Source organism: Streptopelia decaocto, assembly GCF_964273445.1.
Source record: "Streptopelia decaocto genome assembly, contig: HAP1_SCAFFOLD_107, whole genome shotgun sequence".
In the NCBI taxonomy this organism is placed as follows: domain Eukaryota; kingdom Metazoa; phylum Chordata; class Aves; order Columbiformes; family Columbidae; genus Streptopelia; species Streptopelia decaocto.
Window position 1 is genome coordinate 114,662 of NW_028116065.1, and position 142,239 is coordinate 256,900.

The 142,239-nt window shown below is 50.8% G+C and overlaps 6 protein-coding genes and 1 long non-coding RNA gene across 7 annotated transcripts; 4 read left to right on the forward strand and 3 right to left on the reverse strand.

Moving 5' to 3' along the window:
- Nucleotides 1-5,710: 5,710 nt before the first annotated feature.
- Nucleotides 5,711-101,542, forward strand: LOC309452413 (olfactory receptor 14A16-like; the record flags this gene model as incomplete). The annotated part of the gene is made up of 3 exons (XM_082077041.1): nt 5,711-5,770; nt 7,209-7,940; nt 101,318-101,542. The coding sequence occupies 3 exons, from the start codon at nt 5,711-5,713 to the stop codon at nt 101,540-101,542; spliced, it is 1,017 nt and encodes a 338-aa protein (XP_081933167.1).
- Nucleotides 26,224-26,988, forward strand: LOC309452402. The gene is made up of 3 exons (XR_014186542.1): nt 26,224-26,281; nt 26,476-26,630; nt 26,944-26,988. It is a non-coding gene; the product is annotated as an uncharacterized lncRNA (long non-coding RNA).
- On the forward strand, nt 71,633-72,622 carry LOC309452401 (olfactory receptor 14J1-like; the record flags this gene model as incomplete). Its single annotated transcript, XM_082077033.1, has 1 exon — nt 71,633-72,622. The coding sequence occupies one exon, from the start codon at nt 71,633-71,635 to the stop codon at nt 72,548-72,550; it is 918 nt and encodes a 305-aa protein (XP_081933159.1). The 3' UTR covers nt 72,551-72,622.
- LOC309452403 (olfactory receptor 14A16-like) lies at nt 88,970-89,902 on the reverse strand (the record flags this gene model as incomplete). The annotated part of the gene is made up of 1 exon (XM_082077034.1): nt 88,970-89,902. The coding sequence occupies one exon, from the start codon at nt 89,900-89,902 to the stop codon at nt 88,970-88,972; it is 933 nt and encodes a 310-aa protein (XP_081933160.1).
- A 12,923-nt stretch (nt 101,543-114,465) lies between the features above and the next one.
- Nucleotides 114,466-115,380, reverse strand: LOC309452409 (olfactory receptor 14J1-like; the record flags this gene model as incomplete). Its single annotated transcript, XM_082077040.1, has 1 exon — nt 114,466-115,380. The coding sequence occupies one exon, from the start codon at nt 115,378-115,380 to the stop codon at nt 114,466-114,468; it is 915 nt and encodes a 304-aa protein (XP_081933166.1).
- Nucleotides 115,381-127,655: 12,275 nt separating this feature from the next.
- On the forward strand, nt 127,656-128,609 carry LOC309452404 (olfactory receptor 14A16-like; the record flags this gene model as incomplete). The annotated part of the gene is made up of 1 exon (XM_082077035.1): nt 127,656-128,609. Exon 1 carries the CDS (start codon nt 127,815-127,817, stop codon nt 128,607-128,609), a length of 795 nt encoding a protein of 264 aa, XP_081933161.1. The 5' UTR covers nt 127,656-127,814.
- Nucleotides 128,610-139,252: 10,643 nt separating this feature from the next.
- LOC309452408 (olfactory receptor 14A16-like) lies at nt 139,253-140,250 on the reverse strand (the record flags this gene model as incomplete). The annotated part of the gene is made up of 1 exon (XM_082077039.1): nt 139,253-140,250. One exon carries the CDS (start codon nt 140,248-140,250, stop codon nt 139,294-139,296), a length of 957 nt encoding a protein of 318 aa, XP_081933165.1. The 3' UTR covers nt 139,253-139,293.
- Between the last annotated feature and the right edge of the window lie 1,989 nt (nt 140,251-142,239).

A 142,239-nucleotide genomic window follows, 5' to 3' on the forward strand; every position in this document is an offset into this window, starting at 1 on the left:
ATCATAGTGACACTGCCTAGAGACGCTGTGCCTCTGTGCCATCATAGTGACCCTGCCTGAGACGCTGTGCCTCTGTGCCATCACGGTGACCCTGCCTGAGACGCTGTGCCTCTGTGCCATCATAGTGACCCTGCCTGGAGACGCTGTGCCTCTGTGCTATCATAGTGACCCTGCCTAGAGACGCTGTGCCTCTGTGCCATCACAGTGACCCTGCCTGAGACGCTGTGCCTCTGTGCCATCATAGTGACCCTGCCATAGACGCTGTGCCTCTGTGCCATCATAGTGACCCTGCTGGAGACGCTGTGACTCTGTGCCATCATAGTGACCCTGCCTGAGACGCTGTGCCTCTGTGCCTCCATAGTGACCCTGCCTGAGACGCTGTGCCTCTGTGCCATCATAGTGACCCTGCCTGGAGACGCTGTGCCTCTGTGCCATCATAGTGACCCTGCCTGAGACGCTGTGCCTCTGTGCCACCAGAGTGACCCTGCCTGAGATGCTGTGCCTCTGTGCCATCATATTGACCCTGCCTAGAGACGCTGTGCCTCTGTGCCATCACAGTGACCCTGCCGGAGACGCTGTGCCTCTGTGCCATCATAGTGACCCTGCCTGAGACGCTGTTCCTCTGTGCCATCATAGTGACCCTGCCGGAGACGCTGTGCCTCCGTGCCATCATAGTGACCCTGCTGGAGACGCTGTGCGTCTGTGCCATCATAGTGACCCTGCCTGAGACGCTGTGCCTCTGTGCCTCCATAGTGACCCTGCCTGAGACGCTGTGCCTCTGTGCCATCATAGTGACCCTGCCTGAGACGCTGTGCCTCTGTGCCATCATAGTGACCCTGCCTGAGACGCTGTGCCTCTGTTCCATCATAGTGACCCTGCCGGAGACGCTGTGCCTCTGTGCCATCATAGTGACCCTGCCTGAGACGCTGTGCCTCTGTGCGATCATAGAGACCCTGCCTGGAGATGCTGTGCCTCTGTGCCATCATAGTGACCCTGCCGGAGACGCTGTGCCTCTGTGCCATCATAGTGACCCTGCCTGAGACGCTGTGCCTCTGTGCCATCATAGTGACCCTGCCTGAGACGCTGTGCCTCTGTGCCATCATAGTGACCCTGCCTGAGACGCTGTGCCTCTCTGCCATCATAGTGACCCTGCCTGAGACGCTGTGCCTCTGTGCCATCATATGACCCTGCCTGAGACGCTGTGCCTCTGTGCCTCCATAGTGACCCTGCCTGAGACGCTGTGCCTCTGTGCCATCATAGTGACCCTGCCTGGAGACGCTGTGCCTCTGTGCCATCATAGTGACCCTGCCTGGAGACGCTGTGCCTCTGTGCCATCATAGTGACCCTGCCGGAGACGCTGTGCCTCTGTGCCATCACAGTGACCCTGCCTGAAGACGCTGTGCCTCTGTGCCATCATAGTGACCCTGCCTGAGACGCTGTGCCTCTGTGCCATCATAGTGACCCTGCCTGGAGATGCTGTGCCTCTGTGCCATCATAGTGACCCTGCCTGAGACGCTGTGCCTCTGTGCCATCACGGTGACCCTGCCTGGAGACGCTGTGCCTCTGTGCCATCACAGTGACCCTGCCTGGAGACGCTGTGCCCTGTGCCATCATAGTGACCCTGCCTGGAAACGCAGGAGAGGTGTTTCCATGTTCTGTGTCTTTTCCCTGTCAGCACTCACAGACCCCATCCTACCCACTGTGCACTCACCCTGGCCCTACAGACACCTGCCTGTTTGCAGGGAACTCCCTGGGCACATCTTCTTGTTTGCAGGTGGAGAAGTGCAGGCTAGAACAACCCTGCTGGGTCCAGCAAAGGTGACGCTGGTGCTGTCCATAGAAGAGGAGTAGCAGAAGGTACTTTAGGAGGATCCTGTCAAAGCTGATGACCACTCAAAGTTACAGCTCAGTGGTCCCAGTGACTTGTTCAAGCATGAGAGCTCCTTTTCCATTTCTCTTCTCAAATTCCCCAGGAGAAGCAAATTGAAAACACTGACTCAGAAAAGCTCCTTAGCTTTACAGTAATCCCTGTCTTTACCTTTCCCTTGAAAAGTCCTGTTGGAAATGTCCTAGAGTGATCTGGAGCTGTGAGCATCCCTGACCCATGCAGCACCCTCTCTACAGCAGAAGGACTGTGCCCTGGTGGGGGTCACTCCTTCCACCTGGCGCTTCTCCCCTCAGTGTTGCTGGGATCTCCCGGGCAGGCTGAGCGCTGACCCTGGCAGGTGGCAGAGTCCCTGCCCTGGCACATCCCTGAGTGCAGGGACCCTACTCTGAAGGACAGCCTTGGGCACCCCTGGGTGCATACTTGCCTTTGCAATCTGTAGCTGTCCCTGGGTGAAGTACACCAACATGCCCTGTCCCCCTGAAGGTGCAGCAGAACAGCTGTGCCCCAAAGCAGGTCCGTTTTCTCTACTCTGGAGAAACTGCAAGCATCCTAATGAGAGATCCCATAGGCTGTGGGATGTGCTCGCTTTAGGAAATTGATCCAGGAACTGCAGCTGCATTGCCCTGGAGCCAGAGACTTACCATGCTAAGGGCTATGAAGATTTTTCTTCAAGTGAACTCTCCTCTGTCCTCCCACCCCAGACTGTCTTATACCTCTTGTTTCCTCACTCCTCTCCCCTCGGTGCTGCAGGCAGAGCCCTCAGCCCTGCTGCGCTTTGCAGAGGAGCTGCTCCTGGGCAGAGCTGTCTCTTTACAGTGCTACCTGGTTGCCATGAGCTCCCTCCATCCCAGAGTCCAGCCCAGCTCAGCGGCAGAGGAGCAGCCCAAGGAGGCACTTTCTCTGTCCCCTCTGGGCTCCCTCCAGGTGTCCCTGGGGCTCCAGGGGAACCTGCTGTGAAACAGGCCAAAGTCATCACTGATGTTCCCTCTCTCAGCTGGCCAGAGACACATTTCTAAAAGTATGATTTCCCCTCTCGGAGACAAAGTTACATCTAAAAATCACCTTTCTTGTGTTATTATTACACAGGACATCCAGAGAGAGACAGGGAGGGATCTTCTTTACCCATGCAGAGGAAACGGATTCAGCAGAGTCAGTGGAGGCATCTCATCCTGCATTGCTGTTCCCAGCATTTGAAGGAGACACAGGTCCCATCCGTCCTTCCCACAAACCCACAGCAGGTGGGATTCCTCTTGCCTCCGTTCAGGGGTGCACAAAAGAGACACACAATGCAAACACCTGCATGTCAGCCTCTTTTCTCAACTCCCATGCTAATTGAGACAGATGGCAGGATGAGATGTTCAGATGCAAATACCAGCTGACATTTGGGTTGCCAGAGGTCATACAAGATACATAGAGGAAACTGTGAGCTTTAATAGAGTTCACAGAGACAGGAAAATGAAGGAATCCAATGAAGAACAGGGAGATCCCAGACTCTTATTTCACAATTTACCTGAATTCACACAGAAGGGGTGGGAAGCTTGGCTTGTAAGGGTAAAACTGCTCAGGGTTTTCCTTGCTTGGGTTCCCTCTTCTGGAGGCCTCAGCTTCAGCTGTTATCTACACTATAGTTTACAAATAAATTATTTATTTAAGAAGCATTTCTGGCATCCTCGTTCGACTATCTGATTTGGGAAACCTTGTGAGATGAAACTTTCCTTAACATAAGCATGAGAGATAGCTACCTCTGAATCCCTTTCTATCCCCAGGAGTATAAACCCAGGATGAGGCGCTCCGATTGATTCAGCTGGAAGCCTCCCCTTAGCAGGGGTAAAGGAGATCCCTGCCAACCTTTTCTTGGTGTCCTGGCTAATGATGGGACAATGAAATGGTGATTTATGGACCTAAATCTAATTTTGACAGGAGAAATGACACAGCTGGAAAGAGGTGGAATGCCTTCTTTGTTTCAGTCTTTAGTAGTAAAACCAGTTGTGCTTCAGGTACACACCCTCCCTGAGCCTGAAGATAGGGATGGGGAGCAGAATGAAGCCCAAATAATCCAAGAGGAAATGACTGGTGACCTGCTACACCACTTAGACACCCACAAGTCTACTGGGCCAGATGGGATATATCCAAGGATACTGAGGGAGCTGGGGGATGTGAACCACCAAGCCACTTTCGGTTGTTTACCAGCAGTCTTGGTTAAACAGATAGGTCCTGATACTGTAAAACTGGCTACTTGAAGAAACTTCTGAAAGCAGAATTTAAGGTTTTAGAAACAAGCATCCCTTTAAAGACTGACGCACATCACTCAGGCACAGGATCGCTCTGCCTAATGAGGACCCCGAACAATTCCCAGACATAGGTTTTATTCTACATTTTCATTACATTTCCAAGAAATCCTTTGCATATGCATTACATTCCTTTTTTTTTTGGTTTGTGACCTGCTTCAGCTGCTGTCGTCACCTTATTTTCTGAGACCAAGGGCATGGTCTCCTACCCACCTCCTGCTTAACTTGAAATATACCATTCTTGTGACTTCATGCCTAATAAGTGCTTAAAACCTAAAATCTGTGAACCTTATCTTATTCACTTAAGAAGTGCCTAAAATCTATGACCCTTATTCTTATCAACTTATTACTAATTGCTGATTTTAAGTATAATTAATGCCTTCTCTTTTCTTGAGGGTTTGTAGCCATTAGGCTTCAATCCTCATTAAAATCCAAGTTTATAATCAGCAACATTCAGCTGAAGGACTCTTTATCCAACAGTCTTGAGATATGTGTTAAAGCAAGACTCAACTAATTGTGTGGGCCTCAAAATGTCTAAACTACAAGGTCAATAGTGTCTATAGTTTGTGACTGTTCTGCAAGCCGTTATTATCTTTGTTGTGTGAGCACTAAAACTGAAAGGATTTATGTAACTTTAGGTTACCAATTGCAGACAGGATTCATGCCTTAAATCTAGGACACTTATTCATATAGTCTTATTTTATTACTAATTGATGATTTTAGGTATCAGGCTTTTCAAGTGCTAGACCACAACTGATGTACATATTCCCTGAGTTCATCCAGTTACCTGCTGTTTCATACACCCAGAAATGCCATCCCAGACAACGTGCTCTGGGACACATTCCTCATCCGAAGTGAAGATGAGCATCCTTTTAGTCCCCAGCTCATCCTCTGGACCTTTTGGAAAGACACATGCAACATTCGCTTTATGCCAGTGTCAGAGAGTCCCCCCAGTCTCCATGACCTTTCAAAGATGATGGAGAGTGGCCTCACTGTGACATTGTCTTACTTACTCAGCACCCTAGGATGTCACCTGTTTTCCTATGAACTGGCAATGTTTGACTTTGCTCAAGTAGACTTTGGTTTGATTCTGGTCCAGAACCGGCTGTTCTCCAGAGTCTTACCTTGAGGCACAAAGGTTTGGGAGACCTTGCTGGTGAAATCTGAGGCAAAAAGGACATAGAATATCACAGTTTTATCTACACCCACTCTTTCTATATTCAGCACTGTCCAATCAGTATCTTTGTTTACTTCTTTAAGCATTCCTGAAGTAGGAACAGCTTGTTATGATTATTTTGAATTCCCTTCTAGGTTTTGCCTCTGTATTTATACAAAGAAATGTTCTGTTTGGATTATGCTGTCCTTGAAGACCAGCTCTGCTGAGCTCTGCTGCCCTTCGGTGCTACTGACAACTGAATCCCTACTACAACTCCCCAGAATAGGTCAAAATCTGCTCCTCTAATGTCCAGAATCTGCAGTCTTCTGTTCTGCTTCCTCACTACCCTGAGAGGTGGCACTCTGCTGTTTAAGGGCCATGACAGACAATTTTCACATCACTGAGCAGCTCTGCCTTGATCAGAAGTGTCAGATCCAGGTTTGCATTACCCTGGTTGGCCAGTCTTTCAGCTGTGCTAAGATGTCCTGAGACACTCCAGAAACCACCAGGACTGTTTGTGTGCTGCCATATTCCCATTCCAGAAAATGCAGGGGCATTGCAGTCCCCAGGGAGACTCAGGCTTCTATACCCAGGGACTTAATTCAGATCCTTAGAGAAGACTCTCTGTCCTCTTCCTCACCCTGACTGCAGGTTTCTCATCTCCCACCACAATGTCATCTTTACTGGCCTTTCCCCTGATCCTCACTCACAAGGCCTCAAGTTTTCACCAGTGGAGAAATTACCAAGCACCCAACTGTCTGTCTGTCCCCTGGCTCCATCTGCAGCAGCTCTGTGGCATTTCTGTCCTTTTCCTCTCCTGTCTTTGCTCACCTTGTTCTCATCACTGGAGTTTCTGGGGTGGGGTTCAGGTTAAGCTGCAGTTCAGAGACCAGTCCTGTGGGTCCTGCCATGCAGAGGTATCCATCAGAGTAAAGTGTCAAGTCGTCTCCTAATTTGCAGGTCCAGGGCAATGCAAATGAGTGGATTCTCCTTTCAGGACAGCCCAAATTTAGGACATTTGACTCTCCCTGGAGGTTCCTGCTGAGCTGTGGGCTGCCCTCTAGAAGCAAACAGCTCTGCCATGACATCCTTGTGCTATCTCACAGTCCCATGGAGAAGACGCTTTGGCTTTAGGGCCATGGCAGTGCGGCTTATCACCTGTATGTGGGCAGCTGCAATGAGCCATGTGTATCCCTGGCTGGAAGGGCAGAGCTGAGATCCTCCTTAGGTACAGTGAGGTGGGGTGAGAAGTTTGGTGATCTGCCCTTGGAAACCGGATTCCTCTGCTCTCAGCAGTGGCCAGTTTCTGCTCAGGGGAACATCTGGACGTGTTCATCCTCCAGATCAAGGAGAAACCAGCCCAGGGCAGCTGAGACCAGGAGTGAAGGACAGACCAGCTGCCCTCACTCTGCATTGACAGTCACTTTGCCTCTTAGCACCCTCAAGATGTCAGCTGGTATGCAGCAGAAATAGCATTTCTGCCTCAAAAACACCCCTCAGATGTGGTGGGAAAACTGGAACAGAAGAAACAAAACAAAGTCCCCACAGTTCTGCTCTGCAGTGTGGTGAAATGGGAGTGGCAATGCTGAAAAGCTCTTCAATATCATGGGTGGATTTAAACTGAGATTACCCTGTGTTCCTATTTACCTATTGTGGAAGGGCGGTACTGACTCCTGCAGAGCCTACAGCAGAGGCCCTGCTCCCAGTGACACCATCAGCCAGCACCAGCCACAGCTCATGAAAGACCCCTGCCAAAGTCTTCCTGAAAGGGCCAAGGTGATTAGGGGATTTTTATGAGTATTGAAGGTATTTTGCCCAGAGAAATCTTACCTAACTTATTTATACCTTTTCCTCTTTGGACAGTCCCAATGCATAGAGGTCCAACAGCAGCTCCATCACCCAGTTCCTCCTCCTGCCGTTCGCAGGCACACGGGAGCTGCAGCTCTTGCACTTCTGGCTCTTCCTGGGCATCTACCTGGCTGCCCTCCTGGGCAACGGCCTCATCATCACCACCATAGCCTGGGACCAGCACCTGCACACCCCCATGTACTTCTTCCTGCTCAACCTCGCCCTCCTCGACCTGGGCTCCGTCTCCACCACTGTGCCCAAGTCCATGGCCAATTCCCTCTGGAACACCAGGGCCATCTCCTACACAGGATGTGCTACCCAAGTGTTTCTGGTTGTCTTTTTAGCTTCAGCAGAGTTTTTTCTTCTCACCATCATGTCGTACGACCGCTACGTTGCCATCTGCAAACCCCTGCACTACGGGACCCTCCTGGGCAGCAGAGCTTGTGTCCACATGGCAGCAGCTGCCTGGGCCACTGGGTTTCTCAATGCTCTGCTGCACACGGCCAATACATTTTCACTGCCGCTGTGTAAGGGCAATGCCCTGGGCCAGTTCTTCTGTGAAATACCCCAGATCCTCAAGCTCTCCTGCTGGGACACCTACCTCAGGGAAGTCTGGGTTCTTGTGATTTCTTTCTCAGTGGCATTCAGCTGTTTTGATTTCATCTGTTTCTCCTATGTGGAGATCTTCAGGGCCGTGCTGAGGATCCCCTCTGAGCAGGGACGGCACAAAGCCTTTTCCATGTGTCTCCCTCACCTGGCCGTGGTCTCCCTGGTTGTCAGCACTGTCATACTTTCCCACCTGAAGCCCCCCTCCATCTCCTCCCCATTCCTGGATCTGGTGGTGTCTGTTCTGTATTCAGTGGTGCCTCCAGCAGTGAACCTCCTCATCTACAGTATGAGGAACAAGGAGATCAAGGATTCAGTGTAGCAACTAATGAATGGCTGTTTTATGAAGCAATAAACTGCCCATAATCTTCTGCATAGCATATATAATGTAAATCATTTTCTCACTGAGTGGTTGTGCCCATGTCCACTGGACACCTAGAGAACCTGCTGCAGGTCAATCATCATGGACTGGCCTTTCACAACCACCATTTCCAGCACTGGCTTCTCACTTAAGCTTGAAGAGGTTCTTTGTCCCTCCCTGGCAGCACAACTAATGAGTAGGTCAGACATCCATGTTTGCATTGTGTAAACAAGATGTAAACAAATGCACAAAGTGCTTTTGAGGTGATGAACCCCAGTGAGCAGAAACACCATCAGCTGTTCTTTGGGGTTCAATGAAGGTTAGTGGGACAGACAGTGTCTTGATGTGATTTCATGTTGAGAGGAACATCCCTTGGGGAACCACCTGAGTGTAGCACTGGGATGTGCTTCCTGGAACTGAAGTTCCCATGTCCATTCTTTATGCCATGGGGCATCTCATGTAAGTGCAGAGAAGGGTGACAAATGGCAGGGCTGAGGTGCCTCCCAGCCTCCTGGAGTGGCAGGAGGAGGTCAGAGAGACACAGTGACTCCTGCATCTGTGTGTACAAGGGAAACACTCTGTCTCCCAACATCCATGGGTGCATAAGGAGTCCATGGTGAGGTTACTTTTCTCCGGTCAGGCTAAAGACCACAAGAAGTCTGACAGGTTGGGGTCCCTGCCTGCAGAGCAGTTTCTGAGATAGTCGAGCTTTCCATGGTAGTGGGAAGAGGCCAGAGAGGGGAAAAAATAATAACTGAAAAGGACAACTTGGGAGGTGCATTCTGGATATCAGGAGGAAGAAACGTCAGTGGAAGGGCAGTGCTGCGGTGCAGGTCACCCAGAGGCAGTCGGGATCAGCCCGTGGCTTTGTGTTTCAACAAACAGCCAGTGAGGGTGCAGTGAATGAGGCACGGACTCTCAGGAAGGTGCAATGAGAGACATTTATTACAAACTCAGGCCTGCATTTATACTTGCTATGATTCTTGCTCAAGCATTTGCTGATTTGCCAAGTGAGTTTTTACATAAGCGATCTATTTCGTGTTCCCACCAAAGTTACTGTCATAAAACCAGTTTTTGTCTATCATAAGCTATCACTCTGTCCTTGATGTAGCAATCCTGTATCAGTCCCTCTGTCCTTGATGTCTCACATAGCATACGGTACTTGCTTCTTGTATTTTTCCACTAGCGCTTGTTCTCACACTGTCAACTCTCGCAGTTTCTCACAGGCCCGATCTTAGCACACTGCCACATCTCCCCTTTGTGTTTAATAAGTGCATAGCCATAGCAGTATGTAATTGCATAGCTATTACCTGATTAAACCTTTTTTCGATCATTTGTTGTAACTAGATGTCTCTTTGAGATGGTTTAAAAACCCAGTTGGAGATTCCTTACAATCCTGATTAATCTCAAAAAGTTTTGGCGTATTTATAGCTGTAGGTATAGTGTGTCTAATCCTGTATAAAATCCGCTGTCAATAACAATTCAGCCTGTCGTTAGATTTAAGAATGTTATGATCCCACCCTGGATCGACCAAGGGACAATTTTGATCTAAGTTCCCTGTATATTCCCTGCCAATATCTGCCCTATACAACAGTGTTTCAATCTCTTTCCCTGATTATCCTGTTCAAGGGTCAAAACAGACGGATCTGAAGGGGATAAATATAATGCCTATGTATCCTCATTTATTGTGTAATATGCATTATGCAATAGGCAATATATGATTTAAAATACACTTCTTATGATATATTACATATAAGGCATTACTATACTACACATCACAAAGTATACCCACCCAGATCTGTGCAGCATATTCATATTATTTACAGTGGCCTCCATTGATTACAAAGTTCAAACAGATTCTCCCTGGTTGCTGTTCCCCAGGGAGTCAAACAATCTCTTTCCAACGTCACAAAATACAACCCGGGGCGGGGAGGGGATTCCTTCCGAATCCCTCCTGTTGATTATCCACTACCTATTTCACAATCACAATAACAGACAATTGGTTAACCGTAAGTATTGGACTGGAAAAGCACCGAAGACACAAGTAACAACAGCAACAAATCACTAAAGACGCAAACAACGATACAATTACTAATGCAACAACAACAAAGTTATTAAAGGTACCTTTATCAAATTACTGTTTTCTTGTTTTTCTCTTTTATTTAGTGTTTTCTCATTTTTCTCTAATTTCCTTACTTTTCTTTTTTCTTTTTCTTTTTTTTTTTTTCTTTTCTTTTTCCCTTTTTTAAAGTTACCCAAGTTACCAAAGCTTCCAAAATGCAAAGGCCCAATGCACTGGTGTCCCTCCGAAAGACAGACAAGTTCCACATGTGTCACTTGGGTCACCCAAGTATCAATAACCAAAATGCAAAGACTCAATGCGCTGGCAATAAAACCACGATAGACACTCACTCACCCCCTTCCCTCGAAAGAGAAAGGAGAAACTTGGATTGAGGTAAACAGAGTTTAATAAAATAACAAAATACTAATACACTACTAGTAAATATATATATAATATAGCGATAAAAGCTACGCAATGCAATTCCTCACAAACTCTGTCTGCACACAACCAGTCCCAGGAAGCAGCACCCTGGTCCCAACAGCTGATCCCAAAGAGAGAAAAAACGCAGAAAAGCGCAGAGGCCTCTCCAAAATGGCAAAAGGCCAAATCAAACGTCCTGAACTGAACTCCCCTGGCTCCTATAAAAAAACTAAGGAAGAACTCACAAGAAAAATAAAAGAGCGCAAGAGCAAGAACACCTGAGAGAGAGAGGCTGGAAGATCCCAACTCTCCTAAAGATGAAGCGTGAGGCTAATGGGATGGAACACTCTCATTGGTCAGCCTGGATGTCAGTCAAGCTCTGCCCCGTCCCTCCCCACTTCCTCGATGCTGCACACCTGTGGGCAGAGCACTCAGAGTGTCCTTGGCTCTCAGACCAGAGCAATTACAAAGATCAACTCTGTGCTGGGCTGTTATCTCTTGTTCTCAAACTAAATCCAAATAATGACCATGCTTATATGAAAAATGAAGGTTTCTAACTGCATGAGGAAAATCCTTTTCAGTCAAACCAGCACAGACCTGAAGCTCTCCCATGCCAGACCAACAAAGCTAGAGAAGTACTAAAGAAATTATTGAAGGGAAACAGTCTCAGCACAGCAGCTCTGCCAGGGAGCACCAGCCTTGTCCTTTCCAGAGCTGTTCTCCTTCCACTTCCCCACTCTCCTGCGAGCCCTTGTGTTGGTGTAAGATCTGAGCACTCCTGACCCTTGGTTACAGTCCCGCTGTGTGTCAGTCCTGTGACCACAGGCAGGGACAGGCAATGGGCACTTCTGTGACAGAGCTGCCTCCAGAACAGCATCTCCATCAGCAAGGGGATCTCCTTAGCACAGTGCTCAAAGGCTTAGGTCTTCTTCCAGAGTTGCTCTCAAGAATATGCCTAAGGAATAGACCCTCAAAACGCTTTGTTTTCTGTGTTTTCTGTGGGCTCAGTGGGATGAGATCAGGGTCCCAGTTTGGCTTTCAAGGGACTTAGAGCTGGTGGTTCAGGTTTGGGTTGTTGGTGGCCAGCACCCAGGCAGATGGTGGATAAGGCAGGGCAGCTCTGAGCACCCTCCATGGCCACCTCAGAGCTCGTGTGGGAGGCCGTCACAGTGACAGTGACCAACATCAGCTGGGTCTGTCTCTCAACCTGACCACTATGTCCCTGCAGAGTCACCACAGCCTGGGCATCACAGCTCACTCACTGCACAGAGCAAAAGCCCCAGCTTGGGGGCTGTGGGGAATGTGGGAACAGGGTGCAGGAACATCTGGCCAAGCCAGTGCAGATGTGCTCTCCTTGGGGAAAGGCTCTGTGGGGAGATGGGATGTCCCAGGAGAAGATCAGGGCACCATGTGTGTGCAGGCACGGAAAGAGAAACCCTTTTCTGCCGTGGGTGCCAGTTTGGGGCAGGCTGCCCTGTCCATGGGGCAGCAGGAGCTGCCTGAAGAGCCCCAGGGCCAGGACTCGGTGTTGTCCTGGGGAGCGGGGCTGGCACAGGGTGCTGAAGGCTGCCGGGCATCGGGACATCCTGAGCATGGCAGCCAGAGAGACACTGTCACTGACCTGTTTCTTCCATCTCACTCTACAGGGCCTGCCCAGACTGGGCTTTCCTGCTGGGCTGGGCTGGGCTTGAGTGGGAGCAGGATGTGGGGAGAGCTGGGGAGGAGCTGGGCTGGAAAATGCCCCAGAGAGGAAACCACCCGTGAAAAGATGAAGTGAGTGTGCATGGTGGGGGCACACAGCAATGTTCTCACACAGCCAGGCCTCCTGGGAGAGACATGAAAGATCAGCAGAGCAGGGTCTGGTCTGTCCCCACGCTCCTGGACAACATGGGGCACCTACTCTAGGACAATTGTCACAGACCAGCCCCTTGCAACCACCTTGTAGGTCATTGTCCTCTCACCACAGCTGAGAGAGATTGTTCTTCCTTCCATGGAAGGACACCAAGTGACTAGATCAGAAGTCCAAATTTTCAATGAGGCAAGATGTGAGCATGCACATTGTGAGATGGGGGAGATGAACCTGAATGACCATAAACGCCATCAGTTATTGCTGTGGAGGCCATGGAGACTTGTGGGACAGTGTATCGAGGTCACTTAATGTTGAGAGTAACTTCCTCAAGAAACCACCTGAATGGAAGAGTCATGCACTGGATGGTCTGTCTCCAGAAGGCACCTGCACCTTGGCTATGGGGATTTCTATTCTCATAATTTCATTCTTGCCCTAGACAGAGTTCTGTGACCTCAATGGAGTTGATAACTTCTGCGATTTTGCCATGTTGCTGGAGACTTCCTGCAGTAATACCGTGGCACTCACGTTTTCATAATCTGCATTTTAGAGCCAGTTTTCCTCTTCCCATTCACATGGGCATCCTGTGAATGCATTGCTGCTCTTCACCCCAGTGCAGACAGGCAGAAGACCTTCTCCACCTGGCCCTCTCACCTCACCAGTGCCACTGTTTTCTACAGCACTCTCATGCTTGACTGCATGATGCCAGAACAGCACTCCTGAGACAGTTTGACAAAGCCTTTGTTCTACACCATCTTCACATCCCTGCTCAACCTGCAGCCCAAGAACCAGAAAGGTTGAGCAGAAGTAAAGCACTGAGAAAAAATGTCAGGAAAGCTTTGAGGTTCACACAGAGACCATCAGAGTTGTTGACCTCCTGTTGTGTTCTGAACAGGCCCAGAAGACCTGGATGGCATTTGCTGTGTTCCAGAAACTCACCTGCAAGGACAGGATATAGAGAAAGCCTTTGGTGTGGGAAGGGGCAGAGAGTTGCTGGTGGAGCTGGCTTGGTGTCTCTGTGACACATCTCTCAAACACCCCAGAAAAGTTGTGGCTATCAGGGAGGTTCCATGGTTCTCTGAGAAATAAAATCACAGTATCACAGTATCACAGTATGTTTGGGATTGGAAGGGACCTCAAAAGATCATCTAGTCCAATCCCCCTGCTGGAGCAGGAACGCCTAGGTGAGGTCGCACAGGAACATGTCCAGGCAGGTTTTGAATGTCTCCAGAGAAGGAGACTCCACAACCTCCCTGGGCAGCCTGTTCCAGTGCTCTGTCACCCTTACTGAGAAGAAGTTTTTTCTCAAATTTAAGTGGAACCTCTTGTGTTCCAGCTTGATCCCATTACCCCTTGTCCTATCATTGTTCGGCACTGAGAAGAGCCTGGCTCCATCCTCGTGGCACTCAACCTTTATATATTTATAAACATTAATAAGGTCACCCCTCAGTCTCCTGTTCTCCAAACTAAAGAGACCCAGCTCCCTCAGCCTTTCTTCATAAGTGGGGTGCTCCACTCCCTTAATCATCTTCGTTGCCCTACGCTGGACCCTCTCCAGCAGTTCCCTGTCCTTCTTGAACTGAGGGGCCCAGAACTGGACACAATATTCCAGATGTGGTCTCACCAGGGCGGAGTAGAGGGGAAGGAGGACCTCTCTCGATCTACTAACCACCCCCCTTGTAATCCACCCCAGGATGCCATTGGCCTTCCTGGCCACAAGGGCACAGTGCTGGCTCATGGTCATCCTGTTGTCCACCAGGACCCCCAGGTCCCTTTCCCCTACACTGCTCTCTAATATGTAATCTCCCAACCTATACTGGAACCTGGGGTTGTTCCTGCCCAGATGCAGGACTCTACACTTGCCCTTGTTAAATTTCATTAGGTTATTCCCCGCCCAACTCTCCAGCTTGTCCAGGTCTCGCTGGATGGCAGCACAGCCCTCTGGCGTGTCAGCCACTCCTCCCAGCTTGGTGTCTGTCCTGGTTTTGCTAAAAACAAGTTTCTCTTTCAGTGAATTTTGCCTGTCAGCTAAAGCCTTCATATTAACTGCATTTTCCTGGAGAACCAGACACATGTTTTGGTAAACCTAACAATGGAATGCAAACATATTGATAAGCATGGATGGACATCTCGCGAGAGGGGCGACGACAAACAAGTGACCAAGAAACTGACCAACTGTGTATAACATTCCATTCACGTGAATACTTCATATAAAAGTGGGAGACCACGAGGATCTCTTCCCTTTTCCCTTCTGCTTATGGCCAACCTTAGGAGAGGATCTTCCTGGCCATCCCTGAGAACTGAGGCCTAGTGAGAGACTGAATCCAGCTCCACTTGGTTGCAGAGTCTAATCCAGGACTTTGGGTGCCGGCTCTGCAGTTGCTGAGACTTTCAAGATTGGTTTTGTATATTTTGTATTATTTTCTCTATTCTTATTAGTAGCGTTAGTAAAACATCTTTAATTTTTCCAACTCTCTTCTCTCTGTTCTTCTTTCCCTCCCAATCGCCTGTCCTGAGTAGGAAGGGGGGAGAGGGAGGGGCAAAACGCGGGAAGTGGGGGGAAGAGGAGGTTAACAATACATCTGCCAGGGTTTTATTGTCACCCCGCAATCTTAACCCTCGACAGATAATTGGCGCCCAACGTGGGGCCCGAGAAAAGGGGTAAATTTGAAGATTTTTGGCTTTTCTACTGCTCTAACGTACCTTTCAGTTTTCTTGGCACGGTGCCAACTCATAGAGTTGTGATACTCGCGCGTCTGTTTGCTTCGGACATTATTTAGTGGTATTAAGGCAAAGTGAATTACACTGATTTAAAGATGTTATGGCATAAGTTGTATCAGTTGTTTTCTACATTGTGCTCACTGATTCCATATCTGTGTTGGGCTTTCTTTTTAAATCGAAGTATTCATTATATAACAACAAGGAACTGGACAAAGATCATGATGATACTGTGTGGTTTGTCACTGGTTTATTTCATTGTACTGCAGCCGCTAATGAATTTCTACTCGCTTCTGCTTTACCTTGAAAAGCCTCCAGGAGAGATTAAAGAGCAGAACGGCTCTGTGTTTGCTAATTGGTCGAGCGAATCTTTAGAAAGGCTGACTAACAATACTTTCGTTTTTTCGCTAGGAGAGTTCGCAAATGTTTTAGAGAATTTTGAATATCCTTGGAGTTTTGACAGAACTGTGATGGTGTTATCTGGTTTGCTGAACGTGTGTCAGTTTGTGCTTCTGTTAAGAGAAATGGCGTTCAACAGGAGGTTTGCGTCTCTTTGTTGTCCTGAGATTTGCGGTGCGTCTTCGGAAGCTTTAGCAAAAAGCTCTCCTAGCCGCTCGAGAAAGAGCAAAACAGCAAAAGCTGCAGCTGCTGCCGCCCCAACAGCCGCTGAAGGTACAGCTCCTACGCAGACCAAGGCCGATGCTGATAAGGTTACTTCTCCAGCCTCACAGGCTAAGGCAGCCCCCCTTTCTTCACACACTGGGCACTGTTGCTGCTGTAACCACAGTAACCACTGTGACAGTCATTCAGACTCTGGAAATGAATCAAATGATGGTAAACCCATATCAGCATCAGTTGCCGGTTGTAAGAAAGTCACTAGAAAGACTACCCGTGCAGCAGATGATGGCACAGGGCCAACATCAACCCAAGGGCCATCATCATCAGGACAGGGAGGAGATGAAGTGACCACCACTCGGTCCTTTTCTCCAGGTGAGCTGAGAGATCTGCGAAAAGACTTTAGTCGTCATGAAGGAGAGAATATTTTAACCTGGCTGCTCCGATGCTGGGACAATGGGGCAGGAACAATTGAATTGGAAGGGGGTGAAGCCAGGCAGCTGGGATCTCTGTCAAGAGATTCCACCATTGATAGGGCAATTTCAAGAGAGTCTAATGCCACTACTCTCTGGACCCGACTCCTGGCAGCTGTGAAAGTAAGATTTCCCTACAAGGAAGATTGTATATCCAAGTTAGGGAACTGGAATACTATGGAGAGAGGTATTCAGTTCCTGAGAGAATTAGCTGTGCGAGAGATCATCTATTTTGGACCAAACAGCCAAGAGGGGACAGACCCAGATAGAATCAATTGTACACGACCTCTGTGGCGCAGATTTGTACAAAGTGCACCACCTGCATATGCTCAGTCATTGGCAGGAATGGTCTGGTCAGCTGGAGGTGCACAAGATATTACTGAAGTGATTGAGCAGCTCCGGAACTTTGAGGACAGCCTTGCTGGTTCTCTACGGGCTTGTGTCTCTGCTGTAGAGAAACTGTGTGAAAAATCTGATGACCGGTTTGAAAAGCTATTGCAAGAAATCAAAGAACTCAGAGAAGACACATACTATTCACGACCTGCACAAACCTATGTTTCAGCTGTTAGGAAAAGGCGTTTCCAGTCTTGAGAGAGAGGACAGAGGCAGCCCACAAAAAGAGGTTCACTGTGGTTCTTCCTACATGAGCAAGGAGAAAACATGAATAAGTGGCATGGAAGACCTACCTCAGAACTTCAAGCACGAGTACGTGAGATCAAAGGAAAAACTCCTAGGAAGGTGGCTGCTCCAGTTTACAAAAGGAGCAGAAGAGATTCTGATGCTCTTGAAGGAACCTCTAATTCACACCCAGAGACTGTGCAAAACAGAAATTAGAGGTGCCCTGCCTCCAACCAGGTGGAGGAAAGGGATAACAGAGTTTATTGGACTGTACAAATACGATGGCCTGGTACAACACACCCCCAGGAGTACAAAGCTTTAGTGGACACTGGTGCTCAGTGCACGATAATTCCTTCTAATTATAAAGGAACGCAATCCATCAATATTGTTGGAGTGACTGGGGGATCCCAGGAACTGACTGTTGTAGAGGCTGAAATGAGCCTAACTGGAAAAAACTGGCAAAGGCATCCCATTGTGACTGGTCCAGATGCTCCGTGCATCCTTGGCATAGACTACCTCAAGAGAGGGTATTTTAAGGACCCAAAAGGGTATAGGTGGGCATTTGGTATAGCAGCTGTGGACACTGAGAAAATTGAACAGTTGTCTGATTTGCCTGGTCTTTCAGATGATCCTTCTGTTGTAGGACTGCTGATGGTTGACGATCAGCGGGTGCCAATTGCTACCACGACGGTGCATCGCCAGCAATATCGCACTAATCGAGACTCTCTGATTCCTATCCAGAAGTTGATCCGTCGATTGGAAAGCCAGGGTGTGATCAGTAAGACTCGCTCACCTTTTAACAGCCCAATCTGGCCAGTGCGTAAGTCTAGTGACGAGTGGAGACTAACTGTGGACTATCGTGGCCTGAATGAAGTTACGCCACCACTGAGTGCTGCTGTGCCTGACATGCTAGAACTGCAATTTGAACTGGAGTCAAAGGCAGCTAAGTGGTATGCTACAATTGACATTGCTAATGCATTTTTCTCTATTCCTGTAGCAGCAGAGTGCAGGCTGCAGTTTGCTTTCACCTGGAGAGGCATCCAGTACACGTGGAATCGCTTGCCCCAGGGGTGGAAACACAGTCCTACCATCTGCCATGGACTGATCCAGACCATGCTGGAGCAAGGTAAAGCTCCAGAACACTTGCAATATATTGATGACATCATCGTATGGGGCGACACAGCAAAAGAAGTCTTCGAGAAAAGTGAGAGAATAATTCAGATTCTTTTGGATGCTGGTTTTGCCATAAAACGAAGCAAGGTCAAGGGACCTGCACGAGAGATCCAGTTTTTAGGAATAAAATGGCAAGATGGCCGTCGTCAGATCCCAATGGATGTGATCAACAAAATTGCTGCAATGTCTCCACCTACTAATAAAAAGGAGACACAGACTTTCTTGGGCGTTGTAGGTTTTTGGAGGATGCATATCCCTGACTACAGCCAGATTGTGAGCCCTCTCTATCGAGTGACTCGTAAAAAGAACCAGTTTGAGTGGGGCCCTGAACAACGACAAGCCTTTGAACAAATGAAGCGTGAGATAACTCGTGCGGTGGCCCTTGGACCAGTTCGGACTGGACTAGATGTTAAAAATGTGCTCTACACCGCAGCCGGAGATAATGGACTTACCTGGAGCCTCTGGCAGAAAGCACCAGGAGAAACCCGAGGTCGACCCTTAGGTTTTTGGAGTCGAGGATACAAAGGATCTGAGGCCAACTATACTCCAACTGAAAAAGAGATACTAGCAGCATACGAAGGAGTTCGAGCTGCTTCTGAAGTGATCGGTACTGAAGCACAGCTCCTCCTGGCACCGCGACTGCCGGTGCTGAGCTGGATGTTCAAAGGGACGGTTCCCTCTCCACATCATGCGACCGAAGTTACGTGGAGTAAATGGATTGCATTGATCATGCAACGAGCTCGAATTGGAAATCCCAATCGCCCAGGGATCTTAGAAGTGATTACAGACTGGCCAGAAAGCAAAGACTTTGGGATGTCTCCAGATGAGGAGGAAGTAAAACGTGCTGAAGAAGCACCACCGTATAATACTCTTTCAGAGACTGATAAGCAGTATGCACTGTTCACAGATGGATCCTGTCGCCTAGTAGGAAAACATTGAAGGTGGAAAGCTGCTGTGTGGAGTCCCACACGACAAGTTACAGAAGCCACTGAAGGACAAGGTGAATCTAGTCAGTTTGCAGAAGTGAAAGCCATCCAGCTGGCTTTGGACATTGCTGAACGAGAGAAGTGGCCAATACTTTATCTCTATACTGACTCATGGATGGTAGCAAATGCCTTGTGGGGGTGGCTACAGCAATGGAAGAAAAGCAACTGGCAGCGTAGAGGTAAACCCATTGGGGCTGCCACACTGTGGCAAGACATTGCTGCTCGGCTAGAGAGCCTGCCTGTGAGAGTTCGTCATGTAGATGCTCATGTGCCTAAAAGTCGAGCCACCGAGGAACATCTAAACAATCAACGAGCGGATCAAGCTGCTAAGATTAAAGCAGCTGAAGTGGACTTGGACTGGCAACATAAAGGTGAACTTTTCCTAGCTCGGTGGGCCCATGATGCTTCAGGGCATCAAGGTAGAGATGCAACGTATAAATGGGCTCGCGATCGAGGGGTGGATTTAACTATGGACACTATTTCACAGGTTATTCATAAATGTGAAACTTGCGCCGAAATCAAACAAGCGAAACGGTTAAAGCCTGTATGGTATGGGGGGCGATGGTTAAAGTATAAGTATGGAGAAGCTTGGCAGATTGATTATATTACACTTCCACAAACACGTCAAGGTAAGCGTTATGTACTTACAATGGTGGAAGCAACCACTGGATGGTTGGAAACATATGCTGTACCTCATGCTACAGCCCGAAATACTATCTTGGGCCTTGAAAAGCAAGTCCTTTGGCGACACGGTACGCCAGAAAGAATTGAATCAGACAATGGTACTCATTTCAAAAACAGTATTATAGACAATTGGGCCAAAGAACATGGTATTGAGTGGGTATATCATAGTCCATATCATGCACCAGCCTCTGGGAAAATTGAAAGGTACAATGGTTTGCTAAAAACTACACTAAAGGCAGTTGGTCGTGGAACCTTTAAAAACTGGGATTCACATTTAGCAAAAGCCACTTGGTTGGTCAACACCAGGGGATCAACCAATCGAGCCGGGCCTGCCCAATCAGAAATTCTACGGACTGTAGAAGGAGATAAAGTCCCTGTAGTACACATGAAAAACATGTTAGGAAAGGCAGTCTGGGTTCCTCCTGCCTCAGGCAAAGGCAAACCCATTCGTGGGATTGTTTTTGCCCAGGGACCTGGCAGCACCTGGTGGGTGATGCTTAAGGATGGAGAAGTTCGGTGTGTACCTCAAGGGGATTTGAGTTTAGGTGAAAATATTCAATACTGAACTGCAGGATGTGAATTGCCACACTAACAGTGTTTAATAAGTGTTTTTCAGATCAAGACAGTGATGATGAAACCAGAGCTATCTTCTTCGAGTGGCGCCTGACAAATTCCTCGAAGTTGATGTCTTTAACCCACAAACAGTGGTCATGAGATGCACTTGTACCATTTTTCCTGCCCTGGGATACTGTTGTGACAAAATGAACTTAATGAACTTCTTAAAGGATGGTCCACTAATTAAGTACTCCTGTGTATATATGTACATATGTATATATATATATAGTAGTAATGATTAATTAGATTGTGTTGATAGATTGTATTGATAAGGTTTAAGTATTCAGTGAATGGCATATTATAAGGGGTGGAATGTCCTGGTTTTGCTAAAAACCAAGTTTCTCTTTCAGTGAATTTTGCCTGTCAGCTAAAGCCTTCATATTAACTGCATTTTCCTGGAGAACCAGACACATGTTTTGGTAAACATAGCAATGGAATGCAAACTTATTGATAAGCATGGATGGACCTCTCGCGAGAGGGGCGACGACAAACAAGTGACCAAGAAACTGACCAACTGTGTATAACATTCCATTCACGTGAATACTTCATATAAAAGTGGGAGATCACGAGGATCTTGTCCCTTTTCCTTCTGCTTATGGCCGACCTTAGGAGAGGATCTGGCTGGTCGTCTCTGAGAACTGAGGCCTAGTGAGAGACTGAATCCAGCTCCAGTTGGCTGCAGAGTCTAATCCAGGACTTTGGGTGCCGGCTCTGCAGTTGCTGAGACTTTCAAGATTGGTTTTGTATATTTTGTATTATTTTCTCTATTCTTATTAGTAGCATTAGTAAAACATCTTTAATTTTTTCCAACTCTCTTCTCTCTGTCCTTCTTTCCCTCCCAATCGCCTGTCCTGAGTGGGAAGGGGGGAGAGGGGGGGGCAAAAAGGGGGAAGTGGGGGGGGAAGAGGAGGTTAACAATACATCTGCCAGGGTTTTATTGTCACCCCGCAATCTTAACCCTGGACAGATAATTGGGCGCCAAGTATTGGGTGCGAAAGTATTGTTAGTCAGCCTTTCTAAAGATTCGCTTGACCAATTATCAAACACAGAGCCGTTCTGCTCTTTAATCTCTCCTGGAGGCTTTTCAAGGTAAAGCAGAAGCGAGTAGAAATTCATTAGCGGCTGCAGTACAATGAAATAAACCAGTGACAAACCACACAGTATCATCATGATCATTGTCCAGTTCCTTGTTGTTATATAATGAATACTCCGATTTAAAAAGAAAGCCCAACACAGATATGGAATCAGTGAGCACAATGTAGAAAACAACTGATACAACTTATGCCATAACATCTTTAAATCAATGTAATTCACTTTGCCTTAATACCACTAAATAATGTCCGAAGCAAACAGACGCGCGAGTATCACAACTCTATGAGTTGGCACCGTGCCAAGAAAACTGAAAGGTACGTCAGAGCAGTAGAAAAGCCAAAAATCTTCAAATTTACGCCTTTCTCTGGCCCCACGTTGGGCGCCAATTATCTGTCGAGGGTTAAGATTGCGGGGTGACAATAAAACCCTGGCAGATGTATTGTTAACCTCCTCTTCCCCCCACTTCCCCCGTTTTGCCCCTCCCTCTCCCCCCTTCCCACTCAGGACAGGCGATCGGGAGGGAAAGAAGGACAGAGAGAAGAGAGTTGGAAAAATTAAAGATGTTTTACTAATGCTACTAATAAGAATAGAGAAAATAATACAAAATATACAAAACCAATCTTGAAAGTCTCAGCAACTGCAGAGCCGGCACCCAAAGTCCTGGATTAGACTCTGCAGCCAACTGGAGCTGGATTCAGTCTCTCACTAGGCCTCAGTTCTCAGAGACGACCAGCCAGATCCTCTCCTAAGGTCGGCCATAAGCAGAAGGAAAAGGGACGAGATCCTTGTGATCTCCCACTTTTATATGAAGTATTCACGTGAATGGAATGTTATACACAGTTGGTCAGTTTCTTAGTCACTTGTTTCTCGTCGCCCCTCTCGCGAGATGTCCATCCATGCTTATCAATAAGTTTGCATTCCATTGCTAGGTTTACCAAAACATGTGTCTGGTTCTCCAGGAAAATGCAGTTAATATGAAGGCTTTAGCTGACAGGCAAAATTCACTGAAAGAGAAACTTGGTTTTTAGCAAAACCAGGACACCTGGTTACGGCTCAGGCCCTTCCCTCCTCTGGAGCCTGGACCCAACTGCTGCGGGTTTGGCTGGGGGCGATTGGGGGATCGAGTGCATCTGCCACCCCTGGCAGCCCAGAGAGAACTGAGCCAGACAACGGGACTCCTTTCCACAACATCCTCATAGATGGATGCTCCTGGAGCAAGGACCGTGGCATTGAGTAGGTCTGTGACATCCCCACCATGCAGCAGCTGCTGGGAAAATGGAGCGGTGCAGCAGACTGTTATAGACTGTGCTCAGAACAATGGGTGCTGGAACTTTTAGAAATGGATTGAAATTTGAAACAGACAGGTGCCCAGGGCTGAGCTGGCCTGTGCCTCCCAAGGGCACACCCTGGCCTCCCTCCCCAGGCGCAGGGTCACAGTGGGGCCCTTTGTGACCTCACTTGGTGACACCCGCTGCCCTGCACGTGCTCAGTGCAGCTGCGGGCCCAGCCCACACTGTCCGACAGGACGGTGACGGGACAGGGTGTGAGCACGGAGCTGGCGAGAGCCCCGAGCGTAGCCCACGTCTTTCAGAGAATCGGAGAATCTTTTTGGTTGGAAGAGACCAAAGACACTTAAGATCATCGAGTCCAACCACAACCTAGCTCTAGCTGCCCCCGGCAGACTGTCTGCTGCCCCTGGCAGACTTGGAGCAAGGAGCTCCTGAGCGCAGCTCACATCTTTCCCCAACGAGGAGCACACGAGCGCAGCCCACACCTTCCATCGCTGCCTCTGGCAGAGCTGCAGCACCAAGGCGTTTTGCCGAAGCATCCGCCTTCCCCATCCCTAGTCCTTGCCTTTGTCTGCAAAATGGCAGAGAGACCCCCCAGCCGACCTAGGTTGGCCTGGCAGGAGGAGGTTGGGGCTCCCCAGGAGGTCAGATCTCCACTGGACCCCAACCAGGTTGATGTGGTCCAGCCACTGAAGATCGGTGAGTGAGGGGCCCTGATTGTCTGGCCAGGGTGGGGCCCAGCTATCGCTTTCTGCTCCACACCGGGATCACGTTTCCCTCACACTGGCAGGGGGTTCCATGGGTGGGGATTATGCTCCCTGAAGCCCAGGGCTGCTCGGAGCTGGGAGCCGGCCCCAGCACAGCTTCTGCGGGCAGAGGGGACCCAGCTCCTGCTGCAGGGCACGGGCAGCGAGAGGCAGCTGGGCGGGCAGGAGGCAGCCGTGCTGCGGGACGGGGACCTTTCCTGCCCGTCTGAAGCGAGTTCCTCACCCGCTGCACCGGGGGCTTTCCCCGTCCTGCCTGGCTCCAGCATCGCAGCCCGTCTGCCGGGCACCCTGCAGCCCTGACACGCATGGGAAGACCGTGCCAGGGCAGCGGGCACAGGGATGGACATGGGGCAGATCTCCTTCCTCTGCTCTGGCCTGCCTGCAGACCCTCTCTGCAGCCCTCCCTGCTCTCCTCCTTTATTAGATGCTGCCTGGTTACCTGTCTACCAATTCGAAAGGACACGCGTGGACTCCATCGTGTCCTTTGTCAGCAGCCCAGAAAAGGTAACCATGGCCATTTGGAAGGCGGCTGAGCCCGTGTCTGCTGACGGGGGCTCTGCTGCGGGTGCTGGAGGGTGCTGGCTGGGCAGAGCTGCTGCTCCCAGGGCGCTAATTGGCACTGCACCCCCATGCTGTGGTGCCACTGGCCGTGTGTCCCCATCTCACACTCCCTGTTTGTCTCTCTGTCCCCTGGCTGCCAGGAGGAGAGCCAGAAGATTCCATTTCTTCAGAACATTTGTGACCTGTGCTACAACAGCAAGCGCCACGGCCCTCCACAGGGCCTAGATCTCTTCTGCCAGAGATACGGTCTGGCAGAGAATATCAAGGTGAGGGGATACGTGGCATCTCTGGGGAAGGGGGCGATGCCCCCGGCACCCTGTGAGGACAGCGCTGGGCAGGGCCAGGTGCTGGTGGCGCTGGGTGCTGGCAGCTGCCAGGTCCCATCCCGGCTGTGCTCTGCAGGTGCTGCTGGAAGAAGAGCCCAGGAACAAACTGCGCACGGCGGTGCGGTGGAACGCCATGCTTGCCATTGCCGAATTGAGGTACCTGCCCATCCCTCCCGGGGACCCCTGCATGAGATCTCGAGGCACTGCTCCAAATACCAAAGTGTGACTGGCTCCTCTCTCTTTGCAGCGCAGTGGAGAGGGCGCTGGAGGGCAAGGAGGCAAGCCTCCTCCAAGCCTGCTTTTCTAGTGTCTTCTTGCTTCCTCCAGAAGAGAAAATGCAGGATATGGGCCGTTATCTCTTCTTAAAAGTAAGTGCTTGGTGAACTACAGGACCCAACAGTCCCTCTGGCTGCTCCCTGTTCACCCCGTGCTGATATATAACCAGAAAGACAAGGCAGGGTTGGTCTCAGCTCTGCTTTCACACCCTCATGCCTTCATCTGCTGACAGTTGGCCTGGCCACATCCAGCGCCAATTGCTGCTCCGCCCGTAGCAGATTATTTGCCCCTGAGTCTCTCCCAGGCACAGCAAATCAGCACAGGAGTTGCATCTTGGCACTGAGAGTTCAGATCAGTCCCCCGTGTGTGAAACAGATGGCAGGAAACACGGCCAAAACTCATTGTCTTCTTGCAGACCGTGGAAGCCATGGACAACATGCTGCAGGCGTTGGTGCTTGGCTCTTCAGCCTCCAGAGTCAGTGAGCTGCTCCAGAATATCTTCCAGGTCTGGGTGTGCAAAGAGTGGGCTTCGCAAGGGCTGTTCCTCACCCTGGGGACGGGGTGTCCGCTCTGGAGTGGACAGTCCCACCCCGTGCCGTGCAGAGAGCGCTGCCGGGAGGGTGCCCACCTCCCCGGGGAACCAGGGGCTGCCCGCCAGGCTCTTCCGCAGCACAGTGGCCGCAGAGGGTGGCATCTGCCTTCCTGCGTGGCCACAGGGCGGGCCCAGGGCATTTGTTCCAAGCCTGCCAGGGACCCGAGGGCAGGAACCCCACTACAGGCTTTGGTCGACATCAGAGTCCAGCCCAGGAGTTGAGCGGTGCTGCTTCTGCTGGAGCGCTGGCTGCTCCCAGAGCTCACCAGCAGCTTCTCTCTTCCCAGATGCTCTTGACATACACCAACTCTGAGAGAGAATGTGTGCGGGACAGGGCTGTGTGGAGGATTGAGAAGATGAGCTCTGCACTATCCAGACACCCCACACTGGCGGTAAGGAGCCAGGCACCCTCCGGCCAGCCTGTCTCCCCATCCCTGCACCCCAGAGCAGCCTGCAGCTCTCCCCACGGGGGCTGCTGCCCAGGCAGCTGCTTTGGGAGCTGTGGCTGGCACGGGCCTGCAAAGCCCTGACTGCCCACAGAGCCAGCCCTGGACGCACGCTTGGGTTCAGGGCTTTGGCACCAGTGTCCCAGCAGCAGCCCCAGTCCTCCTGGCCACCAGCAAGCCCTGGCTCATCGCAGGGCCAGCACCCTGTGCCCATAAGTCCATTCCTCCTCCCTCACCCCAGGGCCTCTCTTCTCATCCTCCGTGTGCAGTCACTGCCACCCCTGCTGCCAGCTTTGCTGCGGGCACTGCCGCAGCACTGTTTTGTGTCTCTGCAGGGTTGCTGGCACTGCCCGGCTAAGCAGCGGCATCAGGGCACTGGGTGTGATTTGGCTTCACTTCCTTTCTTTCTTTCCTTCCTCCCACAGTCCTGTGCAAGATACCTGAGAACTTCTGAGAGGACAGACATCGTCCTTGCGTTCATCGAGGTGATGAGAGACACCAGCACCTTTAACAAGAAGCATGCAACAGACTTGCTGGACATAGTCATGGAATTCCCTGACTTCTGGCTGGTGGATGTAAGTGGCCTGTGGCTGGATTGCCCTGCCTTTCAGCCCTGTCAGGCCTTGTACCTCCCTCCATCCCTCCCTCCCAATCCCTGGTGTCTCAGGAAACTGAAGCCACATGAAGGTGGCAGAGAGGGATGGAAAGGACAGCTGAGGAAATGGCTGCACTCCAGTGGCAGCGCCATCCTCACCTGTGTCTCCTCCAGCTGCCAAAGATCATGAGATGCATCCACAAAAACCTGGACAGCATCAACACAGCACCAGCCCGGCAGGGCGTGGAGTCCCTGCTTCTCCTCATGGCTGATAGGAGACCTGGGAAGGTGCTCACAACGCTGCTGAGGATCGCTCCACCAGGAGACAGGTACTGACCCCAAAAGCCATGAGGGCTTGTTCCCTGTGGGGAGAGGGGCACAGAGCCAAGGAATCCTGCAGGACACCCCCGAGGAGCAGGACCCTCCATCCCACCACATTTTCCAGCGCTGGGGGTCAGCCAGGCCCGCAGCAGCCACAGCTGAGCAAGCCAGCCCAGAGCCCCCCACTGCGCTCCTGCCAGCCCCACAGGAGCAGCAGCTCAGCCTCTGCTGCTGCCCAGGGCATCCCAGGCGTCCTGCAGCACGGAGCCGGACACGCTGCTGTGGCCCAGGCTGCCCTGCTGACAGAGCGCTCTCTTGCAGCACTGCCCTAGACATGTGGAAGGTGATGATCTCCACGCCACGGCCTCTGAAGAAGATCTTAAAAAACTTGCGTAAAAGACTCCTGGTCATAGACTCCATGTTTCCTGAAGGCCTTATCAGGGGGTCAGAAAGACATGAGATGGTGAGCAGGGCAGCTTCAAGGGGAGCCATGTTGGCAGCTGGGGGTGGGGCAGCAGTTGAGGCGGTGGCTGGGCCTCGGCTGGGGGTCAGGCAGTGCGTGAGAGCTCCAAATGCCCTCCCTGCTGTGCTGGGGCCTGATGGCTGTCTGGGGAGCTTTCCAGGCATGGAGGCTCTCTAGGCCATCTGCCCAGGGGGGCCTGTGGGAAAAGGGGACGGCTGAGCAGAGCACAGGGAGTCATTACTTTTCTTCCCTCCCTGCCCCGGCCCTGTTCTCCCACATCTCCATGGGTGTGCCCGTGGCCACCACCTGCCAGGAGGCTGCCACAGAGATTCCTGTGCCACCACCTGCCAGGAAGCCGGACAGGAGGCTGGTGCTCAGTGACTGGCATTTTGCCAGGGTGGTCTTTGACCCTTTCACAAAAAGGAAACTGTTTTTCATACAGGCAAGAAAAATACAGTCCCTCCTGCCACAAGTTGTGGAGTTGCTCGACTACGGCAACACAGAAATCAAGAAGAAGGTCCTGACATTCTTCCGCAGCGTGATGGGTCACCTGAAGAGGGAGGAGGCCAGCCCTATTGTCGAGCAGCTGGAGGAAAAGCTCCTGTCCCTCTTTGACGATGTAAGGCTGATGACGGAGACTGAGCCCTGGGGATGGGCAGCTGCAGTGACAGCTGCCCTTCAGCCCAGCCCCGTGGGCAGCACTGGGAGCAGGCTCTGCTCCCCTGGGCTCTTGTGGGATGGCTTCTGGGCTTTGCAGCCCAGCACGGCTCCCTGCTGCACAACCTGACCCTGGAGCATCTCCCCTCACATCAGCCCCGATACTGCCCCTGCTCACCATGGGCAGAGAGCTGCTGGGATTGAAGTCCGGCTTTCCTCCTTCCTCCCAGGAGTCCAGCCAGCTGCGAGCGCTCTCCATCCGCCTCTTCAGAGAGCGGGTGCAGTCAGTGATGGGGCACGACAAGAAGAGGATTAAGAGCTACGTGTACCATGCACTGCTCCCCCTCTTCTTTCGTTTGAGTGACCAGAGCAACAACGTGGCCAAGGTACAGATTTCCACGCTGAGCACAGACCCAGCACGAGTAGCAGTAGAGAAGCTGCCAAGGCCATTTCCACCACCTGCCATAGCTGGTCTCACAGGGCTCAGCAGCAGCCTGTGGCCACCGAGGCCTGAACAGGCGCATCCCTACGGGCTCCTCAGCTGTCCCTGCAGGTGCTGGGTCTCGAGCTTTGAGCCTCAGTCCCTGTCCCCCAGGGCTGTGCCCAAGAGAGCCCCAGATGTTTGGGCCAGGGCATGTCGCTGCCCCCAAAGGGCAGGTGTTCCAGGAACAAAGCCAAGAATGGGAGAACGCCAGGTCTCCTTATGCAGACCGTGGGTGCCATGTCCCATCTTCTGCTGTTCCGCAGGCCGCCAGGGAAGCCCTCCTTGGTGCAGCAGAGCTCCTGAAATGGAAGCAGCTCAAACACCTCGTGCAGACTCAGCAGACATGGAGGATTGGAGAGAGCTTGGTGAGAACAACGAAGGCCCAGGCTGACTGAGGGCTGCCCCACATGTCTGTGCTGTAGGCTCTGCAGATGCGCCTCGCCCGCCCTGCTGCAGCCCCGAGCTGCATCCTTGTTGCCTGTCCTCAAGAACAGAACCCCCAAGGGCTCTTCCCTCTGCCCCACGCCCGGCGGGAAGGAGGGCTCTCAGCAGCCCTGGGACCACTCTGCCTGTGTCTGTCTCAGCCTCAGCCCAACAGGGCTACTGGCTGGGGGGCAGGAGTGGCCTGCGGGGAAAGGGAAACCTGGGTTACTGGGAGGAGGGACTGGTCCAGCCAGCTCGGGGTGGGGTGCAGACAGTGACATGCTCACACCCTTGTGCTCTCTCCAGCTGGAGCAGAACAGGAGCAGGGCTCAAGAGCTCTTGAGTCAGAGCCTGCCATACCTGAGGGATGCTCAGGCCAGCTTGCGAGAGGCGGCCGTGAGGTTCATCGGTGAGTCACAGTCCCCAGGGTTCTTCTCTTGGCAGCCTGGCCCCAGTCCCCACCGCTGCCCTGGCACAAGGAGCAGCCCTGTGCCTGCCAGAGCCCCGGCTGCCCCGGGCAGGGCCTTGGCCTCCCCTCCCGGCCCTGCCCACACAGGTGGCCTGGTGGCTGCCTTGCTCAGTCCCGCTATGTCGGCTCTGGGGTATCCCCTGGGGCCAGCTCTGATGAGGGGGAGGGAACAGGGGTCTGATGGAACTCTGTGCGCAGGGCTGGCTGCGCGGCCCCTGAGGGACCGAAGGGAGGAGGAGAAGCTGGCTGAGATCTGCAGCGGTGAGTAGGGAGCTTGGTCAGGAGGAGGGGATGCCTGGGTGTCTCTGCAGATGTGGGAGATCATCTGGGTTCTGCTTCTTTCTGTTGCAGCCCTTCGGCCCTTGGAGAAGGACAGTAAACCCTTCATCCGCTCCCTTGCTGCTCAGACCATTGCAATCCTGAGCAGTCCAAGGGAGCAGCCACGATCACGATGGGCCCTGCAAGCCCTGTGCTGCTGGCGTCGCTGACCCAGGTGGAGGAGCAGCTCTGCTTGTGGAAAAATGGCTGGATTTTAATAAAGAGCCCTTCTTGAAGTTGGGTTGGGTGTCTGCCTTTTCCAAGGATCCCAGAACCTCTCTGATTGCTGTGGCACTTTAGAGAGCACAGCCTGGCATCATGGGCAAGGGTGACGGAGCAGACAGGAGCACTTGCAATGAGGCTGTCCAGGGCAGCTGAGATGAATCTCACTGGCCCAGTGGGGTTTGTTCCTGGAGTCACACACAGAAATGTCCGGGTCTGTCAGGCACCCACATCTGAGCTGACATCCTGGGCTCCTTCTGCACCCAGGGATGTTCAGAGACAGAGTCTGTCCCTTTTACACACAGAGGCAGGAGTCACAGTGTCCCTCTGGCCTCCTGTTGCCACTCCCAAGGGATGGGAGGCACCTCAGCCCTGTGGTGTGTCACCCTGCTCTGCACTCATCAGAGATGTCCCACGCCATGAGGAATGGGCATGGGGACATTGGTTAAAGGAACCACAACCCAGTGCTGCATTCAGGCAGTTTGCATGGGATGTTACTCCCAACTTATCAGACTTTCTTAGCTAACATAGTCATAAATCTAAACATGAGCTTCTTCAGCATTCCTTTGGTCTCTTATCAGCACCGAGTACAGCATCCTAGGAAAAATGTGCAGGCTAAAACTCAGAAAAGTACAGCCACCTAGAAGAACATAGATGAAAGAAAAATCACTAAAAGAGAACTGGTCTTGCTTTTCACAAAACCGGGACAGTTTCTAAGCTCTGCAGAAAGTCAGAAAGTTGAAAGCTGTAGTAGGAACTTGCAGCACAGAGACATTGGCTCTGTCCCTTCCTGCTTTAGAAAGAACAGACTGCTTCACCACCCTCACCACGAAGAATTTTTTCCTAATATCCCATCTTAACCTCCCCTGGCGCAATGTGAGGCCATTTCCTCTTGTCTTGTCTCTTGCTACTTGGGGAGAAGTTCTTTACCTGCCCAAGAATACAGCCATGCAGGCCAGGAGCTGCCAGCTTCTCCAGGAGATGCTGTGGGATAGGGTGTCAAAGGCTTTACTGCAGTCTAATTACACAACATCCACGGCCTTTCCCTCATCTACTAGGTGGGTCACGTGGTTGTAGGAGGACATCAGGTTGGTGAAGCGAGACCTGCCTTTCACAAACCCATGTTGAGTGGGCCTGATCACATGGTTTTCTTGTATGTGCTGTGTGATATCACTCAGGATGTTCTGCTCCATGACCTTCCCTGGCACCAAGACCAGACTGACAGGTCTGTAGTTCCCTGGATCCTCCTTCCAGCTCTTCTTGTGGATGGGCGTCACATTAGCCAACTCCCGGTGAACTGGGACCTCCCCAGTTAACCAGGATTGCTGATAGATAGTGCGAAGTGGCTTAGTGATCACCTTGGCCAGCTCCCTCAGCACCCTTGGGCGTATCCCATCTGGCCCCATAGACTCGTGGGTGTGCAAGTGGTGTAGCAGGTCGCTAACCATTCCCCCTTGGCTTATTGTGGCTTCATTCTGCACCCCGAGCCTGTCTCCTGGCTCAGGGGGCTGGGTACCTGGAGCACCACCACTCTGACTCCTAAAGACTGAAGCAAAGAAGGCATTTAGTACTTCAGCCTTGCCCTCGTCTTCTGTCGCTGTGTTTCCGCCCGTACCCCTCAGGGGATGGAGATTCCCTTTAGCCCTCCTTTTGTTGCTCATATATTTATAGAAACATTTCTTGTTACCTTTCGCAGTGGTGCCCAGGCTCAGCTCTAGTTGGTCTTTGGCCTAATTTTCTCCCTGCCTAACTTTGTGGCATTCTTGTATTCCTCTTGAGCAGCCTGCCCCTCCTTGCAAAGTTTATAAATTCTCCCTTTATTCCCAAGTTCCAGCTGCAGTCCTCTATTCAGCCGGGCCGGAACTTCTTCCCTGCCGTCTCATCTTTAGACAGACAGGGACAGCGTGCTCCTGTGCCTCTAAGATTTCCTTCTGGAAGAGAGACCAGTTTTCCTGGGCTGCTTTGTCCTTCAGGACTGCTTCCCAAGGGACTCTGCCAAGCAGCCTCCTGAACAGGGCAAAGTCTGCCCTTGGGAAGTGCAAGGTGGAAGTTCTGCTGAGCACCCTACTAACTTCTCCAAGAACAGAAAACTCCATCATTTCATGGTCACTACGCCCAAGGTGACCTCCCCGTTGCCCACGAGCCCTTCTGTATTTCTTCTGATGGTATCCATGCAGGTCTTGGTCACGGAAGAGCTCACTTGTTGCTGGTGGCAGCTTTGCTGTTGGGGACACCGCTTTCCAGCAGCCCATGAGCCAACCCCACAGGTGCCCAGTGCCGTGAGTACTGCAAGTGGGAGCCCTCTGTGCACAGGGACCCCCTGTCCCCGGGACGGCCGTGCCAGCACCCCCAGCCACCTCCAGCCCCAGGAACCCAGAGCAAGCGGAAACCACAACTCGGCCAATACCAGAAAAAGACAAAGAGCGCAGGTCTGAAAAAACATGAATAAATATCTTTACAGAAAAAAAATAGAAAGGTAAACCTATTTACAGAAAGAAACGCGACCTACAACAAATGACAGAGGCAGAAGTCCTGAGACGGCCCCACCCTTGTTGCTCTCGGGGAGAGGTAGGGGACCGAAAAGACGACGAGGGTTGGAAGCGTATTCCGGTTCAGTGTCACGGGCAGCCCCCCTCCCTGCCTGCTTTGTCTCCCCAGGTGCCCCTCCGTAATAGGTTTGAGGCCCTGGATCTTGAAGAAGAGGTAGGTGAGGAGGTGGTGCCAAGCCTGCCTGCAAGATCACGTAGGAAGAGGCAGTCGACCTCACAACTTAAGACTGCCTCTGATAAGAAAGAAAGAAGGGTGATTGTAATAGGAAATTCCCTTCTGAAAGGAACAGAGGGCCCAATATGCAGAGTTGACCCTCATCTTAGGGAAGTTTGTAGTCTCCCTGGAGCCCGGATTAAGGACATTGCTAGAGAGCTCCCCAGACTGGTGCACCCGACGGACTACTACCCGCTGCTGGTCTTCCAGACAGATGGGGAGGAAGCTGCTTCCCGTAGTCTGAGGGGGATGAAGAATGATTTCAAGGTCTTGGGAAGGATGGTGAAAGACTCAGGGGCTCAAGTGATCTTCTCTTCACTCCTTCCATCTTCAAGTGATGATGTGGGATGGAATAGGAAAATTCACTCTCTAAATGGTTGGCTCCAAGACTGGTGCTACAGGCAGGGCTTTGGATTTTTTGATAATGGTTGGTTTTATAAGACACCAGTCCAGACACTGTCACGTGGGAAAGGTTTATCTCGCAGGGGCAAAAGGATGCTGGGGCAGGAATTAGCTGGGCTCATTTGGAGAGCTTTAAACTAGGCTCGAAGGGGGATGGGGTTGTAGCTGGGCTTGTCCCAGTGGGGCTGCAATCTAAAACTGATGAGGACCGGGTGGCCTCCTATGCCCCTAGGGAGAAACTGGTGTGCTCTGCTCGCTCCCTGAAATGCCTGTATACCAATGCGCGCAGCATGGGGAATAAGCAGGAGGAGCTAGAATCCTATGTTCGGTCGGGAGATTATGATCTGGTGGCAATTACAGAAACATGGTGGGACAGTTCACATGACTGGAATGTGGTCATGGATGGCTATGCCCTTTTCAGGAAAGACAGGCCAGCCAGGCGGGGTGGTGGAGTTGCTCTCTATGTGAGAGAGCAACTACAATGTACTAAATTCTGCCCAGGAGCGGATGACGAGCGAGTTGAGAGTGTATGGATCAGGATCAAGGGGCAGGCTGGCACGGCTGACACTGTTGTGGGCGTCTGTTACAGGCCGCCAGATCAGGCTGAGGAAGTTGATGAGGCCTTCTATGGGCAGCTGAGAGTGGCCTCACAGTCTCAGGCCATGGTTGTTGTGGGTGATTTTAACTTCCCTGATGTTTGCTGGAAGGACCATTCAGCCAGCCAGCCACAGTCCAGGAGGTTCCTCCAGTGCGTTGATGATAACTTCCTCATGCAGATGGTGGAGGAGCCGACTAGGAGAGGTGCACTGCTGGATCTCATCCTCACTAACAAGGAGGGTCTGGTCGAAGCAGTAAAGGTTGAGGGCTGCCTGGGTTGCAGTGACCACGAGATGGTGGAGTTCAGCATCTCATGTGGCAGGAACAGAATAGCAAGTAGAATTGCAACCCTGGACTTCAGCAGGGCTAACTTTGGCCTTTTCAAGCAATTGCTGGGGGAAATCCCATGGGCAAGACTGCTTGAAGGAAAAGGGGCCCAAGATAGCTGGGTGGCATTCAGAGATTGCTTCTTCCACACTCAGGATCAGAGCATCCCCACACGTAGGAAGTCAAGGAAGGGAGCCAGGAGGCCTGCGTGGTTGGATAGGGAGCTGTTGGGTATGCTCAAGCAGAAGAGGAGAGTTTACAGGTCATGGAAGCAGGGGCTGGCCACTTGGGAGGAATATAAGGCTGCTGTTAGAGGATATAGGAAGGCAGCTAGGATAGCCAAGGCCTCCTTAGAATGACAGCTGGCGAGAGGGGTCAAGGACAGCAAAAAGAACTTTTTCAAATACATAGCAGATAAAACTAACACCAGAGGCAATGTAGGCCCACTGATGAATGGGGTGGGTGCCCTGGTGGCAGAAGATACAGAGAAGGCAGAATTACTGAATGCCTTCTTTGTCTCTGTCTACTCTGCCGGAGGCTGTCCTGGGGAGCCCTGTACCCCTGAGACCCCGGATGAAGCCAGGTCAATGGAGGAGTTTGCTTTAGTTGATGAGGACTGGGTTAGGGAGCAATTAAATAGTCTGGACATTCATAAATCCATGGGTCCAGATGGGATGCATCCGCGGGTGCTGAGGGAGCTGGCTGAAGTCATTGCTGGACCGCTCTCCATCATCTTTGCCAAGTCTTGGGAAACGGGAGAGGTGCCCGAGGATTGGAGGAAAGCAAATGTCACTGCAGTCTTCAAAAAGGGCAAGAAGGACGACCCGGGTAATTATAGACCGGTCAGCCTCACCTCTGTCCCTGGGAAAGTAATGGAACAGCTTGTCCTTGGTGCCATCTCAAGGCATATCAAGGATAAGAGGGTTATTAGGGGCAGTCAGCATGGCTTTACCAAGGGTAGGTCATGCTTGACCAACCTCATAGCCTTTTATGAGAATGTAACAAGGTGGATGGATGATGGCAGAGCGGTGGATGTGGTCTACCTTGACTTCAGTAAAGCCTTTGACACAGTCTCCCACAGCATCCTCACAGCTAAGTTGTGGAGGTGTGGTCTAGACAATAGAGTAGTGAGGTGGGTTGCAAACTGGCTTAAGGAGAGAAGCCAGAGAGTGGTAGTCAATGGTGCGGAGTCTAGTTGGAGGCCAGTATCTAGTGGAGTGCCCCAGGGGTCAGTACTAGGGCCAATATGATTCAATATATTCATTAACGATTTGGACGAGGGAATTGAGTGTACTATCAGCAAGTTTGCTGATGACACCAAGCTGGGAGGAGTGGCTGACACGCCGGAGGGCTGTGCTGCCATCCAGCGGGACCTGGACAGGCTGGAGAGTTGGGCAGGGAATAACCTAATGAAATTTAACCAGGGCAAGTGTAGAGTCCTGCATCTGGGTAGGAACAACCCCAGGTTCCAGTATAGGTTGGGAGATTACATATTAGAGAGCAGTGTAGGGGAAAGGGACCTGGAGGTCCTGGTGGACAACAGGATGACCATGAGCCAGCACTGGGCCCTTGTGGCCAGGAAGGCCAATGGCATCCTGGGGTGGATTAGAAGGGGGGTGGTTAGTAGATCGAGAGAGGCCCTCCTTCCCCTCTACTCCACACTGGTGAGACCACATCTGGAATATTGTGTCCAGTTCTGGGCCCCTCAGTTCAAGAAGGACAGAGAACTGCTGGAGAGGGTCCAGCGTAGGGCAACCAAGATGATTAAGGGAGTGGAGCACCTCCCGTATGAAGAAAGGCTGAGGGAGCTGGGTCTCTTTAGTTTGGAGAAGAGGAGACTAAGGGGGGACCTTATTAATGTTTATAAATATATGAAGGGTGAGTGCCATGAGGATGGAGCCAGGCTCTTCTCAGTGGCAAACAATGATAGGACAAGGGGTAATGGGATCAAGCTGGAACACAAGAGGTTCCACTCAAATTTGAGAAGAAACTTCTTCTCAGTGAGGGTGACAGACACTGGAACAGGCTGCCCAGGGAAGTGGTGGAGTCTCCTTCTCTGGAGACATTCAAAACCTGCCTGGACATGTTCCTGTGCGACCTCACCTGGGTGTTCCTGCTCCAGCAGGGGGATTGGACTGGATGATCTTTTGAGGTCCCTTCCAATCCCAAACATACTGTGATACTGTGATACTGTGTAACACCCAGCTGCTGCTGCTCCACCTGGAGTGCAGAGCCTCCAGGGACTAGAGCCTGTGGGAGAGGGGCAAACAGCTGAGCTTTGGAGGAAAAAAAGTCAGGCAAGTGCAGAAGGACACACAGTGCAGCTGTTCCTGGGCCCCACAGCTGGGCTAGGGGAAGCAGAGCACACCTACGACCTCCAGTCTCTAGGGCAAGGGACCCTGGATGGGCTGTACAGAGAAAATTCTCATCAGCTGTGAAGAAAAACAAGTGAAACTAATTCAGAGAATCCATGAAAGAGCTCAGCACCCTGCCATGCAGCAGTCCCTAAGGGAAGGGGCTGCTGGCATCCCCGAGCTGTGTGGTGGTCCAGAGAATGAGAGACACAAGGCTTGTGATTGCTCCTGGCAAGTTATTGACATGGCTGTGAAAGGAGAGACCAAGGGCAGTGGGAATGCCCTGATGGTGGGACTGGAACGAAAGCCAAGATTATGCATTGCCGGGACGGACTCACTAACAGGGTACAGTGCTGCACTTGCTGCCGTTGATGGAAGAGCACCAGCACCGTGGAGGTGAGGGACTTAAAAATGGAGGGGCAATTGGCTCATGGAGGTGTTCCGAAACACCCCCGCAATGGGGAGGTTCCTTGTGAGACGAAGGGGATGCCGTACGGTGCAGGTCAACCAGGCCAAGTCGGCAGTATATCTCAAATGTTTCAAGTCCTTGACTGGAATTGGAGACAGGCGGGTGGGAAGGGAGCCTGAGGGGGATCCAGCCAAACCGCCGGCTTGCGGCAGCACCAGCCCAGGGCTTCCCGCAACCAATGCCGGGACACCCCGAGGACAGAGATTTCCTGCAGCCTTCTTTGTCCCGAGGTGGAGCCGGAACAGATGAGCACAGGGGAAAACTGTCATTTTTTTAATTGGCTTTAATGATTTCTAAAAACAATCCAAGGCCGAGCAGAGGCTGGCAGCACCATGTCCTCAGGGCAGGTGAATCCCGCGGTCACTGTCCATGCACCCATCCCTGGCGTGGACGCTGCGCAGGCACCCGCGTGGCGCTGGCAGCCGGGCTCTACTCCTCTTGCTGTCCCGCGGTGCAGCTGCAGCGGAAAGCCCTGCGCAGAGCCCGCAGCGCCCTCCGGAACCGGGAAGGCCGTCGCCGTGGAGCTGGGCCCTGCGCTGGGCAGGCCATGTCTGTGCTGGTCTCTCCTCCATGCTCTGCAGACATTGGAGAAACTGTGTTCTCTTCTTCGTCCTTTGCAGCTGGGACGAGAGGGGCTGTGCTGGCCTGTCCCTCATTGTCTCCTGCCAAACGAGCCTCAGTGGCTTCAAGTCCTGCAGGTGCTGGTGCTGCCACTGGAACATCCACGCATTGGGCCAGGTCCCGCTGTTCCACCGCTTGCTGGCCAGGTCCCTGGATCTCAGCCTCAGCCCTGTGCACGGCCTCACTGATGATGTGCTCCACAATGTCTAACAGGTCCACATCGTCCTCTGCAGGGCTCTGCTGGACAGGTTCCAGGCGCTCTGCCTCTGCTGCCGCCTCCGTGTCTGTGCAGCTGGGCAAGCCAGACCCCTCCTGGGGACCTGCAGGGGTGTCCTGGAGGTGCTCCTGGAACAAGGGGTTGATCCAGATGCTGGGGATGAAGATGTCTCCGCCTTCGCACCCCTCTTTGTTGTTCTCATCCTCCACATCCATGTGCTGGGCCAGGTCCTGCTGTTCCTGCGGTTCCTGGCCAGCTCCCATGATCTCAGCCACAGCCCTGCGCAAGCTCTCCTTGAAGATGCGCTGGGCTGTGTCCCACAGAGCTGCGTCGTAGGCTGTGGGGCCCTGTGGGGCAGGTGCTGGGCACTCTGCCTCTGCTGCTGCCTCGGTGTTGGTGCTGCGAGGCCAGCCAGACCCCTCCTGGGGACCTTCACGGTGGTCCTGGACGCGCTCCCGGACCGAGGTGGTGACCGAGGTGCTCTGGATGCTGTGCTGGCCCAGGCTGTGTCTGACCTCCGAGCAGGAGGAGGAGCAGGACACAGGGGATGGAGGTGGCAGTCCCGGCACTGCAGCAGCTGCTTGCGGCCCCGTCCAACCACCGGCCTTTCCCTCCTGCCCTGTCCCGTCCCTCCCCTGTGGCCTGTGGAGCAAGGGGGGAAGCCCCAAGGGCTGGGAGTGGGCGTTCGCCTCCTCGTCGATGGGCATCTTGGGTCTCGTCTACCAAAGAGCTTCAACGGGCACCCAGGGGAGATGTTGCCTCCTGAGAAGCTGCTGCTCCTGAGAAGCTGCTCTCCTGGGAGTGAGCACCCCAGGGCTCTCGCTCCTTAAATACCCCCACGGTCAGGGCGGGGACCCCCGTGTCACAATGGCCTCTGGCTATGACAACCCCATGTAACAATGGCCTCTGGTTATGACGAGGTGCCCACATCACAGAGCCCGGCGGTCGCCACGGAGACACTCACCTGCGGGCCCGGCTGGGACTGCCTGTGCGCGGCGTGGGGCAGCCCCTGCTTGAAGGAGGAGGGAGCAGAGAATGGCGAGGGAAGCTGTCCCCAGCACACAGGACCCCGTCCCCCAGAGCTTTGCTCAGATGCTGCTGCCTGCTCCGCTGCACCTGCAAGAATCCGCATTCAGAGCTTGTTTGCGGTACAAACCAAGGGCCACTCTACAGCCTCACCACACTGATACTTTGTTTTCAACACGATCGTCATGAGTTTTCTTAAGTAGGTATGAGCCTCCTTTCAAGAAGAAGGCTGAAGCCACATCCACAAAACCACACAGTCCGTTTTCAGCAATCGAATCTACCGTTTCCCCCTTTAGTGACAACCAGGGTTCTCCCAAGGTGCGCTTTTACAGTACTTGTGAGCTGTTCACTGACTCACTTGCTAAAGGAGGTGGCCTCATCCAACTCCCAGTTTCATCCTGCCAGCTCTCCAATGCATTGCCTCTGCCACCTTCCTTCTACCGGGCCCAAAGTGCATTCTACTGCCTGCTTAGGGAGATGCACGTGCCACCGGTCCCAAAGCATCACTTTGGGGACCCATCATAGCTGGCCATTTCCTCTCAGCTGCTGCACCAGCCAAACCTTTCTGGAACAGCAAACTCTCAGAATCTGCTCCAGGTCTGTAAGAGTCGGTCCAAAACCAGTATCTGCCTGAACATCGCCATCCAGCACAGACTGACAGTGACTTAGACAGAGGCCTGAGGAGAAGCATTGTGTTGCACAGGGGTCTCCAGCCTGGAAGGCTACTGCTAACAATGGCTGCTGTGTGGAGTTTGCCTGCTGCTTCAGCCAAGCTAGCCCCCACCTCCTAAAAGGGATTGTTAGATGGGTCTCTCTGACCCAGGGACGATCGCTGCCGTCCAGAAGATGGATTCTTACCTGCAGCCTCAGTCACACCTTGTCCCTCACCCGCTCCCTCGAACAAAGGACAACAAAAAAGAGCATGCCCAGAAGCTGGCCAAGGGTCCTGAGGTCACCCAATGGACCAGAGAGATAGCCCTGAGTGCAGGCCACGCAGGCGCAGACAAGCGCTGGCAAGAGAGGCAAAGACTTTTCGAGCCTGCACAGTTAAGCCCGGATTGAGAAACAAAGGTGGAGATTGGCCTGAAACAATGGGAGCGAGGGGGGGTGAAGAAGTATAAAGATGGTTCCTGACTGGACGTCATTGAGATCTCCCCACCAGAGGATCCCAAACCACCATGGAGGACCGGCAGGACTCCACGGGACTGGACCCCAGAGGGACGGACACCTTTGGAACTCATCTGCTGGTAAACCAGTGCTCATTCCCCTCTTTTCCTTCTTCTTTCCCTGTTTCTTTTTCCTTTCCTGTTTTCTTACTCTCTCGCCATCGCGTGCCGCTTTACAGGCAAAATAATAAAGTAACACTGTTTGATTGCATTCTAAGCCCTTGGCGTTTCAGATGCCTTAATTTTGTGCCTCGAGAAGAACGTAAATGAACCATCACGAGTCCATCGCTGAGTGGACCCTAACAAGGTCCTTGCAAGCTCTCAATCTCCTTTTGCTCCCCTAGCACACTTCTTCCCCCCTCCATGCAGTTTGGTTTCAGCCTAGGGAGCAGACAAATCCTTGGAAAAAGTAGGCATTCTTTTAATGTCCTATGTCAGCACAGGAAAAGAAGAAAATCCCAAAGTCTCAACATCTACACCACCCTAAGTGGAAGGCCATCGTGTCCCCACCATCCCCCAGCATGATGTGCCACTAGTTCATACACGACTCAGTGATTTTGGGAGAGGTAGAAGAAAGCATGCACCAAAAATTAGAAAAAAAGTCTGAAAGCTTAAGACGAAACAGCACTTCTAAAGAAGGAGATGATTGGAAGCCGCTCTGACCTGCACTGCTAACGACTTGTCCTGTTGTTTTTTAAAACAAGTTACTCTTTTAGTGAATTTGCCTGTCAGCTAAAGCTTTCATATGAGCTGCATTTTCCTGGAGCACCAGACACATGTTTTGGTAAATATAGCAATGGAATGCAAACTTATTGATAAGCATGGATGGACATCTCGCAAGAGCGGCGACGAGAAACCGGTGACCAAGAAACTGACCAACTGTGTATAACATTCCATTCACATCAATACTTCATATAAAAGTGGGAAATCACGAGGATCTCGTCCCTTTTTTTGCCTTTTCCCTTCTGCTTATGACCGACATTAGGAGAGGACCTTGCAAGTCGTCCCTGCGAACTGAGGCCAGTGACAGACTGAATCCAGCTCCGGTTGGCTGCAGAGTCCAGTCCAGGACATGGGGTGCCGGCTCTGCAGTTGCTGAGACTTTCAAGATTGGTTTTGTATATTTTCAATTATTTTCTCTATTCTTATTAGTTGCATGTTGGAGAATGGCCAAGAGAGAAAGGGCATGAGACCCTCTCTACGGAGAGGATCTCTTCTAGTTAGCATGAGTAGGCCTCAGTTAGCATGAGCTGAGCAAGGGTGGGTGAGAAGGTATTGCCTGGGAAAGGCCTGCACAAACAAGTCTCACAGTCTCAGGAGGCAGCTCCTGAGAAAGGCCTGGATAAACAAGTACCAGGAGGCAGCTCCGAGATAACGAGGGAACTCACATACCAGGGGGGGCCACAGAAGGGGATGGACTCAAGGGGATGGATTCATTATGTATGTTGGGATGTGCTCATTACATATGCTATCAAATCGGTGTTTGACAAGTAGGCATAATTAATAGAATTGTTATAAAAGCCAGTGGCTCGTGTCAATAAAGGAAGCATGTCTATAATTCACATTGAATTGGTGACATTTCTTCCTCCGTCGCCGTAGGCCCGGACCCATGCTGGGGGTCTTGACCCCCGACATTTGGCGCCCGAACAGGCCGAACAGAACACCTGAAGGCCGAACCCGCACCTGAAGACCTAGCGGGGACCTGGAGGACTACCAGGCACTTACAAGGATTAATGGGGATTTACAAGAACTAGCAACGCACGCGAGCCCAAAAGCGACGGAAACGACAGCGGCGCCAGAAACAGCGACTGGCGGGCCAGAGCGACCGAACACTGTGCTGCGGTGTGTCCTCTCCGATGCCTGAACCGATTAAAGTTCGCTGCTGAGGGGCTACTAAAGGGCAGGGCAAAAAAGGATATCGCTGTAAGTAGTTCATAAGGGGATACATAAGGGGATACATAAGGGGATACAGAAGGGGACCGTGCCAGTAGTAGTATGGATAAAGGCGGCACGGATAAAAGGAACATGGATAAAAGGAAGTAGCCCTAAATCTTTTACAGTGCTTTTTAGAAAAGCAATCTTTTACGGAGCTTTTTAGGAAAGCGATCTTTTACGGAGCTTTTCAGAAAAGCGAGGGGTCAATAATAGTTGCGTTAAACAGCTAGCTGGTCTAGTAGCAACAGGGAGAGTAGAGAAAACTAGGAGATGTGTTATAGAATATGGTTATAGATGATGATAAATCAATGGAGAACCTCAAAGGACTATTAATTTGGTGCAGAGGCATGGGAACTGTGTTGTGGAAGGCAGTAAGTCACCGTGAAAGATATATTCTCGGCCTTTTAACCGCCTGGAAACTGATAATTACTACAATGAAGCAATTAAAACCTGAAAAGACTGTTATGAGCATTAGTGATTCAAAATTTGAACTTTGGGACAATATAGAGCAGAAAAAATGGGATAGAGTCAGCAATGGAAATCATGGGACTGTCTTAGAAGATCTTAAGGCTGAACGATCTGCTGCTGCCGGAATTTTTGCAGCGTTGCACTCCGGGGCGGGGGGAGGAAAAATGCCGAGCGGGTGGCCTCCTGTACCATCATCTAACAACGAGTCCAGGGGATTGGAGTCGGACAATTTGCTTAAAAGACCTGTGAAAGCTGAGAATGCTAAAGTCGTAAACAAGTGTACTGTCAGTCCTTTTACCAATTTTACCAGTCTGCTTTTACTGTCTTTTAACCCTCTAACCACTACGAGAGAGCAGAAGGAGTCGCTGGATGAGAACTGGGCAAAAGAACTCTGTGAAAGGTAACAGCTATAGATCATTTAGGACAGAACTATGCGGATTCGTTGAAAGGGGCAGGTATCACACAACTCCTGGAAGAGACACTAATTGAAACACCGTAATCAGGGTCCCAATGAGACTTACACGCAATTTATTGACTATCTCCAAGAGGCCGTCAGTAAGCAGGTTGAAAACTTAGAAGCTGAGGAAGCACGAGTGTTGAGATTAGCAGTAGAGAATGCTAATGTTTGCTATCAACATGTTATTTGCAAGTTTTACAGTACGTATTGTGTGCTCCTGTGTATTGCCTCTTTGAAAATCAAGCAGCTTGTCAGGAATGTGCGTTCCCCCCCCCTTCCCCCCCCCTTCCCTCCCTCCCTCTTTTCAAGGTTTTACTTGCAAGATGGGGTCAGGAATGATTGCTTTCAGTTGTGTTCCTAGAAGATCAGTGTTGGAAGGTGTTTTAAGGCTTGGGAAAACATTCGGAATTGTGAGGAAGGAAGATCTTGTTAAATGTTGACATCGGTGTTTGTTGCTGTATAAGTTAAATGATTGGGAAAAGTGTCCGGAGGATAGAATCTTGTTGCAATTAATGTTGTTTTTGAGGCCAGCAGAGTAGGACAAAATGAATCCCTACAAGAGATTGTTAAATCATTTCGGACAGCTGAGAGCGTTAACTGATAACACACAGGTCACAGCAACCTTGTTAAAGTCGGCAAGATTCTCTCCTCATTAACCTGTTTTCTTTGAGGGTATCTGTTTAAGTATGTTGCAATTTTGGTAGGTTTGTGCTATATAGTATGATAAGTTCGTACTCTGTTAAATCGTGAGAATCCGTTGACTCAAAATGTGCATTTTGTGATGGTTCGGAAGATCATGAGTGATTTGATTCCTTGCTGCGTGAATGTGGTTGTAAAAATTTTGCGTGTAGTAGCTGTTGTTTTTCTCTCTAGCGTACTAGCTTTATTCCAATATCCAGACTTGCGCAACTCTGTGACAGGCTGTCTCTCATCTCGGTACACTAAATTTGGCTTTTTCGTATGCACATCAAGTAAAGAATCCAGGTTTTGGAATAACAGTTATAGCGCACCAGATGAGACACTAAAAGAAACCAAACAAAAACAAAACAAGGCCTTGCCCGGTTCAGCTCATTGCTATGGCGGGGGGGCGAGTACTAATGGGCTCCGGCGCCACTGACCCGTTTTGTCAGGGAGACCCAGAGGTACCTCCACCTGCCTGAGCAGTGAGCGGCTCAAAGGTGCAATGCAAAAATTGAGCTATTGTCTTAAATTAGTGTGACTGTGATCTATCTGCATATTTGGCCTCGGTATTTGGTTTTCACGTCTGAGCTCAGTATTTTAATTTGCATATTTATAATGGGAACCGGTTCCATTGTAAAATTCCGCCTTGCTTCACCTTAGGATTGCATCCTTACACATTGGAGTACTTGCTTAGTGTTAAAGTGTTAGTGTAAAGTGTGAAACTCCGCCAAAAAAAAAAAAAAAAAAAAAAAAAAAAGACAAACTTGAAATGATACTTTAAATGCTATAATGGATGTGAACTTGGTATTGTATGAAGTTGTATTTAAAGGTTGCTGGAATATGAACTGATTTGGATCTAGGACAATAGAATAATGTATTGATGTTTATTGTACTGGTTTATACTGTTTTTTAACATCTCTAAATTGTAAAAGGTACATGGAGCTAAGGAATGTGTAACTGGGGAGTTTCCCAGAGCCTCCCACTTCGTACCAGCCATTATGCCAGCTGCGTGACCTTGGTTATCTCTAAACTGCAGCACGAAGAGAAAGAAAAACAAAAATGGAAAAACCTGGCTGCCTGCTTTTGAAGCAGTGAAAAGGGGGGGGTTCTCTCCCCCCACTATGGCGATGTAATACTAAATGGGGCAGTCCGAGGGTGCAGTTTGAGGTTATGGGAGAAAACGAAAGTAAGGCTGTTTTTTGAGACAAATGGAATGTCAAATTTGGAACAAAGTTTTAATACATAAATACTTATAGTTGCCAGAAAGTCCTATACCTCTCTTAGGTTAAGATTTGTTAAGTAAATTGTAAGCTCCAATAACGTTTTCTGAGAATTCTGTTTAGTTGCATGGCCTACAAGAAGCTGTTGGGACGATGCAGATCTGCTTGCTGCAAGTGAGAAATCTCCAAGGAAATTTCGAATGCTGTATTTCCACTAGTATTAACAGCCAATGTTTCGATAAAGCAAATACTACGCTGAGAAATCTGAAACAGGACTTCGATCTGGTAAGGGAAAGCAATATCCAATAACTATGACAGCCAAAATGGAGTTAGGAACTTTGAGGAATGAATTTATGACAACCTTACAGGCTGACTGCATTCGATTGGACTTGCAGATTTGTCTATAGCTACCACCTAGAAACAACCTGTGGCTATTGTGGGACAGTATGATGAGACTGCTAGCACACTGATATACTCACTGTTATATGCCAATTGTCACTCTGATCAAGAAAATGCAGGAAATGACTTTAAGTCTTAATAGGCCATATGTACCATTTGTGAAATGTAATTCTGATTTCTTTAGTTTGTGATCTATGTCTTTATAAATTGCACTACCTGGTTTTCTTAACAGCACAGTTTTTGGCATGCATGTAAAATGTAAATTGCTGCAGAACCTGAAAGTCTTTAACATCAGGTCATAGGTCATACTTGTATTTGGTCTGATCTTACATACTTGCAAAGTTTTTATTGCTGATTCTGGGAGGTGTGAAGATAACAATTGACATCATTCTGTAAAAATTATTGAAGGCTCAACCCAATTAACAGAACTTGGCACAGCTTTAAATTACTTAGAGCTTTTTAAGGAGGAACCACTGAATTTGATTTGTGATTCTGAGTACGTAGTCAAAATCCAACGCACGTATCTGATTCTGCACTGTGCTTTTGTTTTAGTTTTGTTCCTTCTTAAAAGAAAAAGGGGGGACAAGTAGGGAAAACATCACAAAACCAATTGTCAAAAGCATTGTATGTGATGAAATACTTTGCAAGTGTGACCCAAAACCATGCTAAATCAGAAAGAACCTACATTAGTTATGGTCAAATCAGTAGTCAATGAAAAAGGCCACATCAATTGATAACCTGGGGAGAGGTTGTGCTTGTGTCTTTACAGATCAAGGGCCGCAATGGTTGCTGGCACGAAACGTGAAACCTGTGTTCCAGCTACTGTGTTTTGAATGCCTGCACAGACAAGGACTAACATGTGGATTACTTTAGCCAACGTGACTGACCAGGACTCTATATGCCTAACTACGATGTCTCCGGTAAGACCGTTCCATATATGCTTGGTTGGCATCGCCCTTGATGACTACAGCAGCATCACACAACTGTTTCAAAATAGTGGTCGGCATAAAGGCATTGCAACAAACTGTAATAATACCAACATGGCACTTTGGATTAACTGTCTCCTGGAAATAGACATTGAACCACAGGAACTGGAATTGCTGGGATCTGTGCCCATGGATGCTTGTATACAGCTGGTTTGTGAAAAGTGCCAGGACAATATGCTAAAGCATGGATGGATAAGACTGCAAAATATTAATGCTACCCTTGGTGACTATAGAAAGGAAACTCGATGGTGTAATGCCTCGCAGAAAAATCTGAGGGATGTCATTGATAGTGTGGGACAGACTGTATGGTGTATTCTTGATCTGTGAAGATAGACCCTAACCAGGAATTCCTTCTAATGCTGTTGGAGGACTGTGTATTTTGGGACTATTAACTCTCTTAACACCCAATGTATCTATGATAATAGATCACAGAAGAACAAGACAAGAAAGACACCTTTTGCATGCATATAAGTCAAAATGTGATGATAATGTAGATTTTTGGGGGTTAAGGTTAAGGGTTTAGAATCGCTTGTATCTGGTGTTGGCACAGCTAGAGCTTTAAATATTTTAGAAAATTAGGATGTTGGTTAGTTAAGCAAACTAACAGAACTTCAAAGGCTTTAAGTGGACTTTTGTTAGATGTAGATTCTGTAAGACATGCCACACGGTAGAGTAGAGCTGCGACAGACTTTTGTAATTGGCTCAAGGACATGGGTGTGAAGGATGTGATGGTCTCTGCTGTATGGATCTAAAAGATGAATAGATTTTAATCCATAAGGAAATTCAACAACTTATGGACCACTCCCAAAAGATTCAAAAGGATATGGGGTTTTTCAGCCTAGAAAGTTTGACGAACTGGCTGGGACTGGAAGGATGGGTCAAAGACCTTTTGCAAAGTCTGTTAGCTATTGTGCTTATTGCAGTTATTGGGCTTTTGTGTTTAAGTTGTGCTTTATCTTGTATTAAGAGAATATTTGAGCACACATTGAGACAAACTCTGCTCGTCCTAAAAGAAAAAGGGGGGAGATGTTGGAGAATGGCCAAGAGAGAAAGGGCATGAGACCCTCTCTACGGAGAGGATCTCTTCTAGTTAGCATGAGTAGGCCTCAGTTAGCATGAGCTGAGCAAGGGTGGGTGAGAAGGTATTGCCTGGGAAAGGCCTGCACAAACAAGTCTCACAGTCTCAGGAGGCAGCTCCTGAGAAAGGCCTGGATAAACAAGTACCAGGAGGCAGCTCCGAGATAACGAGGGAACTCACATACCAGGGGGGGCCACAGAAGGGGATGGACTCAAGGGGATGGATTCATTATGTATGTTGGGATGTGCTCATTACGTATGCTATCAAATCGGTGTTTGACAAGTAGGCATAATTAATAGAATTGTTATAAAAGCCAGTGGCTCGTGTCAATAAAGGAAGCATGTCTATAATTCACATTGAATTGGTGACATTTCTTCCTCTGTCGCCGTAGGCCCGGACCCATGCCGGGGGTCTTGACCCCCGACACATTGCCTCTGCCACCTTCCTTCTACCGGGCCCAAAGTGCATTCTACTGCCTGGTTAGGGAGATGCACGTGCCACCGGTCCCAAAGCATCGCTCTGGGGACCCATCATAGCTGGCCATTTCCTCTCAGCTGCTGCACCAGCCAAACCTTTCTGGAACAGCAAACTCTCAGAATCTGCTCCAGGTCTGTAAGAGTCGGTCCAAAACCAGTATCTGCCTGAACATCGCCATCCAGAACAGACTGACAGTGACTTAGACAGAGGCCTGAGGAGAAGCATTGTGTTGCACAGGGGTCTCCAGCCGGGAAGGCTACTGCTAACAATGGCTGCTGTGTGGAGTTTGCCTGCTGCTTCAGCCAAGCTAGCCCCCACCTGCTAAAAGGGATTGTTAGATGGGTCTCTCTGACCCAGGGACAATCGCTGCCGTCCAGAAGATGGATTCTTACCTGCAGCCTCAGTCACACCTTGTCCCTCACCCGCTCCCTCGAACAAAGGACAACAAAAAAGAGCATGCCCAGAAGCTGGCCAAGGGTCCTGAGGTCACCCAATGGACCAGAGAGATAGCCCTGAGTGCAGGCCACGCAGGCGCAGACAAGCGCTGGCAAGAGAGGCAAAGACTTTTCGAGCCTGCACAGTTAAGCCCGGGTTGAGAAACAAAGGTGGAGATTGGCCTGAAACAATGGGAGCGACGGGGGGTGAAGAAGTATAAAGATGGTTCCTGACTGGACGTCATTGAGATCTCCCCACCAGAGGATCCCAAACCACCATGGAGGACCGGCAAGACTCCACGGGACTGGACCCCAGAGGGACGGACACCTTTGGAACTCATCTGCTGGTAAACCAGTCCTCATTCCCCTCTTTTCCTTCTTCTTTCCCTGTTTCTTTTTCCTTTCCTGTTTTCTTACTCTCTCGCTATCGCGTGCTGCTGTACGGGAAAAATAATAAAGTAACACTGTTTGATTGCATTCTAAGCCCTTGGCGTTTCAGATGCCTTAATTTTGTGCCTCGAGAAGAACGTAAATGAACCATCACGAGTCCATCGCTGAGTGGACCCTAACAAGGTCCTTGCAAGCTCTCAATCTCCTTTTGCTCCCCTAGCACACTTCTTCCCCCCTCCATGCAGTTTGGTTTCAGCCTAGGGAGCAGACAAATCCTTGGAAAAAGTAGGCATTCTTTTCATGTCCTATGTCAGCACAGGAAAAGAAGAAAATCCCAAAGTCTCAACGTCTACACCACCCTAAGTGGAAGGCCAACGTGTCCCCACCATCCCCCAGCATGATGTGCCACTAGTTCATACACGACTCAGTGATTTTGGGAGAGGTAGAAGAAAGCATGCACCAAAAATTAGAAAAAAAGTCTGAAAGCTTAAGACGAAACAGCACTTCTAAAGAAGGAGATGATTGGAAGCCGCTCTGACCTGCACTGCTAACGACTTGTCCTGTTGTTTTTTAAAACAAGTTACTCTTTTAGTGAATTTGCCTGTCAGCTAAAGCTTTCATATTAGCTGCATTTTCCTGGAGCACCAGACACATGTTTTGGTAAATATAGCAATGGAATGCAAACTTATTGATAAGCACGGATGGACATCTCGCAAGAGTGGCGACGAGAAACCGGTGACCAAGAAACTGACCAACTGTGTATAACATTCCATTCACATGAATACTTCATATAAAAGTGGGAAATCACGAGGATCTCGTCCCTTTTTTTGCCTTTTCCCTTCTGCTTATGACCGACATTAGGAGGGGACCTTGCAAGTCGTCCCTGCAAACTGAGGCCAGTGACAGACTGAATCCAGCTCCGGTTGGCTGCAGAGTCCAGTCCAGGACATGGGGTGCCGGCTCTGCAGTTGCTGAGACTTTCAAGATTGGTTTTGTATATTTTCAATTATTTTCTCTATTCTTATTAGTAGCATTAGTAAGACTTTGTTCATTTTTCCAGCTCTCTTCTCCCTGTCCTTCTTTCCCTCCCGATCACCTGTGCTGAGTGGGAAAAGTGGAGAGGGAGGGGCACAAGGGGGAAGTGCGTGGGGGAGAGGAGTTTAACATTACATCTGCCAGGGTTTTATTGTCACCCCGCAATCTTAACCCTCGACACAACTAAAGCACAACCAACCTACAAGTTTCTTGCAAGTCTCGTCCCAACGCACACAGAGCATCTCCATTTCTTTTTCATCATTTTAAATGGGCAGATGGATTTTTCCACAAGAATATCCCCAATCTAAGCAAGACTCACTGTTCAGCACACCAGTCCTGCACTGACCTTGCCGCCAATAGGCATCCTGTAGAAGATGTTCCATACTACGATTCCTGCCATGACTTTATCCCTGAGGTAGAAAATGGCACCATCGCCATGCCCTTCTCTTTGCTTTGGAACTTGAGGCACTGGGGGAAAACTTGGAGGAATGTCAATTTCTGATGCTTCTGCTTCAGTCTCTTGAGCGAAGGGACCTTGTCCCTCTAGCAAAGAGATGTCCAAACATCCAGTGCAGAAGAGAAGCAGCAGCTCTTTGCCGGTGATGTTGAGAGCGGACTAAAGAGCAGGGCCCTGGAAGAGACGGAGGTGTTGTTCTTTTCTTTGCATCCAGCAAACGTTTCAATAAGACGAGAACGAAACCATCCTGACATGAAGCACAGCGCTGGCCATTCCCGACTTCCATCACCAAAAGCAAAAGGCAGAACAGCCTGCTTCTTTAAGGCAGCATAGACAAAATAAAGACGCTTGGAACCACAGCAGCTCTTCTGTGCAAAACCTGATCATTTGATTGCTATGGAGGAAATTCAGCCTCCCTGGGAAAAGAAGTTTGAATTTTGGGAAATGAGTTACCCAAGGCCTTCTTGGAGGAACGTTACGTTTGAATCCCATTTGACTATCCAAACCAGCCTTTAAAGCTTGGTGTAGGAAAGAAGCAAACAGATTGATGTCTCCTGGAGCTCTGCAGCGTGATCAGACCAACTCTCTGGGCACTATCCAGCGAGACACGTAAACCTTCACGCACGGACACAGCTCCCGAGCACGACTCCAGCCCTCCCTGATTGCTCCCTTGCACTTTTCAGCATGGCTTTTGCTGTTAATTTAGCAAGAACTCCTCCTGTTGGAAAATTACTGTTGGTAAACTACTGTTAACAAGTCCAATGGCTTAGTAGCCTACATTGGGACCCAGATTGCTCCTAGGAAGGCAGTGTTGATTTCAGAGAGAACATATAATACAGATTCAAGAGAAGTACACATTGCTGTGTCAACACCTTGAACTGGGCACCTGCTGAATTGGAGCTGGGAGGCTTAGAGGAGTCAACGCAGCTGTGATTTGGGGCCCAGCAAGTCCCGTGTGCCAAAAGTCTTCCAAAATCATGCCGAGGAAACAGATGCTTCCCACAAAACAATATGGGCATCTCTAGATGTACATCACTACCTTTCTGGCCACGGCCCCAACTGACTTGTTGCGGCACAGCCCCGCAGCACCAGAACATGTCGCCGGTCACCTCCCGCCTGAGGAGCGCAGGTTGGACAACTGTGGCAAGTTACTTGCTTTGTTCCATGTCAATTTTACTCCTTTGGCTTTTTTGGGAAGTGTGGCTGTTTCACGTCCACTCCATCATGACGTTCCAATTTCCCTGAAAGCACTGGCGTCACCTTATCCCAGAGAAGGACCGCGCTGTGAGCAGGAGGAATACTCCAGTCCAAGCCAGGAAAAGAAGGGCTCTGCTCCGGGGACGTGGCGGTGCTGTGCTTTGTCCTGAGCCCCCGGCCGATCGCAATCAACTGTGCCCTTCCCAGGCAGAAATTCCCCGCAGGGCAACTCGGCAGCTGGAGGCTGGGAAGAGAGATGCTGCTGCTGCCCGGTGCTGACCCAGTCATTGCAATCAGCTCTGGTTCTGTGCAGTGCACGGGGGTGCTGGGGAAGAGGAGGATGCTGCGAAGGCTGCAGCCCGGGGCATGCAGCAGCCACAGACAGCCCTGGCTGGTTTGCAATGCGCCACACAGGGATCAGCAGCTGCTGCGGCTCTTGGCTAACTGGGTTTATACCTGAGCCTCCCTCCATTTTTGGGCCCCAGAAAAACCCAGGGCAGAGTAACTCGCATCTGAGACGAAGCTCTGAGCGGGTGGATTTCTTGTCAAGACCAGCACTGTTTGCGGCGCTTCTCCCCGGTCTCTCAGGCCTGAACATGCTCTCGTGACGCTGGAAGCCTTGTGCATCAGAGCCTTGTGCAGAGATGGATCATGGCTCAGATTTCCAGCAAGGGAGCAAGCAGCCACCTCTTCCTGACTTGGAAGACCCTCAGTGGAGGCGAGGGACCACGTGTGGGTTTGGAGGGTCTCAACGGTATCAGCTCATGTAGGTGCTCCGAAACACCCCCGCAATGGGGAGGTTCCTTGTGAGACGAAGGGGATGCCGTACGGTGCAGGTCAACCAGGCCAAGTCGGCAGTAGATCTCCAATGTTCCAAGTCCTTGACTGGAATTGGAGACAGGCGGGTGGGAAGGGAGCCTGAGGGGGATCCAGCCAAACCGCCGGCTTGCGGCAGCACCAGCCCAGGGCTTCCCGCAACCAATGCCGGGACACCCCGAGACAGAGATTTCCTGCAGCCTTCTTTGTCCCGAGGTGGAGCAGGAACAGATGAGCACAGGGGGAAAACTGTCATTTTTTTAATTGGCTTTAATGATTTCTAAAAACAATCCAAGGCCGAGCAGAGGCTGGCAGCACCATGTCCTCAGGGCAGGTGAATCCCGCGGTCACTGTCCATGCACCCATCCCTGGCGTGGAGGCTGCGCAGGCACCCGCGTGGCGCTGGCAGCCGGGCTCTACTCCTCTTGCTGTCCCGCGGTGCAGCTGCAGCGGAAAGCCCTGCGCAGAGCCCGCAGCGCCCTCCGGAACCGGGAAGGCCGTCGCCGTGGAGCTGGGCCCTGCGCTGGGCAGGCCATGTCTGTGCTGGTCTCTCCTCCATGCTCTGCAGACATTGGAGAAACTGTGTTCTCTTCTTCGTCCTTTGCAGCTGGGACGAGAGGGGCTGTGCTGGCCTGTCCCTCATTGTCTCCTGCCAAACGAGCCTCAGTGGCTTCAAGTCCTGCAGGTGCTGGTGCTGCCACTGGAACATCCACGCATTGGGCCAGGTCCCGCTGTTCCACCGCTTGCTGGCCAGGTCCCTGGATCTCAGCCTCAGCCCTGTGCACGGCCTCACTGATGATGTGCTCCACAATGTCTAACAGGTCCACATCGTCCTCTGCAGGGCTCTGCTGGACAGGTTCCAGGCGCTCTGCCTCTGCTGCCGCCTCCGTGTCTGTGCAGCTGGGCAAGCCAGACCCCTCCTGGGGACCTGCAGGGGTGTCCTGGAGGTGCTCCTGGAACAAGGGGTTGATCCAGATGCTGGGGATGAAGATGTCTCCGCCTTCGCACCCCTCTTTGTTGTTCTCATCCTCCACATCCATGCGCTGGGCCAGGTCCTGCTGTTCCTGCGGTTCCTGGCCAGCTCCCATGATCTCAGCCACAGCCCTGCGCAAGCTCTCCTTGAAGATGCGCTGGGCTGTGTCCCACAGAGCTGCGTCGTAGGCTGTGGGGCCCTGTGGGGCAGGTGCTGGGCACTCTGCCTCTGCTGCTGCCTCGGTGTTGGTGCTGCGAGGCCAGCCAGACCCCTCCTGGGGACCTTCACGGTGGTCCTGGACACGCTCCCGGACCGAGGTGGTGACCGAGGTGCTCTGGATGCTGTGCTGGCCCAGGCTGTGTCTGACCTCCGAGCAGGAGGAGGAGCAGGACACAGGGGATGGAGGTGGCAGTCCCGGCACTGCAGCAGCTGCTTGCGGCCCCGTCCAACCACCGGCCTTTCCCTCCTGCCCTGTCCCGTCCCTCCCCTGTGGCCTGTGGAGCAAGGTGGGCAGCCCGAAGGGCTGGGAGTGGGCGTTCGCCTCCTCGTCGATGGGCATCTTGGGTCTCGTCTACCAAAGAGCTGCAACGGGCACCCAGGGGAGATGCTGCCTCCTGAGAAGCTGCTGCTCCTGAGAAGCTGCTCTCCTGGGAGTGAGCACCCCAGGGCTCTCGCTCCTTAAATACCCCCACGGTCAGAGCGGGGACCCCCGTGTCACAATGGCCTCTGGCTATGACAACCCCATGTCACAATGGCCTCTGGTTATGACGAGGCGCCCACATCACAGAGCCCGGCGGTCGCCACGGAGACACCCACCTGCGGGCCCGGCTGGGACTGGCTGTGCGCGGCGTGGGGCAGCCCCTGCTTGAAGGAGGAGGGAGCAGAGAATGGCGAGGGAAGCTGTCCCCAGCACACAGGACCCCGTCCCCCAGAGCTTTGCTCAGATGCTGCTGCCTGCTCCGCTGCACCTGCAAGAATCCGCATTCAGAGCTTGTTTGCAGGACAAACCAAGGGCCACTCTACAGCCTCACCACACTGACACTTTGTTTTCAACACGATCGTCATGAGTTTTCTTAAGTAGGTATGAGCCTCCTTTCAAGAAGAAGGCTGAAGCCACATCCACAAAACCACACAGTCCGTTTTCAGCAATAGAATCTACCGTTTCCCCCTTTAGTGACAACCAGGGTTCTCCCAGGGTGCGCTTTTACAGTACTTGTGAGCTGTTCACTGACTCACTTGCTAAAGGAGGTGGCCTCATCCACCTCCCAGTTTCATCCTGCCAGCTCTCCAATGCATTGCCTCTGCCACCTTCCTTCTACCGGGCCCAAAGTGCATTCTACTGCCTGGTTAGGGAGATGCACGTGCCACCGGTCCCAAAGCATCACTCTGGGGACCCATCATAGCTGGCCATTTCCTCTCAGCTGCTGCACCAGCCAAACCTTTCTGGAACAGCAAACTCTCAGAATCTGCTCCAGGTCTGTAAGAGTCGGTCCAAAACCAGTATCTGCCTGAACATCGCCATCCAGAACAGACTGACAGTGACTTAGACAGAGGCCTGAGGAGAAGCATTGTGTTGCACAGGGGTCTCCAGCCGGGAAGGCTACTGCTAACAATGGCTGCTGCGTGGAGTTTGCCTGCTGCTTCAGCCAAGCTAGCCCCCACCTCCTAAAAGGGATTGTTAGATGGGTCTCTCTGACCCAGGGACGATCGCTGCCGTCCAGAAGATGGATTCTTACCTGCAGCCTCAGTCACACCTTGTCCCTCACCCGCTCCCTCGAACAAAGGACAACAAAAAAGAGCATGCCCAGAAGCTGGCCAAGGGTCCTGAGGTCACCCAATGGACCAGACAGATAGCCCTGAGTGCAGGCCACGCAGGCGCAGACAAGCGCTGGCAAGAGAGGCAAAGACTTTTCGAGCCTGCACAGTTAAGCCCGGATTGAGAACCAAAGGTGGAGATTGGCCTGAAACAATGGGAGCGAGGGGGGGTGAAGAAGTATAAAGATGGTTCCTGACTGGACGTCATTGAGATCTCCCCACCAGAGGATCCCAAACCACCATGGAGGACCGGCAGGACTCCACGGGACTGGACCCCAGAGGGACGGACACCTTTGGAACTCATCTGCTGGTAAACCAGTGCTCATTCCCCTCTTTTCCTTCTTCTTTCCCTGTTTCTTTTTCCTTTCCTGTTTTCTTACTCTCTCGCTATCGCGTGCCGCTTTACAGGCAAAATAATAAAGTATCACTGTTTGATTGCATTCTAAGCCCTTGGCGTTTCAGATGCCTTAATTTTGTGCCTCGAGAAGAACGTAAATGAACCATCACGAGTCCATCGCTGAGTGGACCCTAACAAGGTCCTTGCAAGCTCTCAATCTCCTTTTGCTCCCCTAGCACACTTCTTCCCCCTCCATGCAGTTTGGTTTCAGCCTAGGGAGCAGACAAATCCTTGGAAAAAGTAGGCATTCTTTTCATGTCCTATGTCAGCACAGGAAAAGAAGAAAATCCCAAAGTCTCAACATCTACACCACCCTAAGTGGAAGGCCAACGTGTCCCCACCATCCCCCAGCATGATGTGCCACTAGTTCATACACGACTCAGTGATTTTGGGAGAGGTAGAAGAAAGCATGCACCAAAAATTAGAAAAAAAGTCTGAAAGCTTAAGACGAAACAGCACTTCTAAAGAAGGAGATGATTGGAAGCCGCTCTGACCTGCACTGCTAACGACTTGTCCTGTTGTTTTTTAAAACAAGTTACTCTTTTAGTGAATTTGCCTGTCAGCTAAAGCTTTCATACTAGCTGCTATTTCCTGGAGCACCAGACACATGTTTTGGTAAATATAGCAATGGAATGCAAACTTATTGATAAGCACGGATGGACATCTCGCAAGAGTGGCGACGAGAAACCGGTGACCAAGAAACTGACCAACTGTGTATAACATTCCATTCACATGAATACTTCATATAAAAGTGGGAAATCACGAGGATCTCGTCCCTTTTTTTGCCTTTTCCCTTCTGCTTATGACCGACATTAGGAGAGGACCTTGCAAGTCGTCCCTGCGAACTGAGGCCAGTGACAGACTGCATCCAGCTCCGGTTGGCTGCAGAGTCCAGTCCAGGACATCGGGTGCCGGCTCTGCAGTTGCTGAGACTTTCAAGATTGGTTTTGTATATTTTCAATTATTTTCTCTATTCTTATTAGTAGCATTAGTAAAACATTGTTCATTTTTCCAACTCTCTTCTCCCTGTCCTTCTTTCCCTCCCGATCGCCTGTGCTGAGTGGGAAAAGTGGAGAGGGAGGGGCACAAGGGGGAAGTGCGTGGGGGAGAGGAGTTTAACATTACATCTGCCAGGGTTTTACTGTCACCCCGCAATCTTAACCCTCGACACAACTAAAGCACAACCAACCTACAAGTTTCTTGCAAGTCTCGTCCCAACGCACACAGAGCATCTCCATCTCTTTTTCATCATTTTAAATGGGCAGATGGATTTTTCCACAAGAATATCCCCAATCTAAGCAAGACTCACTGTTCAGCACACCAGTCCTGCACTGACCTTGCCGCCAATAGGCATCCTGTAGAAGATGTTCCATACTACGATTCCTGCCATGACTTTATCCCTGAGGTAGAAAATGGCACCATCGCCATGCCCTTCTCTTTGCTTTGGAACTTGAGGCACTGGGGGAAAACTTGGAGGAATGTCAATTTCTGATGCTTCTGCTTCAGTCTCTTGAGCGAAGGGACCTTGTCCCTCTAGCAAAGAGATGTCCAAACATCCAGTGCAGAAGAGAAGCAGCAGCTCTTTGCCGGTGATGTTGAGAGCGGACTAAAGAGCAGGGCCCTGGAAGAGACGGAGGTGTTGTTCTTTTCTTTGCATCCAGCAAACGTTTCAATAAGACGAGAACGAAACCATCCTGACATGAAGCACAGCGCTGGCCATTCCCGACTTCCATCGCCAAAAGCAAAAGGCAGAACAGCCTGCTTCTTTAAGGCAGCATAGACAAAATAAAGACGCTTGGAACCACAGCAGCTCTTCTGTGCAAAACCTGATCATTTGATTGCTATGGAGGAAATTCAGCCTCCCTGGGAAAAGAAGTTTGAATTTTGGGAAATGAGTTACCCAAGGCCTTCTTGGAGGAACGTTACGTTTGAATCCCATTGGACTATCCAAACCAGCCTTTAAAGCTTGGTGTAGGAAAGAAGCAAACAGATTGATGTCTCCTGGAGCTCTGCAGCGTGATCAGACCAACTCTCTGGGCACTATCCAGCGAGACACGTAAACCTTCATGCACGGACACAGCTCCCGAGCACGACTCCAGCCCTCCCTGATTGCTCCCTTGCACTTTTCAGCATGGCTTTTGCTGTTAATTTAGCAAGAACTCCTCCTGTTGGAAAATTACTGTTGGTAAACTACTGTCAACAAGTCCAATGGCTTAGTAGCCTACATTGGGACCCAGATTGCTCCTAGGGAGGAAGCGTTGATTTCAGAGAGAACATATAATACAGATTCAAGAGAAGTACACATTGCTGTGTCAACACCTTGAACTGGGCACCTGCTGAATTGGAGCTGGGAGGCTTAGAGGAGTCAACGCAGCTGTGATTTGGGGCCCAGCAAGTCCCGTGTGCCAAAAGTCTTCCAAAATCATGCCGAGGAAACAGATGCTTCCCACAAAACGATATGGGCATCTCTAGATGTACATCACTACCTTTCTGGCCACGGCCCCAACTGACTTGTTGCGGCACAGCCCCGCAGCACCAGAACATGTCGCCGGTCACCTCCCGCCTGAGGAGGGCAGGTTGGACAGCTGTGGCAAGTTACTTGCTTTGTTCCATGTCAATTTTACTCCTTTGGCTTTTTTGGGAAGTGTGGCTGTTTCACGTCCACTCCATCATGACGTTCCAATTTCCCTGAAAGCACTGGCGTCACCTTATCCCAGAGAAGGACCGCGCTGTGAGCAGGAGGAATACTCCAGTCCAAGCCAGGAAAAGAAGGGCTCTGCTCCGGGGACGTGGCGGTGCTGTGCTTTGTCCTGAGCCCCCGGCCGATCGCAATCAACTGTGCCCTTCCCAGGCAGAAATTCCCCGCAGGGCAACTCGGCAGCTGGAGGCTGGGAAGAGAGATGCTGCTGCTGCCCGGTGCTGCCCCAGTCATTGCAATCAGCTCTGGTTCTGTGCAGTGCACGGGGGTGCTGGGGAAGAGGAGGATGCTGCGAAGGCTGCAGCCCGGGGCATGCAGCAGCCACAGACAGCCCTGGCTGGTTTGCAATGCGCCACACAGGGATCAGCAGCTGCTGCGGCTCTTGGCTAACTGGGTTTATACCTGAGCCTCCCTTTATTTTTGGGCCCCAGAAAAACCCAGGGCAGAGTAACTCGCATCTGAGACGAAGCTCTGAGCGGGTGGATTTCTTGTCAAGACCAGCACTGTTTGCGGCGCTTCTCCCCGGTCTCTCAGGCCTGAACGTGCTCTCGTGACGCTGGAAGCCTTGTGCATCAGAGCCTTGTGCAGAGATGGATCATGGCTCAGATTTCCAGCAAGGGAGCGAGCAGCCACCTCTTCCTGACTTGGAAGACCCTCAGTGGAGGCGAGGGACCACGTGTGGGTTTGGAGGGTCTCAACGGTATCAGCTCATGTAGGTGCTCCGAAACACCCCCGCAATGGGGAGGTTCCTTGTGAGACGAAGGGGATGCCGTACGGTGCAGGTCAACCAGGCCAAGTCGGCAGTAGATCTCAAATGTTTCAAGTCCTTGACTGGAATTGGAGACAGGCGGGTGGGAAGGGAGCCTGAGGGGGATCCAGCCAAACCGCCGGCTTGCGGCAGCACCAGCCCAGGGCTTCCCGCAACCAATGCCGGGACACCCCGAGACAGAGATTTCCTGCAGCCTTCTTTGTCCCGAGGTGGAGCAGGAACAGATGAGCACAGGGGGAAAACTGTCATTTTTTTAATTGGCTTTAATGATTTCTAAAAACAATCCAAGGCCGAGCAGAGGCTGGCAGCACCATGTCCTCAGGGCAGGTGAATCCCGCGGTCACTGTCCATGCACCCATCCCTGGCGTGGACGCTGCGCAGGCACCCGCGTGGCGCTGGCAGCCGGGCTCTACTCCTCTTGCTGTCCCGCGGTGCAGCTGCAGCGGAAAGCCCTGCGCAGAGCCCGCAGCGCCCTCCGGAACCGGGAAGGCCGTCGCCGTGGAGCTGGGCCCTGCGCTGGGCAGGCCATGTCTGTGCTGGTCTCTCCTCCATGCTCTGCAGACATTGGAGAAACTGTGTTCTCTTCTTCGTCCTTTGCAGCTGGGACGAGAGGGGCTGTGCTGGCCTGTCCCTCATTGTCTCCTGCCAAACGAGCCTCAGTGGCTTCAAGTCCTGCAGGTGCTGGTGCTGCCACTGGAACATCCACACATTGGGCCAGGTCCCGCTGTTCCACCGCTTGCTGGCCAGGTCCCTGGATCTCAGCCTCAGCCCTGTGCACGGCCTCACTGATGATGTGCTCCACAATGTCTAACAGGTCCACATCGTCCTCTGCAGGGCTCTGCTGGACAGGTTCCAGGCGCTCTGCCTCTGCTGCCGCCTCCGTGTCTGTGCAGCTGGGCAAGCCAGACCCCTCCTGGGGACCTGCAGGGGTGTCCTGGAGGTGCTCCTGGAACAAGGGGTTGATCCAGATGCTGGGGATGAAGATGTCTCCGCCTTCGCACCCCTCTTTGTTGTTCTCATCCTCCACATCCATGCGCTGGGCCAGGTCCTGCTGTTCCTGCGGTTCCTGGCCAGCTCCCATGATCTCAGCCACAGCCCTGCGCAAGCTCTCCTTGAAGATGCGCTGGGCTGTGTCCCACAGAGCTGCGTCGTAGGCTGTGGGGCCCTGTGGGGCAGGTGCTGGGCACTCTGCCTCTGCTGCTGCCTCGGTGTTGGTGCTGCGAGGCCAGCCAGACCCCTCCTGGGGACCTTCACGGTGGTCCTGGACGCGCTCCCGCACCGAGGTGGTGACCGAGGTGCTCTGGATGCTGTGCTGGCCCAGGCTGTGTCTGACCTCCGAGCAGGAGGAGGAGCAGGACACAGGGGATGGAGGTGGCAGTCCCGGCACTGCAGCAGCTGCTTGCAGCCCCGTCCAACCACCGGCCTTTCCCTCCTGCCCTGTCCCGTCCCTCCCCTGTGGCCTGTGGAGCAAGGGGGGAAGCCCCAAGGGCTGGGAGTGGGCGTTCGCCTCCTCGTCGATGGGCATCTTGGGTCTCGTCTACCAAAGAGCTGCAACGGGCACCCAGGGGAGATGCTGCCTCCTGAGAAGCTGCTGCTCCTGAGAAGCTGCTCTCCTGGGAGTGAGCACCCCAGGGCTCTCACTCCTTAAATACCCCCACGGTCAGGGCGGGGACCCCCGTGTCACAATGGCCTCTGGCTATGACAACCCCATGTAACAATGGCCTCTGGCTATGACGAGGTGCCCACATCACAGAGCCCGGCGGTCGCCACGGAGACACTCACCTGCGGGCCCGGCTGGGACTGCCTGTGCGCGGCGTGGGGCAGCCCCTGCTTGAAGGAGGAGGGAGCAGAGAATGGCGAGGGAAGCTGTCCCCAGCACACAGGACCCCGTCCCCCAGAGCTTTGCTCAGATGCTGCTGCCTGCTCCGCTGCACCTGCAAGAATCCGCATTCAGAGCTTGTTTGCAGTACAAACCAAGGGCCACTCTACAGCCTCACCACACTGATACTTTGTTTTCAACACGATCGTTATGAGTTTTCTTAAGTAGGTATGAGCCTCCTTCCAAGAAGAAGGCTGAAGCCACATCCACAAAACCACACAGTCCGTTTTCAGCAATAGAATCTACCGTTTCCCCCTTTAGTGACAACCAGGGTTCTCCCAAGGTGCGCTTTTACAGTACTTGTGAGCTGTTCACTGACTCACTTGCTAAAGGAGGTGGCCTCATCCAACTCCCAGTTTCATCCTGCCAGCTCTCCAATGCATTGCCTCTGCCACCTTCCTTCTACCGGGCCCAAAGTGCATTCTACTGCCTGGTTAGGGAGATGCACGTGCCACCGGTCCCAAAGCATCGCTCTGGGGACCCATCATAGCTGGCCATTTCCTCTCAGCTGCTGCACCAGCCAAACCTTTCTGGAACAGCAAACTCTCAGAATCTGCTCCAGGTCTGTAAGAGTCGGTCCAAAACCAGGATCTGCCTGAACATCGCCATCCAGAACAGACTGACAGTGACTTAGACAGAGGCCTGAGGAGAAGCATTGTGTTGCACAGGGGTCTCTGGCCGGGAAGGCTACTGCTAACAATGGCTGCTGTGTGGAGTTTGCCTGCTGCTTCAGCCAAGCTAGCCCCCAGCTCCTAAAAGGGATTGTTAGATGGGTCTCTCTGACCCAGGGACAATCGCTGCCGTCCAGAAGATGGACTCTTACCTGCAGCCTCAGTCACACCTTGTCCCTCACCCGCTCCCTCGAACAAAGGACAACAAAAAAAGAGCATGCCCAGAAGCTGGCCAAGGGTCCTGAGGTCACCCAATGGACCAGAGAGATAGCCCTGAGTGCAGGCCACGCAGGCGCAGACAAGCGCTGGCAAGAGAGGCAAAGACTTTTCGAGCCTGCACAGTTAAGCCCGGATTGAGAACCAAAGGTGGAGATTGGCCTGAAACAATGGGAGCGAGGGGGGGTGAAGAAGTATAAAGATGGTTCCTGACTGGACGTCATTGAGATCTCCCCACCAGAGGATCCCAAACCACCATGGAGGACCGGCAGGACTCCACGGGACTGGACCCCAGAGGGACGGACACCTTTGGAACTCATCTGCTGGTAAACCAGTCCTCATTCCCCTCTTTTCCTTCTTCTTTCCCTGTTTCTTTTTCCTTTCCTGTTTTCTTACTCTCTCGCTATCGCGTGCCGCTGTACGGGCAAAATAATAAAGTAACACTGTTTGATTGCATTCTAAGCCCTTGGCGTTTCAGATGCCTTAATTTTGTGCCTCGAGAAGAACGTAAATGAACCATCACGAGTCCATCGCTGAGTGGACCCTAACAAGGTCCTTGCAAGCTCTCAATCTCCTTTTGCTCCCCTAGCACACTTCTTCCCCCCTCCATGCAGTTTGGTTTCAGCCTAGGGAGCAGACAAATCCTTGGAAAAAGTAGGCATTCTTTTCATGTCCTATGTCAGCACAGGAAAAGAAGAAAATCCCAAAGTCTCAACATCTACACCACCCTAAGTGGAAGGCCAACGTGTCCCCACCATCCCCCAGCATGATGTGCCACTAGTTCATACACGACTCAGTGATTTTGGGAGAGGTAGAAGAAAGCATGCACCAAAAATTAGAAAAAAAGTCTGAAAGCTTAAGACGAAACAGCACTTCTAAAGAAGGAGATGATTGGAAGCCGCTCTGACCTGCACTGCTAACGACTTGTCCTGTTGTTTTTTAAAACAAGTTACTCTTTTAGTGAATTTGCCTGTCAGCTAAAGCTTTCATACTAGCTGCTATTTCCTGGAGCACCAGACACATGTTTTGGTAAATATAGCAATGGAATGCAAACTTATTGATAAGCACGGATGGACATCTCGCAAGAGTGGCGACGAGAAACCGGTGACCAAGAAACTGACCAACTGTGTATAACATTCCATTCACATGAATACTTCATATAAAAGTGGGAAATCACGAGGATCTCGTCCCTTTTTTTGCCTTTTCCCTTCTGCTTATGACCGACATTAGGAGAGGACCTTGCAAGTCGTCCCTGCGAACTGAGGCCAGTGACAGACTGAATCCAGCTCCGGTTGGCTGCAGAGTCCAGTCCAGGACATCGGGTGCCGGCTCTGCAGTTGCTGAGACTTTCAAGATTGGTTTTGTATATTTTCAATTATTTTCTCTATTCTTATTAGTAGCATTAGTAAAACATTGTTCATTTTTCCACCTCTCTTCTCCCTGTCCTTCTTTCCCTCCCGATCGCCTGTGCTGAGTGGGAAAAGTGGAGAGGGAGGGGCACAAGGGGGAAGTGCGTGGGGGAGAGGAGTTTAACAATACATCTGCCAGGGTTTTATTGTCACCCCGCAATCTTAACCCTCGACACAACTAAAGCACAACCAACCTACAAGTTTCTTGCAAGTCTCGTCCCAACGCACACAGAGCATCTCCATTTCTTTTTCATCATTTTAAATGGGCAGATGGAATTTTCCACAAGAATATCCCCAATCTAAGCAAGACTCACTGTTCAGCACACCAGTCCTGCACTGACCTTGCCGCCAATAGGCATCCTGTAGAAGATGTTCCATACTACGATTCCTGCCATGACTTTATCCCTGAGGTAGAAAATGGCACCATCGCCATGCCCTTCTCTTTGCTTTGGAACTTGAGGCACTGGGGAAAACTTGGAGGAATGTCAATTTCTGATGCTTCTGCTTCAGTCTCTTGATCGAAGGGACCTTGTCCCTCTAGCAAAGAGATGTCCAAACATCCAGTGCAGAAGAGAAGCAGCAGCTCTTTGCCGGTGATGTTGAGAGCGGACTAAAGAGCAGGGCCCTGGAAGAGACGGAGGTGTTGTTCTTTTCTTTGCATCCAGCAAACGTTTCAATAAGACGAGAACGAAACCATCCTGACATGAAGCACAGCGCTGGCCATTCCCGACTTCCATCACCAAAAGCAAAAGGCAGAACAGCCTGCTTCTTTAAGGCAGCATAGACAAAATAAAGACGCTTGGAACCACAGCAGCTCTTCTGTGCAAAACCTGATCATTTGATTGCTATGGAGGAAATTCAGCCTCCCTGGGAAAAGAAGTTTGAATTTTGGGAAATGAGTTACCCAAGGCCTTCTTGGAGGAACGTTACGTTTGAATCCCATTGGACTATCCAAACCAGCCTTTAAAGCTTGGTGTAGGAAAGAAGCAAACAGATTGATGTCTCCTGGAGCTCTGCAGCGTGATCAGACCAACTCTCTGGGCACTATCCAGCGAGACACGTAAACCTTCATGCACGGACACAGCTCCCGAGCACGACTCCAGCCCTCCCTGATTGCTCCCTTGCACTTTTCAGCATGGCTTTTGCTGTTAATTTAGCAAGAACTCCTCCTGTTGGCAAATTACTGTTGGTAAACTACTGTCAACAAGTCCAATGGCTTAGTAGCCTACATTGGGACCCAGATTGCTCCTAGGGAGGAAGTGTTGATTTCAGAGAGAACATATAATACAGATTCAAGAGAAGAACACATTGCTGTGTCAACACCTTGAACTGGGCACCTGCTGAATTGGAGCTGGGAGGCTTAGAGGAGTCAACGCAGCTGTGATTTGGGGCCCAGCAAGTCCCGTGTGCCAAAAGTCTTCCAAAATCATGCCGAGGAAACAGATGCTTCCCACAAAACGATATGGGCATCTCTAGATGTACATCACTACCTTTCTGGCCACGGCCCCAACTGACTTGTTGCGGCACAGCCCCGCAGCACCAGAACATGTCGCCGGTCACCTCCCGCCTGAGGAGCGCAGGTTGGACAGCTGTGGCAAGTTACTTGCTTTGTTCCATGTCAATTTTACTCCTTTGGCTTTTTTGGGAAGTGTGGCTGTTTCACATCCACTCCATCATGACGTTCCAATTTCCCTGAAAGCACTGGCGTCACCTTATCCCAGAGAAGGACCGCGCTGTGAGCAGGAGGAATACTCCAGTCCAAGCCAGGAAAAGAAGGGCTCTGCTCCGGGGACGTGGCGGTGCTGTGCTTTGTCCTGAGCCCCCGGCCGATCGCAATCAACTGTGCCCTTCCCAGGCAGAAATTCCCCGCAGGGCAACTCGGCAGCTGGAGGCTGGGAAGAGAGATGCTGCTGCTGCCCGGTGCTGACCCAGTCATTGCAATCAGCTCTGGTTCTGTGCAGTGCACGGGGGTGCTGGGGAAGAGGAGGATGCTGCGAAGGCTGCAGCCCGGGGCATGCAGCAGCCACAGACAGCCCTGGCTGGTTTGCAATGCGCCACACAGGGATCAGCAGCTGCTGCGGCTCTTGGCTAACTGGGTTTATACCTGAGCCTCCCTCCATTTTTGGGCCCCAGAAAAACCCAGGGCAGAGTAACTCGCATCTGAGACGAAGCTCTGAGCGGGTGGATTTCTTGTCAAGACCAGCACTGTTTGCGGCGCTTCTCCCCGGTCTCTCAGGCCTGAACATGCTCTCGTGACGCTGGAAGCCTTGTGCATCAGAGCCTTGTGCAGAGATGGATCATGGCTCAGATTTCCAGCAAGGGAGCGAGCAGCCACCTCTTCCTGACTTGGAAGACCCTCAGTGGAGGCGAGGGACCACGTGTGGGTTTGGAGGGTCTCAACGGTATCAGCTCATGTAGGTGCTCCGAAACACCCCCGCAATGGGGAGGTTCCTTGTGAGACGAAGGGGATGCCGTACGGTGCAGGTCAACCAGGCCAAGTCGGCAGTAGATCTCAAATGTTTCAAGTCCTTGACTGGAATTGGAGGCAGGCGGGTGGGAAGGGAGCCTGAGGGGGATCCAGCCAAACCGCCGGCTTGCGGCAGCACCAGCCCAGGGCTTCCCGCAACCAATGCCGGGACACCCCGAGGACAGAGATTTCCTGCAGCCTTCTTTGTCCCGAGGTGGAGCAGGAACAGATGAGCACAGGGGGAAAACTGTCATTTTTTTAATTGGCTTTAATGATTTCTAAAAACAATCCAAGGCCGAGCAGAGGCTGGCAGCACCATGTCCTCAGGGCAGGTGAATCCCGCGGTCACTGTCCATGCACCCATCCCTGGCGTGGACGCTGCGCAGGCACCCGCGTGGCGCTGGCAGCCGGGCTCTACTCCTCTTGCTGTCCCGCGGTGCAGCTGCAGCGGAAAGCCCTGCGCAGAGCCCGCAGCGCCCTCCGGAACCGGGAAGGCCGTCGCCGTGGAGCTGGGCCCTGCGCTGGGCAGGCCATGTCTGTGCTGGTCCAGTTCTTCTGTGAAATTGCCCAGATCCTTAAGCTCTCCTGCCCAGACACCTACCTCAGGGAATTTAGACTTCTCGTGTTTAGTACTTTTGTCTATTTGGGGTGTTTTGTGTTCATTGTGGTGTCCTATGTGCAGATCTTCAGCGCCGTGCTGAGGATCCCCTCTGAGCAGGAACGGCACAAAGCCTTTTCCATGTGTCTCCCTCACCTGACTCTGGTCTCCCTGTTCTTGATCTCTCTCATATTTTCCCACCTGAAGCCCTCCTCCGTCTCCTCCCCATCCCTGGATCTGGTGGTGTCTGTTCTATACTCAGTGGTGCCTCCAGCAGTGAACCCCCTCATCTACCGCATGAGAAACAAGAAGCTCCAGGATGCAGTGTGGAGACTGGTGACTGGATGCCTGCCAGAAGCTACAAAGTGTCCGTGTTCTTCAACATATGACACATAACATAACTCATCTCACTGTCTCCATGTCACCAAACCTGTCAGAGTTCAGGGAGCATCTGGAGGATGCTCTTAGTCATGTGGTTTAGGTCATCCTGCAAAGAGCAGGGAGTTGGACTTAATGATCCATAAGGATCCCTTTCAGCTGGGGATGTTCTATGACTGTGACCTGAAAACTTGCTGAGGGTCTACTGAGTCTCACTGTGTATATAATTTAATAAGATATTAAACAGTATTCGTCCTAGAATGGACAATTAACGGAAACTGCTCATTCCTGGTTTTCACTTGGACACGAGCTATTGACTGTTACACTTTTCACACAGCTATCCAGTCAATTCCTTATCCATGTATCCATCTGTCCTGGTTTTATTAAAAAAACAAGTTTCTCTTTCAGTGAATTTTGCCTGTCAGCTAAAGCTTCATATTAACTGTATTTTCCTGGAGAACCAGACACATGTTTTGGTAAACATAGCAATGGAATGCAAACTTATTGATAAGCATGGATGGACATCTCGTGAGAGGGGCAATGAGAAACAGTTGACCAAGAAACTGACCAACTGTGTATAACATTCCATTCACATGAATACTTCATATAAAAGTGGGAGGTCACGAGGATCTTGTCCTTTTTTCCTTATGACCAACATTAGGAGAGGACCTTGCTAGTTGTCCCTGTGAACTGAGGCCTAGTGACAGACTGAATCCAGCTCCGGTTGGCTGCAGAGTCCAGTCCAGGACTTCGGGTGCTGTCTCTGCAGTTGCTGAGACTTTCAAGATTGGTTTTGTATATTTCGTATTGTTTTCTCTATTCTTATTAGTAGCATTAGTAAAACATGTTTAATTTTTCCAACTCTCTTCTCTCTGTCCTTCTTTCCCTCCCAATCGCCTGTCCTGAGTGGGAAGGGGGGAGAGGGAGGGGCAAAAGGGGGAAGTGGGGGGGAGAGGAGGTTAACAATACATCTGCCAGGGTTTTATCCCACAATCTAAACCCTCAACACCATCACATCAATATCTCAGCAATTTTTCGGTGGGGGCTCCATGGAAAGTCTTATAATAGCCCGGATAGATGACATTCATAGTTCTTCCCTTGTCTACTGATGCAGCCACTCCTTCAGAGGAGTCCATTACCTTAGTCAGGCACGATTTACCCTTGGTTCAGCCTTGTGACCTGTCTCTAATCACCTCTGTGTGTTCCATACGTTTCAACAGAGCTTCCAGGAGGATCTGCTCCTTGACCTTTCCAGGCACAGAAGAGAGGCTGAGTGGGTGGTAGCTCCCAGGGTCCTCTTTTTTACATCTTGGGGTTTGGTTGGTTGGTTTGTTGTTGTTTTTTTGGTGGTGGTGGTGTGGGGTTTTTTTGTTTGTTTTTGTTTTCTTTTAGATGGGCGTGATTTATCTTTTTCCATTCACTGGGGACATCCTGTGATCCAGAAACACCTTGATAATAACACCATCAATGGGATGAATAAAAGACAAGAGAAAGAACAACCAGCAGAGTTCAAGAGCAGAGACACATGAGTACAGACCCTGGTGGGACATGCTTCATAGTCCTGGTTGGGCTGTATCTACCAGATGAGGGTGTGAGAGCCCTTGTCTCAGCACAGTGCTGTTGATCAGTCACTGACTCAGAGAAAGTGGGTCTGTCCGAGATGCCCTGGGTGGTCTGTCCCACACCTGCTCTGAGTGGGGATGGCTTTCCTATAGGTGCTGTGCTATCCCTGACAGACAAATGCAGTTGGGCTGGAGAGCCCTGTACACACCTCAGGTAGCAGCACAGGCCTGGACTTGGCCATGACATTGAGCAGCTGCCCTGAATTAGGTTGGGTAACGGAGGGATGTCCCTGAGACAAATGCCATTCTTCTCAGTGGAAGCCTAGTAAATACAGGTGGTGGAGAAGAGAAGGAGAAAGGCTGAGCTCTTCCTATGGCAATGGCTACATTGGGTCAGCTGTATATGGGTTTTAAACAAGAACATATTAAGGAGGGACAGGTTTCTTTGTCCCAAACATGATCAACTGCTGTCCTTTCATTTGGCCAAAGGAATTCCCCACTGGTCTCAAAAATGCTGCTCCCAGAAACTGCCCTGTTTCAGCATTGCTCCATTGGACCTTGAATCTGCCTGCATGTATCTTGGACCACCACTGACACCCCAGATGTCACTGGTTGTTTGGGTCTGAGCAACTCAGCTGTCTGAACAACAGCTGAGACAAGCAGCTCCCAGGCAGAAGGTGCCTATTTTGTACCCATCTGAACTGAGGCAAGAGGAATCCGCCTCCTGTGGGTTTGTGGCAGCCATAGGTGAGAGCTGAGTCCACTGCCAACCCCAGGACTACAAACCCAGGATGAGTTGCCCCAGTTGACTCAGATGAATCCATTCCCTCAGCAAGGGTAAAGCCGATCCCTGCCTGTCCCCACCTGGGTGTCCTGTCTAATGCTGAGAAAAGGAAAGGTGATTCTTATGTCCAACTCTTTTCTTATTTGGAGAAACAAGGCCAAGTGCCAGGTCCTGCACTTTGGCCACAACACCCTCCTGCAGTGCTACAGGCTGGGCACAGAGTGGCTGGAGAGCAGTCAGGCAGAAAGGGACCTGGGGGGAATAATGGATAGGAAGCTCAACACGAGCCATCAGTGTGCCCAGGTGGCCAAGAAGGCCAATGGTATCCTGTCCTGTATCAAAAATAGCGTGGTCAGCAGGACAAGGGAAGTGATCCTTCTCCTGTACTCTGCATTGGTGAGGCCACACCTGGAGTATTGTGTTCAGTTCTGGGCCCCTGAGGTCAGGAAAGACATTGAAGTGCTGGAGCGGGTCCAGAGAAGAGCAACATGACTGGTGAAGGGACTTGAACATAAGACCTATGGGGAGAGGCTGAGGGAGCTGGGGTTGTTTAGTCTGGAGAAGAGGAGGCTTAGAGGTGACCTCATCACTCTCTAGAACTCCCTGAAGGGCAGTTCTAGCCAGGTGGGGATTGGTCTCTTCTCCCAGGCAGTCAGCAATAGGACAAGGGGGCTTGGGCTTCAACCCTGCCAGGGGAAATTTAGGCTGGAGATTAGAAAGCAATTCTTTGCAGAGAGAGTGGTCAGGCATTGGAATGGCTGCCCAGGGAGGTGCTGGACTTGCCGTCTCTGGAGGTTTTTAAACTGAGATTGGACATGGCACTTAGTGCCAGGATCTAGTAAACAGACTGGAGTTGGACCAAGGGTTGGACTTGATGATCTCTGAGGTCTGTTCCAACCCAGTCGATTCTGTGATTCTGTGAAATGTCTCTCCTGGAAATGAGTGTTTCTCCCAAGCTGACGGACAGAACATCAGTGGTGACTTGAGCCTGTTTCACAGCAGGTGCCCCAGGGACATCTGGAGGGAGCCCAGAGGATACAGAGAAAATGCTGCCTTGGGCTGCTTCTGTGCTGCTGAGCTGGGCTGGGCTCCTGGGACACAGGAAGCTCATGGCAAGGGGCAGCTCTGCAGAGAGACAGCTCTGCCCAGGAGCAGCTCCTCTGCACACGCAGCAGGGCTGAGGGCTCTGCCTGCAGCACCGAGGGCACAGGAGACAGGCACAGAGAGGTTAAAGACAACATGGGGTGGGAGGATGCTGAGAGATTACTGAGGGAGAAAGTTTCACAGCCGTCTACATGGTAAGTCTCTGGGTGCAGGGCAATGCAGCTGCAGTTCCTGGAGGGATCCCCTAGAAGTGATTCATCTGACAGCTTACGAGATCTTTCAGGAGGACTCTCTTCATTTCTCTAATGTCGAGGAGGACATGCTCCAGAGCAGGGCTTGCCTGCTGCACCATCAAAGGGACAGGGCATGACAGCTGCCTTCTGCCTGGGCATGGTTGCAGGTGTGTAAAGCCAGGAATGTAGCCAGGGGTGCCCAGGATGGGGTTCAGGTGTCCCTGCACCCCAGGGCTGTGTGCCGGGGCAGGGACTCTGCTGCCTGCCAGGGACAGCACTGAGCCTGCCTGGGAGATCCCCACAGTGATGTGGGGAGAAGCTGTGGGTGGAAGAAATGACCCCAGGCAGGGCAGGGTAGGATCTAAAGGGTACTGAGTGGGACAGGTTTGCTCCCAGCTCCAGGTTATCCTTGAGCATTTCCAAGGGAACTTTCAACAATAATATGAAGGAAATGTTTTCCTGAAACGTGCAGAGACTTTGCTTTGAGTTTCTCACTCTTGATTGGCTGGGTGGGCAGTGGCAGCTTGTCACGGAATCACAGAATTGTTGGGCTTGGAACAGACCACTGGAGATCATCTAGTCCAAGCCCCTGCTAAATCAGTCCTGACCCTGCACTCACAGAGCTGCCCCTGGGCAGTTCCCTGCTGCCAGGAGGGATCTGCAGAACATAACTGAGCACAGAGCGGGTGGGATGAGGTCTGTGAGCACAGACAGGGAGGTGACAAGGGCACAGAGAGGGAGGTGACCTGGGCACAGGAAAGCAGCTCAAGGGACAGCTGCAGGCAGCAGAGACATAGGCAGAGAGGCAGAAGGAGCTGCTCCCAGAAATGCCAAGGGAGTGGGGATCTGGGCACCTCCCTAACATGTCCTGCAGTGCAGATGCTTTCCCAGAGCAACCCCCTGGTTCCTCCCGCCCAGCACTACCTTTGATCCCAGGGCTGTGGGGCTTCAGGCTGAGCCTTCTCCACAGCCCAGCTCCCAGTGAGGAGAAACCCCCAAGTGCCTGTCCGTCTGTCCATGTCCTTCCTCCCTTGGCCGGACTATTGGCGCCTTTATCTGTGTTTCATGTCTTGTTCTGGTTGCCTTTGGCCCCACATTACCTGGGGTTCTGGGCATGTCGATGTGTGGGGCTGGCAATGAGCTGAGCTGAGCCTCAGGACACCCCATCTTTAGGAACTTTGACTTTTTCCCTGGGGGCTTTACTGGGCTGCAGGCTGCCCCCCACCAGGGCACAGATCTCCCATGGATACTCTCTGCCCAGAGAGGAGCCCCATGGAGAAGACACTTCAGCACTAGGCCATGGCAATGTGGCTCATTGTCTGTATGATGCAATGAGCCCTGTGTGTCCTTGGCCGGGAGGGCAGAGCTGAGATCCTGTTCATGTACAATGAGAGCGGTCAGTGGTTTGCAGATCAGCCCTTAGAAAACCGTATTGCTCTGCTCTCAGCAGTGTCCAGTTTCTACTCAGAGGAACATCTGGGGCTGATCGTCCTCCAGCTCAAAGAGGTGCCGGCACAGGGCAGCTGAGACCAGGACTGATGGACAGACCAGCTGTCCCCACTCTGCACTAAGGGACAGTCTCTTTGTCTGTCAGCACCCACAAGATTTCACTTGCAGTGAAAGCATCGTTAAGGCATTTTTGCCTTAGCAAACAAACAAACAAAACCTCCTCAGCTGTGGTGGGGCAGTTAGTATAAAATAAACAAAACAAGATCTCTACAGCTCTGCTCTGCCATTAAGTGAAATGGGAGAGACGATGCTCAAATGGACTTTGATATCATGAGTTGATATAATCTGAGACCACCCCATTTCTCTATTTTCCTGTTGCTGTAGGGCAGGACTGAATTCAGTATAGTCCACAACAAAGATGCCTCTTCTCAATGACGCAGTCAGCCAGCATCAACCACAGCTCGTGAAAGGGACCTGAACAGGGTAAGTCAGTCTAGGGGATTTCCATGAGAACTGGAACACATTTTGCTCAGAGAACTTTGCCCTAATTTCTCACTGCCTTTTCCTTATTGGACAGGTCCCCATGCCCACAGGCAGCAAATGTCCAACAGCAGCTCCATCACCCAGTTCCTCCTCCTGGCATTCACAGACACACGGGAGCTGCAGCTCTTGCACTTCTGGCTCTTCCTGGGCATCTACCTGGCTGCCCTCCTGGGCAACGGCCTCATCATCACCACCATAGCCTGGGACCAGCACCTCCACACCCCCATGTACTTCTTCCTCCTCAACCTCTCTGTCATTGACCTGGGCTCCATCTCCACCACTGTCCCCAAGTCCATGGCCAATTCCCTCTGGCAGACCAGGGCCATCTCCTATGCAGGATGTGCTGCACAGCTCTTTCTCTTTGTCTTTTGCCTTTCAGCAGAGTTTTTTCTTCTCACAGTCATGGCCTATGACCGCTACGTTGCCATCTGCAAACCCCTGCACTACGGGACCCTCCTGGGCAGCAGAGCTTGTGTCCACATGGCAGCAGCCGCCTGGGGCACTGGGTTCCTCTATTCTCTGCTGCACACGGCCAATACATTTTCACTACCACTTTGCCAAGGTAATACTGTTGAACAGTTCTTCTGTGAAGTTTCCCAGATCCTTAAGCTCTCCTGCTCAGATGCCTACCTCAGGGAATTTAAACTTCTTGTTTTCAGTACTTTTGTCTTTTTAGGATGTTTTGTGTTCATTGTACTGTCCTATGTGCAGATCTTCAGGGCCGTGCTGAGGATCCCCTCTGAGCAGGGACGGCACAAAGCCTTTTCCACCTGCCTCCCTCACCTGGCCGTGGTCTCCCTTTTTGTCAGCACTGGCACATTTGCTTTCCTGAAGTCCCCTTCCATCTCTTTGCCATCCCTGGATCTAGTGGTGGCAGTTCTGTACTCATTGGTGCCTCCAACATTGAACCCCCTCATCTACAGCATGAGAAACCAGGAGCTCCAGAATGCAGTGTGGAAACTGATGCCTGGATGACTTCCAGAACCTCTAGACTGTCCATCTGTTTCAACATATGACTCATAATGTAACTCATTACAGGTCCATCCTTTCTCATTAGTTTGTTATTGTTGTCAGTTTTATGTTTGTGTTGTCTTTTGTTCTGCCTTTTTTTTTTTTTTTAACTTTAATAATGTTATCCACAAAGGAATGTGGACAGCCCATTTCAACTTCATTATCTACTTCGCTAGTGTGACCCTGCGACTATGTGAACATGGGGCTCTACTCTATTTTTAGTTAAAAGAAAAAATAAATGTACCTGCAATGATTTGTTTTTCTGACTGATACCCAAGTATCTACAAAAGAACCAAAACTCCTTCCTCGCAAGTTCCCTACCAAGTGCAAGGGGAGAAGAGGGACCTAAAACCTTCCATGGTGAAAATGCAATGGGGCAGTCCTGGAGGTGCCCTCCTACCAGGAATGGGGAATATTCCCATCCCTTAGAAAATCCTTCTCTCCCTCATGGCCTGCATGGTGTTTTTGTTTGGGAAAACCCTCATTATTGTGCAGGTCCTGGCAAACCAGCATTTGCACATCCCCATGGACTTCTTCTTGGGACATTTGTTCTCCCTGGAGACCTCCTGCATATCAACTCCCCTATCCCAGCTGATGGGCAGCTTTGTGGCTGGGGACAGCACCATCCCTGCTCATCATTGTATTAGTGCTGTTTCCTGCACCTTGTCCTTGTACAGAGCGCTCACTACTGGTGACAACATCCTGTGATCAGTACTGGGCTGTGTGTCATCCCCTGTACAAGACTCATGACCTGGGACATCTGTCTCCAGTGGCAGACACACTAGGGGCTCCTCTGTCATCTACAGGAATCGTTTCAGTCGTGTCCTGTGTACAGTTCTGTGGCCCCAGCAGAGCTGACCACTTCTGTGATTTACCACATTGCTGGAGCTCTCATGCAGTGACACCGTGACACTCAGGCTCTCTCCATTCCCATTCTCCTCTTCCTGTTCACATGGTTGTTCTCTGTGGGTATCAGATCTCCATGGGTAGGCAGAAGACATTCTCCATCTGTTCCTTTCTCCTCACCAATGCTGCTGTTTTCTACAACAGCCTCATCCTTGTCTCTGTGATGCCCAGAACAACCCTTTTGAATAGTTTAACAAAGCCCATCCTCATGCTCCTTTTCAATCCCCCCATGTACAGCCTGAGGACCAGAAAGTTTGCAGAGAGGGAGACACTTGAAAAATGCTCAGGAAAGCTGTGAGTGGCACAGAGGCCCCATTGGAGTCAAGGGCACACAGGAAGAATTCACTTCTGATTCTCTTCCAAACAGTGCCTGATGAGCTAGACAGGTGTTTACTGTGCCCCTGGCACTCCCTTGGAACTGTGAGATACGGAGAAAACTTTTGGTGTAGGAAGGGACAGAGAGGTGCTATTAGAGCTGACTGCAGTCATTGTGAGATCTCTCTCAAACATCTTGGAAAAATCCAGAGAGAGCAGGGAGATTCCAAGATCCTCAGAAAAGGGAAATAACAAACCCAGCTTCCAGAAGGACAAGAAAGAAGACTGGGACTATTACATGTAGATCAGCTTCACCTCAGTCCCTGGGGAGGTGATGAGGCAAATGCTCTTGCAACCATCTCCAGGCCATTGAAGGACAAGAAAGGGATGGCTGAGGCCATTGAAGGACAAGAAAGGGACGGCTGAAACTGCGTGAGAGGAGAAAGAAGGGCATGTTGTGTACCTGGACTTTTGCCAGTCCTTGAATGTGGTATCCCAAAGTCTTAGAGCAGGTTTCTGATGTCTGAACTGAAGATCTGCATGATGCGATGGAAGGGAAGTTGGCTGGCTGATCAGGAACAAATGCCATCAGCGGTACTGATGGAGCCAGATACTATCAGCATCCCTCAGTGACCACAAAAATTACAAAAAAATGGCTTAAGAGCCTAACAATGCTGGAAATGAAGACTTTTTAAGCTATTTCATAGAGATTTTTGTTTGTTTCTTTGTTTTTTCTGCATAGGTTTGTATAAAATTTACATTTTAGGCTTGATTCAGTTGTCCACACAGAGGTCTCCACTGTCTCCAAGATACTCTGGGTAACTGAGGCACCCAGGAGGGAAAGATAAGCCAGGATCCCTTCTGGTTCATGCGCTGGTTTGCAGGCACGGTACCTCTGGGGTGGTGCAGGGCTTGACCTTCCTCCAGTGCTGCTGGGTGGGCTGTGAAGAGGCCTCTCCAGCACAGAAGTACAATGAGTCCCTTTGGGTGCTGGCTGAGAGGTCACTTCTGACTGGTCAGCACAGGGGACAGAGACACTCTGAGGTCATGAAGGTCATCAGAAAGCTTCCCCCAACAAGATGACACATGTAGGGAGGTCAGGAGGAACCTGTGCAAGAGAGATGGGAGATTTGGGGGAAGGGAGAGAGACTTCACCAAAAGAGATAAAAAAAAAGGTAAAATGGGTTTTGGTGATGTTCTTGTGAAAACACAGACTGTGAAAACATTTCTGTTTAGCCCCTTGTCATGGTTTAGCCCGAGCTAGCAATCACAACCACGATAGCTGCTCGCTCGCCCCCACCCCCCAGCCCCAAACTGGGGAGAGAATCAAAAGCGAAGGGAGAAACACCTGGACTGAGATAAACACAGTTTAATAAAATAACAAAATAATATTAATATACCACCACGGCTAATAACACATATAAAATGGAAAATGGAATATAAAATAAGATACTCAATGCAATTCCTCACAAACTCTGCCTGCACCAAGCAGCCGGTCCAAGAAAGAGAGAGAGCAGCCTGGTTGTGAACACCTGATCCCAGGGGAAGAGGGAAAAGTGCACAAAGGCCCAGAGGTCATTGCAAAATGGTAAAATGGCAAAAGGTCAAACCAAAACAAACTCCCAAATGGAACTCCACCGAAACACAGTAGAACTGAAACAGGTCTCGATCTCTGTATCCAGAAAACCCTGCCCTCCTTCAGCTTGAAGCCTGATGCTAATGTCATGGAATATTCTCCTTGGTCAGTCTGGCTGTCAGTCAAGCTCTGTCCCATCCATGCCTCCCTTCCCAGCTGCTTCGCACCTGTGGGCACAGAGCTCAGAAAGACCTTGGCTCCCAGACAGCAACTAAGATAATAGGCTCTTGTATTCTCTTTGTTCCACTTCAAAACCACTGGAAAGTTACTTGGAGAAAAACATTATCTCTGTCCCGGGGTGTTATCTGATTTTTCCCAAACTAAATCCAAACAATGACCATGCTAGCTGCAAAAAAGTTTCTAACTGCATGAAGAAAATTAACTCAGTTTCAGTCAAACCAACACAATGAGATTTGAGCAACCTTTTCTAGAGGAAGATGTGGGTCAGGGGGGCTGGAACTAGATGATCTTTAAGGTCTCTTCCAACCCAAACCTGATATCCAACTGGTGTTCACCCATCTGTTTGTCAACCTATCCAACTGTAATGGCCTACCTCGGGTACAAGAACATTGAGGGACACCGTGCCAAGAGCCTTGCTGAAGCTGAGGTAAATGACATCCACTGTTCTGCCCTCACGCAGAAATGCAGTTACTTCATCATGAAGGCAATCAAGTTTGTGAGACATTAATTACCCTTGCTAAGTCCATGCTGATGGCTTTCGGACACATTTTTCTCTTTTAGGTGCCCAGAAATGTCACCCAAGAGGACTCATTGGACAGGTCACTCCTCACCAAAGTGTTCTTGTGCAGCTTGTGGTTCCCTGGCTGGCACTTTTGGCTGCAACATTGGGTTTTTCTCACTCACAAGAGACCTCTACCAATCCTGTGACCTTTCAAAAGGGATATTCCAAAGATGTGTTGATCTCCTGCAACATCCTTGCACTGATACAGTGCCTGTTATATGGTGTATTTAATTTCTGTGATCTTTCACGTATTTTCACCTGTCCTGATATAATGACTGTTTCTAAAGTCCCATTTTCAGTTGCAGACTCTCTAGACAACGGCCCTTTCCATTATTCTCCAGTTTTCTCTTTCTCTTATTCTTTATTCATTCAGATTGCTCGCAACTTGCCAGCTGCTGTTTTGAACTTCAGGTAGTTAAATGTTTGCCTGTTTTGCAGTAGTCTAATTGTCTCCTTAGTCAACTCTTTAATTATGTTTGTATCTTTATTCTTTTATCTGCTTACCTAAAACATTTCTCATAAGATTATCCCTTGTTGAAAGACAACCTCATTAGAGGCAGCTTGTACTTAACTTATGGTGGAGGAGTGTGTTTTATTATTTTTGAAGCTTAATTGTGCTTCACTTTTCTTTGTTTGTAATTAGGAAAAATCATTTGGTGCCTCTGTGCAGCCAGCTTTCTAGGTAGAGCATTTGGGAGATGGTGCAAAGGAGCTGTAACATCCAGCTGCAGAGAAATGTGGACAAATCTGATGTAAAGAAAAGTGAGAACAAGTCCCAGGGGCAACAAGAGAAAGGGTAAGGTTGGGCAGGTGAGGAGGATCATTGTCCATACCATGTTGGATGTCAAGGGACTGCTTTTCCTACCTGTCCAGACCTACTGAGGAGACATTCTGGATCATTATCAACCAGAGAACGCTACTATCACCTCTTCACTGAACTGAAAAGGAACATAATATGCCCTTCAAAATACAGAATAATTTCTGCTAGGTGCATTTTGAAATCTTCCTTCTCAGCTACATTATGAAACAGCTCAAATTAGTCTTGAAGACTTGAAGAAAATTACAGGAAGGGAAATAGTTCATTAACACTTTCTGTATTTTAATGAGCCCCATGGGGTATTTGGCCCTTAGTCCATAAACTACAGATACTGAGGGGAGACTGAACAAATCGCTCAAGAGGTGGAAGTCAGAAGCGCAACTCAAAGTACCTTGAAACATTGATTGACCCCACTGAGGGTCATTATTGACAAAGCCTCTCCATGGACTCGTTAGAGAAGATAATTGAAGGTTGTGATTGCAGGTAGGAAAAGGCACTGTACAGGTCATTCTGTTATGGAGAAAATCCTTGGTTTGTTTTACCAGCCTAAAGGCCAAACCCTGACCCCAGGCCCTGGGAAGGCAGATCCCTCATGCCTGGCTCAGGGCTCTTCCTGGAGCAGTGGGGTGTGAGTTTGAGCAAGGCCAAGTGTAGGAAACTGTACAACCCCTCCTGGCTTCCCCAAAAAGGGGCAACGAGAATCAAAGTCCAGAGTCTCAAAACAGAGTTTATCCTGGTAGGTCTCAGAGACAGATACAACTGCCATAGCCAGGGGGACAAAGACCTTGGTCCTGTGTGGCCTTTCAGCCTCACCAGAGCCCTTGGCAATCTCTACTTCAGGTTACTTATACTGTCCCTTCAGGCACCTTTGTCCCTTCAGGCTGTTGACATCCATCTTGCTTTCCTACCTAGCTCTCATCCCAGCATTTCCTACTTTCACTGATGTCTCTCCACCCTCACTGCTCTTTCCTTGAAGCCCAAAGCCATGGGCTGATCCAGGCTCCCTCTGCGTGACGTCTTGTACCACAGCACTGCCCTTGGACTGAGATGTCTTTTTCTGAACCTCCAATCTGAACCTTCCAAGTTGCAATTTGTGGAGGTTTCCTTCTCTTTCTACTACAAAGAAAAGCTCCATTATCTCTGAAACCACCCTTCAAGCAGTTGCAGGCTACTGCTGTAGTGCCCTGAGCTTCCACTTCACCAGGCTCAAGAAGCCCAGGTTTCTCAGCCTCTCTCAAAGGCCCCAAACCCCACCCTGGCAGATCTCTGAAGTTTCTCTGGTTCCCCTCCATTCCTCCAGAACAGGGAGTCCCACACCCAGACACACTAACCCCGATGTGGCCACCACAGCACTGATTCAAAGTGGATTATAATTCCGTTGTTGGTTTGGCCACACTCCTCCTAACGCAGCCCCACATGCCCTTGGCCTTACTCATGGTGAGCATGCACCACGGGCTCGTATGGCATCCCTCGTCATGCCCAGCCCCTTCTGCTCAGAGTCACTCCTGAGCTGTTCAGGTCTCAGCCTGCCCTCATGTGTGGGGTTATTCTGCCCCCAGTAAAGGACCGGCAACTTCTCCTTGTAAAATTTCATGAGGTTTTTATTGCCCAATCCCAAAGTTTCTCAAGGTTGTCTTGGAGTGAAGCTCTGCTTTGCCAGCTGTTAATGAGTCCATATAGATGGCCTATCAGATTTGTGGTGCCCCTGACAAGATCAGAGTATCAGGTATTACAAGGCGCTCCAGATGATTGAAGGAGGTACTAGTTTAATTAAATAGCTGACCAAAGAAGGATCCCCAAGGTCAAATGCTAAGAAAGATTGAATGAGAATACAAAGGAAGCCAAACTCAGGCCAGGGAGGATATCTTGCTGGTATCCAAGAAGATATGGGAAGGCTGTTTAGATGTCTTCCCAAAGCCTCGTCTTCTCCTAGCTTTTCACTTTTGAAGTAAAGGTACACAATGGGCTGCATTAGTGGGAGTGTGGCCAACCAGACAAGGGAGTTGTCATCCCCCTTGACTCAGCACTGACAGATGGTTGAGGGAGGTCATCCTTCTTCTCTACCCAGTGCTGCTACAATGTGTCTCGCTCACTTCCCTCAGGGTTTTCTAGCCCCTCCACATCTTCCAGCAGTCCTGCTTTGTCTTCTTGTGAAAAACATATCCAGGAGACCATTCCCACCATGTTGGATCAGGGAATACCTTCTACCTTCCCTTAAACCGAAGACTTCTAGTAGAGGTCCATGGTATTCAAACTCCCCAATGACTACCAGGGCCTAAAATTGTGAGGCTTCCTCCAGCTGTCTAAGGGACAACTCATCCTCTTCATAACCTTCATAAGGAGGTTCAGTGATTCTGACCAGAACACCATTGTACATGGAGAGTTAGAGGTCCACATAACAGTGAACTAGAGTAGACCCAGGGCTGTGCCCATGTACAGCTTGGCCTTCAGTCTGTGTTGTGCTGAGCACACAGTTCTGCGAGCTGCTGGATAAACTGGGTTGCAACAGAGAAGTCTGCAGGAAGCTCCCACCTGCTGCCAATGATTAGGTCTACTGCATGTCCTTATCTTTATGTAAAACTGCAGCAACAAATTCACATGTGAAGAGCCTCTTTTAGGGCCAGTAGAAATGATGATTTGATTTCTTTCCTTGTAAGAAAACAAAGTGATCAGTGGAGCGAAATGGGATAACCCTTCTAGAGATGAGTTCTGCAAGACTAGCTGCACCAGCTGACCAGGCAAAAGTAACCTCACCAGGATCTTCCAAGCCACATGCCGTTCAATGCCAGAGACAGAACTGACCTCACAGCCACTTTCACAGTCCCATGCTGCCTGCTGGAGTAGGAGTTTCTAAAGCACAGCTGAGCTCAGCACAGCATTCTCACCTGTCTCCTCCTTTTGGTTTACAAGCTGATCAGACACAGGTCACCCCACATTCCTTTTCCCACACCCTGAGACTGCTCTGGGACCTCATGTCCTGCCCCCAGGGTGCCAAGCAGCCTAAGTCCAGGTTAGGAAAGGGACTGAAGGTGAGGGATTGAGAGCATGAGAAGAAGGGATTTGGGTGTTAGGCTTTCAGGTTAGGGATTAGAGCTCACCTTCCAGGGTTCAGGATTAGACAAAGGTTTAGCAGGAGGGTTTGGAGCTCTGCTGAGGGCGTCCAGTTAGCGTTTAGGGTATAGGCAGGCTTTGAGTGTAAGGGTTTTGTCAGGGCTGGGGTCAGGGCTAGGATGAAGGCCAGCATTTTCATGTGAGGGGTAAGGAAGGACAAAGGTAGGGCAAGTGTGAGAGGTTAGGGGTTTGTGCTTTGTTTTAGAGGTAAGGTTTGAGGTTAAGGGTTAGAGTAATGGATTCCTTTCAAGGTGAAGGGGAGCATTTAGGGGTAGGAAAAAGCTGAAACCTTTGCAGAAAAGAACTCAAGGCAGTCACTGAAAAAGTCTTCATTTCCAGCATGCTTAGTTTTTTATGAACTTTCAGATTTTTATTATTTTTTATTAACAACACTAAGGCCATGTACCAGCAGTTGATCATGTTCTCTTGATTTATGTGAATAATTTTAGGCAGCCACTTGTGAAAACAATTTTTCTTCTGTATTTAGAGTGCAACATTCTCTCTATGTACTTCTGTTTCACTGGCTTTTCTTCATCCTCTCCCTATTCTGTCTTCAAAGAGCTCTCCAAGGGAAAGATTCCTTGCGTCATAGAATAACTCAGATTGGAAGAGACCTGAATGTCATCTTGTCTGACTGTGCTGCTTGAGGCAGGTGAACTCAATGGGGTAGCTCAAGGGCTCCCCGCAGTTTGCCTTTATCCACAAGGGACCATAAAGTGAGCTCTAACCCATCATAGATGGAGATAATGACAATGTTCACAGGTGTTGTTTCAAGTGCTGGTCACTGAGGGATGCCAACAGTGACTGCCCTCCAGGAGGAGTCCATTCCACTGATGGCATCGGGCCTGACCATCCAGCCAAACTCCCACCCACATTGTCATCTTTATTTTCCATCCAGATATCACTAATACGACTATGGTGGACCATGTCAAAGGCCTTGTTAAAGTCCAGGTACACAACATTCCCTACTTTCCCCTCCCATGCAGGTTCTGCACTCTTTTTTGTTTCCTTCAAGTGCCTGGAGATGTCTGGAAGAGCATTTGCCCCATCACTTCTCCAGGGACTGAGGTGAAGCTGCCCAGCCTGTAACTTTAACAATCATCTTCCTTTGTAACCTATTTGAAGACAGTTTTGATATTTTATTGGAACCTCCCTGATAGCCACAACTTTTCTGGGGTGTTTGGGAGATGTGTCACAGAGACAGCAAGCCAGCTCCACCAGCAACTCTCTGCCCCTTCCCACACCAAAGGCTTTCTCTATATCCTGTCCTTGCAGGTGAGTTTCTGGGACACAGCAAATGCCGTTCAGGTCCTCTGGGCCTGTTCAGAACACAACAGGAGGTCAACAACTCTGATGGTCTCTGTGTGAACCTCAAAGCTTTCCTGACATTTTTACTCAGTGCTTCACTTCTGCTCAACCTTTCTGGTTCTTGGGCTGCAGGTTGAGCAGGGATGTGAGGACGGTGTAGGAAAAAGGCTTTGTCAAACTGTGTCAGGAGTGCTGTTCTGGCATCATGCAGTCAAGCATGAGGGTGCTGTAGAAAACAGTGACACTGGTGAGGTGAAAGGGCCAGGTGGAGAAGGTCTTCTGCCTGTCTGCACTGAGGTGAAGAGCAGCAATGCATTCACAGGATGCCCATGTGAATGGGAAGAGGAAAACTGCTCTAAAATGCAGATTATGAAAACATGAGTGCCATGGTATTACTGCAGGAAGTCTCCAGCAATGTGGCAAAATCGCAGAAGTTATCAACTCCATTGAGGTCACAGAACTCTATCTAGGGCAAGAATGAAATTATGAGAATAGAAATCCCTGTAGCCAAGGCGCAGGTGCCTTCTGGAGACAGACCATCCAGTGCATGACTCTTCCATTCAGGTGGTTTCTTGGGGAAGTTACTCTCAACATGAAGTGACCTCGATACACTGTCCCACAAGCTTCCATGGCCTCCACAGCAATAACTGATGGCGTTTATGCTCATTCGGCTTCATCTCCCCCATCACACAATGTGCATGCTCACATCTCGCCTCATTGAAAATTTGGACTTCTGATCTAGTCACTTGGTGTCCTTCCATGGAGGGAAGAACAACCTCTCTCAGCTCTGGTGAGAGGACAATGCCCTACAAGGTGGTTGCAAGGGGCTGGTCTGTGACCATTGTCCTGGAGTAGGTGCTCCATGTTGTCCAGGAGCGTGGGGACAGACCAGACCCTGCTCTGCTGGTCTTTCATGTCTCTCCCAGGAGGCCTGGCTGTGTGAGAACATTGCTGTGTGCCCCCACCATGCACACTCACACACTTCATCTTTTCACGGGTGGTTTCCTCTCTGGGGCACTTTCCAGCCCAGCTCCTCCCCAGCTCTCCCCACATCCTGCTCTCACTCCAGCCCAGCCCAGCCCAGCCCAACAGGAAAGCCCAGTCTGGGCAGGCCCTGTAGAGTGAGATGGAAGAAACAGGTCAGTGACAGTGTCTCCCTGGCTGCCACGCTCAGGATGTCCCGATGCCCGGCAGCCTTCAGCACCCTGTGCCAGCCCCGCTCCCCAGGACAGCACCGAGTCCTGGCCCCGGGGCTCTTCAGGCAGCTCCTGCTGCCCCATGGACAGGGCAGCCTGCCCCAAACTAGCACCCACAGCAGAAAACGGTTTCTCTTTCTGTGTCTGCACACACACGGTGCCCTGATCTTCTCCTGGAACATCCCATCTCCCCACAGAGCCTTTCCCCAAGGAGAGCACATCTGTACTGGCCTGGCCAGCTGTTCCTGCACCCTGTTCCCACACTCCCCACAGCCCCCGAGCTGGGGCTTTTGCTCTGTGCAGTGAGTGAGCTGTGATGCCCAGGCTGTGGTGACTCTGCAGGGACATAGTGGTCAGGTTGAGAGACAGACCCAGCTGATGTTGGTCACTGTCACTGTGACGGCCTCCCACACGAGCTCTGAGGTGGCCATAGAGGGTGCTCAGAGCTGCCCTGCCTTATCCACCATCTGCCTGGGTGCTGGCCACCAACAACCAAAGCCTGAACCACCAGCTCTAAGTCCCTCAAAAGCCAAACTGGGACCCTGATCTCATCCCACTGATCCCACAGAAAACACAGAAAACAAAGCCTTTTGAGGGTCTATTCCTTACACATATTCTTGAGAGACTATGGAAAAAGACCTAAGCCTTCGAGCACTGTGCTGAGGAGATCCCCTTGCTGATGGAGATGCTGTTCTGGAGGCAGCTCTGTCACAGAAGTGCCCATTGCCTGTCCCTGCCTGTGGTCACAGGACTGACACACAGCGGGACTGTAACCAAGGGTCAGGAGTGCTCAGATCTTACACCAACACAAGGGCTCACAGGAGAGTGGGGAAGTGGAAGGAGAAGAGCTCTGGAAAGGACAAGACTGGTGCTCCCTGGCAGAGCTGCTGTGCTGAAACCGTTACCCTCCACCTCTGCACACAGACACTTTGTATTCAGCTTCACAAAGGTCTCGAAGGATTTCAGACAAACAATTCAGTGCAAGGTCCTTTATTTTGTTTAAATACACAGAGAGCGTGGCTTCTCATTTACACAGTCTGTGACTCAAACTATAAATGTAGACAGTGAATTAGAAGTGGAATGAAAAAAGGCATTACTTTGTGGGCAATATTATCACAGTTAAAAAAACCAAAACCAAGTAAGCCTCCCCCAACTCCAAAACCCATCAAAAACTATAAGATATACAAAAGAGGGTCTGAGCCTGTAATGAGTTCTGTATCATGAGTGATGTGCAGAAGACAGGAAGTTTATTGCTTTTGAAATGCATTCAGCCATTAGTTTCCTCAGGGTATCCTTGAGCTCCTGGTTCCTCATGCTGTAGATGAGGGGGTTCACTGCTGGAGGAACCACCGAATACAGAAATGACACTGCCAGGTCCAGGGATGGGGACGAGATGGAAGGAGGTTTCAGGTAGGCTAATGCACCAATGCTGATAGAGAGACCACGGCCAGGTGAGGGAGGCAGGTGGAAAAGGCTTTGTGCCGACCCTGCTCAGAGGGGATCCTCAGCATGGCCCTGAAGATCTGCACATAGGACAGCACAATGGACACAAAACAGACAAATACTACTAAGACACTGACCACAATAATCCCCAATTCCCTGAGATAGGAATGTGTGCAGGAGAGCTCGAGGATCTGGGGGATTTCACAGAAGAACTGGTCCAGGGAGTTACTTTGGCAAACTGGTATTGAAAATGTATTGGCTGTGTTCAGAAGAGCATAGAAAAAACAGCTGCCCCAGGCAGCTGCTGCCATGTGGACACAAGCTCTGCTGCCCAGGAGGGTCCCGTAGTGCAGGGGTTTGCAGATGGCAATGTAGCGGTTGGAGGACACAACCATGAGAAATTAAAACTCTGCTGCAAGAAGAGAGATAAACAGAAATGTCTGTGCAGCACATCCTGCATAATAGATGGCCCTGGTCTCCCAGAGGGAGTTGCCCATGGCTTTAGGGACAGTGGTGGAGATGCAGCCCAGGTCGATGAGGGAGAGGTTGAGGAGGAAGAAGTACATGGGGGTGTGGAGGTGCTGGTCCCAGGCTATGGTGGTGATGATGAGGCCGTTGCCCAGGAGGGCAGCCAGGTAGATGCCCAGGAAGAGCCAGAAGTGCAAGAGCTGCAGCTCCCGTGTGGAGGAACTGGATGATGGAGCTGGTATTGGACATTGGCTGCCTCTGTACATGTGCACCTGTTCACAGAGGAAAAGACAGTGTGCCTCATGCAAGACTGTTGCAGGTTTCTAAATTTCTTCTAATTCAGTTATGAATTTTTCAGGTTGATTAACCTTCAAAGGAAGTGTTTTCCCAGGATACATTAATAAAGAGAGGTATTCCTATTATAAGAACCCCTTTATTTGAATTTGCTAGGTAATACGTGCAAACTCAGCAATTGGTCTTTTCAGCTATCTGCATGGTTTTCCAGATCATTATAAAATGTACATTTTGGGTCCATGGAGTCTCCTGATTTAAAAGTGAACTTGCTATACTGTGTAACAGGCAAAGACTTATGTAACTGTGATGCATGTTTAAACACATATCTACAAAGAAAATAGGCTAAGATTAATGCTACAATGAATATTAACAAACCTCCTTAAATACGATCAAATTATGTATAAGATTCTATTTCAGTTCAAGTGCAGTTCATTATGTTTTTCTAAGTTTTAGTGTAAAAGGAGTGATCTTTTGTGATTTCTACCCAGTCTCTGTACTTTTCTTTAATCTAATGTGATGAGTCCAGGAATTGATTCCTTTATGTTTCACAGTGTTAGTTACCAACAGTCCCACACGGAGGCCTCTCCACTGCTCTTTCAGGGTTTGTCTTTTCAGGTCCAAGGGCAGACTGGATCTCCAGGTCAGAAGGAAGGTGGTTTCTTTTTCCCAAAGACAACATATATTCAGTGAGCATTTGGTTCCCCAAAATATGCATTTGATTAGTTTTTTCTGTCAAGTTTACTGAATAGAGTCTCCCATACAATATTTCAAAAGGGCTTACTTTTCCTCTTATTCTTTAAGTAATGTGAATTCTCAGTAAATTAATTAGCAATACATTTATACATTTTACATTAATTTCCTGTCACATTTAAGCTGTCTTTTTATAGATTGATTGATTCATTCTTTCTTTCTACCTTTTCACTAGATTGATCCCATCTTGCCCCCAGAAGAGTAAAAATAGTCCATATTATTTCTTCTATAAAAAAGGGAACAGCCAAACCTTGGTATGATTTAATTCAATAATTTCTTTATTACTTCTCTAGCTTTGTTGGTCTGGCATGGGAGAGCTTCAGGTCTGTGCTGGTTTGACTGAAAAGGAGTTAATTTTCCTCATGCAGTTAGAAACCTTACTTTTTCATAGCTAGCACTGTCATTATTTGGATTTAGTTTGAGAACAAGAGATAACAGCCCAGCACAGAGTTGATGTTTGCAATTGCTCTGGTCTGAGAGCCAAGGACACTCTGAGTGCTCTGCCCACAGGTGTGAGGCATTGAGGAAGTGGGGAGGGACGGGGCAGAGCTTGACTGACATCCAGGCTGACCAATGAGAGTGTTCCATCCCATTAGCCTCACGCTTCATCTTTAGGAGAGTTGGGATCTTCTGGCCTCTCTCTCTCAGCCTTTGGGCACTTTTATTTATCTTGTGAGTTCTTCCTTAGTTTTTTTATGGGAGCCAGGGGAGTTCAGTTCAGGACATTTGATTTGGCCTTTTGCCATTTTGGAGAGGCCTCTGCGCTTTTCTGTGGTTTTTTCTCTCTTTGGGATCAGCTGTTGGGACCAGGATGCTGCTTCCTGGGACTGGCTGTGTGCAGACAGAGTTTGTGAGGAATTGCATTGCGTAGCTTTTATTTTATCTTTCATCTCTATATTATATATATACTTACTAGCAGTGTATTAGTATTTTGTTATTTTATTAAGTTGTGTTTATCTCAATCCAAGTTTCTCCTTTCCCTTTTGAGGGAAGGGGGTGAGTGAGTGTCTATCGTGGTTTTATTGCCAGCGCATTAAGTCTTTGCATTTTGGTTATTGATACTTTGGTGACCCAAGTGACACATGTGGAACTTGTCTGCCTTTCGGAGGGATACCAGTGCATTGGGCCTTTGCATTTTGGAAGCTTTGGTAACTTGGGTAACTTTAAAAAAGGGAAAAAGAAAAGAAAAGAGTAAGGAAATTAGAGAAAAATGAGAAAACACTAAATAAAAGAGAAAAACAAGAAAACAGTAATTTGATAAAGGTACCTTTAGTGACTTTGTTGTTGTTGCATTAGTAATTGTATCATTGTTTGCGTCTTTAGTGATTTGTTGCTGTTGTTACTTGTGTCTTCGGTGCTTTTCCAGTCCAATACTTACGGTTAACCAATTGTCTGTTATTGTGATTGTGAAATAGGGAGTGGATAATCAACAGGAGGGATTCGGAAGGAATCCCCTCCCTGCCCTGGGTTGTATTTTGTGACATTGGAAAGAGATTGTTTGACTCCCTGGGGAACAGCAACCAGGGAGAATCTGTTTGAACTTTGTAATCAATGGAGGCCACTGTAAATAATATGAATATGCTGCACAGATCTAGGTGGGTATACTTTGTGATGTGTAGTATAATAATGCCTTATATGTAATATATCATAAGAAGTATATTTTAAATCATATATTGCCTATTGCATAATGCATATTACACAATAAATAAGGATACATAGGCATTATATTTATCCCCTTCAGATCCGTTTGTTTTGACCCTAGAACAGGATAATCAGAGAAAGAAGTTGAAACACTGTTGTATAGGGCAGATATTGTCAGGGAATATACAGGGAACATTAGATCAAAATTGTCCCTTGGTCCATCCAGGGTGGGATCATAACATTCTTAAATCTAGCCACAGGCTGAATTGTTATTGACAGTGGATTTTATACAGGATTAGACACACTATACCTACAGCTATAAATATGCCAAAACTTTTTGAGATTAATCAGGATTGTAAGGAATCTCCAACTGGGTTTTTAAACTGTCTTAAAGAGACATCTAGTTACAACAAATGATTGAAAAAATGTTTAATCAGGTAATAGCTATGCAATTACATACTGCTATGGCTATGCACTTATTAAACACGCAGGGGAGATGTGGCAGTGTGCTAAGATTGGGCCTGTGAGAAACTGCGAGAGTCGACAGTGTGAGAACAAGTGCTAGTGGAAAAATACAAGAAGCAAGTACCGTATGCTATGTGAGACATCAAGGACAGAGGGACTGATACAGGATTGCTACATCAAGGACAGAGCGATAGCTTATGGTAGACAAAAACTGGTTTTATGACAATAACTTTGGTGGGAACACGAAATAGATCGCTTATGTAAAAACTCACTTGGCAAATCAGCAAATGCTTGAGCAAGAATCATAGCAAGTATAAATGCAAGCCTGAGTTTGTAATAAATGTCTCTCATTGCACCTTCCCGAGAGTCCGTGCCTCATTCACTGCACCCTCACTGGCTGTTTGTTGAAACACAAAGCCATGGGCTGATCCCGACTGCCTCTGGGTGACCTCCTGCACCGCAGCACTGCCCTTCCACTGACGTTTCTTCCTCCTGATATCCAGAATGCACCTCCCAAGTTGTCCTTTTCAGTTATTATTTTTTCCCCTCTCCGGCCTCTTCCCACTACCATGGAAAGCTTGACTATCTCAGAAACTGCTCTGCAGGCAGGGACCCCAACCCGTCAGACTTCTTGTGGTCTTTAGCCTGACCAGAGCGAAGTAACCTCACCATGGACTCCTTATGCACCCATGGATGTTGAGAGACAGAGTGTTTCCCTTGTACAAACAGGTGCAGGAGTCACTGTGTCTCTCTGACCTCCTGCTGCCACCCCAGGAGGCTGGGTGGCACCTCAGCCCTGCCATTTGTCACCCTACTCTGCACTAACATGAGATGCCTCATGGCATGAAGAATGGACACGGGATCTTCTGTTCCAGGAAGCACATCCCAGTGCTACATTCAGGTGGTTCCCCAAGGGATGTTCCTCTCAACATGAAATCACATCAAGACACTGTCTGTCCCACTGACCTTCATGGAACCCCAAAGAACAGCTGATGGTGTTTCTGCTCACTGGGGTTCATCACCTCAGAAGCACTTTGTGCATTTGTTTACATCTTGTTTACACAATGCAAACATGGACGTCTGACCTACTCATTAGTTGTGCTGCCAGGGAGGGACAAAGAACCTCTTCAAGCTGAAGTGAGAAGCCAGTGATGGAAATGGTGGTTGTGAGAGGCCAGTCCATGATGATTGACCTGCAGCAGGTTCTCTAGGTGTCCAGTGGACATGGGCACAACCATTTAGTGAGAAAATGATTTACATTATATATGCTATGCAGAAGATTATGGGCAGTTTATTGCTTCATAAAACAGCCATTCATTAGTTGCCCCACTGAATTCTTGATCTCCTTGTTCCTCATACTGTAGATGAGGGGGTTCACTGCTGGAGGCACCACCGAGTACAGAACAGACACCACCAGATCCAGGGATGGGGAGGAGATGGAAGGGGGCTTCAGGTGGGAAAATATGACAGTGCTGACAACCAGGGAGACCACGGCCAGGTGAGGGAGGCAGGTGGAAAAGGCTTTGTGCCGTCCCTGCTCAGAGGGGATCCTCAGCACGGCCCTCAAGATCTGCACATAGGAGAAACAGATGCAATCAAAACAGCTGAATGCCACTGAGAAAGAAATCACAAGAACCCAGACTTCCCTGAGGTAGGTGTCTGAGCAGGAGAGCTTGAGGATCTGGGGGATTTCACAGAAGAACTGGCCCAGGGCATTGCCCTTGCACAGGGGCAGTGAAAATGTATTGGCTGTGTGCAGCAGAGCATTGAGAAACCCAGTGGCCCAGGCAGCTGCTGCCATGTGGACACAAGCTCTGCTGCCCAGGAGGGTCCCATAGTGCAGGGGTTTGCAGATGGCAACATAGCGGTCATAGGCCATGATGGTGAGAAGAAAAAACTCTGCTGAAGCTAAAAAGACAACCAGAAACACTTGGGCAGCACATCCTGTGTAGGAGATGGCCCTGGTGTTCCAGAGGGAATTGGCCATGGACTTGGGGACAGTGGTGGAGATGGAGCCCAGGTCGAGGAGGGCGAGGTTGAGCAGGAAGAAGTACATGGGGGTGTGGAGGTGCTGGTCCCAGGCTATGGTGATGATGATGAGGCCGTTGCCCAGGAGGGCAGCCAGGTAGATGCCCAGGAAGAGCCAGAAGTGCAAGAGCTGCAGCTCCCGTGTGTCTGTGAACGGCAGGAGGAGGAACTGGGTGATGGAGCTGCTGTTGGACATTGGCTGCCTGTGGGCATGAGGACCTGTGCAAGGAGGAAAAGGTTTAGATTGAGAATTCTATGGGAACAACCAAAGCCATTTCCCAAAGTCTCTCCCATCCCTTCACACAAAAAGACCCACTTTATTATTTTTCAGGAGAACGTCCTGGCTGGAGCCCTCATTGGTGCTTGATGAGTGTGCAATGAAGAGCAGGGTCTCTGCCCAGGGGCTCTTGAGGAGTCAGCCTGGCCCTGTGTGATTGGGTGGGCAGGGGCTAGTCCTGGGGTTCAGCTTTGTCAGCTGGAACCGCTCCTGGTGCAGAAGGGAGTGTCAGCATCTGTACCCCCAGGCCTGAGAAACTGAGTTGGAGAGGTTTGGGGTTTCTACAGCTCCTTCTCCCCTCCCACCCTGGGGAGTGTTCTTGGGTGTCAGAAACCCTCAGCATTTCTGCTGCACTCAGGGAGAACAGAGCGAGTCCTGCGAGACCAGAGGGTGCCTGTGGGTCAGTGCAGAGTGAGGGCAGCTGCTCTGTCCCTCTCTCTTGCTCCAGCTGCCCTGGGCTGGCACCTGTCTGAGATGGAGGCTGATCACACTCCCATGTTACCCTGAAAAGCCACCAGGCACTGCTGAGAGCAGAGGGATCCACCTGAGACCATGACAGGTCTCACCCTTTCTTAAGGTCTCAGCATCCAACATTTAGCCCAGGACACACACAGCTCATTCCCCAGACCCACAGACTGCATTGCCCACAGCCCACAGGTCAGAGCAAAGCTGGGACACGTGTGCCCATGGACACACCTGCAGGAAAGGACCCACAAGATCAGGCTGTGACTCTGCAGCTGAAACTGCCATCCCCAGAGAGCCTGACAGCAAGAACAAGATCCCAACAGCAGTGACCCAGAGCAGGGGAGCAAGAAGGAAAATGCGGTGAGGGTGGGTGTGAGAGAGGCCAGGGCAGAGGCAGCCGGGCACTCAGACAGCGTCACCCTTCCCCAGCTGTGCAGCCACCTCCCAGACACCAACACTGCCGGGCAGCTGCTCTCAGCCCCTGTGCTCTGCAGAGGAACTGGAGCTCTGGCTGCACAGGAGCTGCTTCATGCCTTGGAGCTCCCGGCCCTGAGGGCAGAGGCTTTGCTGGGTGGGAGAGGAGGCCAGGGGGCTGCTCACAGGAGGGATCTGCACCGCAGGGGATCACAGGGACTTTTCTCTCTTCTCCCTCCCATAACAATTCCGGGTTTAGTTTTCTCTCATTTCTGATCATTTCCCTGCTGCCTGGAGATTCTCCCCCTGGGAGATGTTTCCCTGTCCATGTGTCTTCCCTGTCAGTGCTCACAGACCATCCCACCGTCTGTGCCCTCCCCCTGGCCCTACAGATCCTGCCTGTTCACAGGGCACTGCCTGGGGGCATCTTCCTGTTTGCAGGCTGGAAAACAGATTACAGATTAAGTGTAAGGTGTCCAGCAAAGGTGATGCTTGTTCTGCATAGGCAGAGGAGAGGCAAGGCATGCCAGGATTCTCTTGAAGACCTACTGCAGTTCATGTGTCTCAAGTATTTGTTTAAAATTAGAAACTGCCTTAATCACCACCCATTCCCCAGAGTAGGAAACTGAAAACACGGACTCTGGGAGGTTCCTTATCTTTGTAGTACTCTTTGTCTTCTTCTGCTCCTTGAAACCTCCTCTTGTCAATATTCTGGAACGAGCTGGAGCTGTGAGCAGCCCCGATCCACGGAGAACCCAGCAGCAGAAGGACCCTGCCCTGCCGGGGTCCGCTCCTTCCCCCCACAGCTTCTCCCCTCAGTGTTGTTGGGATCTCCCAGGCAGGCTGAGCGCTGACCCTGGCAGGCAGCAGAGTCCCTGCCCGGCACAGCCCTGGGGTGCAGGGACCCTGCTCTGCAGGACAGCCCTGGGCACCCCTGCCTGCACATTTACATTTACACCCCACAGCCACCCTGGGGAGAACGCAGCATTCACGTCTTGTCACTCTGACAGTGCAGAAGGCAATCCCTGCTCTGCAGCACATCCTCTCCTCTGATCAGAGAATCTCTGAGATCTGTACTTACATTTCTCGCAGGCTCTGCAATGTGACAGCTTTCTGAGATCCTACCAAGATTTGCAGATGCAATGCCCTGCAGCCACAGGCTTCATATATGAGAAGATTCGGTTTCTGCTGATCTCTCAGCATCCTCCCAGCCCAGACTGTGTTTCCCTCCCTCTGCCTGGCTCCTGTGCCCTCGGTGCTGCAGGCACAGCCCTCAGCCCTGCTGCGTGTGCAAGGAGCTGCTCCTGGGCAGAGCTGTCTCTCTGCAGCGCTGCCGCTTCCATGAGCTCCCTGTGTCCCAGGAGCCCAGCCCAGCTCAGCAGCACAGGAGCAGCCCATGATGTCCCTTTCTCTGTCCCCTCTGGGCTCCTCCAGGTGTCCCTGGGGCTCCAGGAGCACATCCTTTCAAACAACCTGAAGTAATCAGTGATGTTTATTCTCTCTCCTCTGAAGAGACACATCAGTGTGTTCTTTGTATTAAACAATGAATTAGTATGAGAATCAACTTTTCTTGTCCCATCATTAGACAGGACACCAGCAATATTACAGCAAAGGATCTAATTCCTCCAAGCCGGGGGAGGAATAGCTTCAGTTGAATGAGTTCTGGCATTTTGCTCTCGTTTTATACTCCAAGGTCTAGAGAGACATTCATCAATCTCTGGCCATGTCAAGTCTGTGCTCTGCAGCAAAGCCTTTGCACACATGGGCTCTTGGACACTTGGTACCAGGTTTCCTTGTGGCAGGTCAGAGCTGGGCTGGTGCCACAGCTGGGGTGGTTCAGCCCAGATGTGAGGCAATGTCCTCAGCCAGGGACCTGACTGGGGAGCTGGAGCTGTCAGTGCTGCAGACAGAGCTGTGACACGGATGGAATGAACTGCCAGGCAGGGTGGCAGGAGTGAGTTCATCTGGTCTGCAAGGACAGCAGCTCCAAGCACAGCAACAGTCCAGATCAGAACTCAGTCTAGACCTGGAAGGCAATTCAAGGGCCCCATAATGAGCTGCTGCTACTGCAGGAACAGTTAAACGAGAAACAAAGTCACTGTGTGGCCACTGATGAATTTAATAAGGGAAAGAGGTGAGAATCCCTGTGTCCTCTTGTCCTCCCTCTTCACCAGGCATGTGTCCCAGGCCTCTGTGACGTGAGACGGGAATCTGCAGAACAACCAGCAGTGGATGTGGATCAAGTCAGGGTCACTGGAACTAACACAATCCTTTCCAGTCTATGGGACAGCAGGGGCAGCATCCCAGGAGCTGGGACAGCAGGACGATGTCACAATGAAGCCACTCTCCACCATCTTGGAAAGCTCATGGAGACTGGGGGGACTCCCTGACCACTGGCTCACACAGTGTGTGCACTTTTCAAAATGGCCAATGGGTGAGCAGGGAAACTAAGGGCTGTGCCCCAGAGCATGTCCACTGGGACCCCATTTCTGGGTGTCAGGAAGAGAAGGTGACAGGGTTTACCCAGGGCAGGTTGTGTCTGTCCATCCTCTTTGCTTTCTGTGAGGAAAGGACAGGGTTGTGGACGTGGGCAGAGCAGTGGTGGTCTGTTACCTGGAAGTCAGCAAGGAATCCAGCATCATCCCCCACAATATTCTTGTGTACAAGGTGGGATATTATGGTCTGTGTCAGTGTGCAAGTAGATGAGTAAAAAACAATCTGGATGGTTGGGCTTGGAAAGGTGCTGTAGAAAGGGAGAAACTTTCCAGTCATGAGGACAGTCCAGCACTGGAAGCTGTTTCCCAGGAGTGCGCACTCACTCTGTCCCAGAAACTGACCAAGATGTGTTTGGATCAAGCCCTGAGTAATCTGGTCTGACCCTGCTGTGAGCAGGAGGTTGGTCAAGACACCTCATGAGGTCCCTTTGAGCCTGAATGACGTTGTCCTTCCTTCTCCTTTATGTTTTCAGTTTAGACAAAGCTCTCAGGTTCTCCCTGAGCACATGAATCATTCACATGAGGTGCAGGGCTGCTTTTACAAGTAATCCTAAACAGTTCTGACCACATCTTTTCCATCCCTTTTCATTTGCCCCAACCGAGGGACTTTTTTGCCGTCCTAATACCCTTGCAGAAGGAACACACCACCTTGTTCATCCTTTCAGAGCAGGTTGTTCAAGAGGTGTCAGCATCCATGTACAGAGTCTGCACATCAGCCAGGCTGAAAAGCCACCGTTACAGAAATGGAGATGAGACACTTGACCAGCTCCTTGACCCCAGATATCAGCGTGACATGTCTGCTGAGATTCCAGTGAACACCTAAAATTGAAGAGCAGGACGTGTGAGTCCTCATTGGGAATCCTGGCTCAAATTCTGACCCTTATGGTGCTTCAGGTTGTGAAGAGAATCAAAAGCAATGTTTTGATGGGGTTAGTTTATTTTACATGTGTCACACAGGGCAGATGAAGAGAGCTCGCAGCTCCAATCTTTGCTGCACTCTAAGGTTTGATGGGGTCATCCATAGGGATATATCTAAGTGGTTCTGATAAAGTGTGGTCTGGCAAAAGTCACCCTTTGTGTCCCCAGGTGCATGGACACTGCTCATGTGCCTCTGCAGAGAATGACAGAGGCTGAATCCCTTTCTCAGGAGAAACTCCTTGCTGGAAAGATACAGCTATGGGGCTGGCTCAGCCAGGTTTTATTGCATTTCACTTGCTATCAGATTTTTATATATTGGATGCTTTTCTGTGGTAACACCTGCACAGATGATCACAAAAAGATGGCCATTTCATAAGAGATGGTTACAAAGGGCCTGTCATGAGCAAGAAATCTCACCATGAGCTCTGGAGGGAGCGAGGAGGATTATAACAAGCACCAGGGAGCACCAAGAACCATGCTCGAGGCCTCTATTGAAGAGCGAGAGCCCCTGAGCAGCAGTGACTGGCCATGTGTGGTGTGGGTGAGGGTCAGGGGATGTGGGGTAGAAAAGGGTGATGGCTGATGACTTCAGCAAATCCTCACAACCATGTCTGAGCCACAAGTGGAATGTGGCTGATGTTTGTGGGTGGAGGGGGAATAGGAGGAGGATTTTTGGGGGTAGGGTTCCTTCAGACTAATCATATATGGCAGTGCCATTTGCATGCTGTGGGCATGGCTGTGCCTGGGAGATGGGGAATGGCTGCTGCTGGGGTGGCTGTGCTCAGTCATGGCCCATGAGCTGACCCTGCTCTGCTCCTCTCTTACACTGCCCACACTTGGATGGTCCTCAGGAATCATCCATGAACCTGGAGGAAGCACCAACCTCCTGGAGCGCTGGCCCATTACAGAACAACAAGAGTGAAAGGTTTGTGAGACACATGGGAGTGCAGGAAGACAGTAGTCTATGCGTAGCAGAAACTGCGTTAAAGGCAAGAAGAGGACCTGGAGAGCATGGGCTGGTCACGCTAATGTGGAATAAGCTGATTTTTTTTTTTTATTTTAGGGCAGCAGCAGAAGGAACGTGTGCATTTCAATGCTGGGGCATGGATCCAAATTGAGGATTTGAGCAAATTTGGGACTGGGACAGCTCAGGTGATTTGTGACCATTGCCAGGTGTTTGAAAGAAGGTGAATGAGTTTTGAGGACCTCACAGGCATTGCCAAATCCTCAGAAACCAGAGCCTTGTGGTTAAAGCAACAGCACTTGGCACCAAACGCACCCCCAAAACACAAATACCCTCCCAGTGACCACAGGCAGAGCCTGAGAAATGTAAGAGAGAAGGGGTCTCCTTTGCCTGGTCCTGGGGTTAGGGCTCAGTCATCCTGATGATAGACATGAAGGGCTGACATGGCATCAGAGCCACCTTCACATCCCCTTCACCACCTGTAACCAGTGTCTCCAAGTCTTTCCTTCACCAGACTCCAGGGACAGGGACATGCACTGGTTGTTTCCTTCACAGCTGTGTCAGTGATGATCCTTCATGGGGTCCCAAACACCCTCAGAAACTTGGGGTTTGCTTCTGCCTTTCACTTCATTAGAGGTTTGTTCATTCTTTCAGCATCTGCAATTCAGGATAATGGCACCAGAGGGCTCATGAACATCGAAAATGCTCTTACAAGCCAAGGCTCTGTGCATCATTTTCCTAAAGACTGCAAGTTTGGTGTGGATGACTAGAGAGACTTCAGGAATAGCCAAACAGAGACCATTTCTAAAATAAATAGCAATAGAGCCAAATTTCTTCTATTTCCTTCCCTGCTCGCCCTTCCCTCTCTTTCCAGAACAGGTGGAATGAGCAGCCTCCAGTTCACATTGATGTGGAGTGTCTCCTAGTAGAGACTGAATTTGTCAGAAAAATGCGTAACTAAATCACCATATGAGTGAGGAGACAGGCCAGGACACCTCAAGAGGAGTTACACTCCTCTGGACCAAGAGGTGGGCGTTCCTGGCAATCTCAGGTGCCACAGCACAGTGATACTTGTGTTCAGGAGCTGGTCAAGTGACCCATCTCCTGTTCTGTAACGGTGTTTGAGTTTGCTCAGGTCACCCCTGACTTGAGCCCCATCCACTGCTGGGTGTTCTCCAGACTCCTGCCTTCAGGAACCAAGTCCCAGGAGACCTTGCTGGTGAAGATGGAGGCAACGAAGCCATGAAGAACCTCAGTCCCGTCTGATTCTACTCTTATGAAGTTCAGCAGCAGGCCCACGTTCACCCTGTCTATTCTCTTACTGCAAGTGAAGCTCTGTCAGCTCATCTTGCTGCCCTTCCCGTGCAGGTATCAAGTCCAGAGCAGCTTTGGCATCATCTCCACATCCATGGACAAGGTTTCTAAATTCCTCCTTTGCAGCTTCCCCTGCTCCGACCTCCTGTGTGCTGCCTTTTTGCCCTGCAGCTCCATCAGGTCAGACAAGCAGCCTCATGAGATAAATGCTTCTGTTCATGGGTACTTGGAGAGATCATTCTTGTGCTTGGAGCAGCCTGTCCTTTAAGGATTATCAGATTTCCTGAGCTCCTTCACCCTTCAGATCCACTTCCATGTCACCACTTTGCCCACTATCCCCCAGTAAGTCAAAGTCTTCTCCTCTGGATTCCACCAGCCTGTGCTCTGCTGCTGGCCTTCCTCCCTCCCCTCTGGTGCCTGGGACCCCTCTGTGTCCTGCTCACAACAGCCAAGGTGGACACTGATGTTCACATCCCTCACCAGCTCTTCCTTGTTTTCCAGTTCCAGATCCAGATGAGCATCACCCTTGTTGGCCCATCAGGCAGATGTGTTAAGCAGTTGGCCCAAGATCCTTTGGACTGTTGGCAGCTGCAGCTTTGCCTGGCCAGTGAATGTCAGGGCAATTACAGTTCCCCATAGGAACGTACTCATTCACTGGTGATTTGCTCGAGTTGCTGACAGAAGATCCATTTCTTCTCCATGATCAAGTGATTTGTAGCACACAACATGTTGTCACCCTGTACTGTGTTTACATGGCAAAGTCTTGGAACTGGGGGTGATTGTGGGTGTGCTACAGTTGTCACCGCTCTGAGAGACAACAGGAGTTTGACCAATGTCAGGCAGAGCCGATTTCAGCTGCTCCAAGATGGACCCACTCCTTGCCAAATCTGAGCCACACAGTGATGCCGGCAGCACCTCTGGGATATTGTATTTGAGAAAGGGTAAAAAACGCTGCACAACAGCAGGTGGGAGAGAGGAGGGAGGAGATGTGAGAGAAAAGCTCTGCAGACACCAAGGTCATATCCCACAGGACTCGAGCTGGTCCCTCAGCAGGCCAGTGCTTGCTCTTCTGAAATCCTGCTCTTGGCCTTGTGATCATCTCCCAGGAGCCTCAGCTCCACTTTCCCATCCCTGACTGTTCCATCCTGACCAAGTCTTTCTGGTTTGTAAGTGTGAAGTCCCACAGGGCACCTCACCTCACTGGCTCCTCAGTCACCCGTGTCAGGAAGATGTTGTCAATGAGCTGCAAAACCCTCCTTGTCCCCAGCCAGGAACCTGGGAGGTGTGGGACCATAGTCCTGCCTTTGGCCTTGCACAGCCCCACATCACACTGTCCCAGGAAGGGCGCTGGGCAGCATGGGAGGGACAGGATCTGACTCCCCAGGGTTGGGGGTCAGGGCTTAGTCCTCTGGTTAATGAAACACATCCAGGTTTACTCAGCATCAGAGAGTCCTTTACATTGTTTTTCCTGACCTGTCATCACTGCCTCCAGTTTTCTGCTCTAACCAAACTCTGGGATCAGTTCTTCAGTTGTGTCCCTCAGTGGGACCCGTTTATATTACAGAAAACTTTGGAGTTTGCATCTGACTTTGACTTCTTGAGAAGTTTCTTCAGCTTCCCCGCAGGGTCTGAGGTCCATGGACTCAGCCCCAAACCCCCCAGAGGAGTCATTAAAGCGCCTTGGGCTGCTCCTGTGCTGCTGAGCTGGGCTGGGCTCCTGGGACACAGGGAGCTCATGGCAGCGGCAGCGCTGCAGAGAGACAGCTCTGCCCAGGAGCAGCTCCTCTGCACACGCAGCAGGGCTGAGGGCTCTGCCTGCAGCACCGAGGGCACAGGAGCCAGGCAGAGAGAGGGAAACGCAGTCTGGGCTGGGAGGATGCTGAGAGTTCACTGGAAATGAAATCCACTCAGATATGAAGCCTGTGGCTTCAGGGCATTGAATCTGCAAATCATGGTAGGATCTCAGAAAGCTGTCACATTGCAGAGCCTGCGAGAGATGTAAGTACAGCTCTCAGAGATTCTCTGATCAGCGAGGAGGATGTGCTGCAGAGCAGGGATTGCTTTCTGCACTGTCAGTGACAAGACATGAATGCTGCGTTCTCCCCAGGGTGGCTGTGGGGTGAAAATGTCAATGTGCACCCAGGGGTGCCCAGGGCTGTCCTGCAGAGCAGGGTCCCGGCACCCCAGGGCTGTGCCGGGCAGGGACTCTGTCGCCTGCCAGGGTCAGTGCTCAGCCTGCCCAGGAGAGCCCAACAACACTGAGGGGAGAAGCTGTGGGGGGAAGGAGTGAACCCCGGCAGGGCAGGGTCCTTCTGCTGCTGGGTTCTCTGTGGGTCGGGGCTGCTCACAGCTCCAACTCATTCCAGAATATTGACAAGAGGAGGTTTCAAGGAGAAGAAGACAAAGAGTACTACAAAGATAGGGAACCTCCCCGAGGCTGTGTTTTCAGTCTCCTACTCTGGGGAATGGGTGGTGATTAAGGCAGTTCTTAATTTTAAACAAATACTTGAGACACATGAACTGCAGTAGGTCTTCAAGAGAATCCTGGCATGCCTTGCCTCTCCTTTGCCTATGCAGAACCAGCATCACCTTTGCTGGACACCTTACACTTTATCTGTGATCTCATTTCCAGCCTGCAAACATGAAGATGCCCGCAGGCAGTGCCCTGTGAACAGGCAGGATCTGTAGGGCCAGGGGCACAGAGGGTGGAATGGTCTGTGAGCACTGACAGGGAAGAGACATGGACAGGGAAACACCTCCCAGAGGGAGAATCTCCAGGCAGCAGGGAAATGATCAGAAACGAGAGGAAACCAAACCCGGAATGGTTATGGGAGGGAGAACAGAGAAAAGTCCCTGTGATCCCCTGCAGTGCAGATCCCTCCTGTGAGCAGCCCCCTGGCCTCCTGTCCCACCCAGCAAAGCCTCTGCCCTCAGGGCCGGGGGCTCCAAGGCATGAACCAGCTCCTGTGCAGCCAGAGCTCCAGTTCCTCTGCAGAGCACAGGGCTGAGAGCAGCTGCCCGGCAGTGTTGGTGTCTGGGAGATGGCTGCACAGCTGGGGAAGGGTGACGCTGTCTGAGTGCCCGGCTGCCTCTGCCCTGGCCTCTCTCACACCCACCCTCACCGCATTTTCCTTCTTGCTCCCCTGCTCTGGGTCCCTGCTGTTGGGATCTTGTTCTTGCTGTCAGGCTCTCTGGGGATGGCAGTTTCAGCTGCAGAGTCACAGCCTGATCTTGTGGGTCGTTTCCTGCAGGTATGTCCATGGGCACACATGTCCCAGCTTTGCTCTGACCCGTGGGGTGTGGGCAATGCAGTCTGTGGGGCTGGGGAATGAGCTGTGTGTGTCCGGGGCCAAACGTTGGGTGCTGAGACCTTAGGAAAGGGTGAGACCTGTCATGTTCTGAGGTGGATCCCTCTGCTCTCAGCAGTGCCTGGTGGCTTTTCAGGGTAACATAGGAGTGTGATCAGCCCCCATCTCAGAAAGGTGCCAGCCCAGGGCAGCTGGAGCAGGACAGAGGGACAGAGCAGCTGCCCTCACTCTGCACTGACCCACAGGCATCCTCTGGTCTCACAGGACTCGCTCTGTTCTCCCTGAGTGCAGCAGAAATGCTGAGGATTTCTGACACCCAACAACACTCTGCAGTGAATATGGGGGAGGTGTAGAAAAACCTGGAACTCCTAAACTACCTTCACCTTCTCTGTTCCCTATCACTGGGAAAGCAAGTGCTGACAGCCCTTCTGTGGTAGCAGAACCAGGACAGTCCCCACCATTCCTGTGGCCCCACTTCTGCAGAGCTGGGCTGACTTATCCAGAGCCCATGGGCAGAGGCCCTGCTCTTGGTTGCACATTTTCCAGCCCCAAGCAGGGCTGCAGCCACAGTGCTGAAAAAGGTACTCCTAGAAAAACAAAAGAGTGTCTGTGTGTGACAGGGGAGGGTCTATGGGAGTTGGTTTGATTTTTGTCAGAGAACTCTGCCCTGGATTCTCACTGTCTTTTTTTTCTCATGTCAGCGCCCCATGCTCAAGAAAAGCAAATGTCCAACAGCAGCTCCATCACCCAGTTCCTCCTCCTCCCATTCACAGACACACGGGAGCTGCAGCTCTTGCACTTCTGGCTCTTCCTGGGCATCTACCTGGCTGCCCTCCTGGGCAACGGCCTCATCATCACCACCATAGCCTGGGACCAGCACCTCCACACCCCCATGTACTTCTTCCTGCTCAACCTCGCCCTCCTCGACCTGGGCTCCATCTCCACCACTGTCCCCAAGTCCATGGCAAATTCATTCTGGAACACCAGAGCCATTTCCTGTTCAGGTTGTGCTGTGCAGGTCTTTCTGTTTTTGTTTTTCATTTCAGCAGAGTTTTATCTTCTCACCATCATGTCCTATGACCGCTACATTGCCATCTGCAAACCCCTGCACTACGGGACCCTCCTGGGCAGCAGAGCTTGTGTCCACATGGCAGCAGCTGCCTGGGCCACTGGGTTTCTCAATGCTCTGCTGCATACGGTCAGTACATTTTCACTGCCCCTGTGCAAGGGCAATGCCCTGGGCCAGTTCTTCTGTGAAATCCCCCAGATCCTCAAGCTCTCCTGCTCACACTCCTACCTCAGGGAACTTGGGCTTATTGTGGTCAGTGTCTGTTTAGCTTTTATTTGTTTTGTGTTCATCGTGGTGTCCTATGTGCAGATCTTGAGGGCCGTGCTGAGGATCCCTTCTGAGCAGGGACGGCACAAAGCCTTTTCCACCTGCCTCCCTCACCTGGCCGTGGTCTCCCTGTTTGTCAGCACCGTCATGTTTGCCTACCTGAAACCCCCCTCCATCTCCTCCCCATCCCTGGACCTGGTGGTGTCTGTTCTGTACTCGGTGGTGCCTCCAGCAGTGAACCCCCTCATCTACAGCATGAGGAACCAGGAGCTCAAGGATGCCCTGTGGAAACTGATGACTGGATGGTTTTCTGAATCAATAAACTGCTCATCTGCTTCTGCATAGTTGTTTCAATGTAACTACTGGCCCAGCCTTTCATCTGGATTGTCTGTTGTTGTTAGTAGGATTTTTATTGTGATAATGTTGTTGTCCACTTTCCTAATTGTCTGCTTTTCGTTTATAGCCACTGGTTGTTTAAATGAGGAGCTGTGCTCTCCTTGTCTTTAAACAAAATAAAGGGCTCTTCAGTGACTTGTTTTTCACTATATCCTTCCTGCAAGGACTTTTTAGAGCTTCAGGGATGGTTCCCATAATGGGTTGAAGGGAAAAGAGTCTGTCATGGCAGCCCTGCCAGGGAGCAGCAGCACTTGTTCTTCCAGAGCTGTTCTGGTTCCGCTCCCACACTCTCCTCTCATCCCTTGTGTTGGTGCAAGGCCTGAGTGCTCTGGCAGCTTGGTCACCGTCCTGCTGTGTGTCAGTCCTGTGAGCGCAGGCAGGGACAGGCAATGGGCACTGCTGTGACAGATCTGGCCTCATAACAGCCTTTCCAGATAGAAAGGTGATCTCCTATGGGCAGGGCCTGGAAGTTTGGCTCTTCTTCCAAACCTTCTCACAAACATATGTGCAAGTAAATGGTCACAGATGAAACATCAGTGTGCAGCTGAACAGTGTGTGTGTGCAGGGCTGGCACACAGCAGTGTCCTCTCACAGCCAGGCCTCCTGCCAGAGACCTGCAGGACCAGCAGAGCAGGGGCTGGGCTGTGCCCCTGTGCACTGGACACCCCATGGAAGGAGCCCCAGGTCAGTCACCATGGACTGGCCCCTCACAACCACCATTTCCAGCTCTGGCCTCTCACTCCAGCTCAGAGGTCTTTGTCCCTTCATGGAATTACACTGAATGAGTAGGTGAGAGGTTCATGTTTGCATTGTACAGATGAGAAGTGAGCATGCATATCAGGTACGTGAGATGACATGAACCTGAGTCAGCAAAAACACCATTCTACCTTAAGCTAACCTAGCCTAAAATATGTAAATCTTCTCAGTTTTGGTCAGTCTGCTGCTCTGACAAAGATAAAAGTGACATTTAAAACACCTAATCAGAACCTGCAAAGAATACTGTCCTTGCAGCGCAGACACTCTGGAGCCTGCACAATTAGCTGAGTCTTGTTTTAACATCTGTTTCAAGACTGTTACATAAAGTATCCTTTAGATGAGCTTTGCTCCTTTTACACTCATTATAATACTAAAACACACATCCCCAGGATGGGAGCCCCAGGCTCAGCCCGGGACCCTCTCTCAACAAGCATGTGTAGTGGTAAAATGATTATGTAACCAATATGCCAATGTGTGAACACTTGGCTCTTCAGGACTGCCGGGAGGGTCTGAATGTAGGGATAACATTTGTATATAATAGATGTTCCTTCTCTATCTGTTGTGCTGGTTTCATTCCAGCATCCAGACTTGCACAACTCTGGAATAAACAAGATCTCATCTCTGGGTGTGGGATTGGCTTTGCACTTCAGGTAGCGAATTCACCATGAGCAACCAGGAAGAAGGAAAACAATAAGAAATGAAAGAGGTATGAGAGGACATAGAAAAGGTTTCAACATTTCACATTCCTGTCAAGAATGCTTCACCTCTCAGATCTTTAGCAGGAAATAGATTTGATCAGTTTGAGAAAACAAGCATAGTTTTATCTAGTCAGGTTGTGGCCCGTAAGGGGGGGATGGATGGGTGTGGGATTATGATGGCAGTTGAGTCTCTGAAACTCATAATTGAGTGGAAAGACTTTGGCTGTGAAGGGGACAGTGGGGTCAGTTCTGTGTCTGGAGGTGACAGCCCAGCAGCAGGGACATGGCTGGGAAAGAACCTCTGCCCAAGTGCCCACAGGTCTTACCCAGGAAGAGAGACGGGTTGTCATGTCCATCCCACCTGAGAACATGACGGGACATCGGCAGGGACATGGTCGTGTCTGTCAGAGAAGCTGAAAGGCCAGCAGCACTCATGGGATTTAGAAGACCATGGCAAGGTGACCTCTCTGGTCAGGTAAAAGACCACAAGAAGCCTAAGGGGTTGGGTTCCCTGCATGAAGGGAAGTTTATGAGATGGTCGAGCTTTTCTTGATAGTGGGAAGAAGCAGGAAAGAGAAAAACGAAGTCTACTTGGAAGGTGAGGAATGGAATGAGGAGGAAGAAATGTCACTGGAAGGGCAGTGCTGTGGTGCAAGAGGTGACCCAGAGGGAGCTGGATCAGCCCATGGTTTGTGTTCCAAAGAGCAGCCAGTGAGGGTGCAGACACATGAGGAGGAGCACTCCAGTGAGGAGCGCTTTTCACTCACGGTGTTAGTAGAAAATATATTTGACAAATACGAACAAGGTGAGGAAGAGAGATGGGTGTCTGCAGTCTGTGGGAAAGAGGGGCAGGGGCAGAACTGTGTAGAACACGGTTCAGTCCTGGTCAGGTCCTGGGTGCTAAGGAGGGGGATGTGTGGGTTCGGTATTATGAGGTCAGTTGTGTCTCAGACACTCATAATCCAGTCAGAATCATGTGGCTGTGAAGGGGACAGTGAGGCCAGTTGTGTCACTGGAGGTGACAGCCCAGCAGCAGGGACATGGCTGGGAAAGAACCTCTGCCCAAGTGCCCACAGGTCTTACTCAGAAAGAGAGATGGGTTGTCATGTCCATTTCACCTGAGAACATGACGGGACATGGGCAAGGACATGGTCATGTCTGTCATAGAAGCAGAAAGGCCAGCAGCACTCATGGGATTTAGAAGATCATGGCGAGGTGACTTCTCTCTGGTCAGGTAAAAGACCACAAGAAGCCTAACAGGTTGGGTTCCCTGCATGAAGGGCAGTTTATGAGATGGTCGAGCTTTTCTTGATAGTGGGAAGAAGCAGGAAAGAGACAAAAGAAGTCTACTTGGAAGGTGAGGAATGGATATGAGGAGGAAGATATGTCACTGGAAGGGCAGTGCTGTGGTGCAAGAGGTGACCCAGAGGGAGCTGGATCAGCCCATGGTTTGTGTTCCAAAGAACAGCCAGTGAGGGTGCAGACACAGCAGTGAAGGTGCAGAAATGCTGGGCTGAGAGCAGGTGAGGAAGCGAGATGGGTGTCTGCAGCCTGCAGGGAAAGAGGGGCAGGGGTAGCACCGTGTAGAACAGCCTGTGGTGGAGATGGCAAAGGGCGCTGTAAGGCTGGAAGGGACCCACAGAACCCAGGTCTCTGTCCCCTTGGCCATGGCAGTTGTCTCTGCCACTGAGGCCCAGGAGAAGACATGTTGTCCTCATGGCACTGGGGCCTCGGTGCCTCCTTGCAGCCCCATGGGGAAACTGGAAGTTGTTGTTTCAGTGTTGTCCTTCCCTGGGCCTTGCACACCCACATCCCACGGTCCCAGGAAGAGCCCTGAGCCGTGTGTGAGGGACAGGATCCCCCTTCCCATTGCCTGGAGCTCATGGCTTCTCCTTTCTGCTTCAGAAAGCAAACCAAGGGGTTTCTGAGCATCAGAGCTGAAGAAAAAGACTCAAAGGAGACCTCATGGTGGCTACAGCTTCCTCACAAGGGGAGAAGTAGGGAAGGTACTGATCTATTCTCTCTGGTGACCAATGACAATACCCAAGGGAATGGCAGAAGATGTGCCAGGGGCGGGTCAGGCTGGACATGAGGAAAAGGTTCTTCCCCCAGGGGTGCTGGACACTGAACAGGCTCCCCAGGGAGGTGTCACGGCCCCAACCTGACAGTGTTCAAGGAGAGACGGGACAACGTCCTCAGACACACGGTGTGACCTGTGGGGTGTCCTGTGCAGGGACAGGAGTTGGACTCGAAGATCCTTGTGAATCCTTTCCAATTCAGGACATGATATAATTTTATGATTCTATGAAACACTAGGTCAAAAGTCCATGTTTTCATTGCCCATATGAGATGTAAACATACACATCATGTGCATGTCCACTGTGTGCATGTGGTCAGATGAACCCAAGTGAGCACAAATGCCATCAGCTATTCCTTGGGGTGTCATAAAGGTCAGTGGACAGAGATGGTGTTCAGGGTCTCTTCCAACCTGTGTTATTGTAGGATTCCATGAATCTTTTCCTTGGAAATATAAAATGCCCCAGAGTAAATACAGCAGCTCCTCTGAGGAACGTTTCTCCACTCAAACCCTTGATAGGAAATCTATCAGATACATTTGATGAAAGCAGCTTAGTTTGATCTGCTCACACACTGGACCACAAGGAGGGTGATGTGGGTACGATGCCATGTGGTCACTGTGTCTCAGGAACTCATAGTCCAGTAGGAAGCCAGTGGCTGTGGAAGGCACTGTGAGGTCACTTCTGCCTCTGCAGGGGATTGGCCAACAGCAGGATAGTGGCTGGCAAAGGACTGTGAGGTCACACACACGAGATGAGCAATCGGGCCCAATCAGCATGGCTTGATGAAAGGCAGGTCCTGCTTGACCAGCCTGATCTCCTTCTGTGACAAGGTGACCGGCTGAGCAGATGAGGGAAAGTCTGTCGTGGGGAGTGAATCCACCACACAGGCTGTGGGTGTTGTGTCCTTAGACTGCAGTAAAGCCTTTGACACCGTATCCCACAGCATCTCCTGGAGAAGTGCCAGCTCATTGCCTGGATGGTGTATCTGCGATGGGTAAAGAACTGGCTGGAAGGCATTTTGTCTCCTGGACCCATTTGTTCCCTTCCTGTTCACATAGGCATCCCATGAATGCATCACTGCTCTACCCCAGTGTAGACAGGCACAAGGCCTTCTGCACCTGGACCTCTCACCTCACCTGTGCCACTGGTTTCTACAGCACCCTCGTCCAGGACTGTAGGATGCCCAGAACAGCCTTCACAAGACAGTTTGACAAAGTCTTTTTTCTAGACCATCCCCATAACTCTGATCAATCCCCTCATGTACAGTTCAAGGACCAGAAAGGTTGGGTGCAAGTGGAGCTTGGAGAAAAACGGTCAGGAAAGCTTTGAGGTGCACAGAGAGACATTCAACATGTTGGCAAGCTGCTCTCTCTGAACAGGCCCAGAAGACCAGCACAGCATTTGCTGTGTCCCAGAAACTCGCCTGGAAGGTTGGGATATGGAGAAAAGGTTTGGTCTGGGAAGGGACAGACAGGGGCTGGTGGAACTGGCTGGTGTGACTGTGAGACATCTCCCAAACACCTCAGAAAAGTCCTGGCTCTCAGGGAGGCTGCATGATCCTCTGAGAAAGAAAATAGCAAAAAAGACTTATCATGGAATCATAGAAAAATTGTGGTTGGAAGAGACCCTTAGGATCATTGAGTCCAACTCTAACCTAATTCTGTCAATAAACCATGTCCCTAGAGCCTCATCTGTATGTCTTTTGAACACCATTCAGTGATGGTGACTCCACAACCTAACTGGGCAGTCTGCTCCATTGCTTCAAAACCCTTTCCCTGAAGAATTTTTTCCTAATATCCAATCTAAACCTCTCCGTGTGCAACTTGAGGCCATTTCCTCTTGTCCTATCACTTGCTACTTGGGAGAAGAGGTCAACACCCTCCATGATAAAACCTCTTTTCAGGCAGCTGTAGAGAGTAATAAGGTCTCTCCTCAGCCTCCTGTTCTCAAGGCTGAACAGCCCCAGCTCCCTCAACCGCTCCTCGTAAGACTGGTGCTCCAGACCCTTCTCCAGCCTTGTCACCCTCCTCTGAACTCTCTCCAGCACCTCAATGTCTTCCTTGCCATGACGGGCCTAAAACTGACCCCAGGATTGAAGGTGCAGCCTTACCAGTGCCCAGTACAAAGGGATGATCACTTCTCTAGCCCTGCTAAAGGTCTTATTGGATCAAGGCTTGAACACCTTGGTGTGACCCAGTTGGTGACAGGTTGGACTGCAGACTCCTGAGGCCCCTTCAACCTCAGTTCTCTCATGACCCCATTGTGATGTTGGGCTCTGTTTCAGACTGGAGCAGAGCAGGCGATGATGGGGCAGGATCCACCTGTGCTGTAGGTGACCATCTAAACCAACATCTCAGCCAGTGAACCAGCCAACACCTCAGTGTGACTCGCTCTGGGCAACATGTGAGGAGTCCTGGGCAGGGAAGGTTCAGAGGGCATGGGGTGCTGTGCAAGACACAACATCATTTTGGCTTCATGCCTGCAGGCCCATCAGATGTCAGTTGATGTCAATGGATATTAAAATAATAAGAACTGAAGGCAAAGATCCAAAGCAAAGGAAGGTGTCAACTAACTTTCTTTCTCTCTCTCTTTCTTTTCTTTCTTTCTTTCTTTCTTTCTTTCTTTCTTTCTTTCTTTCTTTCTTTCTTTCTTTCTTTCTTTCTTTCTTTCTTTCTTTCTTTCCTTCTTTCCTTCTTTCCTTCTTTCCTTCTTTCCTTCTTTCCTTCTTTCCTTCTTTCCTTCTTTCTTTCCTTCTTTCCTTCTTTCCTTCTTTCCTTCTTTCTTTTTATGTATTCATTTATGTATGTATTTATGTATTTATTTACTTATTTACTTATTTAATTACTTATTTACGTATTTATTTATTTATTTATTTATTTACTTACTTATTTACTTATTTGCTTACTCATTTATTTACTTATTTATTTACTTACTTATCTATCTATCTATCTATCTATCTATCTATCTATCTATCATCTATCTATCTATTTTAAAGTCTTTGTAGGGGAGTTTCTTTTCTTTGGAAAGGAAAGAGTTCTCCAGACCTGGGCATGGATTTAGGACACAAATGTCTTCAGCTCCAAGGACAGAAACACCTGGTGCCAGTGTAGATGCCCCGGGAACCCCTGCCCAGGCTCCACCTGCACTGCAAGGTGCTCTGGTCTCCCCAGGTCCTGTGTGATAGATGCCAGTCCCAGGCCAGCACCTCAGGTACACTGGGCCCTAAAATGGCACTGGCTGTTTATGGTGAGACAGCTGAGGACTGATGTACTACGGGTAGGAGAAGAAATATTGGTCTTCCCTTGTACTTCTATTACCAACACTCTATGATTTCATCTCCCTCGTCATTCAGGAATTCCCACCTCTCCTGATTAAATGTCCCTGTCACAGGACAACTTTCCAGCACTGTCTGGACGTTTGCCCTTCCCAGTGCTCTCAGGTTTCTCCTCCACTTGCTCTTTGGTCATTCAGTGGCCTCTCAACTGTCTGGTTTCTGCTTTGAGCTTCAGGGAGGTACAGACTTGCCCCATTCTTCAGAGCTCTAATTAACATGGCAGTCAACACGTTCATTGTGTTTATTTCTATCCTCTCCTGTCTCTCTGTCTAAACCAGTTCTTGTGTGGGCGTCCCTTGTGGATGCTGGACCTCATCAGATCCAGCTTACACACACAGCTGAGGAAAGTGTTTTGCTGTTTATTAAACTGCGCAGTGTTTGCACAGGAGAGCAGGTGGAGCTGGTGCACAGGAGCTGCAGCATCTCCTGCAGAGCTCAGTGGAGAAGTCTTGATGTAGGAAATGTGATGCAATCTCTGGTGACCAATGAGGGAATCGGCAGACTGGGGGTGGGGGTGAGGAGCCAGGTTGTCCATACAGTGTCCAGCCCCAAGGGACTGTTCTCCTGCCTGTCCAGATGTCTTCCGGAGACCCTCTGGATCAATGTCCAGTGTAGAATGCTGCTGTCACTTCTTCTATACACTGGAAAATGACAGAAAATACCCTGGAAAGAAAAAACCTCCTTTATGAAATCTTCTTTAAAATCTTCATCAGCAAGTGTTCCATTGAAACCTCTCCAGTTAGTTCTACAAGGCTTGATGATTTGAAGAAAATTAGGGAAAGAAACATCGCTCGTTAGGGCTTTCTGTGTTTTAATGAGCCCCATGGCGTAGTTGGTGCTGAGTCCATGAACCTCAGATACCAAGCACAGACTGAAGAATCTGCTCAAGAAGGCCAAGCCAGAACAAACTCCAAAGTACCTTGCAGCATTAATGGGCCCCACTGAGGGCTGTTACTGACAAAGCCTCCCCAGGGACTCGTTAGAGCAGATAATTGGAGGCTGTGATTGCATCAGGCAAAGGCAAAGTGCAGCAGCTCTGATGCTGAGAAAGCCCTTGGTTTGTTTGATGAAGGACAATGGCCAAGCCTTGAGCCCCTGCCCCTGGTAAGGGAGATCCTGTCCTTCACGTGTGGCTCAGGTTCTTCCTGGGGCTGTGGGGAGTGCGATGCCCAGTGCAGGACAATGGTGTGACACTCCCTGGGAGTGCAAGGAGGCAATGGGGTGCCATGGCCATGACAACCATGTGTGTCCTCTTAGACCTTTTTGTCAGGGACATCAGCCATAGCCAAGAGGACAAAGACCTTGGGTCTTTCAGGGACATCCAGCCTTGCCAGCACCCTTGGCCATCTCCACCACAGTCCATCCTGCACTGTCCCAGGCCTGTGGCTGTTTCCCCACAGGCTGCAGACACCCCATGCGCTTCCCCACCTTGTTCTCACCCAGGTGTGTCCCCACCTGTGCTGCTGTCTCTCCATCCTCACCAGCTGTTCCTGGAAACACAAAGCCATGGCTGATCCAGGGTCCCTTTGAATGACCAGAGCACTGTGCTCAGAATGACATTTCTTGATCCTGAGCCCCACTCTAGGCCTCCAGAGCTGCAGTTTCTGATGGTTTTCCTTTCTCATGTTGTTTTCCTCCACCAAAAAAAAAAAAACAAAACAAAAAACAAAAAACAAACAAACAAAAAAAAGCAAAAAACCAAAACTGCCATCATCTTGAAAAGTGATTTTCAAGATTTCTGAAGCTACTACTGCCCTTTCTTGTCATGGTGTTACCACAGCCACCAACTAAGACCCTGATAGCTGCTCACATCCTGCCCCTATTCCCCAAAGTGGGACAAGGGAGAGAACTGAAAGGGAAGAGAATAACTCGTGGGCTTAGAAAATAAAATTCATAAGACAATAAAAGTAATTATAAAATACTGCTACTACTAGTATACAGATACTAAAGTATACATAAAATAAATGATACTCAGCGCAATCCCCCACAGATCTCCAGTAATGTGGAACAGCTAACCCAAAAGAAGGGAGCACCCCGGTCCTGAACAGCTGATCCCAGCAAGAGAAAGCAAAAATGTAAAAGGCAGAAAGTCCCAACGGCCAACTTAAACACAACAAAATGTCATAAAAATGAACTAACACTGACCTCCCAACAGAATGAACAGAACCAACCAACGTAGCCAGAAAAGCTGAGCTAACTAGCTGGAAAAGGCATCTCCAGTTTTATACTGAGCATGACACTAATGGTAGGGAATAGCTCGTTGATTGACCTGGATGTCAATCAAGGTGCTGTCCTGTCTGTGCCCTCTCCTACCAATTTGCACCTGCAGCTGCACTCCAGAGAAGTCCTTGCTTTCACTGACAATAGTCAAGGTAAATGAAATAGAGATAGATAAATTAAATTAAGAAAATATACTCAGTGCAATCCCTCATGTAACTCCAGTCACACGGAGCAGCCAGTCCTGCAGAAGGGAGCACCATGGTCCTGAACAGCCCATCCCAGCAAGAGAGAGCAAAAGGGCGACAGGCAGAAAGGCCCAAAGGCCAACGGCAAAATGGCAGAACGGCAAAAGGCCGAACTGACATCGAACTCCTGACAGAATGAAACTTCTGAATGGAACTGACAAAACCAGCTGGAAAACCCAAAGTAACGGATGTAACAAGCCCTAAAAGCTGGCTCCAGCTTTAGACTGAGCATGATGCTAATCATAGGGAATATGTCATTGATCAGCCTGCATGTCAATCCAGGCGCTGTCCTGTCTGTGTCCCCTCCTGCCAATCTGCATCTGCAGCTGGATGGCCAAAGAAGTCCTTGGTTTCCCTGATAACAGCCAAGATATCAGTGAGTTCTGACATTCCTTTCATAGCAAATGGCAAACACTGTAAAGCTGCTAGAAGACAAAATGAACTCTATCCCAGGTAAGAAACAGCGTTATCTCATTATTCTCATAGCAAATCTAAACAAAAGACTATACTGGCTATGAAGGAGAGAGGTTCAAAATGTATGAAGAAAATTAACCCAATTTCAGTATAAACAGCACGTTTCCTCAGCCTCCACTTCACCAGGCTAAAGAAGTTTGTGTCTCTCAGCATCTCCACACATGACCCAGACTTTCTCTCGCCACATGGCAGCGCCTCCCCGTTCCTCCAGAATGGGGAACCTCACACTGGGACACACGGCTCCAGATGTGACCACACCAGTGCTGAGTCACGATGGGCAATAACTGCCCTTGTCTGGGTGGCCACGCTCCTCCCAGTGCAACCCAATGTGCTCATGGGCATGTTCCTGTTTAGCACCACTGAGAACTGGCTGAACATCCAGGCTCAGAGGGTTGTGACCAGTGGCACAGAGCCCAGCAGGAGGTACCATGAGGAGCACTGAAGGACACCATATCCCTACCCAACATCTCCTCCTACAGGTGGCTCTTGGGTCCCTGGAACCACCTCAGTGACAAGGGGGAGAGCACTGCTTGTATGGGGTGGAGGAGATGGAGTCTAGAATGAGGGTCCACGGGCAGTTTCTCCTGGTTGTTCAGGCCGCAACAAGCTGGGCTGGATATTTGGAGAGAGGAACTCTTCCTAAGGGCCTCCAATGGGCATGGGGATGGTCTACAGTTTCCTGCATGCTGCCTTTGCTGGTGGAGATCACAGAGGCTGCCACCCCGTTAGAGGATCCAGGACAGGCCTTGTCCTTCCTGTGGTCACAGCTGGACCCCAGTTCTCCAGTTCAGCCCCAGCTCAGGAGCCTTGTCTAGGGGTGACGTTTGGGGTAAGGTTGACAAGAGGGGTGCATAAGTTTGTCTTAAGGACATGTGATGAGCACCAGGACTGAAATATCAGAGCAAAAGGATGTGGCTTCTGGGTGAATACTTTCTTCAGCATAAGTCCGGACACAGGGTCCTAGACTTGCTTTCCATTCTGCCCTTCACGAGGGATGATGCACTAAGAGATGGCAAGTGAGGGACACCAATCCTTCTCCAGCTACTTCCCAGGCCTGGTGAAGCACCAGGACAGCAAGGACTTCTGGCCCTGCACCCTAAACTCTGGGTGTTATCTTGGGGCAGCTGAACACCAGCATTTTTTTCTGTAGAGCAATTTCCAGCCCAGGTCAGCTCCTGTCTGATCTTCCCCATCCCTCCTCTGATCTGCTCTGGTGCTCCTGGCCCCTTCCCTGTGCTCCCCACAAGGCCCCAACCTGGCACTGATGCTCTGCAGAGCAGGTTGGCTGCAGGACCATGGAGTGACTGCACACTGGTGGTGCTGCTCAGTGAGGGACACAGATGCAACTGCATGGGCTGCACTGTCACTGAGCTCATTCCCAGGGCTCTAAAGCTCTGGAATGAGTCCAGAGCATTTCTTGGGACTCATTGGTTTTCTCCGCTCCTTTTGGTTCAGCAATGCCTTCCTTGTCCTTCAGGTTCCCGGAAACTGGTGCAGGAAGATGCTGCCTATCCCCTTCTCAGGGACAGAGGTAGGCTGACCAGCCCTTAATTCTTCAAATCCTCCTTCAGGCCCTTCTTGAAGATGGACTTGACATTTTCCTTTCCTGAGGACCTCAGAACTTGACTCTGATTCTGCTGTCACTCTTGAAAGCACAATCCAGCATAATGGGCAAGGGTGATGGAGCAGACAGGAGAACTTGCAATGAGCCTGTCCCAGCAGCTGAGATGAATCTCACTGGGCCAGTGGGGATTGTTCCTTGAGTCACACACAGAAATGCCAGTCTCAGGAATTCTTATGCACCCAGGGATGCTCAGAGACAGAGTCTGTCCCTTTTACACAGAGGCAGGAATCACAGTGTTCCTTTGGCCTCCTGTTGCCGCTCCCAAGGATGGGAGACACCTCAGCCCTGTGGTGTGTCACCCTGCTCTGCACCGATCTGAGATGTCCCACATCATGAGGAATGGACAGGGGGATCTCAGTTCAAGGAAGAAGATCCCAGTGGGTGGTTTTCCATGGGCTGTTACTCCCAATGTGAAGTGACCTTGAAACACTGACTGTCCCACAGGCCTTCATGGAACCCCCAGGAATAGCTAGTGTCGTTAGTGTTCACCCGGGTTCATCTCACCTCACATCCATGATGTGCGTGCTCACATCTCATCTGAACAATGCAGACATGAATTTCTGACCTACTCATTCCGTGTCCCTCCATGGAGGGAAGAACAACCTCTGTGAGTGGGGGAGAGAGGCCAGAGCTAGAAATGGTGGTTAAGAGGGGCCAGTCCATGACGATATCCTGAGGCTCCTTCTATGGGGTGTCCAGTGCACAGGGACACAGCCCAGCCCCTGCTCTGCTGGTCCTGCAGGTCTCTGGCAGGAGCCTGGCTGTGAGAGGACACTGCTGTGTGCCAGCCCTGCATGCACACGCTGTTCAGCTGTACAGTGGTGTTTGAATCTGTGGGACACTATTGTAAGCATATGCTTGAAGATATAACCCATCGTGTATTGCCCTGAGGAGATCACCTTTCTCTGTAGAAAGGCTGTTCTGGGCCCACCTCTGTCACAGCAGTGCCCATTGCCTGTCCCTGCCTGCGCCCACAGGACTGACACACAGCAGGACGGTGACCAAGCTGCCAGAGCACTCAGGCCTTGCACCAACACAAGGGATGAGAAGGAGAGTGTGGGAGTGGAACCAGAAGAGCTCTGGAAGAACAAGCGTTGGTGCTCCCTGGCAGTGCTGCCATGCCAGAGCTGTTTTCCCCTCCACCCGCACACAGGAACTGTCTCTGCAGCTCCAAAAAGCCCTTGCAGGAAGGATATAGTGAAAAACAAGTCACGAAAGAGCCCTTTATTCTGTTTAGAGAAAAGGAGAGCACTGCTGCTCATTTAAGCAGCCAACAGTTATAAAAGAAAAGCCAACAGTGAATTAAAAAGGGGATGACAACATTATCACAATAAGAAAACAACCAACAACACCAGAAAATCCAGTTGACAGGATGGGTTTGTAATTAGCTACATTAAAACTCCCGTGTAGAAGAAGATGGTCAGTTTATTGCTTCAGAAAACACTAGGATATGAGTTTGCACAGGGCATCCTTGAGCTCCTGGTTCCTCATGCTGTAGATGAGGGGGTTCACTGCTGGAGGAACCACCGAGTACAGAACTGACACCACCAGGTCCAGGGATGGGGAGGAGATGGAGGGGGGCTTCAGGTAGGCAAACATGACAGTGCTGACAAAGAGAGAGACCACGGCCAGTTGAGGGAGGCAGGTGGAAAAGGCTTTGTGCCGTCCCTGCTCAGAGGGGATCCTCAGCACGGCCCTCAAGATCTGCACATAGGACACCACAATGAACACAAAACAGACAAATACTATTAATACACCAACTACAAGAAACCCAAGTTCCCTGAGGTAGGAGTGTGAGCAGGAGAGCTTGAGGATCTGGGGGACTTCACAGAAGAACTGGCCCAGGGCATTGCCCTTGCACAGGGGCAGTGAAAATGTATTGGCCGTGTGCAGCAGAGCATTGAGAAACCCAGTGGCCCAGGCAGCTGCTGCCATGTGGACACAAGCTCTGCTGCCCAGGAGGGTCCCGTAGTGCAGGGGTTTGCAGATGGCAACGTAGCGGTCATAGGACATGATGGTGAGGAGACAATACTCTGCTGTGATCAAGACGGCAAATGAAAAGAGCTGAGCAGCACATCCTATGTAAGAGATGGCGCTGGTGTCCCAGAGGGAGTTGGCCATGGATTTGGGGACAATGGTGGAGATGGAGCCCAGGTCCAGGAGGGCGAGGTTGAGCAGGAAGAAGTACATGGGGGTGTGGAGGTGCTGGTCCCAGGCTATGGTGGTGATGATGAGGCCGTTGCCCAGGAGGGCAGCCAGGTAGATGCCCAGGAAGAGCCAGAAGTGCAAGAGCTGCAGCTCCCGTGTGTCTGTGAACGGCAGGAGGAGGAACTGGGTGATGGAGCTGCTGTTGGACATTTGCTGCCAGTCGTTATGGGGCACTGACACAGGAGCAAAAGACAGTGACAAGTTATGGGAGACATCTATTAGCAAAATCAAAGCCATTTCTCACACACCCTCCCCTGCTCCACACCCCTTGTCCTTTTCCAGACCTTCGTCCAGCTCGGTGTCTGAGCCCTGGGTGGTGCTGCCTGGAGGTGCCGTGAGGAGCAGAGACTGTGCCCGCTGGCTGCTGAGGAGTCAGCCCTGCTCTGCAGCAGGGGGCATGGGAACGGGGGGCATGGGCCAGTCCTGGGGTTCAGCTGTGTCAGATGGAGCCACATCATGTCTTATCCTTTCCTAAGGTTTCAACACCCCACGTTTAGCCCAGGACACACACAGCTTGTTTCACAAACCCAACAGCATTTTATCCATCACAGCTTCTCCATGGGGCTTTCAGATAAACACAGATGCTGTAGGACAGGTTTGCATCTTGGAGGGCAGCTCACAGCTTGGAAGGAAACCCCAGGGATATATCCAAGTGTCCTAATGATGGTATTTGATTCAGGGAGACTCAGCTCATTCCCCAGCCCCACAGACTGTATTGCCCACACCCCACAGGTCAGAGCAAAGCTGGGACACACCTGCAGGAAAGGACCCACAAGATCAGGCTGTGACTCTGCAGCTGAAACTGCCATCCCCAGAGAGCCTGACAGCAAGAACAAGATCCCAACAGCAGTGACCCAGAGCAGGGGAGCAAGAAGGACAATGCGGTGAGGGTGGGTGTGAGAGAGGCCAGGGCAGAGGCAGCCGGGCACTCAGACAGCGTCACCCTTCCCCAGCTGTGCAGCCACCTCCCAGACACCAACACTGCCGGGCAGCTGCTCTCAGCCCCTGTGCTCTGCAGAGGAACTGGAGCTCTGGCTGCACAGGAGCTGCTTCATGCCTTGGAGCCCCCGGCCCTGAGGGCAGAGGCTTTGCTGGGTGGGACAGGAGGCCAGGGGGCTGCTCACAGGAGGGATCTGCACTGCAGGGGGTCATACAGAGTTTTCTCTGTTCTTCCTCCCATAAGAATTCTGGGTTCGGTTTCCTCTCATTTCTGATCATTTCCCTGCTGCCTGGAGATTCTCCCCCTGGGAGGTGTTTCCCTGTCCATGTCTGTTCCCTGTCAGTGCTCACAGACCATCCCACCCTCTGTGCCCTCCCCCTGGCCCTACAGATCCTGCCTGTTCACAGGGCACTGCCTGGGGACATCTTCCTGTCTGCAGGCTGGAAAACAGGACAGGTCAGACTAAGGCTGACGGGTCCAGCCAAGGTGATGCAGGTGCTGTGCACAGGCAGAGGGGTGGTGAAGGGATGTCATGAGCCTTCTGGCAGCTGTACTGATCACTCAGAGTTGCAGTTCAGGAGTCTCAGTGACTTGTTTAAGCATGAGAGCTCATTTTCATTTTATCCTTTCCTGCACCCCCACCCCTTGGGAGAGGAAACTGAAAAGACAGGCTCAGGAAAGCTCCTTATCTGTCTGGTAATCCTTGCATTGATCTTGTCATTGGGGCATCGCCTTAGAAAAATCCTGCAGGTGATCTGGAGCTGTGAGCAGCACTGATCCAAACAGCACCCTCTCCACAGCAGAAGCACCTTTCCTGCCCTTATCGGGGATGCTCCTTCCCGCCACAGCTTGTCCTCACAGAACCATGGGGATTTCCCCCAGACAGGGACCCTGCTCTGCAGGACAGCCCTGGGCACCCCTGGGTGCTCCCCCTGCAGTCACCCTCAGCAGAAGTTGTCATCATTCCCTGTCCCTCTGACAGTGCAGCAGGGAAGCCCTGCTCTGGAGTGTGTTCTTCTCCTCTACAACAGAGATCCTGTGAGAGAGACCTGACAGATCCTGTAAATCATGGAATGTACCAGCTTAGGGTCTCCCTCAAGGAAATGCAGCTGCATTGTCCTACAGCCAGAGACTTACCGTGTGAGAACTGTGATTTGTCTCCCTGAATCCTCAGCAGCCAACCACCCCACATTGCCTTTCCCCTCTCTCTGCCTGGCTCCTGTGCCCTCGGTGCTGCAGGCAGAGCCCTCAGCCCTACTGCATGTGCAGAGGAGCTGCTCCTGGGCAGAGCTGTCTCTCTGCAGCGCTGCCGCTTCCATGAGCTCCCTGTGTCCCAGGAGCCCAGCCCAGCTCAGCAGCACAGGAGCAGCCCATGATGTCCCTTTCTCTGTACCCTCTGGGCTCCCTCCAGGTGTCCTAGGCAGTCCAGGGGCACATCCTTTGAAACAACTTGAAGTAATCAGTGATGTTGATTCTCTCTCCTCTTCAGAGACACTTCTCACCAGCATTGTATTTTTCATTTTAAAAAATAAATCGGTATGAGAATCATATTTTCTTGTCCCATCATTAGACAGGACACCAGGAAAGTTACAGCAAATTATCTAATTTCTGCAAACTGGGGAAGAAATATCTTCGGTTGAATGACTTTAGGCATTTTGTTCTGGATTTATACTCCTCGGTCTAGAGAGACATTCACCAATCTTTGGCCATGTCATGTCTGTGCTCTGATTCAAAGCCTTTGCACACATGGGCTCTTGGACACTTGGTACCAGGTTTCTTGTGCAGGTCAGAGCTGGGCTGGTGCCACAGCTGGGGTGGTTCAGCCCAGATGTGAGGCAATGTCCTCAGCCAGGGACCTGACTGGGGGAGCTGGAGCTGTCAGTGCTGCAGACAGAGCTGTGACACGGATGGAATGAACTGGCAGGCAGGGTGGCAGGAGTGAGTTCATCTGGTCTGCAAGGACAGCAGCCTCCAAGCACAGCAACAGTCCAGATCAAAGCTCAGTCTAGACCTGTAAGGCAATTCAAGGGCTCCATAATGAGCTGTTACTACTGCAGGAACAGTTAAAGGAGAAACAAAGACACTGTATGGACACTGATGAATTTCATAAGAGGTGAGAATCTCTGTGTCCTCTTGTTCTCCCTCTTCTCCAGCAAGGTCTCCCAGGCCTCTGTGACTGGAGTCAGAACAAGCAGCAATGGATGGGGATCAAGTCAGGGGTCACTGGAACTAACACAATCCTTTCCAGTCTATGGGACAGCAGGGGCAGCATCCCAGGAGCTGAGACAGCAGGACGATGTCACAGTGAGGCCACTCTCCACCATCTTGGAAAGCTCATGGAGACTGGGGGGACTCCCTGACCACTGGCAGCTCTCACACAGTGTGTGCACTGTTCAAAATGGCCAATGGGTGAGCAGGGGAACTAAGGGCTGTGCCCCAGAGCATGTCCACTGGGACCCCATTTCTGGGTGTCTGGAAGAGACGGTGACAGGGTTTACCCAGGGCAGGTTGTGCCTGTCCATCCTCTTTGCTTTCTTTGAGGAAAGGACAGGGTTGTGGATGTGGAGAGAACAACAATGGCCCGTTACCTGGAAGTCAGCAAGGCATTCAGCATCATCCCCCACAACATTCTTGTGCCAAAGGCAGTAAATTCTGGTCTGTGTCAGTGTGTAAGTAGATGGATAAAAACAATCTGGATGGTTGGGCTTGGAAAGGTGCTGTAGAAAGGGAGAAACTTTCCAGACATGAGGACAGTCCAGCACTGGAAGCTGTTTCCCAGGAGTGCGCACCCACTCTGTCCCAGAAAGTGACCAAGATGTGTTTGGTTAAAGCCCTGAGCAATCTGGTCTGACCCTGCTGTGAGCAGGAGGTTGGTCAAGACACCTCCTGAGGTCCCTTTGAGCCTGAATGACACTGTCCTTTCATCACCTTCATGTTTTCAGTTTAGACAAAGCTCTCAGGTTATCCCAGACAACAAAAGTAATTCACATGAGGTGCAGGGTTGCTTTACAAGTGCTTCCAAACAGTCCTGACCACATCTTTTCCATCCTTTTTCTTTTGCCATGAGCCAAGATCTTATTTTTTGCTGTTCTAATGCCTCTCCAGAAAGAACAGCCTGTGTTGTTAACCCTTTCAGAGCAGGTTGTTCAAGAGGTGTCAGCAACCATGCAGAGTCTGCACATCAGCCAGACACAAATCCATCATTATAGAAATGAAAACGAGGCTCTTGACCAGCTCCTTGCACCCAGATATCAGCGTGACATGTCTGCTGAGATGCCAGGGAACACCTAATATCTACGTGAAGGGTATGTGAGTCCTTGTTGGGTGTCCTGGCTTGTCTCCTGACCCATGTGGTGCTTCAGGCTGTGAAGAGAATCAAAACCAGCCATTGGACTGGGGTAGTTCCATTTTACACGTGTCACACAGGGCAGATGAGGGAGCTCAGAACTCCAGGCTCTGCTGCACAGTTGGGACTGCAGAGACTGGAAATGCAGGTGACAGTGTGTGTCAGTGCACACACATAAAGATTCTGGCTTCCTTTGGGCCTTTGCATTGACCTGGGATCTGTTCCTTGGCCACCTTTGTCTCAAAAAGAAACTGTTCTCCTATGCAACCTCCACATCACACCACATAAGAAATAATTAAAAGGTAGAAAAATAATGAAAGAAGCACAATTTGGGGGTAATTCAGTCCAAGAGGTGTACTCTTTAAATGATTAAAACAAAAAACAGGTGAGAGAAAAAGCATTGTTCTAAGAAATTCTTTCAGGATCAAACTGCTGAGGTGTAGTAGATGCTTGGAAAAGCAAGAATGACTGTTAGGACTGAAATTAAAGAGATTTAAATCATCATAATCATCAGTGAGAATGAGGAGTTCCCTGTTACTGTTACTAGTGACAGCACCACTGTTCACAAACATCCTCCAGATCATCTCCATTTTTCCTGGGCTCCGAAGCTCATCCTGCTCAGAGTTTGACAGGATTGCTGCAAACCCCTGTGACCCAAATCTCTACAGCTGTCTCTGCTCAACAGCCTTTTACCCCAGGAAGGGGAAAACTGCCAAAGCAGGCACCGAACCAGTGCCCAACCTGCCTGGAGAGCCAGGACAGTTGTGCCACACAACAGCAGCCTCTGAGGGAACGTGGAGGTGATGGAACTGAAATGGTTTCAACCCAAATCATAGAATCAGAGAATCATTTACGCTGGAAAAGACCCTTAAGAACACAACGTCCTACTGTAAATCTAACACTGCCAAGTCCACCAATAAACCGTATCCCAAAGCGCCACATCTCCACATCTTTTAAACACCTCCAGCAATGGAAGCTCCAATCCTGATCTGGCAGGACACCATTGGCTGCAGTTGGACATAAGATACTGGTCATGGCTGTGAGTTCAGCCCTCGCTGGCAGAATGTCTCACACCCTCACTGAGGAGGGCAGGGGGCTGGGAGATGGGAGCACGTTTCTGTTTCCAGATCCCAGCACAGAGCCCAAACCATCCTGCCCTTGGACTCTGGATCCCATTTCCTGAGATGCAAAGCTGGTGGGGCTTCTGTGGATAATCATGTTAAGAGTCATCAATAATCCTTCAAGTGTTTGTGTAATTTGTCTAGGAATGTCAGTTTTTAAAGAGAAAAAAATGACATGCTTATATTTAAATATCTATAAAAGAGTACTCTGCATCTGTGGTAGCTCTTAAGTGGTTCAGATGAAGGGTGGTCTTGCAGAAGTCACCCTGTTCCTCCCCAGGTGCAAGGACACTGCTCATGTGCCTCTGCAGAGAGTGGCAGGAGCTGGATCCCCTTCTCGGGACAGACTCCTTCCAGGAGAGACACAGACACAGGGGGAACTCATCAGGTTTTCATGGCTTCTCGCTCGGCATCAGTTTCTATGTAACTGGTGAATTCATTTCTGCACAAATGATCATAAAGAGATAACAATTTAGTGAGACATGGTCATAAAGGGGCTGTTATGGACAAGAAAGCTCACCATGAACTCTGGAGAGAGCTAGGAAGTTTATAACAAGCACCAGGAAGAACCAAGAAGCTCAAGGCCTCTTGAGCGGGAGGCCCTGAGCAGCCGTGATTGGCCATTGTAGGTGTGGGAGAGGGTCAGGGCATGTCAGGGAGAAGCAATGAGATGGCTGATGGCTTTAGTGAACCCTTCCAGCCATGTCTGAGCCCAGAAATGGAAAGCAGTTGATGTCTGCAGGTGGAGGAGGAACAGGAGGAAGATCTTCCTGGGAATACAGAAGGAAGAAAGGCCCCTCTGGGCTAATAATGTATGGCAGTGCCATTTGCATGCTGTGGGCATGGCTGTGCCTGGGAGATGGGGAACGGCTGCTGCTGGGGTGGCTGTGCTCAGTCATGGCCCATGAGCTGACCCTGCTCTGCTCCTCTCTTACACTGCCCACACTTGGATGGTCCTCAGGAATCATCCATGAACCTGGTGGATGCACGAACCTCCTGCAGTGATGGGCTATGGATCCAAATAGGGGATTCAAGCAAGTTTGGGACTGGGACACTGAGGTGACTGCTGACCATAACCAGGTGTATGAAAGAAGCTGGATGAGTTGTGAGGATCTCACAGGCATTTCCAACTCCACAGAAAACCAGAGCCTTGCAGTTAGAGCAACAGGAGTTGACATTAAACCCACCCCCAAAACACAAACCACTCACAATGACCACAGGAAAAGCCTTGAAAAACATTTGAGAAAAATCTAACAGGTCCCAGGGATCAGGGCTCAGCCATTCTGGTGATGAACAAGCATCAAGGGCTGACATGGCATCAGAGCCACGTCCACATGGCCCTCACCACCTGTAACCAGCATCTCCAAGTCTTCCCTTCACCAGCCCCCAGGGACAGGGACTTCCACTGGTTGTTTCCTTCACAGCTGTGTCAGTGATGGCCCTTCATGGGGTCCCAAACACCCTCATAACTTGGGGTTTGTTTCTGCCTTTCACTTCATTAGAGGTTTGTTCATTCTCTCAGTAGCTGCAGTTCAGGATCATGGCAGCAGAGGGCTCACTAACATCTAAAATGCTCTTACGAGCCAATGCTCTCTGCATCATTTTCCTAAAGACTTCAAGTCGGGTGTGGATGATTAGAGAGATTTCAGGAATAGCTAAACAGAGAGCATTTCCACAATAAATAGCAATTAAGCCAAATTTCTTCTATTTCCTTCCCTGCTCGCCCTTCCCTCCCTTTCCAGAACAAGTGTCATCAGCAGCCTCCGGTTCATATTAATGTGGAATTTCTCCTAGGAAAGACTGAATATGTCAGAAAAATGCGTAACTAAATCACCATGTGAGTGAGGAGACAGGCCAGGACACCTCAAGAGGAGTCACACTTCTCTGGACCAAGAGGTGGGTGTCCCTGGCAATCTCAGGTGCCACAGCACAGCAATACTTGTGTTCAGGAGCTGGTCAAATGACCCATCTCCTGTTCTGTAATGGTGTCTGAGTTTGCTCAGGTCACCCCTGACTTGAGCCCCATCCACTGCTGGGTGTTCTCCAGACTCCTGCCTTCAGGAACAAAGGCCCAGGAGACCTTGCTGGTGAAGGTGGAGGCAAAGAAGCCATGACGAACCTCAGTCCTGTCTGATTCTACTCTTATGAAGTTCAGCACCAGGCCCACATTCACCCTGTCTATTCTTTCACTGCAAGTTAAGCTCTGTCAGCTCATCTTGCTGCCCTCAGCCTCCCCTGCAGGTATTAAGTCCAGGGCAGATTTGGCATATTCTCTGCATCCATGGACAAGGTTTCTAAATTCCTCCTTTGCAGCTTCCCCTGCTCCCACCTCCTGTGTGCTGCATTTTTGCCCTGCAGCTCCAACAGTTCAGAGGAGCAGCCTCACGAGATAAATGCTTCTGTTCATGGGTACTTGGAGAGATCATTCTTGTGCTTGGAGCAGCCTGTCCTGTAAGGCTGATCAGATTTCCTGAGCTCCTACAACCTCCAGATCTATTTCCATGTCACCACCTTTATTGTTCACATCCCTCACCAGCACTTCCTTCTTTCCCAGTTCCAGACCTGGTGAACATCACCCTCGTTGGCCCATCAGGCAGCTCTGTTAAGCAGTTGGCCCAAGATTCTTTGGAGTGTTGGCATCTGCAGCTTTGCCTGGCCAGTGAATGTCAGGGCAATTACAGTTCCCCGTAGGAATCTGCTCATTGACTGGTGTCTTCCTTGAGTTGCCGACAGCAGATCTTTACAATTTCTTCTCCATGATCCAGCAGTTTGTAACACCCAACAGGTTGTCACCCTGTACTGGGTTTACATGGCAAAGTTTTGGAACTGAGGGTGAGTGTGGGTGTGCTACAGTTGTCACCTCTCTGAGAAGACAGGAGGAGTTTGATCGACGTCAGACAGAGCCGATTTCAGCTGCTCCAAGATGGACCCACTCCTTGCCAAATCTGAGCCACTCAGTGGTGCTGGCAGCACCTCTGGGATATTGTATTTGAGAAAGGGTAAAAAACGCTGCACAACAGCAGGTGGGAGAGAGGAGGGAGGAGATGTGAGAGAAAAGCTCTGCAGACAGGAAGGTCATATCCCACAGGACCCAGGCAGGTCCCTCAGCAGGCCAAAGCTTGCTCTCCTGAAATCCTGCTCTTGGCCTTGTTCTCATCTCCCAGGAGCCTCAGCTCCACTTTCCCATCCCTGACTGTTCCATCCTGACCAACTCTTTCTGGTTTGTAAGTGTGAAGTCCCACAGGGCACCTCACCTCACTGACTCCTAAGTCACCCGTGTCAGGAAGATGTTGTCAATGAGCTCCAAACCCTCCCGGATGGCCGGTTCCTTGCAGATATTGGGATATCTCAGGTCTGCCACGAGGACATGGCCTGGAAACATGAGGCTTCTTTCATTTGTCTGAAGGAGGCCTCATCTAATTCCTCTTCCTCATCAGTAAGTAGCTGATGTCCAGTCACCACAACATTGCCCATGTTGTTCTGCCCTCTCACGCTGACTCCTCAATGTTCAGCTGACATTGTCTGTCCCCAGGCAGAGCTCCACACATTCCTGCTGTTCTCCCACATGAACAGAAACTCTCTCTTTGACTTCAGACCTCTGGCATTATGAGCACCAGATGCACAAGACCCCACAGTTTCTCCAGGAGATAGTATTTATAGTGTCCTATAACTCCTCATACTGCTATGTTGGGAGATACACCTCCATCAGGATAAGCCATCTGCATGAAACTTTAACAGATGAGCAAATGGAGATTCAGTCCAGGGAGAGTCCAGACCTTGAGAAAATCTGGGATTTACCTAACAGAAAACTCTTAATTTGTAGAAGGAGAAATGGGCAGTGATGTATCGGGGGGACAAGCGCATCACATGCACAAGACCCCACGGTTTCTCCAGGAGGTAGTATTTGCAGCGTCCTGTAACTCCTCATACTGTTATCTTGGGAGAGAAATCCTTATCAGGATAAGCCGACTGCATGGAAACATTAACAGGTGAGCAAATGGAGCTTCAGGCCAGGGAGAGTCCAGACCTTGAGAAAATCTGGCATTCACCCATCAGAAAGCTCTGAATTTTGACAAGATGAAGTGACCAGTTCTCTATCAGGGCAGGAGAACCACCCCATCTATCAGGACAGAGCAGGACCTGAGATGCTGAGCAGTGACCCTGAGGAGAAGGGCCTGGGCACTACAAGGTCGCACACCAGCCCGTGGTGCACGCTCACCATGAACAAGGCAGCTGCACACGGGGCTGCATGAGGAGGAGCGTGGGGACCCAGACACCTGCAGTTCTCATCCCATTCGGTTCAGCACTGGTGTGACCCACACACACGGGTGAGTGCCAGTGTGCGGCTTCCCAGTTTGGAGAAGCAGGGAGGAACTGGAGAGTGCAGGGCTGTGCCAAGGCAGGTTCAGCACCTTGTGCACATGGTGTGGGGTGCTGAGGGACCTGGGCTGCTTTGGCCCAGCAGCGCTGGGAAGGCTGCAGCAGTGCAGGAGTAGCCTGAGAGTGCTTGAAGGGTGGTTTCAGAGGTGGTGGAGGTTTCTTCATAGTGGGAAAGAGCTTGAGAAAGAAATAATGGCCCAAAGTGCAGCTGGGGAGGTCCAGGCTGGACATGAGCAGAAAGGAATGTGATGGAAGGGCAGTGCTGTGGGGGAGCAGGTCACCAGAGGGAGTCTGCATCAGCCCAAGGCTTTGTGCTTCAAGGACCAGCTGGGGAGAATGGAGAGATCTCAGCAAAGGAAGGAAGATGCTCAGACAAGAGCAAGGTGGGGCAGCAGGGGGGACGTCTCCGGCCTGCAGGGAAAGAGGTGCAGGGGATGCCACAGCACAGGACAGGCTGTCGTGGAGATGATCACGGGATGTAAAGGGGCTGAAAGCCCTACCAGACATGAGCTCCTTCTCCCCTTGGCTATGGCTGTTGTCTGCACCTCTGATGCCTGTGAGGACACACCTTGTCCTTGCAGCACAGGGGCCTCATGGCCTCCTTGTCCCCAGCCAGGAACCTGGGAGGTGTGGGACCATAGTCCTGCCCTTGCCTTGCAGAGCCCCATATCACACTGTCCCAGGAAGGGCCCTGGGCAACGTGGGAGGGACAGGATCTGACTTCCCAGGGCTGGGGTTCAGGGCCTGGCCCTTTGTCTAATGAAACACATCCAGGTTTACTCAGCATCAGAGAGACATTTACTTTGCTTCTCCTGACCTGTCATCTCTACCTCCAATTTTCTTCTCTGACCAGACACCTGGGATGGTTTCTCAGTTGTGTCCCTCAGTGGGACCCATTAACGTTACAAGAAACTTTGGAGTTTGAACCTGACTTTGATTTCTTCAGAGGTTTCATCAACTTCCTCCAGGGTCTGAGGTCCATGGACTCAGCACCAAACCCACCAGAGGGGTCATTAAAGCGCCTTGGGCTGCTCCTGTGCTGCTGAGCTGGGCTGGGCTCCTGGGACACAGGGAGCTCATGGCAGGGGCAGCGCTGCCGAGAGACAGCTCTGCCCAGGAGCAGCTCCTCTGCACACGCAGCAGGGCTGAGGGCTCTGCCTGGGGATCTCAGGACACGAGCAAGGCAGAGAGAGATTAAAGGTGGTCAGGACTGGGAGGATGACTGAGAGCTCACTGGAGGAGAAACCTTTGCAGCCCTTGCCATGGTAAGTGTCTGGTGCAGGGCAGTGCAGCTGTAGCTCCTGGAGGCATCTCCTGAAACTGGCACAGGCACAGCTTGTGGGATCTGTAAGGACGGGGCTCTTGTCAGGCCATGTTGAACACTGTGAAGCCGGGTGAGCACCCAGGGGTGCCCAGCGCTGTCCTGCAGAGCAGGGTCCCTGCACCCCAGGGCTGTGCCGGGCAGGGACTCTGCCGCCTGCCAGGGTCAGCGCTCAGCCTGCCCGGGAGATCCCATGGCAGCAGCTGTGGGTAGAAGGAGCGACCCCCGGCAGGGCAGGCAGGGAGCTTGTGGGGTTGAAGGGGGCTGTGTGGGTCAGGGCTGCTCAGAGCTCCAGATCCCCCCACAGACATGGCAGAGCGTCCTTCTGAACAATGACATCAACACATGAACAGCTGCCAGGGAAAGAGTCTGTGCTTTCAGTTCTCCACTCTTGCTCGTCTGGGTGTGCAGTGGGAGATAGGCATTTATTTCTCTCTTTGGTGAAGACACTGAGACCCCAGTTCTCGTTAGGACGTGTCTGAGCTTCTCATGAGCTCCTGCACACACAGAGCTGCCCCGGGGCAGTGCCAGGAGGTGTGAGCAGGACAGAGCTGAGCACACAGCGGGTGGGACGGGGTCTGTGACACTGACAGGGAGCAGATCCAGGGACAGAGACACAGCTTCAGGCAGCACAGACATGGGCAGGGAGAGGGAGGTGGACCTGAAATGCTGGGGACAGGATTTAAAAACCTCTCTCATATCCTCTCCAACTCAGACACATTTCCCAGTGCAACCCCTGGTCTCCTCTCCTCCCCAGCAGACCCTCTGCCCCAAAGCCATGGGGTCCAGGTCACGAGTCTCCACCTCAGCAGCTGGACCTCCAGGTGAAGGGTTCCTGCAACGTGGTACTCAAAAAAGGTGCTAAAAGTACTTGCTCTACAGTGTCATTATGTGAGGGGCAGCAGCACAGCCGGGTCAGGAGAAGGTTCCACAGCATGCCCGTCTGCCTTTCTGTCCTTGCTTTATTTTCTGGTAGCACTGCAGTGTTCTTCCCTGTTTCTCCACCTCTCCCTGATTCTCTTGCTCTCTGGGGTTGGGGTGGGAATGTGGGTCAGTTTTTGTTCTGACACCAACTCAGGGGGTCTTGCCCAGAGGTGTGTTCATGGAAACCAGATGCCCAAGCTGCATTTTAAACTGTGATGAACTGTTTTTCTCACTTGGTAGAAAGAGAGAATGAGCGGAAACATCCCTCCATCAGGGAGGGGGTTTTCCGTGAGAAACGGCATGTTTATTTTCCTCAGAGAATTCTCCTCTAACTTGTTACTGCCTTTTCCTCCTTGCACAGGTCCTCATGCCCACCTGCAGCAACTGTCCAACAGCAGCTCCATCACCCAGTTCCTCCTCCTGCCGTTCACAGACACACGTGAGCTGCAGCTCTTGCACTTCTGGCTCTTCCTGGGCATCTACCTGGCTGCCCTCCTGGGCAACGGCCTCATCATCACCACCATAGCCTGGGACCAGCACCTGCACACCCCCATGTACTTCTTCCTGCTCAACCTCTCCCTCCTCGACCTGGGCTCCATCTCCACCATTCTCCTCAAGGCCATGGCCAATTCCGTCTGGGACACAAGGGCCATTTCTTTTCAAGGGTGTGTGGCACAGCTCTTTTTGTTTCTCTTCTTGATCACAGCAGAATATTTTCTTCTCACAGTCATGTCGTACGACCGCTACGTTGCCATCTGCAAACCCCTGCACTACGGGACCCTCCTGGGCAGCAGAGCTTGTGTCCACATGGCAGCAGCTGCCTGGGCCACTGGGTTTCTCAATGCTCTGCTGCACACGGCCAATACATTTTCACTGCCCCTGTGCAAGGGCAATGCCCTGGGCCAGTTCTTCTGTGAAATCCCCCAGATCCTCAAGCTCTCCTGCTCACACTCCTACCTCAGGGAACTTGGGCTTCTTTTGTTTACTCTCTTAGTAGTATTTGGGTGTTTTATTTTCATTATTTTCTCCTATGTGCAGATCTTCAGGGCCGTGCTGAGGATCCCCTCTGAGCAGGGACGGCACAAAGCCTTTTCCACCTGCCTCCCTCACCTGGCCGTGGTCTCCCTGTTTGTCAGCACTGGCATGTTTACCTGCCTGAAGCCCCGCTCCATCTCCTCCCCATGGCTGGACCTGGTGGTGTCTGTTCTGTACTCGGTGGTTCCTCCAGCAGTGAACCCCCTCATCTACAGCATGAGGAACCAGGAGCTCAAGGATGCCCTCTGGAAACTCATGGCTGGATTCTTCTCAAAGGCATTAAACTTCCCATCTCCTGCATATCACTCATGACATGACTCATGACAGGTCCAACCTGTCTTTTTTATATTTTGTAGTTGTAGATGATGGATTGGAGTTGGGGGAAGGCTTGTTTGGTCGTGGTTTTTTAAACTATGATAATATTGCCCACAGAGAAATGTCTTTAATCATCTCACTTCTAATTCTCTGTCCACATTTTTGGTTGGAGTCATAAACCCTGTAAATGAGAAGTCTTGCTCTCTGTGTATTTAAAGAAAATAAATGACTCTGCAGTGAACTGTTTGTCTGAGATCTTTCCACCTTTGTGAAGCTCAATACGAAGTGTCTGTGTGCGAAGATGGAGGAAACAGTTACAGCAGAGCAGCTCTGCCAGGCAGCACCAGCTTTGTTCTTTCCAGAGTCCTCTCTTTGTACTTCCGCACCCTCCTTCTCAGCCCTTGTGTTGGTGCAAGGCCTGAGTGCCCCCAAGGCTTGGTCACTGTCTTGCTGTGTGTCAGTCCTGTGACCAGGACAGGCGGTGGGCACTGCTGTGACAGACCTGACCTCAGAACAGCATCTCCATCAGCAAGGGCATCTCCTTAGCACAGTGCCTGAAGGTTTCTATCTTCTTCCAGAGCTGTTTTAAAGAACATACGTAAGGAATAGACTCACAAGATGCTCATTGCTTTGCTTGTTTCTTTGTGGGCTCAGTGTGATGACATCAGGGTCGCAGTGCAGCTTTTGAGGGAGTCAGGCTGGTTGCTCAGGTGTTGCTTGTTGGTGGCCAGCACCCACACAGATGGTGAATAAGGCAGGGTCCCTCTGAGCACCCTCCATGGCCACCTAAGAGCTTGTGTGGGACGTGGTCAGTGGCAGTGACCACCATCAGCTGGGGCTGCCTCGCAGCCTGACCAGTATGGCCCCACAGAGTCACCACAGCCCAGGCACCACAGCCCACTTGCTCTACAGAGCAAAACCCCCAGCTCAGGGCTGTGGGCAGCATGGGGACAGGGTGCAGGAATGGCAGCCAGGCCAGTGCGGATGTGCTCTCCTTGGGAAAAGGCTCTGTGGGGAGATGGGACATCCCAGGAGAAGAGCAGGGCACTGTTTGTGTGCAGACACAGAAAGAGAAACCCTTTGTCCGTGGGTGACAACTTGGGTCAGGCTGCGCTCTCCCTGGGGCAGCAGGAGCTGCCTGAAGAACCCTGGGGCCAGGACTTGGTGCTGTCCTGGGTATCGGGGCTGCCACGGGGACCTGAAGGATTCCTGGTATTGGGATATCCTGAGTGTGGCAGCCAGAGAGACACTGTCACTGACCTCTTTTTCCTCCATTTCATTCTACAGGGCCTGCCCAGATGGAGCTTCTCTGCTGGGCTGGGCTGGAAAGTGCCCCAGAGAGGGAAACACCAGTGAAAACTGAAGTGTGCGAGCATGCAGGGTGGGGGCACCAAACTGGGAGGAAGGGCTGACACACCAGAACACTTTGGTGTCATCCAGCGAGACCTGGACAGGTTGGAGGACTGAACAGAGGAGAACCTGAGGAAGTTCTACAAAGGCAAGTGCAGGGTCCTTCCCCTGGGGAGGAATAACCCCAGGCACCACTACAGGTTAGGGGCAGACCTGCAAGGCAGCTCTGTGGAGAAGGACTTGGGAGTTCTGGTTGAGAACAGGTTGACCATGAGTCAACAATGTGCCCTTGTGGCCATGAAGGCCAATGGTATCTGGGGTGTATTGCCAAGAATGTGACCAGCAGGTGAAGGGAGGTGAAGACTCCTCCTCTACTCTGCCCTGGTGAAGCTGCATTTGGAGTTACTGGGTCCAGTTCTGAGCTGCCCAGTTTAAGAAGGACAAGAAATTACTGGAGAAAGTGCAGCGGCGGGCTAAAAAGATGATGAGGGGTCTGGAGCATCTTTCTGATGAGGAGAGCCTGAGAGAGGGGGTTTGTTCAGCTGGAGAAGTTGAGAGGGGATCTTATCAATGTTTTTAAATATCTCAAGGGTGGGTGTCAAGAGGATGGACCAGACTCCTTTCAGTGGTGCCCAATGATAGAATGAGGGGCAACGGGCACAGGCTGAAGAACAGGAGGTTCCATCTGTATATGAGGATAAACTTCCTTATTTGGAGGGTGACAGAGCCCTGAAACAGGCTGCCCGGAGCAGGTGTGGAGTCTCCTTCTCTGGAGACATTCAAACCCACCTGGACATGATCCTGTGTGATCTACTCTAGGTGAACCTGCTTTAGCAGGTGAGTTGGACTGGATGATCTCCAGAGGTCTCTTCAACCCAAACAAGCCTGTGATTCTGTGGGGCACACAGCAGTGATCTCGCATGGCCAGGCCTGCTGGGAGAGACATGAAAGACCAGGAGAGCAGGGTCTGGTCTGTGCCCATGTTCCTGGACACGCTGTGGCAGCTGTCCCAAGGCGTTCGTCACAGATCAGCCCATTGCAACCACCATTTTGATTATTGTCCTCTCACCACACCTGAGAGAGGCTGTTTGTCCCTCCGTGGAAGGTCTCTGAATGACTAGTCAGAAGCCTGAGTGTGCACAGAGGGCAGATGGGAGCATGCACACAGTGTTTGTGGGGGGAAATGAGCCCAAATGAGCACAAATGCTTCAGCTATCACTGTGGAGGACATGGAGACCTGTGGGATGGGTCAAGGTCACTTCATGTTGAGAGTAACTTCCCCAAGAAACCACCTGAATGCAGCACTGGGATGTGCTTCCTTGAACCGAGGTCAGTGTGACCTCCCTGGAGACCTGCATCAGCTCCAGCACCCAGACCCAGCTGCTGCCCGGCTTTCTGAATGATGATGGCACCATCTCTGCTTGCAGCACTGTCACTACTATTTCCTGCAGCTCTTGCCTGTACTGAGTGCTGAGGTGTTGTGTTGTTGGTTTCTTTGTTTTCTGGTGGCCACATCCTGCAACCAGTGTTGTCCCTAAGCCACCCGCTTCATTTTGCAAGAGTCACAGGCTGGGCAGTCTGTCTCCAGAAGGCAGCTGCACCTTGGCTATGGGGATTTCTATCCCCTACAGTCATCGCTTCATCCTTGCCACAGATATAGTTTTCTGTTTGTATTATACAGCCATTTGTCCCCTTCCTGTTCACATGGGCATCCCATGAATGCATCACTGCTCTCTGCCCCAGTGTAGACAGGCACAAGGCCTTTTCCTCCTGGACCTATCACCTCACCAGTGCCACTGGTTTCTCCAGCACCCTCATCCTGGACTGTGGGATGCCCAGAACAGCCCTCCCAAGACAGTTTGACAAAGTCTTTTTTCTACACCTTCCCCACATCCCTGCTCAATCCCCTCATGTAAAGCTTAAGGACCAGAAAGGCTGAGTACAAGCGGGACATTGAGAAAAATGGTCAGGAAAGCTTTGAGGTGCACAGAGAGCCCATCAACATGGTGGCCTGCTGTTCTCTCTGAACAGGCCCAGAGGACCTGGACAGCATTTGCTGTGTCCCAGAAACTCGCCTGGAAGGTTGGGTTATGCAGAAAAGATTTGGTCTGGGAAGCGACAGACAGGGGCTGGTGGAACTGGCTGGTGTGACCGTGAGACGTCTCTCCAACACCTCAGAAAAGTCCTGGCTCTCAGGGAGGCTGCATGGTCCTCTGAGAAAGAAAATAGCAAAAATAACTTATCATATAATCATAGAATAATTGTGGTTGGAAGAGACCCTCAAGATCATAGAGTCCAACCGTAACCTAAATCTGGCACTAAACCAAGTCCCTAAGAACCTCTTCTGTATGTCTTTTAAACACCTTCAGTGATGGTGACTCCACAACCTCACTGGGCAGTCTGTTCCGTTGCTTCAAAACCCTTTCCCTGAAGAATTTTTTCCTCATATCCAATCTAAACCTTCCTGTGTGCAACTTGAGGCCATTTGCTCTTGTCCTATGACTTGTTACTTGGGAGAAGAGACCAACACCCACCATGATAAAACCTCCTTTCAGGTAGTTGTAGACAGCGACAAGGTCTCCCCTCAGCCTCCTGTTCTCAAGGCTGAACAGCCCCAGCTCCCTCAACCGCTCCTCGTAAGACTGGTGCTCCAGACCCTTCACCAGCCTTGTCACCCTCCTCTGAACTCTCTCCAGCACCTCAATGTCTTCCTTGCCATGAGGGGCCTAAAACTGACCCCAGGATTTAATGTGCAGCCTCACCAGTGCCCAGTACAAAGGGATGATCACTTCTCTAGTCCTGCTAAAGCTCTGATTGAATCAAGGCTTGAACACCTTGGTGTGACCCAGTTGGTGACAGGCTGGACTGCAGACTCCTGAGGTCCCTTCAACCTCAGTTCTCTCATGATCCCATTGTGATGTTGGGCTCTGTTTCAGACTGGAGCAGAGCAGGCGATGATGGGGCAGGATCCACCTGTGCTGTAGGTGACCATCTAAACCAACATCTCAGCCAGGGAACCAGCCAACACCTCAGTGTGACTCGCTCTGGGCAACGTTTGAGGAGTCCTGGGCAGGGAAGGTTCAGAGGGCATGGGGTGCTGTGCAAGACACAACATGATCTTGGCTTCATGCCTGCAGGCCCATCAGATGTCAGTTAATGTCAATGAAAATTAAAATAAGAAGAACTGAAGACAAATATCCAAAGCAAAGGAAGGTGTCAACATTTCTTTCTTTCTTTCTTTCTTTCTTTCTTTCTTTCTTTCTTTCTTTCTTTCTTTCTTTTTTACTTATTTACTTATTCATTAATATACTTACTGATTTATTTATTTATTTATTTGCTTATTTATTTATTTATTTAAAAGTCTTTGTAGGGGAGTCTCTTTTCTTTGAAAAGGAAAGAGTTCTCCATAACTGGGCATGGATTTAGGACATAAATGTCTTCAGCTCCAGGGACACAAAGACCTGGTGCCAGTGTAGATGCCCCGGGAACCCCTGCCCAGGCTCCACCTGCACTGCAAGGTGCTCTGGTCTCCCCAGGTCCTGTGTGAGAGATGCCAATCCCAAGCCAGCACCTCAGGTACACTGGGCCCCTGAAATGGCACTGGCTGTTTATGGTGAGACAGCTGCGGACTGATGTACTACGGGTAGGAGAAGAAATATTGGTCTTCCCTTGTACTTCTATTACCAACACTCTATGATTTCATCTCCCTCGTCATTCAGGAATTCCCACCTCTCCTGATTAAATGTCCCTGTCACAGGACAACTTTACAGCACTGTCTGGACATTTGCCCTTCCCAGTGCTCTCAGGTTTCTCCTGCACTTGCTCTTTGGTCATTCAGTGGCCTCTCAACTGTCTGGTTTCTGCTTTGAGCTTCAGGGAGTTACAAACTTGCCCCGTTCTTCAGAGCTCTAATTGACATGGCAGTCAACACGTTCACTGTGTTTATTTCTATCCTCTCCTGTCTCTCTGCCTAAACCAGTTCTTGTGTGGGTGTCCCTTGTGGATGCTGGTCCTCATCAGATCCAGCTTACACACACAGTGAGGAAAGTGTTTTACTGTTTATTAAACTGTGCAGTGTTTGCACAGGAGAGCAGGTGGAGCTGGTGCACAGGAGCTGCAGCATCTCCTGCAGAGCTCAGTGGAGAAGTCCGATGTAGGAAAAGTGATGCAATCTCTGGTGGCCAATGAGGGAACTGGCAGACTGGGGGTGGGGGTGGGGAGCCAGGTTGTCCATACAGTGTCCAGCCTCAAGGGACTGTTCTCCTGCCTGTCCAGATGTCTTCAGGAGACCCTCGGGATCAATGTCCAGTGTAGAATGCTGCTGTCACTTCTTGTATACACTGGAAAATGACAGAAAACAACCTTGAAATAATAAACCTCCTTCATTAAATCTTCTTTGAAATCTTCATCAGCAAGTGTCCCATTGAAACCTCTCCAGTTAGTTCTACAAGTCTGGAAGGTTTGAATGAAATTACAGACAGAAGCATTGCTCATTAGGGCTTTCTGTGTTTTAATGAGCCCCGTGACGTATTTGGTGCTGAGTCCATGAACCTCAGATACCAAGGACAGACTGAAGAATCTGCTCAAGAAGTCCAAGCCAGAAGCAAACTCCAAAGTACCTTGCAGCATTAATGGGCCCCACTGAGGGCTGTTACTGACAAAGCCTCCCCAGGGACTCATTAGAGCAGATAATTGGAGGCAGTGATTGCATCAGGCAAAGGCAAAGTGCAGCAGCTCTGATGCTGAGAAAGCCCTTGGTTTGTTTGATGAAGGACAATGGCCAAGCCTTGAGCCCCTGCTCCTGGGAAGGGAGATCCTGTCCCTCACGTGTGGCTCAGGGCTCTTCCTGGGGCTGTGGGGAGTGCGATGCCCAGTGCAGGACAATGGTGTGACACTCCCTGGGGGTGCAAGGAGGCAATGGGTGCCATGGCCATGACAACTATGTGTCTCCTCTTAGGCCTCGCTGGCAGGAACATCAGCCATAGCCAAGGGGACAAAGACCTTGGCACTTTCAGGGACATCCAGCCTTGCCAGCACCCTTGGCCATCTCCACCATGGTCCATCCTGCACTGTCCCAGGCCTGTGGCTCTTTCCCCACAGGCTGCAGACACCCTATGCGCTTCCCCACCTTGTTCTCACCCCAGTGTGTCCCCACCTGTGCTGCTGTCTCTCCATCCTCACCAGCTGTTCCTGGAAACACAAAGTCATGGCTGATCCAGAGTCCTTCTGAATGACCATAGCACTGTGCTCAGAGTGATATTTCTTTATCCTGAGCTCCACTCTGGGCCTCCAGAGGTGCAGTTTCTGGTGGCTTTCCTTTCTCATGCTGTTCCCTCTACCAAAAATAGTAAAATAAAATAAAATAAAAGGCGTCATCTTGGAAAGTGATTTTCAAGTTTTCTGAAGCTACTACTGCCCTTTCTTGTAATAGTTTTACCACAGCCACCAACTAAAACCATGAGAGCTGCTCACATCCTGCTCCCAGTCCCCAGGTGGGATAAGGGAGAGAACTGAATGGGAAGGGAGAAACTTGTGGGTTTAAAAAAAAAAAATAATAAGACAATAATAATAATAAAAGAACAACCTACTAATAATAATATACTTATAATATTTCTATTTACATAAAGTAAAATATATGATACTCAGTGCAATCCCGCACATAACTCCAGTTGTCCTGAAGAGGCAGCCCAAAAGAAGAGAGCACCCTGGTCCTGAAGAGCTGATCCCAGCAAGAGAACGTACAAGTGCAAAAGGCAGAGAGGCCCAAGGGCCAACTGAAAAACAGCAAAACATCATAAAACTGAACTAACTCTGAACTCCCAACAGAATGGAACTTCCGAACAGAGCTAAGCAAAGCAGCCGGAAAACCAAAACTAACGGGCTGGAAAAGGCATCTCCAGCTTTATACCAAGCATGACACTAATAGTAGAGAATAGCTTGTTGATTGACCTGGATGTCAATCAAGGTGCTGTCCTGTCTGTGCCCCCTCCTAACAATTTGCACCTGCAGCTGGACTCCAGAGAAGTCCTTGGTTTCACTGACAATACTCAAGGTAAGTTAAATAGAAATAGATAAATTAAATTAACAAAATATACTCAGTGCTATCCCCTGTGTAACTCCAGTCACACGGAGCAGCCAGTCCTGCAGAAGGGAGCACCTTGGTCCTGAACAGCCCATCCCAGCCAGAGAGAGCAAAAGGGCAACAGGCAGAAAGGCCCAAAGGCCAACTGCAAAATGGCAGAACAGCAAAAGGCCGAACTGACATCAAACTCCTGACAGAATGAAACTTCTGAATGGAACTGACCAAACCAGCCGGAAAACCCAAAGTAACGGATGTAACAAGCCCTAAAAGCCGACTCCAGATTTAGACTGAGCATGACGCTAATCATAGGGAATATTTCATTGATCAGCCTGCATGTCAATCCAGGTGCTGTCCTGTCTGTGTCCCCTCCTGCCAATCTGCATCCACAGCTGGATGGCCAAAGAAGTCCTTGGTTTCCCTGACAACAGCCAAGATATCAGTGAGTTCTGACATTCCTTTCATAGCAATTGGCAAACACTGTAAAGCTGCTAAAAGACAAAATGAACTCTATCCCAGGGAAGAAACAGTGTTATCTCAATATTCTCATAGTAAATCTAAACAAAAGACTGTACTGGCTGTGAAGGAGAGAGGTTCAAAATGCATGAAAAAAATTAACTCAATTTCAGTAAAAAAAGCACGTTTCCTCAGGCTCCACTTCACCAGGCTAAAGAAGTTTGGTTGTCTCAACATCTCCACACATGACCCAGACTTTCTCTGGCCACATGGCAGCTCCTCCCGTTCCTCCAGAATGGGGAACCTCACACTGGGACACACGGCTCCAGATGTGACCACACCAGTGCTGAGTCACGATGGACAATAACTGCCCTTGTCTGGGTGGCCACGCTCCTCCCAGTGCAGCCCAATGTGCTCATGGGCATGTTCCTGTTTAGCACCAGTGAGAACTGGCTGAACATCCAGGCTCAGAGGGTTGTGACCAGTGGCACGAAGCCCAGCAGGAGGTACCATGAGGAGCACTGAAGGACACCATATCCCCACTCAACATCTCCTCCCCTCTTGGGTCCCTGGAATCACCTCAGTGACAAGGGGGAGAGCACTGCCTGTATGGGTGGAGGAGATGGGGTCTGGTATGAGGGTCCAGGGGCAGTTTCTCCTGGTTGTTCATGCAGCAGCAAGCTGGGCTGGATATTTGGAGAGAGGAACTCTTTCTAAGTGCTTCCAATGGGCATGGGAATGGTCTATAGTTTCCTGCACGCTGCCTTTTCTGGTGGAGATCACAGAGGCTGCCAGCCCTTTAGAGGACCCAGGACAAGCCTTGTCCTTCCTGTGGTCACAGCTGGGCCCCAGTTCTCCAGCTCGGCCCCATCTCAGGAGCCTTGTCCTGTGGTGACTTCTCGGGTAAGGTTGACAAGAGGGGTGCATAAGTTTGTCTTAAGGACACGTGATGAGCACCAGGACTGAAGTACCAGAGCATAAGGACTGGCATTTCTCTCTCTGGTGCTCCTGGCCCCATCCTGTGCTCCCCACAGGGCCCCAACCTGGCACTGATGCTCTGCAGAGCAGGTTGGCTGCAGAACCATGGGGTGACTGCACACTGGTTGTGCTGCTCAGTGAGGGACACAGATGCAACTGGATGGGCTGCACTGTCACTGAGTTCTTTCCTGGGGGTCTAAAGCTCTGGAATGGGTCCAGAGCATTTCTTGGGACTCATTGGATTTTCCGCTCATTTCAGTTCAGCAATGCCTTCCTTGCCCTCAGGTTCCCGGAAACTGGTGCAGGAAGACGCTGCCTATCCCCTTCCCAGGGACAGAGGTAGGCTGACCAGCCCTTAATTCTTCAAATCCTCCTTCAGGCCCTTCTTGAAGATGGGCTTGACATCTTCCTTCCTCAAGGACCTCAGAACTTCTCTGATTCTGCTGTCACTTTTGAAAGCACAATCCAGAATCATGGGCAAGGGTGATGTAGCAGACAGGAGCACTTGCAATGAGCCGTCCCAGCAGCTGAGATGAATGTCACTGGGCCACTGGGGATTGTTCCTGGAGTCACACACAGAAATGCCAGGGTTCCATCAGAGCTGGCCTCGTGGACTCCTTATGCACCCAGGGATGTTCAGAGACAGAGTCTGTCCCTTTTACTCACAGAGACAGGAGTCACATTGTACCTCTGGCCTCCTGTTGCTACCCCAAAGGGATGGGAGGCACCTCAGCCCCACATCATGAGAAATGGACACGGGGACCTCAGTCCAAGGAAGAAGATCCCAGTGGGTGGTTTTCCGTGGGCTGTTACTCCCAATGTGAAGTGACCTCGAGACACTGTCTGTCCCGCAGGCGTTCATGGAAGTCCCAGGAGTAGCTGATGGCGTTTCTGCTCACTCAGGTTCATGCCATCTCATGCACATGATGTGCATGCTTGCATCTCATATGTACAATGCAAACATGGACTGCTGACCTGCTCATTCAGTGTCCCTCCATGGAGGGAAGAACAACGTCTGTGAGCTGGGGAGAGAGGCCAGTGCTGGAAATGGTGGTAGTGAGGGGCCAGTCCATGATGATGCCCTGGGGCAGATGCTGAAGTGTTTCCAGTGAACAGGGGCACAGCAGAGCCCCTGCTTTGCTGGTCCTGCAGGTCTCTGGCAGGAGCCTGGCTGTGAAAGGACACTGCTGTGTGCCAGCCCTGCACACACACACTGTTCAGCTGCACACTGATGTTTCATCTGTGACCACTTCTGTAGGAATAAGCTTGAGAGAAACTTTGCAAGATATAAACCATCATGCACTGCCCAAAGAAGATCATTTTTCCTTGTGCAAGTATTGTTACTGAGGCCAGCTCTGTCACAGCAGTGCCCATTGCCTGTCCCTGCCTGCGCTCACAGGACTGACACACAGCAGGACGGTGACCAAGCTGCCAGAGCACTCAGGCCTTGCACCAACACAAGGGATGAGAAGGAGAGTGTGGAGTGGAACCAGAACAGCTCTGGAAGAACAAGCGCTGGTGCTCCCTGACAGGGCTGCCATGATGGACTCTTTTCCCTTCCACCCATCACGGGAACCATCCCTGAAGCTCTAAAAAGGCCTTGCAGGAAGGTTATAGTGAAAAACGAGTCACTAAAGAGGCCTTTATTTTGTTTAAAGACAAGGAGAGCACAGCTCCTCATTTAAACAACCAGTGACTATAAAAGAAAAGCAGACAGAGAATTAGGAAAGCGGACGACAACATTATCACAATAAAAACCCTACTAACAAAAACAGACAATCCAGATGACAGGCTGGGTCTGTAGTTACATTGAAACAACTATGCAGAAGCAGATGAGCAGTTTATTGATTCAGAAAACCATCCAGTCATCAGTTTCCTCAGGGCATCCTTGAGCTCCTGGTTCCTCATGCTGTAGATGAGGGGGTTCACTGCTGGAGGCACCACCGAGTACAGAACAGACACCATCAGGTCCAGGAATGGGGAGGAAATGGATGAGGGTTTCAGGTAGGCAAGCATGGCAGTGCTGATGAACAGGGAGACCACGGCCAGGTGAGGGAGGCAGGTGGAAAAGGCTTTGTGCCGTCCCTGCTCAGAGGGGATCCTCAGCACGGCCCTCAAGATCTGCACATAGGACACCACAATGAACACAAAACACATAAAAGCTAAACAGGCACTGACCACAAGAAGCCCAAGTTCCCTGAGGTAGGAGTGTGAGCAGGAGAGCTTGAGGATCTGGGGGATTTCACAGAAGAACTGGCCCAAGGCATTGCCCTTGCACAGGGGCAGTGAAAATGTATTGGCCGTGTGCAGCAGAGCATTGAGAAACCCAGTGGCCCAGGCAGCTGCTGCCATGTGGACACAAGCTCTGCTGCCCAGGAGGGTCCCGTAGTGCAGGGGTTTGCAGATGGCAACGTAGCGGTCGTAGGACATGACGGTGAGGAGATAAAACTCTGCTGAAATGAAAAACAAAGACAGAAAGACCTGTGCAGCACATCCTGAGTATGAGATGGCCCTGGTGTCCCAGAGGGAGTTTGCCATGGACTTGGGTACAATGGTGGAAATGGAGCCCAGGTCGAGGAGGGCGAGGTTGAGCAGGAAGAAGTACATGGGGGTGTGGAGGTGCTGGTCCCAGGCTATGGTGGTGATGATGAGGCCGTTGCCCAGGAGGGCAGCCAGGTAGATGCCCAGGAAGAGCCAGAAGTGCAAGAGCTGCAGCTCCCGTGTGTCTGTGAATGGCAGGAGGAGGAACTGGGTGATGGAGCTGCTGTTGGACATTGGCTGCCTGTGGGCATGAGGACCTGTGCAAGGAGGAAAAGGCAGTGACAAGTTAGGGGAGAGTTCTCTGGGGAAAATATCATGTTGTTTCTCATGGAAAATCCCCTCCCTCATAGAGGGATGTTTCTGCTCAGTCTCTCTTTCTACCAAGTGAGAAAAATAGTTCATCACAGTTTAAAATGCATCTTGGACATCTGGTTTCCATGAACACACCTCTGGGGCAAGACCCCTTGAGTTGATGTCGGAACCAAAACTGACCCACAGTGCCACCCCAACCCCACAGAGGGCAAGAGCACCAGGGACAGGTGGAGAAACAGGTAAGAACACTGAAGTGCTACCAGAAAATAAAGCAAGGACAGAAAGGCAGACGGGCATGCTGTGGAACCTTCTCCTGACCCGGCTGTGCTGCTGCCACTCACATAGTGACACTGTAGAGCAAGTACTTTTAGCACCTTACTTGAGTACCACATTCCAGGAGCCCTTCACCTGGAGGTCCAGCTGCAGAGGTGGAGACTCGTGACCCGGACCCCATGGCTTTGGGGCAGAGGGTCTGCTGGGGAGGAGAGGAGACCAGGGGTTGCACTGGGAAATGTGTCTGAACTGCGGGGGATGGCAGGGGGGTCCTGAATCCCTTTCCCAGCATTTCTGGTCCATCTCCCTCTCCCTGCCCATGTCTGTGCTGCCTGCAGCTGTGTCTCTGTCCCTGGTCTGCTCCCTGTCAGTGTCACAGACCCCGTCCCACCCGCTGTGTGCTCAGCTCTGTCCTGCTCACACCTCCTGGCACTGCCCAGGGGCAGCTCTGTGTGTGCAGGGGCTCAGGAGCAGCTCAGACACGTCCTAACGAGAACTGGGGTCTCAGTGTGTTCTCCAACGAGAGAAACAAATCCCCATCTCCCACTGCACAGCCAGTGGAAAACTAAAAGCACAGACTCCTTCCCTTGTGGCTGTTCCTGTCTTGATGTCCTTGTTCAGAAGGACCCTCTGCCATGTCTGTTGGGTTGATCTGGAGCTCTGAGCAGCCCTGACCCACACAGCCCCCTTCAACCCCACAAGCTCCCTGCCTGCCCTGCCGGGGGTCGCTCCTTCCCCCCACAGCTGCTGCCATGGGATCTCCCGGGCAGGCTGAACGCTGACCCTGGCAGGCGGCAGAGTCCCTGCCCGGCACAGCCCTGGGGTGCAGGGACCCTGCTCTGCAGGACAGCCCTGGGCACCCCTGGGTGCTCACCCGGCTTCACAGCTGTTCAACATGGCCTGACAAAGAGCCCCGTCCTTACAGATCCCACAAGCTGTGCCATTGCCAGTTTTAGGAGATGCCTCCAGGAGCTACAGCTGCACTGCCCTGCACCAGAGACTTACCATGGCAAGGGCTGCAAATGTTTCTCCTCCAGTGAGCTCTCAGTCATCCTCCCAGTCCTGACCACCTTTAATCTCTCTCTGCCTTGCTCGTCTCCTGAGATCCCCAGGCAGAGCCCTCAGCCCTGCTGTGTGTGCAGAGGAGCAGCTCCTGGGCAGAGCTGTCTCTCTGCAGCGCTGCCACTGCCATGAGCTCCCTGTGTCCCAGGAGCCCAGCCCAGCTCAGCAGCACAGGAGCAGCCCCAGGCGCTTTAATGACCCCTCTGGTGGGTTTGGTGCTGAGTCCATGGACCTCAGACCCTGGAGGAAGTTGAAGAAACTTCTCAAGAAGTCAGATTCAGATTCAAACTCCAAAGTTTCTTGTACTGTTAATGGGTCCCACTGAGGGAACCTACTGAGAAACAGTATCCAGGTTTGGTTAGAGAAGAAAACTGGAGGTCAGGAAAAGCAAAGGAAAGATATCTCTGATGCTGAGGAAACCTGGTTGTGTTTCTTTAACCAAAAGCCAAGCCCTGACCTTGTACCCTAGAAAGTCAGATCGTGTCCCTCCCACGTTGCCCAGGGCCCTTCCTGGGTAGTGTGATGTGGGGCTGTGCAAGGTCAAGGGCAGGACTATGGTCCCACACCTCCCAGGTT